Genomic DNA, 144,179 nt, shown 5'->3' on the forward strand with positions numbered 1-144,179 from the left:
CAACTACGGTATCCTCCTGGTAGTCCATATGGTGGTGGAGCAGATTTTAGTCACAGTTCTTTGATAAAGAGAATAGTTGCCATGGCTAGAATTGCTGAGATTAGTAAGATTCCCGTTGATGAGAAATGAGCATACGATGGCTGGAATGTGAATCGTTATGTCACTAGCCTTACAGATAAGGCTAGATGAAGGAGATCTCCACCAATTTGGACTGTAACTCATCGAGGTAATTTCTGTTTGCAGATCAATGGCCAAAATTTTAAAAATCCACAAGAGAAGAGTGTCTTTTCCCATACGTACATCTATTCACCTCAGATTTCTTCACCGTTAGTGCCATCACAAGGCATATATTTTGTCTGCCACGATAGAGCCTATACGTGGCTTCCTACCTATTTTTCAGGCATTTGTTATGTGGCTTTTCTTCTTCCTCCAACATATACTGCTCCTTCAGGTTACCATAGGAAAAGATAAGCCAGAGGAGTTATTGATTCTAAGGACACAGCAGGACAAGAGGGAGGTGACTTCATTAAAGGGTTGCTTCCTTTTTTGGGCCCTATGGCCAACAGCAGAGACATCAGGCAGCTAGTTCATGTTGTTGAGGCTACCATAAATGTAATTTCTGGAGCCTTGAGTCATCTGACAGCCGAACTTCAGGCGGATCGCCTTATGACTTTGCAGAACCAGATGGTTCTAGACATCGTCCTTGCAGATCGTGGAGGAGTCTGTAAATTGATCGGTCTAGTTGCTGCATTTACATTCCTGATAATGCCCCTACAGTATACCAAGCCATCTCTAAGTTACATATCATTTCCGAGTCTATACATCAGGACGCAGGAGATTGGTCTGTGATGGGATGGTTTTGGGGACTACTGTCCACTTGGGGATGGAAGATACTAACGTTCCTTTTAATGGTTTTGGCCATCATTTTCTCTTGTTGTCTTTGTATACAGTTTGGCCCTGCTATCTGTGGTCTTTGTGCCACCATGTGTGTCCCAAGGCCTGTGTTACAGAAAACAGAGAATATTAGAATGATGTTGCAGCAACAACTCGATGACCTCATGGCAATAGACAACGACTCAGACTAACTTGAGTCCTTTGTGTTTTGCCTGAGTAATGGCAAAAGGAGGGTCTGAGGATCTTTGGTTTTTGACTTCCTCCCGTATTTAGCCGCCATTTTGTGTCTCGTCGCCGTTTTATGTTGCCCTCACTCAGGCAGCACGGTGAATGAAGTGTTTTTGCTTTTCCCAGTTGCTACGTGTCTCTTCTGTTAAAGAGTAACTCCCTGGCCTTGTTTACGAAGCTGATGTCAGGGTCTGGCCGAGTTCGCTAATCCATGTCTGGGTTGATTGATCCCTGTCTTGATTGACTATTTGGCTTCTCCTATTCTTTCCTTACATTATCTTATCGGACTGGCCTTCGCTATTCTCTCCTTGTATTCTCTTGTTACACACCTATCCTTTGAGGCACACAAATACGTCCTGCCACCTGCAAATTGGATTGTCGGTACTAGCACTGAATAATTTGTTGGGAGGGGTAACACATGGGGTTTGAGAGAGGGGCGTATTCGGGACACTTGATAGCTTGTTTTCCAACTTTTCCTATTGGCTCGTTTTGTATGCATTGGGAGTAAATGTCATAAATATGCTTGCTATATAAGATTGTGCGCCACAGATTGAAGTGGCAGTCTCCTCAGAATCCACCCTGTGTGTAACTTCTAGGACAACTGTGCTTATCTGCAGCTAATAAACCTGGCTTTCTACGCCCAACAGAGTGTCTTGTGTCTCTGTTCGACAAGGCAGGTGAACTCGGGGATTTAAGGCGTGCCCTGTGCCGCCAGGCCCATAAGGCCCGTTTCTCCAGAGACAGGAAAAAATGGCTACAAATGTGGATATCTCAAAGCAGATCACTCACGTATGTTTGTTAATGATTCAAAGCTGCAACCTGTCTACCAAGATGTGGGTATGACATTATTTGCCGTTGATTTGTGGAAAATAGAGGTAAGCTCCACTCTTGTAATTTCTGTGATGTCAGAGGATACAGAAGATAGAAATGTGTTGTCTCACGACCAAAGTAAATTGTCTTCTATTTGATACTACTGGCAAGGAAACACGTAGGTAAAAAATTGATTCAGTTGGTGGCTCCACTATATGGAGAATACCTAAACAGTGTGGGACACATTTATGCCTTAGATATTCAATGCTCCAAGTCAAAAAGGGTACAACTTTGGCAACAGTTTCACATCTGGCTGTCCAGGATGAAGACAATGTGAAAAAAGTCTGATGATTACACCTGATTTGACCTTGGCGGAAAAAAGGCAGCAAAGTTCATTTCAAAAGTATACAAACAATTTTATCAGTTGAGTGGTTGGTTGTGAAGGGTATACAGACACCCTTAGAAAAAGTATTACTCATTTGAGGTGAGCTGAGTACCTAGCAAACTTTTTTTTAAAGGAGGGAAAGGGCTGAAAAAAAAGGTGTAGGCAGAGAACAGTGGGCGAAAATATGAAGGGGAGAGCAATACAACTAATCAGATAAAAGGCAACTGATCACTGCTACTGGTTGCTCTTACATTCACTTGGAAGCTCCTGACTAACCTTGGGGCTTCACTCTGGTTTGTCTATTAGTAGTTCTGACCTGTAAGGCTCCCCTGATGCCATTGTGCTCCAGACACCTCTGACTAGCCTCCAACCTTGCTTCTTCTTTTCTTGCCTTACTTACTCTGTTGTCATTCCAGGATCTGCATTGTTTTAATGTTCCTATTACCACTAATCTTGACACAATTAGAATGCTGAATCCTTATCTGATGATTTTTTATCATCATCTATGTTTCCCCTAATTCTAGTAACAAATGAACTTTGTACATACAACCAGACATTAACATGAATGAACAAGTACTCACCAAGATACAAAGACAGCATATTGCAGAATATGTATCCCTTTACTCCCAAGGAAGACCTTGTGTTAAAAAATAATTTAGAGAAAAATATAGGAAATGGTGTTATTACTCTCTTGCAAGTACATCAATGTTCTTTATGCTGCAACTGGATGGGCAACATAGGCCTTGTGTGGACTATGGATAGTTAAATGCCACCACAATGTTCAAGAGGCTTCCTTTACCATTATTACAATACTAGGGCAAGTTGGGACACTGAAGGCATTTCATTAGAAATAAGAGCTAAGTGGGTCATACAACCTAGGGGCCGATTACGGGCCTTGCAGTCCACGGACAGCCAGACTCATGGGGTGTGGTGGCGGTGGTCTCCGACAGCCCTATTATGATTAGGGTGGTTGGACTGCTGTTACTTTGCTGCAGCCACCAGGGAATCGCCATTCCTTGGTGGTGTTGTAGTGGTCAGGAGGCATCAATATTATAGCTATATCCTGTGGACACATCCTTAATAGAACAAGTTAATACAAGCATTGACATAAACAATATGTACAGGGCTCTTGAGTGATGCTGTATATTCTTTATATTGGTGAGAACGCATCTTGTCAGTTTTCATTTTAAAAAGATGGTGTGGCTGCTATAAGGACCCTTGCTGTCTTTCACTAATGCACTACCCCAAGAGAGGCACTCATTTGTGGCTTCACTAGCGACATTGCAGTATCCATAAAGGCCTGCACTGCCCCTGTTTTCACCCAACTCGCCATGGTGCAAACATGTTATATACAATACAGCCCAAGGTGCACAAATGCCCTAATATGCAGGTGCCAGTGGGTGTTTATTTGCCTCTAAATGGCACCACTTTGCTTTCCTGTTTTGGTTAGGGGAATTCAGACTGGCTACTCACTTCCTAGTGAATTCCATCTGAGGGATTCCTTGAACCACCTTCATCCACATCATCTTTCCCCAGCCAGGGCACATTTTGGTGGTGATTGTATGTGGGGGGAGGTAAACTGGAGTCCCTGTACAAACACCTATTTGTAAGGTTCTGAAAAGCCAATATTTGTGTTAAACACCTTATCAGACTATTTTCCGGAGAACTTTTGGTGGCTGTATTGACCGGGTTTTTGGCTCTATTTCTGAATGATGGTGACTTTAGCTTGCTACCATCCTAGATCCCTATTCTTAGGTTGTTTTGGTCCTTTTCAGGCCTCTTTTCAGACTTAGAAGCATAAACTAGAGGATAGCCGCTTTATATGATGATAGATCCCTTATTTCCGACTCTTATCCATCTATTGCCTATTGGCTTTGACATAATTATGTGCCCTTTCATCATTCTCAGGCCTGAAGACCTATAGTAGAGGGTGGATCCTGTAGTTCTGACTTTATATTACCTATTGGTAGTGTTTGTGTATGTATGATAGAGCTATGTGTCTATTTCATCCTTTTCGGGCCTAAAAGGCCCAGAACCAGAGAGACTACATTTTGTTTTCTGCCTCTGCAGACTGAGATGCATGTAGGTCAAGTGTGATGTTTTAGTTATGAGGTGTTGTTCACTTGGAGAGAACCGGCCTGGGCCGGCCCTTATCAGTAGACTGTATTTTTCTTTGTGTCGAAGACACCACAAAAGGCCGGATGGCTGGGTGTGTGTCCTTGGCGCGGAGTGGTGCAGGGATCTGATGGGCGGCAGGCTGCTGACTGGAACTTTCCACTAGGGGATAGCATTCCATATTAGCGAAGTGCAGAGAGGCAGAGTATTCAGATGGTTTTTGGAGCTGAAGAAAGCAGTCAGAAGCAGTTACTTGTCAGAAGGAGTTGTGATCAGAGGGAGCTGGTCAGGATGAGATGCAGTCTGGAGAAGATGCAGTCAGAATAAGTTGCTTAGCAGTTGGAGTAAGATGCTTTGGAAACAGAATGAAGTTACATCATGAGAGATCAGTTGGAGCAGGCAGTTAACATCTGGAGTTTGGAGTGATACCTTTCGGAAGAGACTGAAGTTATATCGTGGATTAGTCTGTGGGAGCAGCTGGAGTGAGTTGGACATTGGAGCTGGAACAATCAGACAGAGTGAAGAAGATAGTGGAGCGGATGGTTATCAGAGCGGCAGAAACTATATCATTAGACTGAAGTTGGAAGGTGAAGACAGTTCGTGGGAGAGAGGAATCCAGTGCAGAGTGATTGGCGCAGATGTGTGTCCAAGAGTGCAGGGGAGAATCTGAGATGAGCCAAGGTATAGACGAGAGAGGGACCCAGATGACAGCTAGAACAAGACTTCATAATAATCAGGTGATATCTGTCCTGTTATATTAGTGCCCATATATATATATATATATATATATATATATATATATATATATATATATATATATATTACCTACTGGCGGTCGCCAGTAGGTATACATAGTTAGGATTTTTTCCCTATGGGATTTCTGAAAATTCTATGTCTAATAACTTTGGCGTTTGTGGACGGAATCGGCTGAAATTTTCAGGAAAATGGCACATTTTGTTTCTGAGCAGCTCCTGGAAATTTGGGGGGGGTTCGTCAAGGGGGGGCCAAGAAAAAAGGGGGGTCCCAAAACGCATTTTTCCCATGTTAATTTCCATAGGGCGGTTGGATTCACTTTTAGCCCGAACGGCTAAATGGATTTCCACGAAACTTGGCAAAATTGTAGGGACTGTTAGCCCGATGTGCCTTTGCTAGGTCTCAATATATGTGCTTCAGTGGATTTTGAGAAATTAACGTTTAAATCAAGATATATATCTGTAACAGCGCTCCGGGCAGCGATCCGGTTAGCGAACTTTTCGCGTATCGGAACTTTGCGATGCGAAGCTGATTGGCCCTCCGGTGTCTGTCAACATTCTAAACAGTCCGGAGCGGCCGCCATCTTGTCTCTCGGTAGGATCGAGAGACAAGCGGAGGCCAAAACAAAGGGGGAAATGAAGGAAAGGGGGCAAGGTAGACCCCTTCTGACCCCCTAGGATTGATGAGGGGGATATTATAGAGCCACGCGGGGCCCCAAAAAAAAAAATCCGATTTTTTCGCCGTAGAGACGCGTCTTGGTAAGCGAACCGGGCAGCTAAGCGGGCAGCTAACCGGGAAGCTAACCAGCAGTGTAACGGGAGTCTGAGGAGTAGCTGATTGGCTGTCAACATTGTAAACAGTCCGGAGCGGCCGCCATCTTGTCTCTCGGTAGGATCAAGAGACAAGAGGAGACCAAAACAAAGGGGGAAATGAAGGAAAGAGGGCAAGGTAGACCCCTTCTGACCCCATAGGATTGATGAGGGGGATATTATAAAGCCACGCGGGGCCAAAAAAAAAAAAAAAAAAATCCGATTTTTTCGTCGTAGAGGCGCGTCTTGGTACGCGAACCGGGCAGCTAACCAGACAGCTAACCGGGAAGCTAACCGGCAGTGTAACCGGAGTCTGAGGAGTAGCTGATTGGCTGTCAACATTGTAAACAGTCCGGAGCGGCCGCCATCTTGTCTCTCGGTAGGATCGAGAGACAAGAGGTGGAAAAAATAAAAGGTGTAAATGAATGAAAGGGCTAAGGCAGACCCCTCCTGAACCCCTAGGATTGATGAGGGGGCTATTAAAGTTCCCTGCGGGGCAAAAGAAAAAAAAACATTGCGATTTTTCGCGGTAAAGGTGCTTCCTGGTACGTTAACCGGGCAGCTAACCGGCAGCGTAACGGGAGTCCGACATATTGTGTTTTGTGATATGTGCACGTGTGGATTTTGTCTAATTAAGGTTAAAAAAATATATATATATCTTTAAGCGTGTTCTGGCGCGCTTACGTTTTGGGTTTGGTTTGCGCTGCAGAGACGATACGTCACGGTTATGCGATGCATCATGAGGCGTCTCACGGGCTACGTGATACGTCACTTAATAAAGAATATATTTTACAGCTATAGATATTAGCTTTTAAAAAACCAATGGAATTCACAGAAAAAAACATAGGTTATAGACCATATATAGTTAGGAATTTGCATTTACAAAACCTTGAAAATTCACTGAAAAAACCATAGGTTATAGACCATATATAGTTAGGGATTAGCATTTAAAAAACCTTATTTTATTTGCACAAAACCATTGAAATTCCATATATAGTTAGTTGCACTAACTATATATCGCGGACCCGCAATCCACTGCTAATGATGTCACATATTACATCATTCATGACATGGTCAGTGACATCACTGATGACATCACTGATGACATCTCAAATGACATCACTGATGACATCACTGATGACATCTCAAATGACATCACTGATGACATCACTGACATCTCATTTGACATTACTGATTACACCACTGATGATATCATTTATGTGATAATACATCTTCAGACTCTAATATAACCTTAGATACACTCAGTGTAAACAGGCACTCACAGACTGTCACACATCCATGGAGTTACTCACACACCTAGTCAGTCATGCAAAGAATCAATCACATCTCCATTTCCTCAACTATACAGTTATACACACCTTACTTATTCAAACATATAGTAACACATATTTACTCTCTTATACAATCCTTGATACAAGTTCACAATGATTCATACAGCCACTCACACATTCACTGGCTCTTATGTTCAGTTATATATATATATATGTCAACTCTCACATGGAGTGTGTTTTACATATGTACTTACTTTGACATGTAGCACTGAGATATCCATTCACTCACCAATATACTCATGCACACAGTCAACTGTCCATACAGCTGTTTCTACATGCACTTTTGAACCCATACACCTAGGGAATCAACTGCTCACACATCTATGCACAGAGTTATACACCTCCCAGCCACCCACACACATACTCAGTCTCCCATACAAATACTTGGGCAACCATTCAATAACCCATATAGTTACTGATATAGCTACTGATTTAAACATGCAGCAGTTTACAGAACAACATAAATAATGATTGCCAAATTAAGACACTTTAATCACTAACCCATACACTCAGTGAGACACATTTAATCATTCTCTCATACAGTCAGTCATGCATCTACTAAATCCTTCATCCAGACACTTATACATCCACTCATTCTTCAATATGTAAGACATATTTTTACTTTACAGAAACATACAGTCACTGGGTGTTGTCATCAGTGATGTCATCAGTGATGTCATCAGTGATGTAATTTGAGATGTCATCAGTGATGTCATCAGTGATGTCACTGACCATGTCATGAATGATGTAATATGTGACATCATTAGCAGTGGATTGCGGGTCCGCGATATATAGTTAGTGCAACTAACTATATATGGAATTTAAATAGTTTTGTGCAAATAAAATAAGGTTTTTTAAATGCTAATGCCTAACTATATATGGTCTATAACCTATGTTTTTTTCAGTGAATATATATATATATATATATATATATATATCCACCACGGGTTTTCAGCAATGCACTCAGCACTTGGAGCAGTCTGTAGTCACACTACCAAAAGAAAACAGCAGACCCAATTATTCAGTGAGTTGTTCGTTTTATTCAGCAACACAGCAGCATAACGTTTCGGCCTCTCACAGGCCTTGATCACATGGTGTTACACAAGGGTATGGCCGAATATAAAGTGCAAAAGTGCTCATTGGTAACCAATCAAAACAGAGTAAAGTGCTGTAGTGCAATAGACATGGTAAAAATATTCCGTGTCATATGTAATGACATAAAATAAAGAAAATACCATTTAGTTCATTATAAACGTGAAGGTCAGTTCGCCAATAGCGGGATAAATCCCAATAAAGACACATTGATCAAGTGTATATTATTCCATAAACACATGAATTTGAACAATGTCCGGATAAATCCGTGAAGGGTATTTGTGTCAATAGAATCACCAACCAAAATGCCAATATAGTAAACCATAATCCAATCATACACCACGCATTTAACCGATGTTGTCTATTTATACTGTATACTAAAGCATTTGGATAAATCCTCTATTTGGTTTGTGAAAACTCATATTCGTTATACATGTATTGCTATGTGGCGCAATTCCATATTATTGAAATACTATTATACACAAGAAACATTATCAAACATTTTCTTTTGGTCTTGTAAAAAGGGGAACATAACCCAACGAAGCACTACATTGGTTGCATTACCAAAATATACAAATGAAGTGAAAAATGAATTGTGATTAAAATCCGAAGACAGACCTTTCCAACCGATTATAAATCTGACCATGATGTTAAATTGATTATAATCAGATCTGTCTAACAGAAAGATAGGATCACTGGATATGTTATTTGGACAAACGAGCAAGGATTAGGTCAAAAAGAACCCCATGGCCAAGCTGGAAATACATTACATAACCATAATATGAGGTCCTTTAAAATTGGCCTAACATCTCGCCCTGATGGAACATGCTTAAATGGAGAAACCACTGATTGATCTATAGACAGGTAAAGAAGTTCTCTGATGCATTCAGGCCATTTGGGGACTTACTATCCAGCATGAGGATGTATCTCGTTTCTAATTTTCTCAATGCTGCTTCTCTGTTGCCACCCCTCCTCATAGGTGAAATAGAGTCTATCACATAGTACTTCAGGAGCTCACTGTTGCTGTTGTGTTTCTCCCTGAAGTGCCTGGCCACCGGGTAAACTGGGTCGTTAGTCTTTATGGCCCGTAGGTGTTGTAAGACCCTTTTATGTACCTGTAACTTGGAACTGCCCACGTACCATAGGCCACATGGGCATTCCAAAACATATACAGAAAATTCACTTTTACAAGTGAGTTTCTTCCTGATCTTACATGGGGATTCTGAGAAGGGAATGGTATACTCTGTCTTGTTCACACCCTGAATGCAGGCCTTACATGAGGCGCACTTCCTGAAGCCTCTACTGCCCGCCAACCAGTCCTGCCTAGTGATAAGTTCAGGGCTGGATTTAACCAATGCGTCCTGCAATGAAAAGGCTTTTCTATAAGTTATTGCCGGTTTTGCGGGCAACTCATTGCCTATAATTGGATCACATTTGACCAGGCCCCAATACTTATTGATAATTTTGCGTAAGGCACCATACTGGTTGCTAAAAGACCAAATAAGTCTCACAGGCTGTTGTGTTTGGGTCTTGATAGAATTATGTGACGCCCTGTGTTCTAGGGCTTCTTGTCGGGATATGGCATTAGCTTTCCTAATTGCCGCTAACACCACTTTATCATCATAACCCCGAGCCAAGAATCTCTGCCTGCTGGCTTCCTGCGCTATTTGGTTTTGAGCATCAGTGCTGCAGGCCCTCCTAATCCTCAGCATTTCCCCGTAGGGAATGCTGCGGGTCAGGTGTGGAGGATGGTGGCTCTGGGCATGCAGCACTGTATTGCCTGCCGTGGGTTTCCTGAACAAAGATGTTTGGATTTCTCCATTGTTGATGTCAATTGCAACATCTAAGAAGGTGGCATGTGTGTGGCTGATGTCGGATGTAAAAGACAAGTTATAGTTATTGACGTTTAACTTCAAGATAAATTCTGTCGCTTGTTCAGTTTTCCCCTTCCAGATCATGCAAACATCATCGATGTATCTGTACCACCGAACAATATGATCCCTGCAGATATCAGAGTACTCGCCACTGAGGACCTGTCTCTCCCAGTACCCCATATGGAGACAGGCGTAACTGGGAGAAAAACAGGCCCCCATGGCTACCCCTCTGATCTGCTGGAAATACTGTTTGTTAAACATAAAGTAGTTGTTATTCAGACAGAAATTTATCATTGACAACAGCATCTTGTTATGTTCCACCAACATTATCGGACGATACCCCAAATAATGAGCCACTGCCCTTAAACCATCCACATGGATGATGCTAGTGTATAGGGCAGTAACATCGAGTGTAATTAGCAGGTAAGAGGGATCCCACTCTACAGTGCTTAATTTTCTTAAAAAGTCACTCGAGTCTTGAACATATGAGGGTAATCCCCCGACGTATTCCTGCAAAAACGAGTCCACATAGATGGTAACTTTCTCAAGTAAGCCCCCACATGCAGAGATGATGGGTCTGCCTGGGGGTTTTTCCGAGTTCTTGTGGATCTTGGGGATCAAATAGAGGAAAGGCATTATGGGGAAGTCGTTCTTAAGATATTTTAGTTCATCCATACTAATGAGTCCAGATGACCTCCAGCCTGTTAGCATGGAATAGAACGTACTTTGAGCTTTTTTGATGACTGCCAGATCACAATGTCTGTAACAAGTAGTGTCATTCAACTGTGCAGTCGCCTCCTCTAAGTACAAGTCTCTCGACCATAAAACAATGTTGCCCCCTTGTCCGATTGGCGAACAATCACATTTTCATCTCGCTGGATCTTAGCCACTAAATCCGTGTATTTCTTGTTGCAATTGATCTGATGTTTGCTATTCCTTAATGTCCGTGAATGCAGTGCCTTAATGTCTTTAACTGCCGCCTCTTCAAAGATATTAATATTATCATGCAGCATCTGAGGGGTGTAAGTTGATTTCGGTTTGAATGTAGTGAGGCTACCCATCGCTGTGGCAGGGGGAGAAGAGGAAAGGTCATTATTAGATAGTTGTGTCAAAAATTGTTCATTTCTCAGACTCTCCATATCTTGAACCAATGGTAGATCATGGCCAATGAGTGTTGGACTGTTGGAGATATTACCATCTAATCTAGCCTCTGGATTCCGGGACTTGTTTTTCACAAAGTGCTTTTTCAATTTTAATTTTCTTGTGAATTTAAACAAGTCAATGCGCGTATCTGCGTAATTGAAATTACGAGGTGGCCAGAAAGATAAGCCCATAGATAATGTTTTTAGTTCAGAATCAGTAAGTTGCATAGAGGTAAGATTAATAATAGAGAAGTTCGACACACCTGTTTGTTGTCCTATTGCTTCTTCTTTTTGCTCCACTGCCTTTTGTAGGGTTTGCGCTTTGGAGCATCATCTTGCTCTGGCTTTTCGGCGCTGTCTTCGTTTGGTGCTGGGGTTTTTGATGTTTTCGGGCGTTCGACCCTGGGGCGCAGTATGTCTCTGTTGTCCTGGTTCACTAACTCCAACTCCTGCGCCATCGTGAACCGGGTAAACCCCAACCCTGAACGGGTTCTGCCTCCTTCATATTCCGAACCACTATCGATGTTTGAACTCAGATCCGCATTGGAAGAGCTAGCTGGTGATGTTGCGCGTTGGGCCCCTCGTTCTTTGGGAGCCCCCTGGTTCTTTAGTGGCTGGGACAATTTCCTGGCGTCATATTTGCGCGCAAACGTGAAAATGCGCCCCTCTAAATAATCTGTCTTATCCCGCTGGAACTTGTACTGTTTCCTTTTAATTATGATGTCCTCCTCTTTTTGGACCCGGACCATCATTTCTTCTAGGAGTTTCGAACTCTCTGCTGGCTTGTCAGTTCTCAGACCCTCGATCTCAAGATTTAATTCGTCTATTTGTGTTTGAATCTTGATTCGGTCCGACTCTGCATAGCGCACTAATATTTGTACAAGTCGCCTCGAGGAATCCAAGTTGCATTCTGCCCACTCCCTGAGCATTCCGGGGTCAGGTTGGTCGTAACTCGGGGCCAATAGCACTCGTAACCCCCTCGGTATGCGATTGACCTCCAGGTACCTGCTCAGGGAGCGGTGCTCCCACCACTTTGCTTGTTCGCGCTTAATCAGTTTTTCCAGTTTCTTGTAAAGACCACGTAAATTTAAGGCACCTTCGTTCACCTCCACAGTGGGACCTAGCGCAGCCGACCCCCCAGCCGGGGAGTCGTCAAACACATCGAGGGCAGCCACCTCCCTCCCTCTTCTTCCACCAGTTGCCATGTTGCAAATGAAGAAAAATATTGTTCAAACGCGCAATCTCGCGTCACTCACTGGTTGTCGGTTCGAAGGCAAATGCAACCTGCCGACAATCCTGAAATTGCCTCCTTCACGGAAAGTGTCCCAATACACGTCGGACTCCTCAGGTAGGCTCAACAACCCGGGCGTGCGACCGCCGTTGACACGCCGAGTCGGAACCTGCTCTCGGACCGGCAATATTCTCTGGAAATTCTGGCGCTCTGCGGTCACTCCCACACGAGAGAGACAATGCCTCCGGGTCACCGGAGGTCGTAGCTTCCTGCCGCAAAGCCAGCAAACGAAGGAGGGGTCCTGCCACGCCGGAGAAGCAGCAACTGGCTAAGAAATCCACCACGGGTTTTCAGCAAGGCACTCAGCACTTGGAGCAGTCTGTAGTCACGCTACCACAAGAAAACAGCAGACCCAATTATTCTGTGAGTTGTTCGTTATATATATGTGTATGTATGTATGTATGTATGTATGTATGTATGTATGTATGTATGTATGTATATATATATATATATTAATCCTTGCCTTTATTTCTAGGCTATATTCCCTACTGTATTGTTGCACTGATTAATCCCTTTTCTTTCAGCGGTGTGCAGTCCAGTTATAATCCATTATTTCCCTTTTTAGCTATCTGCAGTTCATGTCAGCTATATGTGGATGTGTTAGTAATAAAGCTTTCTTGTTTACCGTTCTAATAAAGAGACCCCGCAGATCTATGTATTCCTTAGATGTGTCTATTCCCCTTTACTTTTCAGGCTATGTCTAGATTGCTAGTTATTGTGATGTTATAATTTGCTATTGTGTAATAAAGGGACCCCAGTTCTTAGTGAACAGCTGTGCAAGTGTTATTTCTTCATGACTAACCTTTCTTCTAGCCAGATGCTGTTATGTGGATGGAAGTGTTTCCCGTCCAGGTAAGTGGTAACTGATCAAGGGAGCAAGGAGCACCTAAATCAGGGAATAACCTTTGCATATAGTAATTACATTTGGTTGTTATCTTCTAGGACAGAGCTAACCCTTCTTTTTACCCAATGCTGACAGGAGAAGGATGTGACATTCCCTTTCCTGCAGATAATTGAGCATGGAAGATTGTGTGTAGATCAGGTCAGGAGATAACCTTTAAATGCTACAATTTGGCCATTCTTGTGTGAGAGGATTGGATCTCCTAATCGCCACATAAGGAATTACAATTGTGTAGTAGACATCCCCAGTAGATATTAGACATATAGAGAAAATTCCCAACAGAGAGAGAGAGAGTTGAAGGTATCAATAGGACATTGATCGCCGTTGTGTAGCGGCGTTACTGAGAGCACCGGGGGGATACGGTGTGTATCGTCACCTGATTGTGGCGGCAGCGTGAGCACCGGAAGGATACGGTGTGTATACCTACAGGATTGTGGCTTAAGAGAGAGAGCACCGGGAGGATACAGTGTGTATACCCACAGGATTGTGGCATGTGTGTGTGAACACTGATTGTGGTCAGTGTGTAATGGTAAGTAATCAGAACTGCCCCCTTCACTATGAGGAGGAGGGTAGCATAGTCTGGGCCAGATTGCTGTGAGACTATAAGGTGAGAACATAGGATGTGACATGGAATTCTTTAGTAATCAGTGAGTATTCCTAGTAATCCTATAGGTTTAGTGGTGTTTTAGATGATATAAGCTTGTATATTGCTAATTCCCCATCCCCAGGTAGGTACCCAGGTACTGTGGTAAGTAGGCTCTGGGGAGGAAGATGGTTACGTTTCGGCTGAATTGGTGGTGTCTTGGTGAGATGGTGATATCTGGTCTGAAAATCCGGTCGTTACAGTGGCCCAGCCTGTCAAATTATTAAATATAAAAACAGGCAGTTTTACATACATGCAAAATTTGAAGTGGGAAACACAGTGTTCACATATAATGCCTAATTTTCTAGAGGAAAACTCTGAATATGAGGCACTTAATGGATAATCGACCCTGCAGTAGCTTTATTTGCCACATGTGGTAAACATCTACCTTTTCTCACCCTCTTGCAACCTGAATGACCTTATTTAAAAAAGGGGTACTGCTGAGTTTGAATACAATAGTTTTCAAAGAGTGCATATGCATATTAAACTTAAGAGATGTGTACAAAACATAGCCCAGATGTGTTCATAACAGTATTGTTTTCAAAGTGCGCATTATTTAATCTGAGTCGTATTGATTACATTAAAATGCTTTCTAGGACATCCCTTACAGTCGATATCTTCATGTGCCAAAATGAAAGCCACTGTGGAGGGCTCCCATTTGCATCCTCTTCAATCAATCAATCAAGGATGTATAAAGCTTGACAAATCACCTGTTAGGGTCTTAAGGTGTTGGAGTTGCTAACTGCTTTGTGGTGATCTGCTCATTGAAACAGCCAGGTTTAGCATCCTTCCCTGAATTGCAGGAGCAATGTTGTGGTCCTGAGGTGCAGGGAAAGGTCCAAACTTTGGCTGCTAGGTGTGGGAAGGAGCGTCCTCTGCTTTTGCCTCATCGGATCTGGGGTGTGTTAGATCTGGGGGTCTCTAGTTAGCAGAGGTAGGTACCAATGTCCAAATAGGGACCCTGGCTTCTAGTCAGGGTACGGGGGATACACTCTTCAGATAACTCCTGCTCACCCCCTTGGTAACTTGGCATGAGCAGACAGGCTTATCAAAGGCAATGTGTAAAGTATTTGTACCCACACTCACAGTAACACAGTGAAAACACAACAAATGGACCCCACACCAGTTTACAAAAATAAAGTATCTTTATCTAAACTACACAAGACCAATATGATTTTAAAAGAGTTCTAGGGTTTGCGTCAAAATAATTCACAGTTGAGTCAGTTTTAGTCCAAAGTACCTGTAGATGTGACAAAAGTTCCTAGCGGCAACTGCAACATCGTAAAACAAGCGATGTGTCACTCCTGAGACCCAGGGGAGGCACTGCAACACGCTGCATGCAGCGGGTGTGTTGCAACAAATCCGATCTGTATGGGGAGGGATGCATTACCTTTTGTGGACTCCGGGGTGCTGGTTCTCAGGTAGAAGCATCTTGCACAGGCACGATGCGATGATCTTTGGGACAGCAACGATCTTTGGTGCAGCCACGATACGCGGCGCAGAGTTGATTCTCTTCTGTCACGGCCTATCGGTGGTGTTGGACTCTGCAATGATATTCGCAGCGACATGATGTGGTCCGCAAGCAAGCGGTGCGAGAGTTCTCACAGCGACGATAGGCTCTGCCACAATATTCGCAGCAACAGGAATCTTCCTTCACCAGCGCGATTCACTCCGCAAGCGAACGATGCGTTGGTTCTTGCAGAGGCAACAGGCGCTGCGACGATCTTCGCAGCAACGGGAATTCTCTCTCACTGTTGACGATGCGCTCTGCAAGCGAGCGATGTGTGCAAATTTGTAGATGTTCTTCTTTCTTCTTGTCCAGCTCCCAAGCAGCAGGCAACAGCCTCCAGAGGCCCGACAAATGGATCAAGCACTCTAGGAAGGGCAGAACTCACTCAGCAGAGTCCAGGGGGGAAGCTGGGGGTGAAGTCCTTTTGTCCCTGGGACTTCTTAACAGGAGGCCAGCTCTTCTCAGGCCCTTCGAGATCTCTTCAAGCAACGGGACACAGCAACAGCAAAGTCCTTCCCCTCTCCTTGTCAGAATACCAACTGCAAGTCAGCCTACAAACACACAGCAGGACAGTCCTTCCTCTTCAGTCTTCCAGCTTTTCTCCTTGGCAGAGGTTCTTTCTTGATTCCAGGATGATCTAATTTTCTGGGGTCTAGGTATCCCTTTTTGTACTAATATTCTCTTTGTTCTCTCAAGGCAGAGAGGCATTTACCTAGTCAAAACCAGTTCTGGTGAGTCCTGGAGCACTCTGTTTACATGACTCCTTCTTTCCGATGAGAGAGAGGGACAGGGTCGTCAGCCGCCCAGCAGGAGGTGGAACCAGCATTGTGGAAGGCAGGCACAGCCCTATTTAGGCCCAGGTGCTATCCCGTCCACCACTCTAGTTGCTGATGAAGCTATTCAGCCTAGTGCTAACTCATCCACCCTCCTGAGGCCACCCCAGTCCCTGTCACTCACAAACCAGACAGTCAATTCACAGACAGGCCAAGGCACACAGAAAGGTCAGACAAGAAAACAGCAACTTTCTAAAAGTGCTGTTTTCAAACTCAGGATTTAAAAAAACATCCTTCCTAAAAGATGGGTTATTAAATTCTGAGTTCAGGGATACCAGACTTTAATTTTCTATCTTGCTCCCATGGGAAGATATGCAGGTAAACATTATACACTGCATTCCCCATTCTAGCCTATGAGCAAGATAGCCTTTTAATAGTAAACAACGAAATTGGCAGTATTTCAATATCAGAGCATGTTGCCGACATTAGTACATGCTCTACATTTCACAGACACTGCACCCTGCCCAGGAGGGTACCTTGGGCCTTCCATAGGGGTGTCCAATGTGCACAGGAAGGGAAGGGTTAGGCCTGGCCAGTGGGGACACTGGTCAGGTCATCATGGCAGTTAGCAACTGCACACAGGAACTGCGTTGGCAGGCTTGAGACACCATTTTAGGGCAACTCATTTGGGTGGCACAATCAGTGCTGTAGACCCACTAGTAAGGGAAACGAAAGGAGCCAGGCCCTTAGGGACAGATGAGGAGGCTGGACCTTATTATACTCTTTATAACAAAAATTGCCTCTTCACCTACATTTATGTCCACACTTGAGGAAAGTTGAACACGCTACCAATCGTGTTCAACAAGGTATATTTATTTTTACCAAACTGATTTTAGAATTAATCCAGATTCAAACAAATGAATTTTAGCACACATAAAGACACATTGATACATAGATTATTTACACCATAAATATCAAGCTCTTAAACTATACAAATATGATCCTAATTTTGCTTGAAAAGACAATCAAATACAAAATAAGTGATGATTCTACAACAAACAGAGCATTTCAAACATGTGTTACATACAACAATACATTTTCTACAGTAAGCAGTGATTAAAGCATAAAGGATAATGAAAAGAGGGGAAAGATAGAAAAGAAGCAAAGTTAATTTGTAAGTTTTTACAACAGCGAAATTGCTGGTATAACGAAATGGATCACAACAACTCCTTTCTAACTGGCCAGTTAGAAAGGAGTTGTTGTGATCCATTTTGTTATACCATAGGATCATATTTGTATAGTTTAAGAGCTTGATATTTATGGTGTAAATAATCTATGTATCAATGTGTCTTTATGTGTGCTAAAATTTGTTTGTTTGAATCTGGATTAATTCTAAAATCAGTTTGGTAAAAATAAAAATACCTTGTTGAATACGATTGGTAGCGTGTTCAATTTTCCTCAAGTGTGGACATAAATGTAGGTGAAGAGGCAATTTTTGGTATAAAGAGTAGACCCACTAGTAGCATTTGAATCACCAGCCCTGGCACACTTAGTGCACTTTACTAGGTATTTACTGGTCAAACAAATATGCCAATCATGGATAACCAATCAGAATAACAATTTACCTAGGGAGCACTTGCACTTTGACACTGATCAGCAGTGGCAACGTGCCCAAAGCATCTAACCCAGCAAAAACGAAATCCAACACAGTGTCAAAAATACAGGAGGTAGAGGCAAAAAAGTCTGGGGAAACCACACTATTGATGCCAGGTCTGACAGGGTGTGTTTGTATGGGAAAGGCAGGCAGATTCTAGGTGTCTGGTCAGTTGGTAAAACGTCAAGGAATTTGCCAATCCCTCGGCCAACTCCAACGACATCACCCCCTCTCAAGCCCTCTGCGACTCCCTAGCCTCTTTCTTCCACAACAAGATTGCAGACATCCACAACAGCTTCGACAACCATCCCGGAGACCAACCCACCCAACCATCTGCTGAACATTCTCCCCCCGTGAACACCCTTAACGACTGGAACCCAATCTCCACTGAGGACACAATCCGCCTGATGAACTCCATCCACTCAGGATCCCCCACAGACCCATGTCCTCACCACATCATCAACAAAGCAGACTCCATCATAGCACCGCACCTCCGAGACGTCATCAACAGCTCCCTCAACTCCGCCACCTTCCCGGAAGACTGGAAACACGCCGAACTCACCGCCCTCCTGAAGAAACCCACAGCGGACCCCACCGAACTCAAAAATTACCGCCCCATCTCGCTCCTTCCATTCCCGGCCAAAGTCATCGAGAAAGCTGTCAACAACCAGCTCGCCGCCTTCCTCGAAGCCAACAAATCCCTCGACTCCTCACAATCTGGCTTCCGAGCAAAACACAGCACTGAGACCGCCCTCATCGCAGCAACAGACGACATTCGAACTTTACTGGACAATGGAGACACAGTCGCCCTCATCCTCCTCGACCTCTCGGCAGCATTCGACACAGTCTGCCACAGCACCCTTTTACAACGCCTCAATAACATCGGAATCCAAGGAAAAGCACTTGAATGGATCACCTCATTCCTCACAGGAAGAACTCAGAAAGTCCGCCTCCCACCATTCAAGTCCGAAGCCACCGAAGTCATCTGTGGAGTACCTCAAGGTTCCTCACTCAGCCCCACCCTCTTCAACGTATACATGAGCCCCCTCACGACCATCGCCCACCAACACAACCTCAACATCATCTCTTACGCGGATGACACTCAACTCATCCTCTCTCTCACCAATGACCCCAGCACCGCCAAAACTAACCTACACGAAGGAATGAAAGAAGTTGCCGAATGGATGAAACAAAGCCGTCTGAAACTGAACTCAGACAAAACAGAAGTCCTCATCCTAGGTACTTCCCCCTCTGCATGGGACGACTCATGGTGGCCGGAAGCCCTCGGAAAGGCACCCACCCCGACAGACCACGCACGAAACTTGGGCATCATCCTGGACTCCTCACTCTCAATGAATAAACAAGTCAGCGCCGTATCCTCTTCCTGCTTCAACATTCTTCGCATGCTGAGAAAAACATTTCGCTGGATCCCCACCGAAACAAGGAAAACGGTCACCCATGCTCTGGTCACGAGCCGACTGGACTACGGAAACACACTCTACGCAGGCACTACCGCGAAACTCCAGAAGAAACTCCAACGAATCCAAAACGCCTCAGCCAGGATCATATTAGACATCCCACGCAACGAACACATCTCCGGTCACCTTAAAGACCTCCACTGGCTACCCGTCAATAAGAGGATCACTTTCCGACTGCTAACCCACGCACACAAATCACTCTACGACATCGGACCAGAATGCCTCAACTCACGACTGTCCTTCTACACCCCGTCCCGCCAACTACGTTCTTCCAGCCTAGCCCTCGCCACTGTGCCTCGCATTAACAGGACCACCATGGGAGGCAGATCCTTCTCATACCTGGCCGCTAAAACTTGGAACTCACTCCCCGCTTACCTTCGCCTTACCCAGAACCACCTAGCATTCAGAAAGCAACTTAAAACGTGGATATTTGACAAATAATCCTCCTCTCCCCTCTAAGCGCCTTGGGACCCTCTGGGTATGTAGTGCGCTATATAAATTCTCTGACTTGACTTGACTTGACTTGATTTATGCTGGTCCTTCATTGTGCAGGGCTATGAATGCATGGGTCACCATCTATTCTGGATCAGGAGCCATGTAGCTTCTTGAGGTGAGTGTTGATGTGGCTCCATCTTGGGAGGTTGAGGATGAGTTTTGTATTGTCTGTAGTCTCTTTTAAGAGGCGTGCAGTGATTCCTACATACAGTGTGCTCCCGTAGTTCAGCCTGCTGGTGATAAGGGCCTGCATGAAGGTCCTTCTGGTGTTGACAGGGAGCCAGCTGTAGATCTTGTGGTGCATGCTTGGTGCATGGAAGCAGGTGGAGGAGACTGTGTTCACCTGTTTCTTCATCGATAGCTTGCTGTCCAAGATGATGCCAAGGTTGCGAACTTGGTCTGTCGGGCGGAGATTAGCGAAGTTCATCCGGCAGTGGCAGCATCCACCTACCTAACGTGGTAGGGCATCTGCGGATTAAGAAGGCGGTGGGCGAAAACAAAATACATAAAAAAAGACTTACTTACTGCTCTGCTCGTGCCTTGCTGCTTCTCTCGTCGCCATTGGGCCAGTAGGGGATGCACCCTCAGGGCCCAGGCTCCACGCCTAATACAGATTCTGCTCTCACATGAGAGCAGCGCCAGGATTGGTCTTGGTGCTCAAATGGTACAGTGGAGCCTGTGTTGTTTCTCTAACCCTGCTGCACACAGCAAGGTTGGAGAAACATAAGTATGCATGTGTGTTGGCCAGCCTAGGACAGCTGGCCAAGCACACATGCGCACTGCTGAGTGCACAGTACTCCTCCTAGCCTCAGCCTCGCCCTGCCCTATAGGTATTGTATTGGGGGCTCAGACCGCTTAAATAAAATGATAATAACTGTCCTATTATCATTTTATTTACTGATTGCTGGCACAGACTGTGGAGTGACGCTACTCCGCCATTATTGAGGAGCCACCCCTGTCATCAGGCCACCATGCATCATCCCATGTTGAGGTGTTGTTCCCAAAGATGAGGACATCCATCTTGTCTGTGTTGAGCTTGAGACAATGAGCCTGTGCGATCTGATGTTGTCGGCAAGGAAGGGCATGTATGCTTTGAATAGGGTGGGACTAAAGGACGATACTTGGCAGACACAGCAGATGATATTCTTGGCTTTTGAGGTGATGGCGGGAGAAGGATTCTCTGGGTTCTTCTAATGAGATATCAGGAGATGCATTTGTGGGTGGAATCTGATGTGGTGGCATCTGTTGATCAAAAGGTGATATGAGCCAGTGTTGAAGGCTGCTGAAAGGCCCAGGAGGATGAGGGCTGGCATTTTTATTGAGATCAAGATGGGGCCTGATGTCATTGGTGGCTGTGACTGGGACAGTCTTGGTGCTGTGGTTGGCTTAGAATCTGGAGTGAGAGGGTCCAGCAGGGTGTTGTGTTCCAGGTGTTCAGTAAGTTGCTGGTTGACTGCCTTCTCAAGAACTTTTGATGAAAAGCAGAGCATTGAGATGGGTCCATAGTTGTGTGATTCCACTGGATCGGTGCATGGCTTTTTCATGAGGAGCCACACTGCAGCATATTTCCCATCCTCAAGAAAGGTAGACAAGGTGATGGAGGTGTTCAGAACTTTCTTAAGCTTGCCACCAATCATCCTGCTCCCGAGGTTGGGGTTGGAAGTTTTCGTAGATGACGGAGATCTTGCTGTGGAAGATGTAAGTCACGATTTCACACAGTACTTGGAAGGGGCTGATATCTTTCTCAGTGGCTGAGGGTTTAGAGAACTCCTTCAGTATAGCAAAGAGTGTCTTACTGAGGTTTGAGCTAACTTCTTTGTGGTCTGCTGGGGCTTTCCTCTTTGTTTATTTCAGGAGGCATGGTACTGGTTGAATGCTGACTTAAAGATGGTATGGTCTCCTCTCTTTTTACTGGAGCACCACTTCCTTTCTAGTAGCAAGCAGTTGCATTTGGTGGATTTCATCTCTGTGCTGAGCCAGGTGGCTCTTCTGGCAGGTCCTTTGAATATGACTGACTTGGCTGGGGCAGTAGTGCCAGCAGCTTGTGTGATCCACTGGGATAACTTCTTCACAGCCTGTTCAGAGTTGGATGTCATGTCTGACAGGTGGGAGTTGAGAGCGTTGTTTCACTGGTCCTCTGATATCATTTTACAGTTTCTGCATGTGGAGCGGGGACATGGTTTCATTGTTGGTGGGTCCTGAGATGTTTAAGTGAACACTGTAGTGGTCTCTCCCGGTAAGCTGTGAGACTTGGTTGTACTTGACTCTGTTGCTGTACATGAAAATGGGGTTGGGCGTCTGTCCTGAGATGTGGGTGGGGTCAATGACAAATTGTTTGAGACCAAAGTTGCTCATGCTTTGCAGGAGGTTGGTTGGGTTGGTACCACTGAGGTCATAGGGGTGGAAGTTAAGATCCCCTAGGAAGATATAGTGCTCTGAGCCAATGAGATCAGGGATGGCTTTACCGTGGTTCTGGTGGTCTGTAGGTGAGAGTGCCTCTGATAGTGCTTTTTCCATCTGTATGAAGTTGGAAGTTGAGGTGCTCCATTATCGGGTTTGTGTCATCTGAGGACGTCGTGCAGCAGATGGTGTCCATCCTATGTTTGTTCATTTGGTCTCGGTGTGTTATCTTGAAGCTTACGGGGATGGTGATGGTGATGTCTGGTGTGAAGAGGGGTTCAGCCAGGTCTCTGTGAGAAAGATACAATCCAGTGTGCAGGATGAGATTGTGTCCCATATATCTGTGGTGTGTTTGCCAAGCGATTTTGCATCGAGTAGAATGCCCTGAAGTTGTGCCATGGCGGTCTCAATCTGTGTGGTGGGCGCAGCCTTGTTTGCAGTGTCTCTGACGTTGTTGGTTGCTTCGGTGTTGCAGGTGAAGTGGCAGTACCTTTAGGAGAATGGTCATCTGGTGGTGTGTGGAGATGCGTGGCAGTAGTTGTTGTTGTCGATGTGCCCTGGATCCAGGGCTCTGTGGTCTGAGGCGGGGTAGCATCGCGGGGTGGAAGAACAGGTGTCCGTAGCACTGGGAGTAGTCCAGGCTTGGACAGGCACTGAAGGGCTTGCCTTTGGAATGCTGCAGCATGCCAGTGGCTCGCCCATTGCAAGCGTACATGCTGTGACCTACATAAGTAGTCCTCTGAGGTGGGGGGCTAGTGGGTAGAGGGAGGCTTGAATCAGGAAAAAAGTTAGGAACGGAAAACGTGCAAACCAACAGCAGGCAAATACAACTGCAATACAATAAAGAACAGGGTTAAATAGGCAAGCAGACACAAAAATACAGTGCAATACAGAAGAATTGATATAAGGAACTAGGGGACTATGGCAGTCCCAGTTATCAGACAGAGTTATCAGCAGCAGCAGGGGACAGCAATCAAACCAGAAGGCCGAGGTGCCACTTTTAGAAGCCGGGCTGCCGCCTCCATAAGTAGTCCTGGTAGGCTGGAAGGTGGGAGAGGCTAGCGGAGAGACGGAGCAGAAAAAAAATGGCAGAAGCTGTGAACACCATGCAAAACAACAGCAGGCAAATACAAATACAAAACAACACAAAAGATGTTTAGAAAAGCAGGCAAACACAGAACTACAGTGCATTACAGAAGATTGGATTTGAGGCCGAAGGGGACTATGGCAATCACAGTAACCAGACAGACCAATCAGCAGCAGTGAGGGAGAGGCAATCTGACCAGAATGTCAAGGGACTGCTGACTGATGTCAATTATTTTCTTTCCAGTGCATTTTATTTTAACTCTGAGGGGCAGACGTACTTATGGCCATATGTATCAACAAGCCCTTTTGCGATTCCTAAATAGCGATTTTTAAGGAATCGCTATTTAGGAATCGCAAAATGGTATGTTTGAAGAAATTCGCTTTTTTTTATCGATTCCTTAATCTTCCTTATTTGCGAATTCGCATTTTGCGAATTCGCAATTAAGGAATAATTTCCAATGCATTCCTATGGGCCAGGAGGCCCATAGGAATGATTGCGAAATAATTCTCAAATTGCGAATTCGCAATTTGCTAATCGCAATTTGAGAATTATTTCAAGGGTGCAGGGGTGTCTCAAAGACACCCTGCTGCACCCCTGAAATGTACATGAGTGTGCATATGGCGCACATACATGCCCTATGGGCATGTGTGTGCATCACATGCCACCTTCAAAAATGCCAAATTTTGCATTTTTGGAAGAATTCGCAAGTTACCATCAACTAGAAGTTGGTGGTAATTTGCAAATTCTTAACCATAATTTGCAGCCCAAATATTCTACATATATAGCATTTAAGGAATCGCAAAATTGCGATTCCTTAAATGCTAGGCCAAAATAAGGAATGGCAAATCTTTGCTATTCCTTATTTTGCGAATATTTCATACATACCAAAACATGCAAAAAGGCCTTTTGCGATTCGCAAAGGAAGGCTTGATACATATGGCCCTTAGTCTTTGTGTCGTCCTTGCATCAAGCAAGGCAATGCAGGGCACCTCAAAGGCTTAATTGGTATTTGCAAAGCTGGGCAATGCCTGATTTGCTTGTCCTTGCCTGGCTTAGCAAAGAAATGTAACACAATGCAGCAGTTTGCACTGGGTTTTGTTGCATTACTGGTAGGCGTTCCATGGGTGGAGCATGGGTGTCCTTGGTTTCCACCCATGGATATCATGCAATTCCATATTTACTAAGGTTTGTAAAGCTGGAATTGAGTGAAATTGGAATACTTTCCACAGAGAGGCATAACAATTACAAAAACCGTTTTTTCTCCTGGTTATTTCCTCTTTCGATGCTTGATGTATTCTGCATCACACATAGAAAGAGAAGTATGGCTCTTTGGATTGCTTTTGTGAATGACGCTATCCCTTCCTGGGACAAACAATCCTTTGCAAAGGTGCCTGCATTGGTGCGAGGCAGCTTCAAGTGTGCCAGCACAGGGAGAGAGCAGAAGAGCACCAAATATTTGTAGATATGGCACTTTTAAATGCTTTTCCATTCATGCAACGCAGCACAGAAACTTGCCTCGCTGCACTGCTTGTCCAAATTCCTAATACATCTTCCCCTGAATGCTGAAAACACTCAGCCAACAATATTTTTTAGCATAATTATTTTATGTGAAGTAAATAAGTGTAGTTTTATAATGGTCATTGTAGTTAAACAATAGTTACCTTTATCCTCTTTTCTTTTGAACAAAGGCTTTGTCTTCCAAAACAAAGATGTTAGTGTGTTTCTGAAAATGTGTGTCACAATGGGCGGTCTTAGGAAACAAAGAAGACACAGGTATTCTGCTGAATTGTATGCATGGATTACAGAGCTCCAATATGTTTTGGCTAAGTGAAACCAAGCTCAAAGGGAAATGAGAAAGCACGGTCATTTTTCAGATTAACTTCTACAGTGAATACCAATTGAGAGCTCATATATGTACTGCAGCTTTCCTTTGAAAGGCAGCATGGGTCAATCAATTTTCACAATAGAAATAGAATGATCAGTTCTTTTCTATTACAAGTATACATGCATACTGTTCAATATTTAGAATTTACAGCTTGATTCATGAAAGACCCGTTTTGCGAGTCTCTAATAGCGATTCATAAGGAATTCATGTAGGAATATCCCTAAAAAATGTGATTCCTAATTATTCCTTATTTGCGATTAGCAAATTGCTAATCGCAAATAAGGAATAACTCCCCATTCATTCATATGGGCCAAAAGGCCCATAGGAATGAATGGGGAATATTCCTTATTTGCGATTAGCAATTAGCTAATCGCAAATAAGATAGCGATTTAAAGGGTGCCAGGGGTGTCCAGAGGACACCCTGTAGCACCCCTTAAATGCTAATTTAAACAGGTGTTGCGCACACACATGTCCAAAGGAAATGTGTGTGTGCAACATGCAACTCAGAAAAATGCTTTTAAAAGCATTTTTCTGAGTTTTCGCTATTTACCACGAGGTTTGACCTCGCGGTAAATAGCGGCCCGAAATTGCTCCTTCGTGTAGAAGAGACACATTTTTTTTATGAAAGTCTTGTTTAGGGGAATACAAATCAGGGATTTTAGGGGCCCATTGCCAAATTAAACAGTGCAAATATGGCGTAGTGTAGTTTTTTGCATCATTTACGTTTAGTAACCAATGTCAAAAACATTTGAAGAAATCAAGCTGTGAAAAAAAGGCATTTTTGGGTACTATGTTATGCACATTCATTTATTTATTTGAAAAGTTCTATAAAGCACGATCATGACCCTTATGGGTATCAGAGTGCTGTACAAAGTGGCGTAAGCATGAGTACAACACAATGGAACAATGAGGTAACTTAGCAACCACAAGGTCAGAGGGGGGGGGGTATACAAGGTCAAAGGGGGGCACGGGGAATCAGCCAATCCAGAGGGACTTGTAAAGTTTCAGCAGGGCAATAGATCAAAAAGGACACATATTTGTTGATTTAGCTGTTCACTTTTACGCAGGTTGTTCATTTCATGTCTGTTCAAATTTTGACTATTCCAGTTTTTCCAGGTTTCTGTTGTGTAACATGGCCTTGAGCTTACGTAAATCACACGGTTTGTGGTGTTATTTTCAGGCAGAGGTTTCCGAATTACATAAAGTGCACTAGCCAAGTTGCACTTGTACATCTACATTTTGTATCATTTTAGATATGTAAACATGATATATGCACCAGAAGGGTGTGGGACTTGTCGAATTTTCACAAACCGAATACCTTTTGATAAAAACAAAAATTGGCACTGAATTTATTTTGTAATCCAAGACTTTGTACGACGGGGTTGAAAGCAGCAAGTTTTTACCAGATCCCAAAATGACTTGCTGTACTTCTCAGGAGCTTCATTTTCTAGCAGCTCCCAGTCCAGTTTGTGAAGTTCCCTCTTCCTGTTTCAGAGTACCAATGTATACTCTCTCTGTGCCAAAGAGATCTTGCTCCTATCCCTAGGCCGTGTGTTTAGGGCCTTCCTTAGCTTACGAAATGCCTTGGAACAGGTCTTATCAAACCACCTAGGACCCCAATTGCTTGGGGGGATGGGCCTAGGCATAGACTCTCTAATAATCTCTTTTTGCCCCTGGTAATGCAGAATTACCATCTCTTGCTAGGTCTCAGCTGGGCAGTTAAGAAATTCTCCTAAATGGGTTCTGAGAATAATTGATACGGCCTCTAGGGGCTTTTTCAGGCACCAGACTAGTGTTAGGCCGAACGAGTCCCTTATCAGGAACAGCATAGGGGAGCATAGAGCACTGTGATCTCTTCACTCTGTTGGTAGGATCTCCCTTTTATAAAATCCGGGCATAGAGTTGGAACTTAGAAACATATAAGCAATTGTTTAACCCTCTCATGCTCTTTAAAAGTCAGAACTGTGTAGTTTACTTCTCCTGAAGTCTCAATTAGATCAACCAATCCAAAGGCATTCAGATACTTATAGAGCTCTGCCCCCCTTTTTCACATGATTGTTACATATCCTTCAGTGCGAATATCTTGGGAGTGTGATCCTTTGCTAAGCTTTGCATTAAAATCTCCACAAATTAAAAAGTATGATTGAGCGTGACTATTTCCAATCTTAGTTTGTATTTCTGATAAAAAACTGAACAGACTAATAACGTGTGTGCAAGTGGCATTAACAAATTCATAGCTATAGAAATGTATCAAATAAAAAACTGTGTTTGCCTTTGGGATACAAATTGATATCACTAAAAAGGCAGCTGACTCAGAATTAACCTGTGATAATTCTGTAGTAAATGTCCTCTCCACTGTTCTTCTCTGGCTAATCTGTACTATGTAATTAACCTGGAAGGAACCTGCAATAAAGGATCTTAACTTACCAAGTGGACTCTGCATCTTTCATTTACCACAAATTCCACCTTAAGACATAGACTCATTCAGATTGCAAGCCCTTCCTTAGCCCGGCAGGAGTTGAAGAAATGGCATCGCTGGAATAACATGCATAACCCTCAATGTGCTGTGAGGAGGTAAGCCATTTTCTAGTGGTGCAATAATGTTGAACTTTGCCCGCCATTCAATATTATCAACTTTCTCCTTAAGTACACCATGTTCCAACTCAATAGAGAAAAAAGGCTGTACTGTGTACAGATTCGGACGTAACTGTAGTGGGCTCTGGGACAGGTGAGGTGGATGCAATTACTGGTAACATATCGGCCTGAGCTTTAGTATGGGTGGCAGCAGATGGCGAAAGGACCTTGTTACCTGCATGTCAGTCCAAGTCAGAAAGAAAGTCAAACTTATTGGATATGGATACAATACACTGGGCGCACAGTATATGCCGTGTGGCATGTGCACTGGCTGAAACATCAATGGAAGAGTTACTAACTAAACATGTGAGGTAATTGAAATTTTTATGGTCAAGTATGTCCCCTATCGTGTACCCCAACGGCTCCATGTACGTGCTTCAAGTACATGTAATTTCCCTCCATGACTGAATATGAAGACGCAAATACATTTGCGTCCAACGTTAACATGTCCTCTTTCAGATCCACCATGAATGGATCGATAATTCAGTTCCTAACCATACCATGCCAACGTCTTTACATGGTACACTTTTACGTTTTTCCCGGCTCTGCCGAGCTAGGCCCTGATTTCTGTCTCCGAGCCCTTTCTGCCTCCTGCCTCTGAACGCTGCAGCATGGACACGTATCCCTGACCTCTGCCTTACTTCCTGCCAAGCGAAGCGGTGCCTGGCTCAACCTGGCCTGCCTGCCAAGATCGTATTTTGCCTTCAAGTTATCTGTTCAGCCTCCTCGAAAATACATTCCTGTCTAGTGATTTAGGTAAACATCTCCCCGGCTGCAGAGCAAAGAGCAAGCTTTCCTGTCCCCATGCAAGTAATTTACAGTTCCCGTTGCCATAGTAGGCCCATGGCCCCTGCACATAGACACGCAGACACATATGCACGCACTAGCATTCAGTATAGACTAGCCTCTGCCCAAGAGACCTTTTACTCCAGATAATACATCCTCCAAACATAAGATACCAGATATGTTATAGGTCCAGGTCGTTCTGACATCCCAGACTTCTGTCTCTTCTACTAGTGTTAAAGTTCTCCCCAGTTACACATCTATGTCACGTCATGCTAGTTGCGCGCGCATCCGCACTTTCTGCTGATTCTGCAACTTCCTCTATGCACCCACCCACATGTGACGATTCTTGTGACGTTTCTCTGACATGTACAGTGCACGCCTCCGTGTACGCCTATTATACGCCTTCTTTCACGCCTCCTGTTACGCACATGTGTTCTTATCTTCTCTTTTTCACCTGTTACGCCTACTGTATTGGATTCAATTATGTTACTTTACTATATATAATGTGTAATGTTAATAAAACGTTGACTGTCCCTTCCGAACCCTAGTGGTGACGGAACATGATCTCCAACCTCGAGGTTTTTTCCATTAAAACCCGTAAGACTCAGATACCACGGACTCTGCCTCTCATTTTTATGAGCTGTCTTGTAATGATAATTATACGGAAAAATGATTAGGTAAAAAATATTTACCACATAATTTGGCACCCGAATAGGGACCCCTCCCCCACCCCACGTGCCGGCGATGCGTCGCAGGCCTTGCCCCCTGCCACAGCCGTGACGGACACCCATGCGCATCTGCAGGTTTTCCTGTATCTCCCTCAGGCCTACGGAGGTGACGGAGACTGCGGTCGACATCCAGACGAGGCGGTGAGGAGTGCGGAGGATCCCGACCAGAGCCCAGCCGAGAGTAGCAGTGTCCGAGGTATCCAGAGGCCCACCTGTTCCGACGTGCCGTGCCGAGGCGCATGCGTAGTAGCAGTACCAGTAGAAGTCCAGTCCAGTCCGAGGCCTTCAAGTTCAAGTTCAAGTATTGCTCCCGGTGAGTACCGTTGCTAGGGACGCATCTAGACGGGTGCATTAGTTTGTGTCCGGTCAAGACAGGTCTGGGTACACAGGGCCCGATTCACAGAATGAACTTAAGACTCAATCCTAAACTTACTACTATTTTGGTATTCACAGAATGCACTTACTACTTTTGGCATTCACAGAATGCACTTACTACTTTTGGTATTCACAGAATGAACTTACTACTTTGGGTATTCACAGAAGTTAGGATTTTGTCTTAAGTCTGTCTTAAGTCTGTCTTAAGTTTGTCTTAAGTCTGTCTTAAGTCTGTCTTAAGACAAACTTAAGACAAAATCCTAACTTCTGTGAATACCAAAAGTAGTAAGTTCATTCTGTGAATGCCAAAAGTAGTAAGTGCATTCTGTGAATGCCAAAAGTAGTAAGTGCATTCTGTGAATACCAAAATAGTAGTAAATTTAGGATTGAGTCTTAAGTTCATTCTGTGAATCGGGCCCACAGTCCTGGTCCGTACGTGTTCACTTAGGTGAGCGCGGTATGACGTGTCTCTTTATGGGACCGGTCTGTACTGTTTAGCAGTGCATCTAGTAATCCAGTGATTCAGTATTCAAGCCTTCTAGCATTATCTCACGTGATTCCAAGTATTGTGTATTTATGTACTAGACAGTATCTATTCAAAATGTTTTAATGTGTTTCATGTCGTGGTATGAATGACTGTTTGCTTTTCATTACTGTGTTTATTGTGTTCGAGTCAAAGCAGAAATGCCGTTATTTTCGAAATTACGTCAGATAGTAACTAGGAAAGGGATACTCGAAGAAGCAGTTCCTGTCCCGCCTAGGGACACTCCAGGGTATTTTATGTACCACAAGCACGGCTTAGATGCTGTGTTGTATTTAGATTTATGGGTGGATTATACCAAGCACTTAGAAGAGAAGTTTAGATGGCCTGTCTCAGGGACATGGGATGCCGAGTGCATCATGAGAGTAGAAGAAGCATTATGGAAAAAGAAAGCTAGACAATCACAGAAAGATGCCATAGAATTGTGGCGTAAAGAATCGCATAGAAGAACAGAAAAAGCACTCAGAATAGCGGATAGAAGTAGAGAAGAATCCGAAAAAGCCAAAGAAAAAGAGTTACTAGAAGAAGGAGAACAGGTCAGGTAAGAACAATTAGACCGCCAAAGAAATGCACTCATTACAGGAATGTATCCAGTTCTTGCCGAGGGCCTGCCCAAGGCGACCCCGGAAGTACCCAGTAACTTGCCACCACCATTGGTTCCGACTAAAGTACGTCACCATAAGACCGCAGCAGATATTTTCCTTTCTTCCTATTTAGATGATGTAGCTCCCGCATATACCAATGTACCCGTACAACCTGCTAATAATAATATGCCACAGCATATTCCTGCTGATCAAGCCATGACCCCTCCACGTCAGCATATTCCAACACCCACTTCCCCCACTGGTCCCCCTACTTCTGGTCCTCTTAACCCTTTTGGTACCGGTACGACTCAGTCGTCCCCGTTAAATGTACCTCTCCCACACGCAATGACGTCAAGTCATGCTCAAGCTTCCGCTTCGGGAGGTGCCGTAGGAGGCTACCACCGAACCCCGCCACAATTACATTGAGTGACAATGAGAGAATTAGCAATGCAGCGTACACCTAAAGCAAGCCCAGCTGAAAAGCTTAAAGAATATCTTACGGATTGTAGATATGATCCAGTACCTGGCAAGACAGGGCCCATGATGTTAGCCTCATTACGTTTACGCCGTGTTACAGATTATCTGCTGTTGTTACCGGAAATGCCAGAACATCTAGACAACATATATCATTTTATTAGAACAGGAGAAAGACCAGGTTGTGTTCGTGACGCCATGGCACATCAGAAAGTTGAGACACAAGGTTTAATATTGCGATTTTTGATTAATTGTTTGATAAGGGAACAAGACCAGCCAGGCTTTTCGCAAGAAGAGATGGAGGGATTGTCAAAATGGAGTCAGAATATTGCAGATTGTAAACATGATAAACAGAATTGTATAGATGTCATGACCAGAAAGATCCATAAAGAAATAGTAGCAATACATGCCCGACGAGAGGCAGATAGGCCTCTCGAGTCAGACGATAAAGATACCTCAGAGGAGGAAGAGCCAGAGAATCCAGCAGCGACTCAAGAGACAATAGCGTATGTAGGTAGAGCGAAACTCCCTAAACAGTATCCTTTAAGTAATCCTTTCGACAAACCCATTCGTCTAGAAAGCAAGAAACGATACCTTTCCCCGATACCAGAGCAAGGTTCTCTTGAACATATATTCCAAGTTACTGATAAAATCCTGAAAGAAAGAATAGGTTATCATGAACTCACTACCTTACGTGATCAGGAACTAGCCCGGTCAGCAGTCCAATGGGCCGAGGATGACAGTATATATAAAGATGAACTAGTAGTGCAAACGTTTTTAAGTCTTACTCCAGAAGAACAGCGATTAGCTGGTATATACATGACCCAACATCTCATTATCCAGTATGAAAACCAACAGTCTGATCCAGGTCCGCTATATAATTTACTGCAAGACTTACTCCTGAGAAGATGGAGAGGCCTAGGTACCGATTTGGTTGATATCATTCTAGAACAACGTCACAAATATAGTACGTTCCTGACTCCACGTCACGTTTCAGTCCCACCCCCAGTACGACAACCCTATCACCTAGACAGACAGAATCCCTTACGAGAAGTACATCCAATTCGGAAGCCAGATGATACGCTTGAACGTGTATTTGTATACACTCCCTTGACTAAAATGGAATTATTGGAAATGAAGAAAATTGTACCTTGTCACGATAAAGATCCTGCAGGGTTCCACCGTGAATTAAAAGACATGTTACTGATGGGTGATTACACATACACCGACATTCTTAAAATGTTAAAAGTATTGTTGCCTGCAGGGATTTACGAGAAACTGAAAGAGAAGGATTGGGAGGTGGGAGATAAAAAGATTAAGTGGACCGAATCAGAGGATGAAGAAAAAGGACGTACCCCGGGTTTAGGTCTTGGGGAAAAAACTCAAGCATTACCAGGATTGTTAGTACAAGTTTTGCCTAGATTATTGACAGTTAAAAAGGAAGATTGGGATGCAATTTCAGCCTGCAAGCAGAAACCAGACGAAGACACTAGTGATTTTTATTCTAGATTCGAGAAATGTTTCATTATTAATAGTGGCCTGAAAACAAGTAGAGAGTCATTTCCACATCTTTTTGTAACCAAATTAGTTGAGAATTCCTTACCCCAGGTTAAGAACAGAGTATTGAAGGTCGAAAGTACATGGCAAGCAAATACGCCTTCCCAAATGTTACAGATGTTACAGTACCACCAGAATAGAATCAGAGAGGAACACGATCATGAACAAAGACGCATGAAAGACACGAAGATGAAAGTATTAGTTGCCCAGTCTGTTCCAGCAGATGGTCAGAAGAGGGGTAACATGCAGAACAACCAGACTAGTCGTCCTACAGGTCCTGTTAAAGGAACTTGCAATTATTGCAAACAGCCAGGTAATTTTATTAGTGATTGTGCCGTTCTGAAACACAATATTGCTACAGGCAAAACGAAAGAAAGACCACGTCAGCCTAGGCCAGAATACGTTCAACAGAATATTCAACAGAATCCGCAACCTGCTCCACAACATGTTCAGCAACAGACCGTAGCGGTACCCCAGCCTCAGCCCATTGCCGCAACACAACACGTTACACAGCAGATGTACCAGTATGCACAGTCAGAGTATCCAGATTATCAACAGTATTCATGAAATAGCCTAGAGAGGGAAGTGGGTTTGCCTCTCATCGAGATTCCTGTAGATCAAGAGGGTCCTTATGTACACAGTCAGGTATTAGGAAAAGACAGAAAGTTTTTGATTGATACAGGGGCAAGTAGAACTACCATCAGTCATGACGAGGTTCCAGGGGCACCCCTCTCAGGCTCACAGAATGTTTCCCTTGGATTTTCAGGAAAACCTATTGTTAATGAAGTATCGAAACCAGTTCCCCTTGCAGTTGGTCCATTGTCCCGTACTACAGATTTATTACTTACGAAGTCATGTCCAGAAAACCTGTTAGGCATTAAAATGCTGAAGGCTCTAGGAGCTGTAATTTGTTGTTCTCCGGAAGGAGTGAGATTGTTTTTGCGTGACTTTAAGGGTCACTATGTGTTGAGAGATTTTGATCCCCGATTACAGAATGTACCACAGCATTTATGGGCACAAGGTCCGACTGATGTAGGTTGCATGCATATTACACCATATCGTGTTACACTCAAGCCAGGAGTTGTTCTGCCTAGAATCCGACAATACAAATTGCCACCTGAGGCTGTAGTAGCCTTATTGAAAATCATTGACGAGCTTATTGCTCAAGGAGTAGTTGTAGAAACTGACTCCAATATTTGTAATTCTCCAATCATTCCGATTCTCAAACATACTGATCCAAATGCACCTCCTGTATATCGTCTAGTGATTGATCTCAGAGAGCTTAACAAATGTATCATACCCCAGTTTCCAGTGGTCCCAGATATTTCATCCCTATTGACTGCTATTGATTCTGAAGCGGTGTTCTTTACTGTAATAGATCTCAAGAATGCCTTCTTTAGTGTTCCCATTGATCCGGAAAGCCAGTACCTTTTCAGATTCAGTTTAAATGGCCGAAGCTTTAAATTTGCACGTGCACCTCAAGGGTTCACGGAAAGTCCGAGTATCTATAGCCAAGCATTGAAAAGACAACTTGACAGTATCCACATGCCTGCTAACACTGCCCTACTTCAGTACGTCGATGATCTATTGATCACCGCCCTAAGTGAACAAGAATGTGAACATGCATCTCTGACAGTCCTATATTTTCTGGCCGACAAGGGACACAAAGTGTCTCCTTCGAAGCTGCAATTCTGTGTTCAGCAAGTTGTGTACCTTGGTCATTTGCTGTCCAAGAGGGGGAGACAGCTTACACCTGACCGCATCCAGTTAATTGTACATATGCCACAACCCAAGACACAAAAAGAAGTACGGGCCTTCATAGGCCTCACCTCTTACTGTAGACAATGGATCCCTCAGTATGCATATCTAGCCAAGCCCCTTATACAGTTGACAACCCAGGAGGCAGCGTCATCGACTGTCCTCCCTTGGACTCAGGAACATACACAAGCTTTTGACAACTTGAAGAAAGCCCTATGTCAAGCACCTGTTTTAGCGACACCATGTTACAGCAAACCTTTTACACTTTTTGTCACAGAACGCGATGGTACTGCATTGTCAGTACTCACCCAAGATCAAGCAGGTTCACACAAACCATGTGCTTATTTTTCCAGTACATTAGATCCAGTAGCCCAGGCTCTGCCTGCGTGCTTGAAATCAGTTGCAGCAACAGCTCCAGCAATCAGACAAAGTGATTCCATAGTACTAGGACACCAATTGACAGTACAGGTTCCACATTCCGTGGAAGTTCTTTTAAACCGTACACAGACTCAGCACTTGACTATAGCACGACTGACAAATCATGAATTGACGTTATTCCAGCCACACATAGAAATCAGACGTTGCAACACACTGAATCATGCTACACTTTTACCGTTAAGTACAACAGACCCTATGGCACATGACTGTGTGGAAGTCATTAACTCTATGACGAAGCCCAGACAAGACTTGACAGATATCGCATTACCAGATCCAGACCTGACACTTTATGTGGATGGTTCATGTATGAGAACAAGTACAGGAGAGTTAGTGGCCGCGTATGCAGTGACCACTGAAACTGAAGTCATAGAAACACATCGTATTGACACCTTGTCTGCCCAAGCAGCAGAGCTCATCGCTCTGACCCAAGCTTGTATTCGAGCCAAGAACAAGAAAGTTAACATATACACAGATTCCCGTTATGCATTCGGAGTTGTACACGACTTCGGAGTCCTTTGGCAAGAGAGAGCTTTCTTAACTTCCCACGGTGCCAAGATACAGCACGGTCCCCTCATTCAAGCTCTGTTAGAAGCAATACATTTGCCTACAGCAATAGCCATCATGAAGTGTAAAGCACATACGAAAGTCACAGATACCATTTCCCAGGGTAACGACCTGGCAGATCGAACAGCCAAGCATACAGCTCAGACTCATAATCATACTGATATGACAAAGACAGTAGTTCCAACACAATGCATGACAGTTAGGGATCCCGCCCTAGATGTAATTGACATACAGACACATGCTACCCCAGACGAAATCAAGAAATGGACTGAACTAGGAGGGATCCAGACAGAACAGGGATGGATGACGAAGGGAAAAGCCACATGGTTTCTCCCCGACTCTATGGTTCAAGTTATCATTAACACAGCACATAGTCCTACACATTTAGGAGAAAAGGCCATGTTAGACAGTATTCAAAACCTTTGGTTCAACAAACATTTACGAGCAGCAGCAAAACAGAAAGTGCGTACTTGCATGATCTGTTGTCAGTTCAACCCAGGTAAAGGCATTCCCGTAGAGCAAGGTGGATTTCATCCTCCTGATCACCCTTTTGAAGTCCTCCAGATGGATTATATCCAGATGGACAGATGCCGAGGATTCAAGTACGTCCTCGTAGTTGTATGTGCACTTTCCCGATGGACAGAAGCATATCCAGTCCCAGATTACACTGCCCCGACCACTGCCAAGCAGTTGGTTCGTGAATTTTTCCCGAGGTTTGGTTTGCCTCGTGTCGTGTATTCAGATAACGGACAGCCATTCTCGTTCGAGCTCATGAAGCAGGTTTCCCTTCTGTTAGGTTATCAATGGAAGTTCCACTGTGTTCGGCATCCCGAAGCAGCTGGTTTGGTAGAGAGACACAATCAGACTCTGAAAACACGCCTTGCCAAGGTCTGTGCAGAAAAAGGGGTAGACTGGATAGTAGCCCTTCCAGTTGCTCTCTTCTATATGCGAATGGTAGCCCATTCTAGGACAGGGCTATCCCCGTATGAGGTGGTTTTTGGCCGGCCACCGAATATGTGGGGGACGCCTCTGCCCCGTAAATTAACTGATGTTGACAGTAATATGCTGACAGATTACCTTGCTTCCTTGATGTCTGCACTACAATCATGTCGTTCACAGGTCGCAGCAGCCTTTCCAGACAACACCGAGGTGAAGCCACACAAGATCGTTCCTGGTGATTTTGTGTATGTACGTAATTTTGACCGGACGAGCCCTCTGGAGCCCCGTTGGAAGGAGCCGAAGATCGTTTTAATGACTACAAGGACTGCAGTGAAACTAGAGGGCAGGAAAAACTGGCTCCACTCGAGCCATGTGAAAAAATGTTATGGACTTCCGCCAAAAACTGATTCCCAGGACTGCCGCATTCCAGTTGATACTAAACTCCCCCTGGTAGAGAAAACTCCGTCCCAGGAGTACAGAGTAAAATTGAGGTCTAGTAAGTCAGACAGTTTAATTGTTTAAGTCCCCCCCTGGGTGAAGCAGTTAGACAGGTTCCTGACATGTATAAGATAGACCCCAATAGTGAGAGAGATAGACAGGAGATCAAGAAACAGAAATATTGCAAGAATCTCCGAAGTAGATGTATCGTTACTTTAATTGTCATGTTTTTTCTGAGTCTTACGATTATATGCCTAAGCTATGTTTTACATGTATATCTTCCTATACAAGCACATTCTTCTTTCAATGACACTGCAGATCACACTTTTAGTGATCTGCCCCCGCACGAACTCTCATATCGACTTGCACTGCTCAACAATTCTATCATCCGTATGTTGCATCATTCCCATCAGACCAGCAATGCTACTAATTGCTGGGTATGTGGCCGACTCCCTCCCTACCAGAAAATGTCGGGAGCCTTGCCTCTTTTTCCTTACCCGTTTACACATAATGGTTCATGTGGTGCATGGTTTACATTAATGTCCTCATTAGATAGTAAGTCCCAAGTTTCCCAAGGTAATTGGATATGGGGAGACCTGAATACCGTTATGCACAAGGCATGTTTCCCTGACAAGGAGGGTCTTCCCCAAATGACAGGTACCAATCTAGAAAACAAAGTATATGGATTAGGCAATTTTACACTTAGCCTCATGATTTTGAATGTCCAGTCAGAAACTAGTTCGAACTTACCCTCAATATCAGTTTTACCAGTAAAGGGTGACCTATGCGTTAGAAAGAATGGTTCAGTACATCTAGGACACAGCGATTGAAATACAGTTATTGAATTCAGTGATAAAGGCAAGTCTACATTCAAAGCTTCCCGACATTCCTATTTCATTTGTGGTCATACAGCCTATATAAGTTTACCTCCAGACTGGGATGGTACTTGTTACATTGCATTCCTACTGCCACCTGTTTTTCTAGCCCCACCTGATTACCATAGAAATTCTCATCTCGTTCATGTTAGACCTAAGAGAGATCTCCCGATTGTCGATTACACTGAAACAACATGGGAACAATACACAGATTTCAATAAAGGATTCTTCCCTTATTTAGGCACTGTCTCGAATAGTAAATTGATACGTAGATTGACCAGAACCCTTGAAGCTGTAGTGAATGAAACTACTTTTGCCCTAGGTAACTTAACGGACGAACAGTCTGCTATGAGACTTGTCGTTCTTCAAAATCGTCTCGTCCTTGACATCATCCTGGCAGATAGGGGCGGGGCTTGTAGAGTCATCGGATCCAGCTGCTGTGTTTTCATTCCAAATAACGCACCGTCAGTATATAGAGCCATAACTCGGCTCCACAAGATTGCAAGTCAGATACACCAGAATCCAGGCACCTGGACCTGGTCCGGTTGGCTCTGGAGCGTGATATCAGCCTGGGGATGGAAAGTCCTATCCTTCCTTGGAATAGCCCTCCTCATAGTATTCAGTTGTTGCCTATGTCTACAATGTGGGCCAGCGATTTGTGGCTTGTGCGCCACATCATGTATTCCCCATCCAAGTCCACGTTCCAAATCCCGAATGAAAAAAGATGAACAAATGATGTTATATGAACAGATAGATGGACTCATGAAGATTGATATATCATGAAGGGTCCGTAGGGGACAAGGAGGGAATGAGGTAATTGAAATTTTTATGGTCAAGTATGTCCCCTATCGTGTACCCCAACGGCTCCATGTACGTGCTTCAAGTACATGTAATTTCCCTCCATGACCGAATATGAAGACGCAAATACATTTGCGTCCAACGTTACCATGTCCTCTTTCAGATCCACAATGAATGGATCGATAATTCAGTTCCTAACCATACCATGCCAACGTCTTTACATGGTACACTTTTACGTTTTTCCCGGCTCTGCCGAGCTAGGCCCTGATTTCTGTCTCCGAGCCCTTTCTGCCTCCTGCCTCTGAACGCTGCAGCATGGACACGTATCCCTGACCTCTGCCTTACTTCCTGCCAAGCGAAGCGGTGCCTGGCTCAACCTGGCCTGCCTGCCAAGATCGTATTTTGCCTTCAAGTTATCTGTTCAGCCTCCTCGAAAATACATTCCTGTCTAGTGATTTAGGTAAGCATCTCCCCGGCTGCAGAGCAAAGAGCAAGCTTTCCTGTCTCCATGCAAGTAATTTACAGTTCCCGTTGCCATAGTAGGCCCATGGCCCCTGCACGTAGACACGCAGACACATATGCACGCACTAGCATTCAGTATAGACTAGCCTCTGCCCGAGAGACCTTTTACTCCAGATAATACATCCTCCAAACATAAGATACCAGATATGTTATAGGTCCAGGTCGTTCTGACATCCCAGACTTCTGTCTCTTCTACTAGTGTTAAAGTTCTCCCCAGTTACACATCTATGTCACGTCATGCTAGTTGCACGCACATCCGCACTTTCTGCTGATTCTGCAACTTCCTCTATGCACCCACCCACATGTGACGATTCTTGTGACGTTTCTCTGACATGTACAGTGCACGCCTCCTTGTACGCCTATTATACGCCTTCTTTCACGCCTCCTGTTACGCACATGTGTTCTTATCTTCTCCTTTTCACCTGTTACGCCTACTGTATTGGATTCAATTATGTTACTTTACTATATATAATGTGTAATGTTAATAAAACGTTGACTGTCCCTTCCCGAACCCTAGTGGTGACGGAACATGATCTCCAACATTGAGGTTTTTTCCATTAAAACCCGTAAGACTCAGATACCAAGGACTCTGCCTCTCATTTTTATGAGCTGTCTTGTAATGATAATTATACGGAAAAATGATTAGGTAAAAAATATTTACCACACATGGGGAATTCATGTTAAGGGACCAAGGTTTGTCAAACCCCTGATAAATAGAAGTTCACATATCTAGTGTACAGTGTTGCTTGGAGCATGAAAGATTGCACAACTGATGTCATGAAAAAGAATGAGGTCTATAAAAATGGCCAAGTCGGTCCAGGGTAACAGAAGTACTGGGTAGAAATCTGCACCTAATGCTTAAAAGTAAATAGAGTGCCGCTCGCAGCCTTGTGGGGACATTCCTGAGGACTTTGGATATTTTAACCCGTTTTTACTTTACTGGTAACTTTCCCTGCTTCCTGGACACGAGGACTGGGGACCAAAGTGGACGCTGCCGGGGCCGGGACTGCGAGAGCCAGGGTGCACAGCGCTTGAAGATCCCAGCGCACCTGGTGTCTCTTCCCGCCCCCAGCCCTCCGCCCTTGAGTGATAACACCGGCTATTTAAGGCTCGCGGCCCCCGCTCCGCGGGTGCCGCTCGCAGCCTTGTGGGGACATTCCTGAGGACTTTGGATATTTTAACCCGTTTTTACTTTGCTGGTAACTTTCCCTGCTTCCTGGACACGAGGACTGGGGACCAAAGTGGACGCTGCCGGGGCCGGGACTGCGAGAGCCAGGGTGCACAGCGCTTGAAGATCCCAGCGCACCTGGTGTCTCTTCCCGCCCCCAGCCCTCCGCCCTTGAGTGATAACACCGGCTATTTAAGGCTCGCGGCCCCCGCTCCGCGGGTGCCGCTCGCAGCCTTGTGGGGACATTCCTGAGGACTTTGGATATTTTAACCCGTTTTTACTTTGCTGGTAACTTTCCCTGCTTCCTGGACACGAGGACTGGGGACCAAAGTGGACGCTGCCGGGGCCGGGACTGCGAGAGCCAGGGTGCACAGCGCTTGAAGATCCCAGCGCACCTGGTGTCTCTTCCCGCCCCCAACCCTCCTAATCAACGCACTGGTGAGCGCGCACGCGGGACGCGCGCGGGACACAGCCCGGGGCTAAGCCCGGGCAAAGGGCGGGCCCTCTGAGGCCCTCCGAGGACCGAAAGGACTGAACTGGCGGTACCCCCTAGTGTATAATTAGACTATTCCTGTTGTTACAAAGCCACTATTTAACTGTGTTTTTTATTTTTTTTATTTTTTTATTTTTGGAGTGTTTGGTTTAACTCTTGTTATTGATAGTGTATTGGTTTATCGTAGGATTCTTGTGATCTTTAGGGGTTAGCTTTAAATCCGAGGTCCTCCACCTTTTTCCATAGAGTTTCACTGACAGTAAGTGTTGGAGTATTAATGTCTACACGGACAACTCGAAGCCAGGTGGGGGCAGGGATAAAAAACATCAAAACCAAAAAACTGACCAATACTCTGGATAGTTTTATCCTCCGTACCCACACTCTAATTGACGAAGGTATTACTTTGATGGAACGGAGGGTTTCCCAAGATTTGCTTCATGCCAAAAGATCGTCACTGGGTAATATAGCCCTGGCTCGTACCCCGACTAAAGACCTGCCCTTACCAGTTACGCCTCAATTAATACCTACACATGAGACACCAGTACTGACTATGGCCCAGCCCCAATGCTTAAATGAACCCTCGGTCCCCTTATTACCAGTATCCCTAATTGAGTCTGCTACCCCTGCTACTCCACTGGTTACTAATGTTATTATGCATGCAGCTACTCGAGAGTTGCAGGGGTTTCCTGTAGTAGGTCCAATATCCTCCCCAAAATTAACCGCCCCCAAGATGCTTGGTGATAATATACCCTGTTTGGAGAATATGGCCTCTACGGGAACTGGTGCACAGGAGGGAGGATTAGGTGTGGATGCTACAGTTGACACAGCTAGGTTACATCGTGTATCGCACCCCCTGCCCCTAGAGTTGCCTGATGTAACTGTATTGGATTCTAGCATAGATAGTATTCTTAATAATGGTAGCCCTAATGTATCTACAGAGAGTGAAGAGGATGCGGACGCGCCCTTCTTTGATTCCTTAGCGGATCTCATTAGGTCTTTACTTTTGCCCCTTGAAGTCAGACTCCAGGGTATAGAACAACAACTTGGAATTATATCAAAGGAGTTGGAATGCAAGGGGGGGGATAAAACTAATGTAACCCAGAAGATTACACCCGGTATATCGGGAACTTTATTGCCAGTGGTTGGGAATTCTTTAATAGCACCCACCCAGCAAACCAAGACCTGTCCATCTACCACAATTGTAGAGAAGGGTGATAAAGTGGTCACTAAACCAGTCTCTGTAGAAGTTAAAAAACCCCCGGTGAAAGTAGATCAGGCCGCATCCAGCGCTACTCCTCTCTTACCCCCTGTAAAGACACCAAGGGCTCGGCGGAATATTAGCTTACCATCTGACGCCTCCCCATTTGTGATTGTGCTAACTGGTGTCCCTGAGCCTACCCCTGACACTCCCGAAACATTTTGGAGCCTTAAAAATAAAGTTTGTTACTGGCTGGACAGGAACTTTCCACCACCCCCAAATATTAATAAGAATATTCTAATGGTGGAGAGAGCCCCATGGGTTGGAGAAAAAAAGAAACAGTTCAAAGGCGATTGTGTGGTGATCACATTTGAAGATCCCTGCATAGTAGAGTTTATTTTTTCAGGGTATCACCGTAACACTGACTCAGGGATTCTCGTCAAACCTCTATCATATTTTTATATGCCTGAGGGTAATCACGATAATAGATGGAGTTGGCTTAGGGCTTCCACGCATGAAACCGGTTGGAGGAGACCTGTAAACCAAGGGAACCAGCGCTATAATAATTGGGGAGGGGCTGTTAGCGACGATTGGCAAGAAGTACGCAGAGGGAGAGGTAGAACTTATAATGGGGGAAATAGGTTCAAGGAGGGATGGTTGGGTCCACAGATGGATTATCCTATCCAATGTTATAACCGTTTCAACGGCCTGGAGGAAGTCGATTGACTTACTAACGGGTCTATTGAGCGTTTGGGAGGAGGGGTGTTGCATCCCTTACTGGAAGATCAAGCAAATCTGCCCGCAGACATAGTGGTTAACGCTGGCTTTAGTTCAGATACAATTGTACCCATGGTAGTAGCTGGTAACTGTACTCAGGATATAGTCTCTGTAGGACAATCGGGAACTAAGGAACTGGGTTCTTCAATTAATATTTTATCATGGAACATTGCTGGCTTAAAGAAAAACGTAGCAAATCCTGATTGGAACACCTTTATTAGCCTATATGATATTCGTATGTTTCAAGAAACGTGGTGCAAACTCCCTGAATACATGAATGGTTATTCTACCTTTTATGTTCCAGCTGTTTCATTGGGGAGAGGGCGCCCTTCGGGTGGGCTACACATTTGGGTAAAAATATCTCTGAACTGTAGTGTCACCTCCAACAAGTATGTCTCTAATGACATCTTGCACATCACTTTAAAGAACAGTGTAGGAGGTCACAGCTATGAAATCTTCTGTATCTATGCTAGAGGTCTCCAGGGAGGGCTTGCTTCTCCAGTATTAGAACTGTTGGATGAGGAGTTGTCTAAACTCCCGGCTAGATCTAAAATAATAGTCGGGGGAGACTTCAATTGCACGTTTGAACCGTTAGATATGGAAGAAGAATCAGGTCCCAATGTAGTAGAAGGAAGATTATCTATACCCCCACTAACTCTTAGCCCAATTAAGAAATGGTCATCTAGGGTCATTCAGTTGAATGCTTTGGTGTTAGATTACAATCTTTGGGCTCTTAATGGCCGTACAAACTCTGATCGCGAAGGAGCAATGACTTTTAATAGGCTGGGGTGCCCCTCTCGTATTGACTACATCCTTTTAGATGAATATTCCTGGCCTGACCTAATAGATATGGTGGTTAGGGAGTCTACCTATAGTGACCACAACCCCTTATGTATGCAACTCAAATGGTTAAGTGGCCGGAATTCTAGACAGGAAGCGGAGATGATAACCAAAGAGGTCTTCCCTGTAAATAAAAATCGGAAGCTAAAATGGAATGTGGTCAAATGCGATGAGGGGAAGCTTCAAAATATCAAAGACCTAGTATCTAAAGAAATTATTAGTTTGGCAGCCTTAGAGTCTGTTCCAGTTAATCTAGCTGATCGTAGTTTGTCGGTCTCCTATAGTAATTTAATAGGTAAAGTGGGAGCCCACTTTTGTAAGAAGCAACCAGGAAAATCCCGCCCTAACGGTACCAAATTAAATAGTAACCCATGGTATACGAGTAATTGTAGGAATAAAAGGGAAGCAATTACTAAAGCAATACGTAGTAAGGACTCCATGGCCGTGCGGTTAGCCAGGAAAGATTACGCGTATAGTATAAAATCTGCCAAAAGAGAATGGGAGGAAGAGCATTGGCAACAGTTGAAAGAAGCAGCTTGTGGTAAAAATACTGTTGCCTTTTGGAAATTAATTAATGCACTAGATAGAAAGGGAGCAGATCCTATTTTAAATCATATTACGGACCAGGAATGGTATTCTCATTTTTTTAAACTATATTGTGAGGAGATTGTGGATAGCGTGACATTATTATCAGCTAATATCCCCGAAAGCACGCCTCATGGTAATTTTAATTATAACATAGATCCATTTACTCAGAGAGAAGTACTAGATGCTATCTCTAAATTATTGCCCGGGAAGGCCCCAGGCCAAGATGGTCTTCCAGGGGACTTGTTAAAGTACGAATCGAATGTGTGGGCTAAATACATATCCAATCTGATGAATTTGATACATGCTGGTCATCCTGTTCCCGATTCCTGGAAAGGTGCCGAGGTAATAACCATTTATAAAAAGGGCGACAGGGACGACCCTTCCAATTACAGACCGATAAGTCTGATAGATACTATTCAGAAGGTGGTTGGAAGGGTAATCATAAACCGTACAGAAGTATGGCTTGTGGATAAGAGTATTTTGTCCCATTTCCAGGCCGGGTTTAGAAGCAATATAGGTGCAATAGACCAGGTATTTAGATTCTGTGCAGTCTGTTGGAAGTCAGTGTTAATTACTAAGGGAAGTCTATACCTGGCTTTCATAGACTTGAAGACAGCATTTGATGTAATTCCACGGAATAAGCTCTGGTCGGTCTTATCCGATATGGGTTTTCCCAGTTACCTCCTACAATTTATTATTAAACTCCATGAGGGGAATTATGCCAGGATTCGATGGGGATCCCAGGGTCAACTGACAGAGAAGATCCCGGTGAATAGGGGAGTGAGGCAAGGATGTGTGATGGCCCCAACCTTGTTCTCCCTCTTTATTAATGGGGTTTTTGCCCATTTGAGGGAGGATCCGGCTGATGCCCCCGTCCTTGCTGGAGAGAAAACACCCACTCTCCTCTTTGCCGACGATACCTTGCTCATGTCAAAATCCCCCATGGGTTTGCAAAAACTACTCAATCGTTTTTGCAGTTTTTGTATAGATAGGGGGTTGTCAATAAACACTTCAAAAACAAAGCTGATGGTGTTATCTAATAAAAAGAAACTTAGGAAGGTAAACCTCAGGCTGAATGACACCCCGTTGGAGGTGGTAGAGGAATTTGATTACCTCGGGGTGAGACTTTGCAATAACTTGAGCTGGTCAGCCCATATCGCCAAAATGGTTTTAAATCTCAAAAGGGTTGCAGGAGTAATTCTTAAGAACCAGCGTCGATCTTTCAGTCGTCCCATAGCCCCCACCCTGGCAATTTATGAAGGGAAAGCTTTGGCAGCGGCAGTTTATGGCTCAGAACTTTGGGGGGCGGAAAATACAAAAGTTTTAGCGGTGGCCGAGAATAAGTTTATTAGAGATATGGTCTCGCTACCCTTATCGTCCCCTTTGAAACCTCTTTTTTTGGACATGGGTAAAAAATCGGTTGTGGATCTAGTGCAAATTCGCCCCTTGTTATTCTGGGTTCGTCTTAGAAGGACCCCAGAACTTTATAATTATGCTAAGGTTCTGGATGAGCTTATTAGTTTAAATGTAGCAAACAAAATTAAATGGCTCAACAATTTAAAGAGACTTGTAAAATCAATAGGTCTGGAGGAGAGTTGGATCTCGCAACTGCCACCCCCAAAAGCAATTGTCAAAAAACTTTATTGGGATTGGGTTGTTGCCAAAGAACACAGGAATCCAAACTGGGGTCATTTAACTAGTACCTTCCTTGATCACAAGCCCCTTAGGAAGTTAGAGCCCTTTTTGGATTTTATCCAGGTCCCTCGTGATAGAACATTGTTTCTGAAACTCCGATATGGTATTCTACCCCTTAACTCATTCAAGGCATGTTGGAAGGGACATAGAGGAACAGAGGACAAATGCCCAGGTTGTTCCTGCCCAAAAGAATCCTTGGGCCACTTCCTATTTGCATGTGTAGCATATAAAAAACCTAGAGGAAGGTGGTTGAAACCTGTCTGTAGGAACCTAGGGGTGAAGGACCATAGATTAGCTATGCGTATTTTTTTAACGGATGTTTCTTCAATGTATATGGTCTGTGGAGTGGCTAAATATGTGGCGAATGCTTGGCTCATTAGGTCAAAACTCGTACCTACTGTCTGAATTGTTTTATGATTTGTTTTATGTACAGTCTATTATGGATTTATTATGGATACTGTATATGTACTTTTATGAAATTTTGTTTCGAATAAAGTATTTCAATGGAATATTGACCTATTGTAAATAGAGTACCAGGTTTTAGGCTCTAAGCTTTACCACAATGCTATCTCCTTGTTGGTCTGGGGTGTTTGGCCCAATCCAAGCACATCTCCTATGTGTAAGATGTCTCCTGGGTGAGCCGTGCATTGGGAGCCCCAATAAAGGATGTATGGGCCTCTGGCCACACTAGAGGTGGTGTAGGCAGTGTGAACAGTGAGAGCTTCTAGGGTCTGTGGAACTCTGCCCCCTCAAGTACTCCAATCAGTGACCCAAGCAGCAGGAGCCCCAACGATGGAAGTAGGCGCCTTTGGCCATGCTACAGGTAGTGTAGACAGGATCAGAAGCTAAAGCTCCTGGGGTTTGTGGTCCTCTGCCCCCTCCTGTACTCCAACGGGCTCTTCACTGCTTTTCCCATGAGGAGTAGAGTGCTACAGAGATGCATATGGGCCCTTCTAATATTCATGTTGTGTATACATGGATTAACAGTCCATTTAACTCAGATATTCCTAGAATAGCAGGCTCTCTAATTCCTGTGCTACTCTATGCTGACGATTTAGTGGTGTTTGCCCTTATTCCAAATACACTGAGGCATCAAGTGGAGCTTTTCGCCTCTTTCAGGTCAGACCTGAATTTGAAAACCAATTACACAACATTGCTTATCATGTCCTGGGGACCAGGGAAATAAGGCTGAATAAAATCAGCCTCAATGGGCAAGACCTAATAGCTGTGGACCTCTTCTGCTAGCTAGGCTTAATTTTTTTCTCATCAGGGTCTTGGAACTCCAATTTGGTGCAGGCCAGTCAAAAGCTTTGCAGAACCGCAGGTACTGTCTGCAATCTCTTAAGAGCAGAGACTAGAGGGAATGTCCTTCCTCCTTTGAAAGTATAATATTCCCAGTGCATTAGTGCAGCCACTTATGGCACAGGTGTCTGGGGCTTTAACAGATGTACTGGCCTTCAGTCTGAGGAAAACCTCTTTCTTCTGCTGTTGCTGAGTTTAAAACCTACTACGTCCAGCTTTATTATACACTCAGAATTAAATTAGGCCTATATATCAGACACTCTTACTGTGGTTCAGCATTTGGACAAACCTAGCAGCAAAACTATGTAGGGATATTATACTCAACAACCTTGATAGTGAAAAGTTCCTCTCTATCCCATGGCTAAGCAAAATTCAGAACACCTTAGGAACACTGTGCCTATCTGCCTGGTTCTCTAAACCTACCAGTATTTCTAAAACTGCAAAGGCAGTCGTGAAAGCAACATACATGTAGTATAGAGAAGATCTAAGAATGAAAACCTAGTTGGTAGAATCTTCAGTTTTAACTCAGTACAGATCCTTATTACCAGGCCTACCTCCAGTGTATCTGTCTATAGACCTCACCAAAAGAAAGAGAGCTCTTATTTTCCGTTTCAGGGTAGGTTCAATTTATTGGTTACTGGTTCATTTACCGTCCTGTCTAGTCTGCTGAGATATTTGGAGCTAGCAAAATGGCCAGTAGAGAAACAAGAAGCAAGGCTAACATCCTGGCCTCCGGTACTTTGGATAACTTTCTAGCTAAGGCAAACACTGTGGTCAACAAGGGTCTTACTGTGTTGGAGAAGCAAATTGCGGAGGGTATAGAACATTCGCATTTGGCCTCACCGGGGTCATCATCTAATGCTAGGTCATCACTACTAACTCTCATAGGGACAGGGACTCACTACGTAACACTGGTGAGGTGGAACCTTCCCCTATTGTTGAGTTTGTATCATCTAGGGCTCAGGGGGATGGTCCAATATCTACTGAACATATGGGTAATAGAGAAGATGTTGCCCAGAAAAGGAAACGATCCAGGAAGTCCAAAGGCGCAAAAAGGGCTAAAGTTGACCCCTTAGTGACTATTACTGAGGACAGCCTGGTTGCCCCTGGGACATCTGTAATGCGGAACGATTTGGAAACGTCATGTACTCCACCCCCCACTCTCATACCCACTCACACTAACCCTTTTGTCTTTGGGGGGTAGTTCCCAACACCTCAGAGCATATTATAGGCTCACTAACTGGCACTTTTAAAAGCCTCCTAGATCCTCTTTTCCACAAATTAGACTCTATAGAGGCTAGACTTCTAGCTATAGAAAGACTAAGTGGTAGTGGTGGCGATCAGTTAGGGCCAAGAGTAAGCACGCATGGAGCACAAGGGGATAATATTGGGACTTCTCACTCCCCAATTGTTACTACTACTATGGCCCCTATTCTAACAATAGCTCCCTCCGTGGAAAATATGAGTACACCCCAGGTGCCACAGTCTGCCTCTGTACCCCTCCCTAGGCAACTGCCTCGGGTACCAACTGTAAGGAGGTCGAAGCTACCCGCTTCGGCCGGCTCACTTGGTCAGGAGAGACCAACGAATGAAGCAGTTAACTGCCCAAACCGGCTATCTAGTTCTAATAGCCGGCGAAAAGCAGTTAACCTGCCTCCAGAGGCGGCAGCCTACACTGTGATTCTGATGGGGGTACCAGAGCTTTCCAGCGATGCGGTAGAACCCTATGATTCTTTACGCAACAAGGTTATTCGCTGGTTAAATATCCAAAGGCCCTTACCACCTAATCTCAGAGGTGAAGTTCTTATGGTTAGAAGGGTCCCATGGGTTGGGTATACTGCCAAGAAAAGTGCAGGGGACTGTATAATCGTACGATTTAAGAGTCCCCAGGTCGCTACTTACAAATGTAATTGGCTAGGGGGTTCAGGAAACACCTCTATAGTATTGGTTCCCCTGTCATACTTTTACCCTAATGTACGCGACTTGACTAAGAGGAGGGAGGATGGTTGGACAAGGGTTGGTTTTGCTGTTGATGGGTCAAGATATAGGCCCGCCCGAAATGTTATTCCTGCTTATGGCACCTATGTACATCCCAACAGATTCAGCTGTCTTGATCAGGTTGATTGACTTCGAAAGGGTGCATCCTTATGATGTACCCGAAGTATCGTTAGTGAACCTGTAGGCGATACTGATGTCACCACTCGAGAAATTGACCTACCCCCTCAGGAAGACTTAACTTCTCCTTGCTCTCTGGGCGAGTAAGTAACGTACCATGTAATCCTCCTGGTTATAGCCCGACACCCGTAGTTCTGCCTGGTCCTATCCTAACACCCGCTGCCTTATCCCTTTTGGAAACAACGCTGCAAGGGCCAGCAGTTCCATTACCTGAAACCGAACCAGAGAAAACTGGGGGGCTGGGATTAAAACCTACAGCCGAAACCCTAAAAGTCCTCTCCTGGAATGTGGCGGGTATTGGTAATAAATTACACACAAATGACTGGGATTCTTTAGTAGGCAGTAGTGATGTTTGTCTTTTCCAAGAGACATGGGCCAGGGAACCCCTATGTAGAGCAGGGTACGCAGTTTTTGAAATTAAAGCTAGGTGGAGTGGTAAAGGGAGGCCCTCAGGTGGTTTGGCAGTTTGGGTAGCTAGTCACATTGGGTGTAATGCGGAGAATGTACTGACGTTCTCGCAAGACATACAGTGTGTCCTACTAAAGTGGCCTAATGTGTTAAATCTGGCAATCATTAATGTGTACTCTCGCCCAGTCAGTGTGGCCATGGAGTCACCTACACTAGAAGATCTCTCGTCATTCCTGGGCCAACTCCCCACTGATTGTAAGATAGTGATGGGCGGAGATTTTAACTGCCACTTTGAACCACTGGAAGGTCTAAGGGAGGGTGCACTCACCGCTGAAGATGACTTTTGGGGTGTACTGCCATGTCAATCTCCCCACCCTAAATCTTGGTCCCCTCTCGCAGTGTAAATGATGTCTCTAACATTAAATTTTGCGCTAAGGGTTGTAATGGACGTACCCCGTCTGACATCCCTTCATCGTGCACCTTCAATAGAAAGGACCATGAATCGAGGTTGGACTATATTTTTGTGGATACTGGTCTGTGGCCCAAGGTTCAAGATTTTAGGGTAATTGTAAGAACAGATAGCGACCATACCGCACTTTTATTAGATATGGCGCATCCTGCACCTGCGGTTGGGTCATTACCCGACAATCCCAGAGACGATTCTGGGAATCTGATTCTTAGCACTAATAGACAAAGGGTAAAATGGGGGAAATTGGTTAATTCAGAAGTGAGTATAATTAAAATCTATGAATTAGCACTCCCTAAGCTAAGTGAATTGGACGCTCTAATTAATCAGCCCAGACCATTAAACTACAATGAGAAAGTAGCCCAGATCCATACAGACCTAGTGGGAGAGCTTGGTGAGGTTTTTTATCCAGTGGTAGTCCCACGGAAGAAAAAGACACAATCTTCCAACTGGTATAATTCCTCTTGCAGAAAGATTAAAACAGAGCTAATAGTCACAATAAAAGAACGCTCTGATAAGGGTAAGGTTGCTGAGCTTAGGCAGAACTATAGGGCAGCCATGGTAGAGGCAAGGACAGAATGGGATTGGTATAGATGGCAGGACCTCTCCCTAGTGCTAGAAGCGAGGGACTCTAGAAAATTCTGGTCTTTGGTAAACACAGGCACAGGAGAACCAAAGGCTGCAGTGGAGCCAAACATTGCATCTTCCGTCTGGGAAGACCACTTTGGCAAATTGTACCAAGATACCTCTGAATTTGCCAATGATGTGGACCCGGATGTTATATCCAATCCCGTAGCTGGATTAGAATTTACCCTCGGTGAGGTGGTCAGCGCAATAGAGAGATTGGCGAAGGGGAAGGCCCTGGGACTAGACAGATTGCCTGGTGACCTCTTTAGATACTACCCAGAGATATGGGGCACGTACTTCCTCATTTTGTTCAATTCCATCGCGGGAGGTATGGAGATCTCAAGTACTTGGCTGGGGGCGGAGATAGTGCCCATCTTTAAAAAGGGCTCTCCTCTTCTCCCAGCCAACTACAGGCCGATCAGCCTCATAGATGTTCCCCAAAAACTATTTTCCCGCCTTCTCTTGGACCAGCTTCTGGATTGGATGGAGGAAAAATTAAATTCTGAGTCCTCTCCATGCTGGCTTCAGGAAAAACACGTCCACCATGGATCAGATTTTCCTCCTCGTTCTCCTCTACTGGAAAACTGTGAGGATCGAGGGGGGGAGGCTGTACATGGTGTTCGTGGACATGAGGTCAGCCTTAGACCTGGTCCCCCGCAAGAAATTGTGGGAGGTCCTAAAGGAGCTGGGTGTTCCTACTCATTTACTACACGCTATAGTTAGGCTCCACACTAGTAATTTTGCACAGGTTAGGTGTGGGAGGTATGGAGCGTTGTCATCCAGGTTCCCAGTCCTGAGAGGGGTAAGACAGGGTTGCGTTTTGGCACCAACCCTGTTTTGCCCCTACGTTAACAGTGTCATATCCCATCTCGACAGTGTTAGGGACAACAACGCTCCCTTTTTGGCAGGCAGGAGGGTCCCGGCTATCATGATTGCCGCTGATAACCTCCTGCTTTCCAAAACACCCATGGGGATCCAGCGAATTCTAGATGGATTTGGTCTTTTCTGCAGACAACATGGTCTTGAGATCAATACAGAAAAGACCAAGTTCATGATATTTAACCCCTCCCCTAAAACCAGACCTAACCCATCCCTGGGCACAGCAAGATTGGAAAGGGTAAAAGCCTTCCAGTATTTGGGTGTAACCCTACATGAGAACCTATCCTGGGAGCCCCAAATAGCAAGATCCCGGCTTAAGCTTTGCCAATTGTCTGGTGCAATTTTGAAGGTTGCAAATATTTCTAGCTTTAAACCCATTAGCCCGGCAATAGAAATGTATATAACTCAAGCTAAAGCGGCCGCTTCCTATGGTAGTGAGCTATGGGGTACAAAGCAGGGACAGAACTTCTCATTGTGGAAAATAACTTCCTTAGACGTCTCCTAGCCCTCCCTCGTGGCACACCCTTGCTTCCCCTGAGACTAGATGTAGGTGTTCCCTCTATAGCTTAGGAGTTGGAATTAAAGCCCTTAAGATTCTGGCACAGGCTTTGGACCACTAGCGAGCTTGCTCATTACAGGCAAGACCTTATTCATGTAATGAACTTGAATAAGTGCAACAGAATTCCCCGGTTGGTCTTCATTAAGAAAGAACTGTACCAGCTGAGACTCCAGGAGTTATGGGATGTTCCTGAACAAGGCTGCCAAAGAGTCTCCCGCACAAGAATGGTGGAAATGCATAAGGAAAAAAGCTTATCTACTCAGGTATCTGCACTCAATAATGGCACTTTAACAGATCGATTTTTGGATTCCAAAAATTCTTACTGATTTGAATGTTTTATGGACATCATCTTCCCCATTTTAGCACGAAAACTGTTCATCCAATGGAGGTTGGGCACCCTGCCTATCAAAACTTTTACCTGCAAATGGACAAAGAGTGATGATAAAATCTCTCCGGGGTGCGCTACTCAAGATGAGGAGGAAATTCATGTCCTGTTCTTCTGCCCAGCCTACAATAGACCAAGGAAATATTGGCTTGTGCCATTATGTAGGAACTTGGGCATAAGGAGCTATCTGCACTCCTACAGAATATTGAAAACTAGCACTCTGCCCCACATAGTCTTTGCAGTTGCCAAATACATACTGGTCATGTGGCAGATAAGGAATAAACTCCTAAAAGACTGAACATTGATATGAACTGTAATGTACTCCCCCCAATGAACAGATTTCTAAGGAATTTAACTTTTATGTAATGGTTTTTTATATAAGGGAATGTGTCTTTTTAATGTATGAATGTTTTTATGGTATCTTTTATGGTGTAAATGACCGAAATAAAGAATTTTTGGATTGGATTGGTTACTGCTTTTTAAAAAAATCCGCTGATTCCACTGATAATGCAGACTTGATCTGCCCCTGCAACAATCAATCTGCACAATCACTTTTGCACTTTATGTTTTTCTGCGAACCGTGCAGTCTAGCACATAAGCACTTTATGCAGCCTTTGCTGCACAAGTTAGGTTTTCGACTCCTGTAGAGTAGCCCTGCTCCACTTACAGTTTTGAAGCTCACACAGAATTTCTTATTTTGTGTGTGCTTTTCTGAAAGCAGCCTTTCGGGACAGAAAAACTATGGATGGCTAACTTGCTTGCACTGAACTCCCTTTCTGTTAGATGACGTTAGATCGAGGTATTTAAAAAAAATCTTTTTAGCATTAGCTATGGAGGCATGGCAGAACCAATTTGAGGATTTTGTCCTCTAAGCTTGCTTGATAATTATGTATTTGTGTCTGTGTTTATGTTTGTTTCTGTGTCTTTTAACTTGGTTATACGCTGAACTCGGAGACCTAAAATGCACTGACGTCATCACACTTTTCCATATTTTTAAATTAATGTAAATTTGGATTTATATTATTGTTACACCGTGGATTTGTATTTGATATCCTGTGTTTTTATGGTCTATTTTATTCAGCTCAATAAAGAATTTTTGATGATGATGACACAGCAAGTTTACAACATTCAGTTTCTAATGCGATTTTTTAAAATATTCACTCATAAACTAAACGATCTGAGTTGCCAAGAATATCAGCAGGATTGTGTGCAACACTTGATGATAAATTGAAAAATCTAACAGACCTTACTTCTTTTCAGATTACGTTAAGAACTTTAGAGAGTACCGGAATTAATGTAGCAAATATACGTGAAACATTGGTTTAAATATGCAGTGCAGCTGTTTTGCCAGTGAAATGCAAATGGGTAGGAGTCACAAATTCACGTCTTTTTTATGCAAGATCAACATTCATAGCTCTAAAAAAAAGCCACAAAGAAAGAAACATCTAAATGATGGGATGCAGCCCCCTTAATAAATACCTTTAGTCCGATAGAAACCCAACAGACCGCGTTTCCTAATGTTGCCTCTGATGGAAACCACAAATCTGGATTATATTAAAAGATAGGAAAATGGCCTCAGGGAGGCCTCAATTTATATCAACAGACAACTAATAGGTATAGCCCAGAAAGATTATAAGACAATATAAATCTAAAGAGAATGAGATCACAAAATGAACTGATGAAGCTAATTGTGGTGACCACTAAAAAGAACTATAAAGTTTCTAACAGAATAAGTAACTAATTGAATGTGGCATAATTAAAAGGAAAAACCATAAAACAGACTGGATTAACTTGATTTTCAACTAGGAGGCTATATACTTTTGACAAAAAATAAGATACCCCTTTAAAAACGAATCTACAAACAAAACGTCTTTGATCAAGCTACCACATCTGACAGAGCATCTCAAGGCACTGCGTTAGAAGATACTACAACCAACTTAGGAGTGTTTTTAAAAAAAAAATAAGACACCATCTGGGCAATACATATTCACCAGATAGAAGACTCAGAGCACAACAACAAACACTAGAGAATAAACAGCAATCAACACCAGGAGTCACAATGAAATCCAAATTGAAAGTGGAAAAGAAGGATCAAGAAGTGAAAAAAAACTAGTAGTGAATCTGTCTTCTTCCAATTTGAGCAAAGCCCATTCAGAACTTTTTAAGAAAGGTCTATCATTCTGCTCGAAAGCATACTGGGATTTAGTATCTATGAAATGGATCGTTTTCATTTCAAAGAAAGCCTCAAACTCAAGGGTTTTGTCCACAACAAAACACCAAATCACACTCCTATGACTAATCTTCAAATGATCACAAATGTAACAGAATAGGAATAAGAGGACATGAACTTGATTGCTTCTTTGAGCGATAGTCACCCAGTACATTGTACTTCTGAAGAAGTAAATTAAGATTTTAGGATCACTGTCTAGAAACTGGGAATGTCAATGTGAACAACAAGGACCCCCTGTTCAACTACTAGATTTGTAATACAGGGAAATGAACAATGTGTGAAGAGAATAAAGCATTTGATAATATAACTAGGGAAGAGACCAATATGTGAAGCACAGAAATCAATTAAAATTTTAACCAGTTCGATTTATTAATAAAAATTACATTCTCAAGAGTTTTTTTTTAAAAAACATATTCACTACAATGTTATAAAAAATACACAAATTTATATATGGAAAAAATATTCGCGACACAATTTTACAAAAAAATGCTTAAAACATAGGTGGCAAACAATACAATTTATCGACGCGCGTTTCGGCGTTGTCAGAACGCCTTCATCAGGAGCCACATACAATCTGTAAAACATATTTTAAAAACAGTTAGAGACACTTCTTGATAAGAGAAAATCTTAACAAACAAACAATTGTTAAAAATATCTCATTGTGCTTACATAACAAGGACAGCCCTACAAGAAACAGTTACCATGTTTCACTGCAAATGATACAAACTAATTCATTTATATTTGAGCAGTAATTGGACCCAACATTTATTTCATAAAGCAAGTTGGGGGGGGGGGGGAGGAGGGGGGGCCGTAGGTGGAAGGGATAGGTTGGATTTAACTTTATTTAAACATTCTCACTGACATCTGACTTTCTGTCGTTTATCCACTAGCAAGTATGCAGTGCGTGCAATCTACGATTGTTAAGATTGTTCTATCCGTTAGATGGTGATAGTCTGGGCATAACTGCTATATTTATTATTTTATTTTATTATTAAGTCTTCTTACCTAGTGAACACGGAATGAGTGCTCTCTATTAATTCTGGATACAATCCAACATCTGATTTTCTTAACAGTAACCGATACTTTGAATTGCCTGGTTAGAATATTTTGGTCTGAAAAAGATATATTAATTAGCCATGTGTATCCTTATGATCAAAAGGTCGTTTTATTGCTGCACTTCTAGTTATAAGCTTCTTATTGGGGTAAAGGATCGTTTAACAGGTAACTCTTTTTCTACGTTTCCCACTGAGCATGGTTTCTAGAGAATTTACAAAAAGAAAGAACATCCCTATTTCACATTATCAAAGAGGAAGAGGGTATTGAAAATCAGTCCTACGTTAGATATATAGTCACCAATCGCAACTCAATATCTGAATTGGCATATACTCACCATATATATTAAAACGTGTTGATGGCGACGCGATCACAGCCCTGAATTCCGCTGTAATATCGGTATGCTAACAACGTGCTAGAGATAAAGGGCATATTTCATTACTCTCGAGGGAGTCATAGATGATATCTAACATCAAAGCAGCATCACGTAATGCTTACCAAAGACACTGGGAAGGTGAGCCGTGGCTTCAACCTGTCAAGAGCCAAATAGTACACAGTTTGTGGTATTTTGGAGGCGTCTCGCAGCCGTTGGTATCTATTAGTCGGTTCCTACGAGAGTTTTAAAGCGTAAATAATTATTGTGCTGCAGGGTGTTAAATATGAATCATTTAGCTAGTTCTACCGGCTGCATAGTATACTGCCCATTAATTCGCTTACCCGGGATAAAAAGGATTGCAAGCCGTAAATACAGCCTGTAGGTCGCCAGGGAAGTATCCGTCTCTATGGATCTATAGCGGCCTGTCGCAGCCGTAGATTTACACGTGTTCTGTCCTAAAATAGATATAAGACGGGAATCAGTTATTCAAAATAGCAGCGCCGGCACTTCTAATTCGGCGATCTCAAGGCGGCGAAGCATATCTAAACCGGTAGCTTACCGAAAAGGATAAAGATCGGTCCGTGTCTTCAACCTGCGGGCGCCGCGCAAAAGGTCTCGGTCGGCGTCCCGCAGCCGTTGGAAAGGAATGATTGACCGGCCGAATGGGCAGTCTCACTTTAAATACCCGGATGTGTACTTTAGTCAAAATTCTTAAAGGGCAAGAGACCGATGCTGTAACGTGCTCGGGACTACTGGTAACGAAGCATACATGTAAGTTGTAATTGCTTAGTAGTCATGTATCGACCAACGGGACAGCTAACAGTTGATACAGTCCCATGATTATTGATCTGTAAGCTCAACAATCAATGGGGGTCCAACTGAGTCGTGGTTCGTTTCAGGTAGCGCGTATGTGCACGATAAAGGGGAACTTGATGGCTACTTATGGTTAGCTATGTAGAGTCTGAAGGCTGGATTTCAAAAGGAGAGTGGGGCATTAAAAAATGGCATTCTCCCACGGCATCTCATTATTCAAACCCTTCTTAAAAGTATTCAGAAAAAATATCCAAAAAACTTCACGTTTCTTGCGAATAGCACATCCACCTTTGTTATCCGCAAGTTTAATTTTTTCTAGCACTCTCCATTGAATATCATCTGGTTTGTGTTGTGCCTCTAAAAAATGTTTAACAAGAGGTGCATTAAGCTTCTTGGTGTGGATGGCAGATCTGTGCTCTGTAAGGCGTGTCTGAATCGCTCTGCATGTTTCTCCTACATAGCCCATTCCGCAAGGGCATTTAATGAAGTAGACCACATTCGCGGTCTTACAATTCCATAAATCATTCGCTTTGAAAGCGGAACCATTATGTGTGAATGATTCCCCTGCAATGATGGTTTTGCAAGATTTGCAAGTTGAGCAAGGCACCGTGCCCCTGACGGGCAGGTTCGTCAGTATTGCTCTCTGGACACAGGGGGCATTAGGCAATTTGTGGTTAAATTTGGAATGGACAATTTTGTCCTTTAAGTTCCGGTTTCTCCTGTGGGCAAATAAGGGCTTAGCCAAAGCAGATGTGGAGGATGGATTACAATTAAGAATGTGCCAATTTCCGTTGACTTTCTGTCTTATGCGCTCATTCATCGTCGAGTGAGTTGTCACACAAACGATATGGTCCTTCGATTGTTTATCTTTTGGAGCTAGTAAGGCGTCACGGTCGAAGTATCTTGCGCGTTTGTAGGAGTCTCTTATTAATCTATGGGGATAGCCCCGATCTAAAAATTTCCTGCGCATGATTGCAGATTGCCTATCGTAGTCACCTAGATTAGTGCAGTTCCTGCGAACCCTCAGGAACTGTGAGAAAGGGATACTCTCACGTTGACATTTCGGGTGGAAACTGCTGAAATGTAGGAGAGTGTTACGGGCAGTTTCCTTTACAAAGAGATCTACCTCTAGTTTATGGTCTGTGGCTCTGATCAGAAGATCTAGAAATTCCACCTGGTGTTCGTCGTAATGGGCTGTGAATCTCAAATTTACATTAGTGAGGTTGATCCATTCCAAAAACTCAAGGAGCGTGTCTTTCCCATTGGTCCAGATAAAGAAGATGTCATCAATGTATCTGGACCAATGGGAAATTGACTCGAAAAACGGAGCTATTTCGTTGTATATGAAGGTCTCTTCAAAATAAGACATGTATATATTGGCTATAGAAGGAGCGACTGATGCTCCCATACTGACACCTCTGAGTTGGCGATAGATGTTGTTGCCAAATTCAAAAACATTCTCAGTGAGAACTATGAAAAGGCAATCTATAAGGAACTGTTTGGGACAGGCTATGTTCTGAATGTCTATGAACCAATCTGTCGCCCTGATTGCTTCATCTAATGGTATATTGCTGTAAAGGGATTCGATATCCATAGTTACAAGTATATCTCTCCCTATTGTGAAATTCAAATTCTCAACAGTATTGATCATATGGCAAGTGTCCTTGATGTATGATTTGATCTTGGGAATATGGGGTCTTAAGAAATGATCAACAAACTTTGAAAGAGGTTCTGTCGGGGTGCCGATCGTTGACACTATCGGTCTATATGGAGGATTTTTTAAGTCCTTATGTATTTTCGGGAGACCGTAAATACACGCAGTTACAAGATGAAGGTAAGAAACTAATAGACCTAAAGAAAAAATGTATCCGCATGGAGGCTCATGGGGAATTCATGATAGCTTATTTAAAATCAGGAGTTATTCCAAATGGCTTAAGGGTACGAAATATACCAGGTCTCTTCGTACACCATAGACCATTTTTGGAAAAGTGGAGTTTTATAGCAAACCGCTGTTCACGTGACCTTATGATATTGATAGTGGCAACCTCAAAAGAACTGGCCCTAGAAATAAAAAAGGAGATAGATGAATTAGAAGAAAAACTAAAACAACTCACGGGAGTAGATGACGCTATTAAGAAAATAGAAGAATATAACAAAGATCTAGAATCATTTAGCAATTACTTGAATAAACGGAAAACAGATAAACTTAACAAGGATAAAAGATTTTATTCAGAAGAAGTTGCTTATCCCTATCTCCACACTGACTTCTATCAACAGAACCATTACACCAATGAGTCAGGTAATGCCCAACAGAGAATAAATAACTTCACTGACTCATCAGACTCAGAAGGGGAGGGCCAAAGTAATACATATTACGAGTCAGATGGTGGGTTCTCATATCCCAACTCTAGACCCCAACGACGCCCTTTTTTATCAAACAGGGGGCCTCGACGCGGCCGCCCCAGGGTGAGATTTCAAAACCAGGGACAATCGAGAGGGAATTTCCAGACAAACCAACACACACATCAAATACAACATCAGCAACATTTGCAACACCAGCAGCATCAACAACACCAACAACTTCAACAGCAAGAACCCCAATTCATCAGAGAGACTCGGAACAGACAATATTGGGGTCAGGGGATATAATCCCAATTTTCAATCTGTCTTCCAATAAACTTGATGATTCCATTGAAGCTCTATTATCAAAAGGGCTCTCTTTTGTACCCCACTCCTTTGTGAACACCTTTGAACTCCACAGGGATATAATTTCCCTATTTAGGAAAATAAGATTAAAAAAGTTTTTTCAAGATAAAGAGAGTAATGTAGATGATACAACCGAAGAGAGAAATGATATCTCACTCACCTCTACCTTTACCCCGGGTTTAGAACAGCTGGGCCCTGAAGTAGCGGCATTCGAACTAGTGGTTATGAAAAAATTAGAAAAATCCTTGGAATTTATTCCAAAACCCAAATATAATTTAGATTACCAACAATCACTAGCATTAAAAGACTTGATGAACAATAGGGACCTTACCATTAAAGGAGCAGACAAGGGAGGAGGTATAGTTGTCCTTGACTCTAATGACTATGAAGTGAACATGTTAAGAATGTTAAGTGACAGTTCCACCTACTTACAGATGAATCGCAATCCAACCAGCATTATAATCAAGAAGATTAGCACTTTAACAGATAGTGCTCTCTCTAATGGTGACATAAATAAAAAAGAATATGAATTTTTGAATGCTAATAAAATGAAAACTGCGTGTATTTACGGTCTCCCGAAAATACATAAGGACTTAAAAAATCCTCCATATAGACCGATAGTGTCAACGATCGGCACCCCGACAGAACCTCTTTCAAAGTTTGTTGATCATTTCTTAAGACCCCATATTCCCAAGATCAAATCATACATCAAGGACACTTGCCATATGATCAATACTGTTGAGAATTTGAATTTCACAATAGGGAGAGATATACTTGTAACTATGGATATCGAATCCCTTTACAGCAATATACCATTAGATGAAGCAATCAGGGCGACAGATTGGTTCATAGACATTCAGAACATAGCCTGTCCCAAACAGTTCCTTATAGATTGCCTTTTCATAGTTCTCACTGAGAATGTTTTTGAATTTGGCAACAACATCTATCGCCAACTCAGAGGTGTCAGTATGGGAGCATCAGTCGCTCCTTCTATAGCCAATATATACATGTCTTATTTTGAAGAGACCTTCATATACAACGAAATAGCTCTGTTTTTCGAGTCAATTTCCCATTGGTCCAGATACATTGATGACATCTTCTTTATCTGGACCAATGGGAAAGACACGCTCCTTGAGTTTTTGGAATGGATCAACCTCACTAATGTAAATTTGAGATTCACAGCCCATTACGACGAACACCAGGTGGAATTTCTAGATCTTCTGATCAGAGCCAGAGACCATAAACTAGAGGTAGATCTCTTTGTAAAGGAAACTGCCCGTAACACTCTCCTACATTTCAGCAGTTTCCACCCGAAATGTCAACGTGAGAGTATCCCTTTCTCACAGTTCCTGAGGGTTCGCAGGAACTGCACTAATCTAGGTGACTACGATAGGCAATCTGCAATCATGCGCAGGAAATTTTTAGATCGGGGCTATCCCCATAGATTAATAAGAGACTCCTACAAACGCGCAAGATACTTCGACCGTGACGCCTTACTAGCTCCAAAAGATAAACAATCGAAGGACCGTATCGTTTGTGTGACAACTCACTCGACGATGAATGAGCGCATAAGACAGATAGTCAACGGAAATTGGCACATTCTTAATTGTAATCCATCCTCCACATCTGCTTTGGCTAAGCCCTTATTTGCCCACAGGAGAAACCGGAACTTAAAGGACAAAATTGTCCATTCCAAATTTAACGACAAATTGCCTAATGCCCCCTGTGTCCAGAGAGCAATACTGACGAACCTGCCCGTCAGGGGCACGGTGCCTTGCTCAACTTGCAAATCTTGCAAAACCATCATTGCAGGGGAATCATTCACACATAATGGTTCCGCTTTCAAAGCGAATGATTTATGGAATTGTAAGACCGCGAATGTGGTCTACTTCATTAAATGCCCTTGCGGAATGGGCTATGTAGGAGAAACATGCAGAGCGATTCAGACACGCCTTACAGAGCACAGATCTGCCATCCACACCAAGAAGCTTAATGCACCTCTTGTTAAACATTTTTTAGAGGCACAACACAAACCAGATGATATTCAATGGAGAGTGCTAGAAAAAATTAAACTTGCGGATAACAAAGGTGGATGTGCTATTCGCAAGAAACGTGAAGTTTTTTGGATATTTTTTCTGAATACTTTTAAGAAGGGTTTGAATAATGAGATGCCGTGGGAGAATGCCATTTTTTAATGCCCCACTCTCCTTTTGAAATCCAGCCTTCAGACTCTACATAGCTAACCATAAGTAGCCATCAAGTTCCCCTTTATCGTGCACATACGCGCTACCTGAAACGAACCACGACTCAGTTGGACCCCCATTGATTGTTGAGCTTACAGATCAATAATCATGGGACTGTATCAACTGTTAGCTGTCCCGTTGGTCGATACATGACTACTAAGCAATTACAACTTACATGTATGCTTCGTTACCAGTAGTCCCGAGCACGTTACAGCATCGGTCTCTTGCCCTTTAAGAATTTTGACTAAAGTACACATCCGGGTATTTAAAGTGAGACTGCCCATTCGGCCGGTCAATCATTCCTTTCCAACGGCTGCGGGACGCCGACCGAGACCTTTTGCGCGGCGCCCGCAGGTTGAAGACACGGACCGATCTTTATCCTTTTCGGTAAGCTACCGGTTTAGATATGCTTCGCCGCCTTGAGATCGCCGAATTAGAAGTGCCGGCGCTGCTATTTTGAATAACTGATTCCCGTCTTATATCTATTTTAGGACAGAACACGTGTAAATCTACGGCTGCGACAGGCCGCTATAGATCCATAGAGACGGATACTTCCCTGGCGACCTACAGGCTGTATTTACGGCTTGCAATCCTTTTTATCCCGGGTAAGCGAATTAATGGGCAGTATACTATGCAGCCGGTAGAACTAGCTAAATGATTCATATTTAACACCCTGCAGCACAATAATTATTTACGCTTTAAAACTCTCGTAGGAACCGACTAATAGATACCAACGGCTGCGAGACGCCTCCAAAATACCACAAACTGTGTACTATTTGGCTCTTGACAGGTTGAAGCCACGGCTCACCTTCCCAGTGTCTTTGGTAAGCATTACGTGATGCTGCTTTGATGTTAGATATCATCTATGACTCCCTCGAGAGTAATGAAATATGCCCTTTATCTCTAGCACGTTGTTAGCATACCGATATTACAGCGGAATTCAGGGCTGTGATCGCGTCGCCATCAACACGTTTTAATATATATGGTGAGTATATGCCAATTCAGATATTGAGTTGCGATTGGTGACTATATATCTAACGTAGGACTGATTTTCAATACCCTCTTCCTCTTTGATAATGTGAAATAGGGATGTTCTTTCTTTTTGTAAATTCTCTAGAAACCATGCTCAGTGGGAAACGTAGAAAAAGAGTTACCTGTTAAACGATCCTTTACCCCAATAAGAAGCTTATAACTAGAAGTGCAGCAATAAAACGACCTTTTGATCATAAGGATACACATGGCTAATTAATATATCTTTTTCAGACCAAAATATTCTAACCAGGCAATTCAAAGTATCGGTTACTGTTAAGAAAATCAGATGTTGGATTGTATCCAGAATTAATAGAGAGCACTCATTCCGTGTTCACTAGGTAAGAAGACTTAATAATAAAATAAAATAATAAATATAGCAGTTATGCCCAGACTATCACCATCTAACGGATAGAACAATCTTAACAATCGTAGATTGCTCGCACTGCATACTTGCTAGTGGATAAACGACAGAAAGTCAGATGTCAGTGAGAATGTTTAAATAAAGTTAAATCCAACCTATCCCTTCCACCTACGGCCCCCCCTCCTCCCCCCCCCCCAACTTGCTTTATGAAATAAATGTTGGGTCCAATTACTGCTCAAATATAAATGAATTAGTTTGTATCATTTGCAGTTACACATGGTAACTGTTTCTTGTAGGGCTGTCCTTGTTATGTAAGCACAATGAGATATTTTTAACAATTGTTTGTTTGTTAAGATTTTCTCTTATCAAGAAGTGTCTCTAACTGTTTTTAAAATATGTTTTACAGATTGTATGTGGCTCCTGATGAAGGCGTTCTGACAACGCCGAAACGCGCGTCGATAAATTGTATTGTTTGCCACCTATGTTTTAAGCATTTTTTTGTAAAATTGTGTCACGAATATTTTTTCCATATATAAATTTGTGTATTTTTTATAACATTGTAGTGAATATGTTTTTTTTAAAAAAACTCTTGAGAATGTAATTTTTATTAATAAATCGAACTGGTTAAAATTTTAATTGATTTCTGTGCTTCACATATTGGTCTCTTCCCTAGTTATATTATCAAATGCTTTATTCTCTTCACACATAGAAACTGGGAATGGACACCATTTATTACACAATTAGTCATTTCAAAGCACACTAATTAAAAAAGGAAAATATTTATCATGTAACATTAATCAAAATCATAGAAAATAGATAGATACACTGGGTCAACACCCAGAAATAGTAATAAAGGAAGCAGATAAGGGTGGCAACATAGTCATTTGCACACAGATCACTACATAGCAGAAGCACAATGACAACTACACAACCTGGATAATCTGGCTGAACTAAGACAAAAAAGCTGAAAACTAAACTAAATGATTAGCATGATGTGTAAAGTCATGCAATTTAAAAATACAATTGCTATAAATCCCCTTACTACTAATGGCTACACTGCATCCTATACCCAAAATTAATAAAATATAGAATTTCTACCTATGGTTGACTGATAATAAATAGCTGGCATAAATTCCATTTACTCCGGACTAGCCGAATACATAGATTAACATCTATGGACTCTAGTGAAGAATCTTCCATTATATATTAGAGCTACCTTGAACATACTTCAGAAATTGGATAGCCTAGATAAGCAAGAAGATTACATACTAGGCACTATAGATGTTGTTAGGCTGTATGCACCTATCAAGCATACACATGGAATAGAGTATGAGAAGAAGGTTCTGTCTACAAGATTAGGACATCATCTGGAAAGTAGTAAAATTATAGTGTACATGCTTAAACTCTTACTCAATCAAAACATCTTTTGTTTCAATAATGAGTACTCCATCCAGAAGTAAGGGACAACAATGGAAGCCAAATCTGCTGCATCGTATGCCTGCATCCTTGGGAAAAGTGAAAAAGCATTGGTTGTGGTATGATAAATTTCAATAGTTTCACACACAAGTGAACTTCTGGCCTGTTGCACTGATGTTATGTTGATAATTTGGCAAGGCCCCAGATTGCTAATGGAAGATTACAATAAAATAATCAACAAGAGCAAATAGAATACCAATATAACTTCAACCTTCTCAGAAACGTCAGTGGGCTATCTGATCTTTACGTTATACATTGAGTATGGCAAAATACGAACCAAGATGCACAGAAATGCAACCACAGCAAATTCCATACTTAACACAGACAGCTGTCATCCGGCAAGAATTATAAGAAACATACCTAAAAGTAAACTACTATGAGAGAAACACAACTGGAGCAATCCAGACGCCTACAAATAAACTACACAGGAAATTAAACAACATCTAACAGAAATAGGCCAAAATCCAACTATAATGAATAAAACTGCACAATAAATTTAGCAAATAGACTTCAAGTCTCTAGTAACAAAAAATCCTGCTGAAATTAATTCAAAGTGTCACCATTAGATTGATAACCAACTTTCATAATTGTAATGAATACATCCGGAAAGTAATGAAAAGACATTGGTATGTTAGAAAGCAATGAAGCAATCTCTCCTTGACCAACACCATTGCTGATTACCCGCAAATGAGATTAAGGAGAGATAAGAAATTGAAACAAAAATTGTGCCAATCACACTTTAAAATCAAAAGAAAATATCCCACTAACGTTATGAAGAAAGTTATAGGTTTCTACAGGTGTCAAAACCCCTCAGTTTGCAAACTAGAGACAAACAGATTGTCTAACATGGTGTTAAGTAACACACGTATACCTTCAAACAAGTATTTAACTGCAACAGTGTCTTTACAGTCTATGCTATCAAATGTCCATGTAACATGTGCTTATGTAAAATCGGAAGCAAAACAAACCATGAAACATTCTAATGGTAAAACAGTTCCTACTGTCAAATAAATACTTCAGAACATTACAATTGACTGAAATAGAACAAATATCACCATAGCCTACCAGAGGTGACTGTGAACTGGCCTTAAGAAATAAAAAAAAAAGTGAATGGCTCTGGTGCGTAGATACAGTAAAAAATGGATTACACCAAAATGCAGAGATGCATTATTGGTTAGTCAAAACCTTCAGACTAGCCAGTATCTATCCTCAGCCAAGACTTTAATTTAGAATCCACCATCAAAAAGGCAACTTAGCTAAGTGATGTCCGACAGCTTGCCACGATTGATGGGCCTAAGCAGGAAAACATTACAGAGCTGTTATAAATACATTTAAAATATCTGTACACCTCCGGTAGAACTCTCTCCTCAGTCATGTGAAACATGTTGCAATGAACATTCACATTATTCTAAGTACAGTGGCTATACCTGTCATAACATTATGATATTTTTAGAAGTGGTTTTTCCTATGATATTAATATATGTACTCTAAAATACTGCTCAATGCTTACTACTTGTTCATTTATATAACCTTGAAAAATAATTGTTGGTCTATTTCTCTGTTCCTGGTCAATGATTTCTTCTAATATTAATGATCATTTGGTTATTTCATCAGTATAAACGTTCGCATTCTATGATCATGAGTATTTACTTGGACATGTGCTTATGATTCTAACCTGTTATATTTCATTTCGATCAGATCAAAAAATATTTAAAGCTCTTCTAATTTGTAGTTGGTAGTATGTTTTTTACACAGTAGTTACATAATTGAACCTCACCATGCTGAACCACTGAGAATTCATCATCTGGACAAGAACAACCTCTCATTAATGCTGCCAATCTCAAGGACATACTCTTTATGCCTATCTCCGTAGGCATAAATACTTAAATACTTTAAAAAAAATGCTGCTCATATTTTCTCTCACATCCTTCACTTGAATGTCTTTTGGAACTTTAACAAGACTCTTTTTTTTTACTGTTCCTATGGACATATGATGGGTTAAAATTTCACGTGTGCCGCGGTCCACAATGCGCATAAACACAATTTCTGAATCTAAGGAATTGTTATTTATAGCTTTGTTTCTAGTACCCTTTTTTGTATATTTTGGTCCACCGCCTTAAAATGTCCCGCACCTGTGCACCCCATGGCACAAAACATGTGTTGGCTGTACAACCCCTACAAACCGAATTGATTTAATTAATATAGTACTTAGTTTTACATTTTCAAGTGTTCCAGGATTGGGGTAGTGTGCTCATATTTCTTCAAGCTTATAATTTAAATATTTGCATCATGTGGGAGGCCTTTCATGGCTAGCAAGGTGGTGTTAAGGTGTTCGTTGACTAGACAGTTGCCTTCATCACAGTAGGATGGTCCAGTGTATTATTGGTCTGAAGTTGGCTTATAAAAGGAATGGTTTTATTTGGGAGAGCTGGTATTATGTTGTCTTGGTTTTCTTGGTCATGTGTTCATTGATTGTGAGATCGCTGTCAAAGGTGAATGTAAGTAATGGAGCACTGTATGTCCGAGCAGGGAAAATATGTCTAGTTTTATGTCAAATTTGAACCTGTGATTGAGGAATTTGACAATTCAGAGGAACTCAATTACTGTGGTCTGAATTCCAGGGTGGTTGCTCACATCCGGTTGTGGATCAGTTCAAAGCAGGTCTTGACTCATGAAATGCAATTGGCTAGAGGTAAAGTTGAGCATCATTGCCATATTGATGGACCTTGCTGTTGTTGTTGGTGAGTATGGGACCAAAGAGCTCAATATAGAGATTGAAGAAGCTGGGGGAGAGGGTGGCTACCTGGGTATGCTGTAGGAGACAGGACATTTCAGGGGTTTGTAATTTCTATCTTAATATAACAATGGTGGTTGTTGAGATTGAAGCTCAAACAATTGCAGACTATTGCAGTTGCTCAATCATGTGTTCATGGCCTGGATCAATGCTTGATGAACATCTATGTAGTAGGATGGAAAGAGTTTGATCCTGAGCAGGCGGGCAGGGTTCATCTCAATCACAGATGTGGAGGTTGTTGTTAATTATTGAAGAGTAGTTATCTAAAGTCTTCAAAGAGGCCTTAAGCTTGAGTAATAGTCCTGACTAATATGTTATTGATCTCTTGCAGCGCGTACAGAAACTCAAAGAGTGTCCCGGGGTGAACCTGGAGAGGGGGGAAGTCTGGGAAAGAAAGGATCAAACAAAATGATGCATCTTCAGTATTTTTTTTAATAAGCAGATGTCTTGAATACTACAAAGAGCAGGACGGAGGGAATTCCAATCAATGGCAGCTTTAGCCGCAAGAGAACTGCCCCCCCATTCTTTTAGGTCGGAAGCGAGGAATATGAGCCAGGAGCTGGGATGATGCCTGGGGTTATCTAGCAGGGGTGCAGAACCTGAAACATTTCCGTAGATAGCCGGGACCACATCATCGCAAAGCCCGATGGGCCAGGGTCAAGGCTTTATATTTGACTCTTTCGGCCACAGGTAACCAATGCAGTGAACATAAGTGCTATCTGACACTGTGTCTAGCTCTTGTTGATCTGCTCCTGTAGTTGTATAGAAACTGCTTATTGATGTTATTTCCTAAAAGTGTTAGGTAGGTGGTGAGGAGCCAGTTGGCAAGATTTGATCCAAGGGTGATCTCCTCAGCATTGGGAGGATCTGTTTTGTCTTGAGGATATATTTCAATTGTCCTGTATTGAGGAATGCATTAAAGATGCTGAATATGGTTGTAATGGCATCTCCTTGAAGAGATCAAATGATAGATCATTATCTAATATAATCTTCATAGGATGCATGCTGGAGTGAGTTGAGGATGTTAGTGAGTGTAGCATAATGAAGGAGGTTTTCTTTCTGAAGAAGGAATTACTGGCATTACAATTGTCTACTGATTGTGAGAATAATGTTTATGGGTTTGGCTTTATGAGTGAACTGGCAGCATTGAACAGAGTTTTCCTTCTATTACTTGCTTCAAAATAGCATTACTTGTTGAAAATAGCATTAGTTTTGGTAATAGGTAGTTAAAGTACCTAGCAGACTGCTTTGAGTTGGGTGAGGCTATCTTGGATAGTGGTAGGTTGCCATTTGTTTTCTAAAATGTGTATGGCATCCTTGTTCTTTGGGAGCCCTTGGTTGTTTTTCTAATACTGCAAAAAGAAGTCATGGGTGGATGACCCTTCAACCCTATGCCTTGCTAATTCCACAGCCGTACCTTACTATATCGTTCAGTGCTCGGACGAAACTAAGTTTTTTAAAACTGAGACTGGGAGTTATTAACCTGTTGACTCATTGGCCAAAATGGAAAAGAGAACATGGAAAAGTTCAATGCCGACTTTGTGGGACCCACAAAGAAGACATTATACACATCATATGCCTGTGCCCTCTACTATTGACAGAGAGACGGGTCCTACTTAAGCATCATTGGAATAGAAACATGATTAGAAGCTGCAGAGCAGCAGTTTTGGCCTGTTTCGACCCTAGGAACACTAAATTAAATTGTGCCCTAGTAAGATTCATGGAGCGCGCTGCAAAAAAACTTACTGAGCTGCCCAGAGTTTGCGATCCCCCATTGGAATAATGCTGCCAAATTTTACTTGCTGTTGCTGGCTTTTTATGAATATGACTTTTTAAAATGGAAGCCTCATTTGTTATCATCTATACATACTGACTTTTAATGAATTTAACATTCTAAATGCAATCTTGAACCTTTTTAAATGTTTTGTATTTGCAATGGTTTATTCTTAAATCACGCAATAAAGATTATTATCCCCCTAATACTGAGGGTTTCAGTATGGAGGTCTATGTTTTCAGTTGTGTTGAGACTATGTTGTTTTTCAGGATTGAAACAAACACGCTGAGAAGTGTGCTAACATCTGAACTGGGCTGGTGGAGTTTGACAGGTTAATAGATTCTTCTTGGAGGGTGTCCATGGAGAGGTCTTTGATGGAGTAGAATTAATTTTGTGTTACTCTTTGATTGTTCTCAATGCAATACCATGATGTCAGTGATTGATGAGGAGATGATGAAGATTTCTGTTTAGTCTATGGCATTGGGGAATCACTGCCAAATGAGGAGAAGCCAGTTTTACTTGCTTACCTGTAGAGCAAAGGTCCAAATCTAAAGGAATATTATTATTACATATGTTACCAAAAGGTCAAGATTTCGTGCATCCTGGGCCCAGCTCCATGACATGTATTTTTCCAATACAAATGCCTGTTATATACTTGTTGCTACTCATTGACCCTACAAGCCATATATGACAATATACAATTTGAGATCCATCTCCCCCATGACATTTTCTATGGCTGAACTGGGAACCAAAAGCAAAAGTAACCCTATTAACAAATTCAAACCAGTGATGCTGCCTTCTTCTCCTCTCTCTTTTTTCTTCCATTCATTCTATCTTTCAGGATCCACCTAACCTGCCATCAGGTAGTGATACTTGAAGACCTTCTGTGAGCCTGCTTCCATCATGAACACTAGTTTGGAACCTGTGCTGTACTTCACCGTTCAATCAGTGAACTTAAAGGATCCTCTTTAAAGTAAGCTCTACAATGGAGAGGTGAAGTTTTTCACCATAGAGATTTCCTTGGCAATGTTGGTGCTGCGTTTGATGCGGTAAGTGAATGCAGATCATTTGAATGAATAAAGGAAGGATCATTTATAAAGCGCATGGTTACCCGGGGGCATCTCAACGCTAATTCACCATATAAACTATTGAGGAGATCAAGGGAAAAAAAATGTTATCAATAGTTTCCTGAACTTGAGGTAATCAGGTTCAGAGTGTATGTGGAGGGGGATATTCATGGAGGGTGGGTCTGATTACTGGTGGGTTTGATAACTGATGGTAGTGTCTTAGGGCGGATTTGTAGGTACTCTTGTTGATGTGGTCTTTGTCTCCATCTGAGTTCAAGTTTGTTGTAGTGGTGATTGGTAAGCCAGAGGTCTTTCGGGTATGAGCTTGCTTGCAATCTGATACTCATGGCTTTTTGGACATTGAGAGGAGTCAGGGTGAATGCAAATGCATTATGTCGGCAATGGATTGGGGGAGGATGTTGTGCTGAGGCTGGTGGTTTAGGTGTTGGAAGACTAGGATGCTTCTTATATCTTGTTCCAGTTCTGTCATGAATACTTGCTGATGGTGATTCTGTGATGTTGTGGTATGGGTATGCTGAAGCTGACAAGTGTGTGGTCTGGCTAGCTGACAGGTGTGGACTTGTCTACTGTGATGTCACCGAAGTTGGAGTAGAAGGTGGGCCAGTAAGTGTCTGGCAGCATGTGTGCAGCTTTTTCACTCATTAGGTGAGCCCAAGGTTGGACAGGCCCTCAAGAAGGTAAGTTGTGTTGGGATCAATGAGGTCTTCCAGGTAGTCGAGGATTGGGGGGCAACAAAGTCTGTGGTGGTGCTGCCAAAGTTGGTGCATGGCAAGGGGGAGCAGAGGATGATGGTGCCACTCAGATTATAGTTGGTGGTGATGAGGAGTTTGAAGGCTAAGTGTTCCATGTTGCTAGTGGTGCATTTTGAGGTGAAGGAGCCATGGGTGGATTCTTTGAAGAAGATAGTGATTGCAACTCCAAATCTGTTTGTCTGTCCTGTCTTGTGATCTTGTATTGCATTGGTGATTACGGGGGCTGATGAGGGAGTCGGACAGGTCTCGTTCAGGAAGAGAAGTCTAGTGAGCATTTGCCTAGCAGATCTCAAATGTGAACATCTTTTAAAGTCCCTTGATTGATTTAAAGGATGATTACCAGGAATCTAGAAAGAGTGTGTTTGGATATTAACCACATGGGTGCTGCTGACGAGCTGAGCTCGTCATGAGGCGCAGCGGAGCTGCCCTCATGACGAGCTGAACTCGTCAAGGCTGTTGAAACGTTCGCACGCTGGGCTAATTTCCCCGCTGTGCTGAACATTCTAAAAACGGGTGCGGCTGTAAAGAGCTGAGCTCGTCATGAGGGCAGCTCCGCTGCGCCTCATGACGAGCTGAGCTCGTCACCAGCACGGTGGCGCCGCACGCGCCCCCCTGCCCCCACACAGCACGGGGAAAACACCCCGCAGCGAAGGGGTTAAAAGCATTGATTGTCCAAGTTCAGCTGCATGGATTTGTTTAATATACACAGAGCCACATTACAGACATCAGATTATTTGTACTTTAAAAGTCAGATCTTCCTTCACTGACAGAAGTGTGTTTTAAGATCTGATGGACTGGTGGGTGTCTAGCCATTCCCCTGTTATAAATCTAAACACAAAATGTATTCATTAAGAGATGATGGACTAGATATAACAGTGTCAGTCATGCATTGATTCCACTGGTTAAACTCAACAGTTCAGTCAGCTTTATTTGCGTGCAATTGTTTTACAAGTATATTTACAGCATCGTGGAATATTTAAAGCCAGGAAACATTAATATGCCTTTCTTAAGACTTTAAATAAATGTCTTAAATAATCAGCCTCGACCTTTTAGTCCTTGTTTTAAGGCTGTTGCCTTGCACAACAGAACACAAAAAGTATATTGCCGTATTGTCAATATTATTATTCTTATTAGACATGCACATCCTTCCCTAAAAATGCATTAGAAAGCCAAAACATAAATATTTAACAATTGCTCAATACCAAACTAGCATGAAAATCTCCTGCAGGAAATGGGAGGTGCAATGACATTCAAAAATGTTCTCTCTAAATGTCAAAGAAGATGAACTGGATGTAGCTATACAGTATTCACTTGCTGTTTAATCAGAAGCGCATACAAGGTTGAAAAAGAATTTCTTTTTTTTCTTTGAGTAGATATACCTTTGATGCTTCTGAAGTTATCACTCCATGGGGCTGATCTTCAATGACATATTCAAGAAAACAGTGCAATGAAATTTCAGTTGCATTGTAGTACACTTGGATTAACCCCTAAGGTTTGGGCTCTTAAATAGCTTTCATAAAACGAGAGATTCTTGTCTGTATTGCCACGTACATGTTTATTCCATTGATATGTTCAGGATCAAAACGACTGCAAAGTGTATCTTCCTGTTTCCTTAGATAAAATGCCGGACACGGCAACAAAATCGCACTTCCTACATTATCTCCAGCGATTAGCCACGGGCCTTATCTTTAAGATCCTCAATCAGGTAATCTTATATTGGGGCAGCGATTCTGATTTAGCTTTAGAACATGAGGCCAAAAATGTCTAGTGTGGAAATACAATGAACTGTCTTACTTTAATGCTGAATTATATTTCACTCAGTTTTCACATCCAGTGATTCGTGATTCGTGATTAACGATGAAATGTCATATAAGCATCTTTATTGCGTTCTTATTTCTCATTTGTTTCACAACTATGCAACTTTTGTAATTGCCCTGACCTATATTCCACTAGGGCTTTAGTCATACCTTTTTGCAGTCACTACTTTGCAGGTGGTCAGTAATAAGCCTTGAAATATCCTGCTTGGCATGTCTTCAGGGTATTCATGTGAGTTTGTGGGCTTTTAAAACAATGGGGCATATTATCAAGGGGGGCGATAGGCAATTATCGCCGCTTTAGCGGCCGTTTTTGGCCGCTAAGTGGCGATAATTCTATCGCCCTATTAGCAAGCTGCAGCTAACAGCAGTTAGCGACAGCTTTGAGGCGATAGCGAGCGGTTTGGGGCCCGCTTTGCATGTCAGCGATATTTGTTGCTAATGACATGCAAAGTGGGCGTACCCAACCTGTTAGCGACTGAAAGCAGTCGCTAACATCGCTATCGCCTATTACCAACACAGGCGTAGCGATGAAAATATTCGCGCTAAGCGCGAATATCTCCAAAAACTAACGCCTGCTCAGACCAGTTCTTAGCCATTATATCCAATGGGAGTTGGATATAATGGCTAACACCCTGTTAGCGATAATGCGTGAATATCGCTGTATTCTCAGCGATATTCACGGATTTCGCCGCTGTCGACGGAAATTTTATCTCTTTTGACATAAACGTTGCTAATAGCACGTTATCTCAGCGATAAAATCCGGTGATGCGCGGCGATCAAAAAATTGCCGCTAACCTTACTTAGCGATAAATATCGCTATTTGTTGATAATATGCCCCAATGTTCCGTGACACTTTAAAACGATTTGATTGAAGACTCATTTTAATAAAGCTAAAGTTTTCATCGAGCACAACCAGGTGTTTAGAATTATTTCCTGCATCTTTTCAGTGCCAGAATTTAACGTATGCCAAGCAAACCACTTCCCTATCAGATCAATTGTGACGGTGTGTAAAAGAAAGTAGGTATTCATTAATTATTTGGTAACAAAGTCCTAACACAAATGTAGCAAATGGCCATGGAACAAGGACTCTGCCTACCTCACTGGTACCTCTTCATTTCTATTAATTCCGGCATAGAGATCTTATGGTCACATACTTGTTTGGGCAGGGGTTATTGGACAGTCAAAACGGCTGATTAGATCCATCTTTAAAACACATCATCAAAAAGGATCTTCCACGTATACTATCAGCTATGGATAAATAGCTATCTTCAGCCACTCCAAAAATCATTCAAGCACTGTATGCGTAGCTTCAGCCAATACATCTAACATTATTACTTTTAATTGAATATTTCTAACATGGTATTCCTCAGCGGCTCCTCCTCTAAGGCGGAGGAGCGTCGCCCCACCAGTGCAAAAGAAAACATAAGACTATAACAACGGAGCATTATTATCATTTTATTTTTTATATTGTAGTTGCCGTCAGGTTAGGGTGGGGTTAGGCTCCTGCATCTCAGGAAGGCGAGTGGCTGATGTTTCACCTAAAGTGCACATGCCTGTCTGGCCTGTTTGCCAAACAGTCATGCGCACTTTGCATGTCCTCTACCCAGGCTGCATTACAGCCTGCATGGAGAACATACCCAGGCTTCACCTCCCTCGCTGAGCGCCGAACCACAGCTCTCAGACCAATCACAACACTGAAATCAGCAGCGTTGTCATTGTCTAGGGGAGTGTGAAAGCCTGAGTGCTTCCTGTTCCTGCTGAGGAGAGGCGGCGGCTGGCAACGGCAATGGCAATCATCAGATAAGTTTTATTTTTTATTTATATCCTACCACCTTCACCTTCCCCATCCCCCGCCACCGAGAGAGCCAGCCTATTGTGAGACTATGACACCTGATACTACTTGCACATTCATGAATATATATTCTCAAGTTCAATGTCCTATTGGTACGCCAATAGTTGTTGGAACAAATGATCCTGTAAACTGTCTTTTTAATCTGAACACTTTTTGATTTATTTTGTAGACTTCATATACTTACATCACTACATACCCCTGCCAGTTAAGTTTTGAGATGAAAGTTCATAGATTTGGTCTTTTTTATACACTTGAAGAGCTAAGCAAACAAATTGCAAATGCAGCTAACAGCTGAGAACTCAGGGTCCTAAAGATATTTGGCCTTTCGGCTATAAACTGTAGGATATTGTTATCTTAGGATATTAGTATGTTTGAATGTTGTGTGGCCAGGTGTCCACCGTTATCTGAGCCCGTGTGTCTGATTTGTTCCAGTGTTGTCACTGGGTTTATATTAATAGATCCTACCCAGGGTGGTGCCAGGTGATGACAGTGAAAGAATAACAGTAATAACAGTGCCAGAGGGCATGCTAAGATGACCGTCACAACATTTGCTGATTAGGATGAAGAGCACTGTTCCTACTCCATTCCCTGTAAGATCCTGGTGCTGGTAACTGTGGTGTGGACAGGCCGAGGCATTGCCCTCAAGCTCTGAGAAACCATCAAGCTCTGATTGGCCTAAGGAAGGCCATTTGCACGAAGCAGGCGCCACAGAAGTTGCAGCGCCTTCTAAGTACAATGTGAGCACAACAGGTTTGAGGTTCAACCACTATTGCAGGCATAAACACATGATCTGAGCGGCACTAACACTGCAGGCTCCTCCAAGCGGTCCAGGATCCCTATCCAGGGAAAGCAGAACCGCATGTGTATATTGCATAGGTGCCAGAGGGCACCAGGAAGACCACATGCCTTCAGTGCCACACAGTTTTTTACATTGAGAGTGACAGGCATCCTTCACTATCTGAGAACTCACGTGGCAAGGGGCCTCACAGACACAGGCAACAGTGACTCAACAAAAAAGAGCAATGCTGTGGCCCCACTATTGTGCATCTCCTATACCCCGGCTGTGGGTGAAACCAACAAGGCACACAATAAAAAAAGGGGAACCATTTCACAGACAGTCATCTGCAGAGTAACATTAAGCATCAACATATGAGATGGTGAGCAAACTGGTCATCAAAACTTTTGCTATGTCTGGCACCCCTCGACAAAATGAACTAAATAGAAGCTATGTGAAAAACGACTGAGGTAGGTATCCTCCTTATACACACTCTATGACATGCACACTAGCAGCCAAGGTCAGCTTCAAAGTACCTGATTTCGGTAGGGTAACATCCTGTTACCGCAAACACAGACACAGAGGCATCTGTGAACGTAATGGATTAACATGCCTTCGATGAACTGAAAAACTCCCGGCACTGAAGCCCTCCCGCGTATAAATACGTGCCTATGAGCACGCCACACTACACCACTGCCACTAGCTGGATTTTTTGCAACAATGCTTGAGCATCAAGGACAGACACTAGGCATGATTCAGAAGGGGCCTCCAAGCTCATTGAGGAGGACCTGCAGTTGTGAAAATTCTCTCTGCTGAGATTCTGCCCTGAATGGTAAGACTTCCCCATGACCGCAGGGTCTCTGTGCTAAGGCTCTTGGAGCCAAAGTATATGTGATTCCAGGCAGACAAGGTATGTTCCTGAGTTGTTAAACAGCCCAAGTGTTTGACCAGTTACCATTTGAATACAAAGTGTATGCTAAAGAAATCGAAGGGCTGCAAGTTGGGCTCCCCCACCTGATTGGTGGTGATTCTGAAATTTCTGAAGGCAAAGTGGGGAAGCAGATCTTTTCTGTGATGAAAGGTAAGTTGTCGAACACTCTTCCTCAGCCCTTAATATTCCTTTAAAATGACATGGCCTTTAGAAAAGCTCTTAAAACCTGGCTTTTTGCCTCATAGTTATCAATAGTCCTTTAGGTCCTCTATGATGATTGTCCGATCCCTGGCTCAGGTGGATCTAGTGGCTTCCATACCTTGATGCCTTTTAATATATAAGCACTTTACAAATGAGCTTTCATTTCATGTCATTTGATGTTGAGAGGATGTTGGTTGGTGATTCCCAGAGTCTAGTCGTCAGAATAATACAGCTGGCCCATGGTAGTCATCAAGGAGAAGTGCATACGTAAAGCCACATAAAGAACTAGGTGTTGTTCCTCCTACTTGATGTGGGGGTATGGTTCCTCCTACTTTACGTGTTAGTAAAGAATGCAGTGCAAGTTTGTCCCATGTGCCAAACGGCTGGTGCGGCTGACCTTCACCCACCTGTACTTCCACAAGACACTTCCATACAGCCCTTGATCAGTTCCAGTGCCGACTTTGGCAGCCTCCCTTATGGTATTATATGCGTAGTAGTTATTGATGATTTCTCCATGTATCATGAGATTGGAATAGTGAGCAACACTGCAGCTGATGAAGTTCTACCACAGCCAGAGAAAATTCTAGCCACTTACGGTTTGGTGCAAATACTTCATTCAAACAATGGACCACCGTTTCAAGGTCACAAGTTTGCAGAGTATCTACAATCCCTGGGAATTTGACTGATTAAAGTGATGCCTGCTGGCCTCACTTGAAAGAAGAGGAAGAAAGATTCATTCACACAGTAAGCAAAGACATGTGTGTCGCCCATGCCAGCACCATCATCTAGAATGATGCTTGTACTCTATGTTTCATGAGTACTGACAAACACCGCATGTCACTTCTGGCCAGATCCCTTCGCCAGATGTTTACAGGACAGCCAGTTCAAAGCACTTGTATCCTATCACCTGACATTGTGTACCGAGCCATGGGATAAAGATTCTGTTACCACCTGGTGTTGAAAACAAAATTATTCCATGAGCCAGAAAAGGAGAGTCTGACAAGCTTATATTAGGGTGGGGGACCAGATCATTGTGCATGCAGCAAGTTTAGGCTCCCATTTGAATGACAATAAAAGGTGGTGTTAATCGATGGTACCATGGGTACTGCCTGATGGAGTCAAGACACAAAGGCCAAGATTATCTAACTTTCACACAAAAGAGGGCCCAGTGCAAACTGTTGGTTAATCTGGGACTGTGACTCATTATGTGAGTTGGTTCAAGAGGTTTGCACAGGCACCTGAGAAGATTCCGCTGGAGGTACTGACCCTAGGGGTTGTGATCCCGTGATGACTGAGGAAGAAGTGACAGTAGCACCAGATGTGAGGGGAAGTCCCAATCCCCAACATGAGTGAAGGGGTCCTGGGAAGTCCTGAGGAAGAGAGTAGAATTAAGCAACATGCTCATTATCATCAGAAAGCTCACCCCACAGCCTTGTCCCACTATCCAATTAAAGGATATTGTTTGTGTTCTTTTCTTTTTTTTATGTGAGGAATATTGGCTATATGTTCCAGAACAGTATTGATATTTTTGGCGGTGGGTGGCATAAGCTTCCCCGCTAGATAAACCCATTTCTTAGTTTGTCCAGTGATGTAACTGGCTCTATATTAGTGATTCATGCCCAGGGTGGTGCATCATTTGTGAAAGTGTGTCCCTCACACCCCCGGGTTCATAGCTCTCTGGTTCTTTATCTGTCTCAGGTGTTTCACCTTGTTTCTGGAACTTTTTCCTTAGAAATGTCTTCAGTCCAGAACTTTTCAGCTTGTTGCAAGTTCCATCTTCAGCTCCATATCCTACTTCTAGCTCTAGAAGATTTGCCTTTCTTGCTCATCTTCGCAAGTTTTTTTAGCCTTCAGTCCTTTCCTCCTTGTGACTGGTGTTGAAAGACTAGGGTTTCTATTTGTGTAAATTTGAAAACAGGTGAAAATGTGGGTACTTTAAGGGGTTAAACTTCCCTCTGGCAGATGAAGGTAGGGAAGCTAAGCCAGACCAGACACCTGGCCCTTGACTTGTTGTGGCATACACAAATCAGATTTAAGAAAAGACTCATCCCTTACAGCGGCCCTTGCTGGATTGCTCACAAGATGTTACAGAAAACTTACAGCAACAGATGCAGAATTCCCAACAGTTGAATGAAAATGTGATCCTCAGACAGGCCTTGTCTTCTATTCCACATTTTTGAATGCCTTGACTCTATGCTTTTTTGAATGCCTTCTGTCTTGTTCAATTTGCTGATGACAGAGATAAGGCGGGATACCTAATTGAAGCCTTGACCAGAGCTGCATTTAAGAGAGTACTTGAGGGACTGCTCCTGGAGTTTTCCACTGAGTAAGACTTGTGCATACATCTGTGAAATTCTGATGTGCTAACTTATATCACCAGTGTTAGATTTGGGGGTATCTAGTTGGCACCGGTAGGTACTTGTGACAAATAGGCACCCTCTCCTTGTCGGAGGGAAAATTAATTGTGGGCAGGAGGGGTCAGGGGGCCTGGCGCAGCAGCTCAGAAGCCGCGCTGGGGAGACCCGTGAGAGAGAACTAAGGGAAATGGGACAGCTTAATTTGCACTGGGGTAGTCCTGGAACTCTTGCTCTAAAGACAGGAAAAAAACGGATATATGAGCCTTGGAGACTGTTTCTGAAAGTTGTACAAGTTTTATTAGAAGACACAGCTTCTAGAAATATTTAATGATAGCATAAAAACCACATAGTACTTGATCATGCTCCTAGCATTCTCTTGAAAGTCGCATGGACCAGTTTGGATTTATAAAATACAGATTACAGCTGCTATGAGAGAGAGAGAATATACTTTAAGAACACTGGTGAGGCATGAGGCATATTGCATAGAAAAGGTTAAGCACATATTATTGGGCACACTCACCACTGCATGTAAGATGTCCTGAAAGTACAAGTTTAAAGACCTTCAATGCAGTGGAGATAAAACAATGTCAGAGAAAACATAACATATCAAATAGTGAAATATAACTTTAAATGCAACAAGGAAAAGGCATCTCATTACAGCAGAATATACAATGGAGGAGCAGAACCTAAGTACATGGAACAAGGGCTATCGCGAGTAACCCCTGGGAAAAACTCCTGTCCGACACCCTATGTGCAAACGAGGATTAGTTCAATGATAATCTGGCGGACCACCCTTTTATATTGTTCAGGGGTGAGATGCCTATGGTCACGCCATATCACTTCACCTCGAACCACATATCCTTCTATCGCCTCTCACGCCCCTGCCTGGTGCCTTCCCATCATAAGTGTAAATGTGGCTCCTTCTCGTCATTGTGTGGCACGTACGCCAGCCTAGACTGAGTTCCTGCCATTCTGACTGGAAGTTTGTCATTAATCAGAAATGTGTTATTATTGCTTTGAAGGATTCTATTCATGCCTTAATGTGCCAGTCTGTGATACTGATTTGCCACATTTATCCTCATTTATCGGACAGGCTCAAGAAGTAGCTTGTGGTGGGAACTTCCCTTATCTCCGTTCACAGCTATTAGGTGGGGTGCTTGGGGTGTGTTGCAAGAATAAGAAGGAACTTGAACTCAATTATCATAAGCCTAGCATACAGTAGGGTGGGGGCCTCGAAGGAGTGCGAGGCTTCGCAGAAGTGGAGCTGGCAGAAGCCTAGGTCAGACCTGCTTTCTGCTTCTGTTTAAGCTGAGAGAAAATGGCAGTGCTCAGGCCAATGTAACTGAGGCCTATAATTTCTAAGCAGCAGGGCCTACACAGGGTTCATGCTTAGCTGGTGATAAGAGTGTCCTAGGATAACTATGCAGTGGAATTATCTCCCTCTTTCACTCCCCCCTCTGGTTCATATATGAACCAATCAAACGTCACACGAACTGCATACTTAGCTGGAGATGGTGGTGGCCAGGGCAAGTTTATGAAGAAGTAGTTCCTAAATCCTCATCTGGTCCCTCTAATCTCTTACACATGGTCTCATAGGGAGGTACTGACTTTCAGTGGGGACCTGCGCTAAGTGAACGTCAGGGATAGTACGCTCTATGTTCAACACTGCTATCTCTACATCTTCCCCTTGTCCCCTGCGTATACCTGTGTAGTTCATCTCAACTTTCTTAGACCTTAATCTTCCAACATAATGCAACATAATCTGAGTTCCAAAATACACAATTACAAGCACACATAATATAGGCATTATAAATTTTAGTACTGCAGATAGCCATGAAGGCATCCAGTCCAAGTTGGACCAATTACTTAAAACATCTGCTTTTGCACTTCCATCCTCAGGCATCTGTCTCCCCAAATTGTCCAAGTCCTCAATGGCCTTTGTAAGTGTTCCGTTATCAGCATCATCGGCCAAAATGAAGACACAGCAGGACGATTTTCCCATTCTGGTGCATCCACCACTATTCATCACAATTAACTGGTCTAGAACATAGCGTTGTTCCAGAACCATGAGTCTCAAAGGTCGTAGTTCTTCTTCCACGGCGTTGAACCCATCACAGGTGTTGTTAACAAGCTGCATCAGTTCATATCTCGTTACTTTGAGCCATGGAGCATTGGCTTTGGTCTGGAACATGGGGATAACTCCCCCAAAGTAAAGTTCTGCATCGTTAATCTCTTCCGGAACCTCATGAAATGTGTCATCTGAGGAGTACTTTTTGACTTCTCTTTTTCGGTGGTGGGGCAGGGTGACATCACCTGCCATTGGGTGTGCATAGATGTGGGAAATGTTCGCTGCTGGGATGACGAGATGCCATAAATGCATCGTCACGATAGAACAAAGTCCTTGCCATTGGGGAGGCAACTGCAGATACAGATTTTCTCCGCAGATCCAGTAGATACCAATGAGGATGGATGTGCCGTACTTCAGGTTCGAATTAAAACTAGTGCTCTTGCAATTAGTATTCCTGCCCACAGGAACCGTTCCATTACCTAGGAAGCAAAGGAGAGGAGACTTTAGCTTGTATGCTCTTTTCTGTGTGTATGGTGTACCCTCACTGGACGTGTATCTTCTAGTTTCCCTACCCCATATCTCAGCACACTTCCTCTCTATCTCCTCATTTAAATTATATTTGTGCTCTTGTCCTACAGTTGTGGTACCTAAGGAGGCTGCCTTACATTTTAAGTCATGTGGACCATTCCACTTGTTGTTGAAATAAATGTTGGCCTTCAGGTGTAGAATAGGTCTCTACTGACAAGGGCATGTGTCATGAGTATGGTTACATCGGTGATGTTCAGGTGAGTGGCATTTCGATGGGGATGTTCGGAAGGTGAAGTACCCTAGTTTCTTATAGTGACGTTCCCAAACCTGCATTATGTCGGCAGGTATTTTCATATCACGGTAAACCTCCATTCTCCTTTCAATTTCCAATGGATTAGTTATCACCCTAAATGTTACATACTTGTCATCCCACTCTGTTGTATTTACAAATGCATCATCCACTTTGGCTGAGTGGAGCTGTATCTGACCATGTATGCGGCAAAGAAACAAGTGTAAAAGACATTTGGCTGTGGGTGGTGGGACTTCTTTACGAAAGAGCAATTTATCTGCGCCTACAGCGTTTGGAATGTGAGAACATACAAAGCAGGACTCATTTGTGGCTTTTCTTCCCACCTCCCTCATGTCTCTGTACCACATGTTATCTAACAATGCATTGTGAATCTCATTATCCTCTGCTGACGTACTAGGGCGCTGAGAGTGGAAATCAGGCATAGAGTGCTGGTCGAAGGTGTAAACAACTGTGTCTTGGAGATTACTAATCCAGTCTGCCTTAAGTCGGGTACGCGATGCATATCTAACTGGCACTTTCTTGCTACTCATTCTCTGTCTAAGACTTCTTTTATTTTGGCGGATCGTCTTGGGGTACCTGGCACAGTGGGAGTCAAGATGATATCGAGTGTCAAGTCCCTTCGTGTAGGGTCAGCATGGGGTACAGAAGGTGTCAAGGTAGGCACAGAGGTGTCATAGCTACTACTGGTATTTATCCCAGTTTGCTTGTTACCAGGAAGTGTCTTTGACATGGGGAGCTCTGTGGTCGTGACAAAAGTGATATTACTAGTAGCTCCTCTCTCTCTCTCGGATCGCACTGCTAACCAGTGGAATGCTGTTACTAAAACTACAAACATAACAAAGAATATAACAGTTGTACATATCTTTTTCGTTGAAAGCTTGACATGGAGGGTGGTTCTGTTGCTGCGTCTCAGTCCGTAGGCCATCATACGATCTCCACATTCTTTATCTTGGATAGTTAGTTGGTACATGATGTCCTTCTCTCGGTCAATGTTCAAATCTGTGATGGTGCCGGGTGAATCCATTCCTTTCTGGCTATTCGGACAGCTGTGGGTGAAAAGTCAATTTGCAAGTGTTCGCTGAATTTGAGGTCTCTCCTCTTCCGGACTGCTTCCTTTACAAAGATGTGTGTCCCAAAGCAGTTAGGCGGAAGTTCATCAGAGATAGGACCCTTGTTCTTTGTCTTCGATATCTGAATGTAAAGGAACTTTGGAGCACGCATTAGTGCACATAAATGAACAACAATTCATCGCTTACAATATCAGAAGAGGGCCCAGTGTCTTGTTTTAAGTCTGGTGGAGAGAACAAGCATATTCATTGATCTGTCAGTGACAAGCCGGTGAGATGTGATGTGATGATCAGAGCTGGGAGTGTTTCTAAGTGTAAACAATGCAATGGAAAGGTAACATAGCCATTTCTTCCCAATTGTGGCACTTATCTTACTGATCTTGGCTTTGAACAGGCCGTTGAGGCACTCACCCTAACATTGTCGCAGTTGTTCAAAAATTATGTTTGAAAAATGACTGTCACTGTCACTGCCAGTCACTGCAATGGCATCCAGTAATCCTCAGTGACATATGACCTCATGAAGTAGGAATGTGGCTGCGGCCTTTGCGTCATAATGGACACATGGTCCAACTGAAATCCATTGTGAAAAAGGGCACACCACTACCATGATGTGTCGTTATTTGTGGCATCTGTCAATCATGTCTACATAGTTAATGTGGAGCTCTCTAAAAAGGACCCTAAAAGGGATACAAGGAGCTGTATCTGTTCATGTGCATTTGTGATGAACCACTCTGTTTGCAGAGTTGTGGACATGACATCACGTGAGACGTGTAGGAAGGTGCAACTGAGTGAGTGCCATTTGCAGAAGGGCTTGTGACATGACAGGCTTTCCTGTCATTGTCTGTCTGCAAAATAAAATATGAAACATCCTGTTGTACTCCCCTCTCCTTCCACAACTTTTTTCTTCAGGTGGGGCACTTCTCTGTATCTCTCTAAGGTGCAGCTGTGCAATGAAATCATAGTGCTGTGTATTACCAATAGTGTATGGGCATTATTACTCCCTGCATATGTCCTTTTAACATTGAAATCTACTTTATATCTGCATTCATTTGCATTTTCCTAGCACTAGGCATGTGAAGTAATAACTGTACACAGCGGTGCATTTCTGAAAACGTATTCCTTGTCTCTTCCTTATCCTCTTCTTATCCATCTGAACATACATATTCCTTACTAATTGTTTTACCAAACTGTGTGGTCTTAGGCCACTCATTCTTCTTGCTCATTTCCAAAGACCAACGTATTATTACACAATACTTTTCCCTTTCTTATCAATCTTATTGTTAACTGTCAACTACAGGAAGCCTTTTTCCTGTTTGGCTCTACGCCCAGAATATGCACTCGGCCAGGAAAGCTACTTATGAACATGGCCCGAAAAAAAACCCCAAAAAAAACCTCTCAATTAGCTTTTCAGTACTTTTTAATATCTGAAAACATTTGCTGTCTCTAATTGCAATATGCAAAATATACGTATCGTATTATAGAAATAAAGATGGCTTATTTGTAATGCACATGTTCACTCAGAATTGTATATTGATGATAAACAGCAGATCCTCATTGTCCTCAACTCAAAGTATTCCTTGAATCCACCTTAGAAGGATGAAATGCTCATAGACCTAGCAGCATTTGATCTCGTCTCTATATCCGAAAAGAAATGTGATGCAACTAGTGTGCATTCCATTCCATCTTTTTATCTCTGGCTTGTGCCTGTGTCAGCTGCTGCTGAATTTTGGGACGTAGGAGTGAATCATTCTATTTAGTTGCTCAGTCTTGCATTGTTTGGTGAAATTTACAGTGTGAATTACATTTGACCATCCACATAACATAACTATCTATTTCTGAATGAAAATGCAAACATAGAACTGACAGTCTGCGTGCACTTGGGAACCGAAAAGGGCATTGTGCCTCTTTCATTTAAACATATTCTCATATTTAATTTGGCCATCAGATCATGTGGACTGTGGTGTATAAAGTAGACGCTCCTCTATACCTTTACCTCCTGTCTCTATTCGTACTTGTTTTGTGAAAGGGACCTTTAATATCGCTCCAGAGAAATCTAGTGTTTTTGCGTTCTGGTTGGAAATGGGCAGTGCCCTCTCCTTGATACAGGAGAATGTGGCACCCGTGTCAATCAAAAAACTATACGTGTTGTTGTTAATCATGACATTCACAACGGGGTCCTCTCTAATCTTTGTGAGACATGACAACAAGGGACACACTAGAGTTGTCTGTGGGCCTATCCTTAACTTGAATTGCCTCCAGCCTGGTGCTGCTGGATGGTGCCCTGTGAAACCGAACCAATGGGGGTCAGAACTGAAGCTCCCTGTGGTATCGGGGCTTGTGTCGTGGGCACCATTTTGTACACAGGCATGTGTTGCTGAGGGACCTGTTGTATCTGATGTGTTGTTACCTGTGTGTTACCTCCTGGCACATTTAAGGCACTTTGTGAAAAATTGGTGACAGTAGTCACTTGACTCACTGGTGTAGCTAGCCTAACTGCAACAAAAGAGTCTTTCTTTTCTTTAATTTTTGCCGTTCTGATTCAGCAGTTGTGTTCTCAATAGCTAATTGCCTTGTTTGTGACATTAGAGATCCGATGTCTGAGACATCAGGAAACTTCCGGGCAGTTCGTTCCATAGCGCTGATCTTATTTTATTGAAAGGATCACCATCGAATTCTGAATTAGTGGTGCAAAGCCTTGTGTTGATGCGTGAAAACATATCCTCTGCATCCTTTCCAATCAGGGATGTGAGTAGGCTTTTCATATCCCAAATAGCCAATGACACACCTGAAGTGTCATTTTCAAAGGCTTCTATCCACTTTCCCACACCCTCTGTGAGGGGTGGGAGTTCCATCTTCATATTCTCTTTGTCCGTTAGGGACCAAGTTACTGAGGTAGGGGGGTCATTGACCTCCTTGGACATGAGGTAATTGAAATTTTTATGGTGAAGTATGTCCCCTATCGTGTACCCCAACGGCTCCATGTACGTGCTTCAAGTACATGTAATTTCCCTCCATGACCAAATATGAAGACGCAAATACATTTGCGTCCAACGTTAACATGTCCTCTTTCAGATCCACCATGAATGGATCGATAATTCAGTTCCTAACCATACCATGCCAACGTCTTTACATGGTACACTTTTTCGTTTTTCCTGGCCCTGCCGAGCTAGGCCCTGATTTCTGTCTCAAAGCCCTTTCTGCCTCCTGCCTCTGAAAGCTGCAGCATGGACACGTATCCCTGACCTCTGCCTTACTTCCTGCCAAGCGAAGCGGTGCCTGGCTCAACCTGGCCTGTCTGCCAAAATCGTATTTCGCCTTCAAGTTATCTGTTCAGCCTCCTCGAAAATACATTCCTGTCTAGTGATTTAGGTAAACATCTCCCCGGCTGCAGAGCAAAGAGCAAGCTTTCCTGTCTCCATGCAAGTAATTTACAGTTCCCGTTGTCATAGTAGGCCCATGGCCCCTGCACGTAGACACGTAGACATATGTGCACGCACTAGTATTCAGTATAGATTAGCCTCTGTCCGAGAGACCTTTTACTCCAGATAATACGTCCTCCAAACATAAGATACCAGATATGCTATAGGTCCAGGTCGTTCTGACATCCCAGACTTCTGTCTCTTCTACTAGTGTTAAAGTTCCCCCAGTTACACATCCATGTCACGTCATGCTAGTTGCGCGCGCATCCGCACTTTCTGCTGATTCTGCAACTTTCTCAATGCACCCACCCACATGTGACGATTCTTGTGACGTTTCTCTGACATGTACAGTGCACGCCTCCGTGTACGCCTATTACACGCCTCCTGTTACGCACATGTGTTCTTATCTTCTCTTTTTCACCTGTTACGCCTACTGTATTGAATTCAATGATGTTTTTTTACTATATATAATGTGTAATGTTAATAAAACGTTGACTATCCCTTCCCGAACCCTCGTGGTGACGGAACATGATCTCCAACCTCAAGGTTTTTCCATTAAAACCCTTAAGACTCAGATACCACGGACTCTGCCTCTCATTTTTATGAGCTGTCTTGTAATGATAATTATACGGAAAAATAGATTAGGTAAAATATTTACCACATAATTTGGCGCCCGAACAGGGCCCCTCCCCCACCCCACGCGCCGGCGATGCGTCGCAGGCCTTGTCCCCTGCCACAGCCGTGACGGATATCCATGCGCATCTGCAGGTTTTCCTGTATCTCCCTCAGGCCTACGGAGGTGACGGAGACTGCGGTCGACATCCAGACGAGGCGGTGAGGAGTGCGGAGGATCCCGACCAGAGCCCAGCCGAGAGTAACAGTGTCCGAGGTATCCAGAGGCCCACCTGTTCCGACGTACCGTGCTGAGGCGCATGCGTAGTAGCAGTACCAGTAGAAGTCCAGTCCAGTCCGAGGCCTTCAAGTTCAAGTTCAAGTATTTCTCCCGGTGAGTACCGTTGCTAGGGACGCATCTAGACGGGTGCATTAGTTTGTGTCCGGTCAAGACAGGTCTGGGTACACAGTCCTGGTCCGTACGTGTTCACTTAGGTGAGCGCGGTATGACGTGTCTCTTTATGGGACCGGTCTGTACTGTTTAGCAGTGCATCTAGTAATTCAGTGATTCAGTGATTCAAGCCTTCAAGTATTATTCTTCGTGATTCCCAGTATTTGTGTTTATATGTACTAGACAGTATCTATACGACATGTTTTAATGTGTTTCATGTCGTGGTATGAATGACTGTTTGCTTTTTATAACTGTGTTTATTGTGTTCGAGCAAAAGTAGATATGCTGTTATTCTCTAAATTACGTCAGATAGGAACTGGGAAAGGGATACTCGAAGAAGCAGTTCCTGTCCCGCCGAGGGACACTCCAGGGTATTTTATGTATCAGAAGCACGGCTTAGACGCTGTGTTGTACTTAGATTTGTGGGTGGACTATACCAAGCACTTAGAAGAGAAGTTTAGATGGCCTGTCTCAGGGACATGGGATGCCAAGTGCATCATGAGAGTAGAAGAAGCATTATGGAAAAAGAAAGCCAGACAGTCTCAGAAAGATGCCATAGAATTGTGGCGCAAAGAATCGCATAGACGAACAGAAAAAGCACTCAGAAAAGCAGATAGAAGCTTAGAAGAGTCCGAAAAAGCCAAAGAAAAAGAGTTACTGGAAGAAGGAGAACAGGTCAGATCAGAACAATTAGACCGCAAAAGAAATGCACTCATTACAGGCTTGTATCCAGTTGTTGCCGAGGGCCTGCCTAAGGCGACCCCGGAAGTACCCAGTAACTTACCACCACCATTGATCCCGACTAAAGTACGTCACCATAAGACCGCAGCAGATATTTTCCTCTCTTCCTATTTAGATGATGTAGCTCCCGCATATACCAACGTACCCGTACATCCTGCTGATAATAATCAGCCACAGCATATTCCTGCTGATCAAGCTCAAGCCACGACCCCTCCACGTCAGAAAATTCCTGCACCTGGTATCACTTCCCCTACTGTTCCCCCTATTAATCCTTTTTTGATGGATGCAGCCCAAGGTTCAATCCCGCTACAGTCAGGTTATGCCCATGCTTCCACCTCAGGAGGTGCCACAGGAGGTCCTTATCACACCCCGCCACAAATACAGCGACTGACAATGAGAGAATTAGCTACGCAGCGTACCCCAAAAGCGACCCCAGCAGAAAAGCTCAAAGAATATCTTACAGATTGTAGATATGATTCAGTACCTGGCAAGACAGGACCCATGATGCTAGCCTCGTTACGTTTAAGACGCGCTGCAGACTTTTTGGTTACACTACCAGGAATGCCCGAACAATTAAACAGGATATATCATTTTATTCAGACAGGAGTAGGCCCTGAATGTGAAGTATTGCGGGGTTCCCAAGGCCTACACGCTCCAGAGATTACCCACTTACACACAAGAACTGTTGGCACGGAAACTGTAAAATGCAAAGAACAAGTTTATTAAGACCCCATGGGGTGGTGGTACACTCAAACAGCACCCTTCGGTAATGCAAGAGGTATCACACCGAACACCGGTGTGACCCCGTTTATATACAATTTTGGGGCAATAAAAGATAGGCGGCATAAGTTTAAGACACAGTTTTAGAGACATATATGGTCATGTTTTGGAACACTGCCAGCTCATTGGTGGGTTTCAAACCCGTTGGTCAGTTAGCGGCACATTCCTGAGGGTTTCATGGGTCAGTAAGAACTGCGCATGTGTGGCTTGACCAGTACTAAAAATAGCCTGTTGCTGGGCAGATGAGAGTGGTCAGTGGAACGGACAAAGGACTAAAGGACACGTCGGCCACGAGGCCGCTCATGGTCTAAGATGGCCGCTGCAACATTCAAAATGGCGTTTATCGTATATAGCCAAGTTAACGTGTAGGTTCAGCTAGTCGCTAATCCAAGCGGGCCAATTACGACAGACGACCCTTTTAGCGTTTAGCTGAATCTACCTCATAATGAACATACTCTGGATGTTCGTCCTCGATGTCTATTAACATAATTTGTGTCACCTCTTTGTGTAGCATTATTTTGTCATGGGCAAGAGCCCGCCTCGATGGTAAGCAGGCTGATAAACACGTTGAACATAAGGTAGGGCCACATTGGATACACAAGCATATAAAGAACATTGCTCCCACAAGTATGCAGAGAATTGTCAACAGTTTCCAGCCCCAAGTTGCAATCATGGACCAGAACCATCCAGAAAGTTTCCAAGTTCCATTGTCCGGGTGTATTTCGGCAGCTATTTTATGCAGCTTGGAAATCGCATCATACACAGATGGAGAATTATCAGGCACGTAAACACAACAGCTGCTTCCGATGATTCTACATGCCCCCCCACGATCAGCCAAAACAACATCCAGCACCATCCTGTTTTGGAGGGTGACAATTCTGGAAATCTGCAGTTCTTCAGTAATATTCCCCAGGGCAATAGCAGTGTCATTCGCAACAGCCTCGACAACGCGAGTCAGCCGTCTGATTTTCCGACTGTTCAATGCAGCCCCCACAAAGGAGAATAGTCCCAGATTGAAATCCACATACTGTTGTAATGCAGTGTCCGTTTGATCAATGTCCTCTAAAGCAACAGTTCGCTTAACTCTGTTCAAAACAAAATCGTGGTACAGAGTATAGTCGTTATGATACATCGGAGGGGCAATAAATACAGGAGGTAGCACAAACGATACATAGCATGTGCCCAACCACCCCACCGGAAGCTGATGGTACCCCTTCGTTCCACAGATGAAGTAGGTGTTTCGAGATGCAACAAATGAAATGCCATTCGGGCTATCGAACGTGAGAGTAATATTACATTCACTTTTCCCCACTGCAATCGTGCCCTTGTTTCGGATGCATAAATCGGCTTTTGTGGCAATGACATTTATGACATGAGCACTGGATACATTCACATTCCGTTGATTGCTATATATTCGTGGAGCAGATACATTATCAGGCCTGTATTCTTCCCACTCAAAACGTGTACCCTCCGCCCGGGGAAACCCATCCTTGTCATGGGAACATACTTTATTCAAACGGAAAAGCACCCCCCCTTTGGTTGGCCATCTCAAAGTAAAGAGGAGGGTGTACCAAGCATTGCATGACCCATTGTGCGAAAACGGAAGTGGAATAAGTGGGGTGCCCCCTCTCTTCTGGTGCCCAGGCAACATTCCACACACCCAGCAGTTAGAGGTATTGGTCATATTATGCGTGTGGTGAAGAATCTGAATGAAGCTGTTATTTAAGTACGTTTGGCGATGGCGTTCTTCATGGAATGGCAATGTAAAATGGAAATGTTCAGACGGCGCCGGGGTAGTCGGCAGCAAATGTTCTCGTACAGGCACCACAAGTTCGACTACCCAAGCCATAACAGCTATCACCACAATAGTTAGAACAAAGAGAAAGGCACCCAATATTTTCTTGTCACGGGATGCCGTTGATGCCATAGTTCAAGAAAGTCTGTGCAAAGTCTCAAGTGACACAAATTGTTCACAAGTTTTCACAAATAGTCTCAGATACACGTACGTGTATACCTAAAAAAGAAAAATGCGGTGCTGAACTCCGAGGTAGCCGTTGTTTTCTTCTCCGGGCCAAGACGGGTGTCGCTACTCTGGCAGAACTGATCCCCCCCCCTTGGAATTCCCGGTTTCCGTTTCACAAACCTGGAGCGGTTACCAACCAGTCATAAAAAGGACACAAAAAAAATCTTCTTATCGCGGACGTAGATTGTAGCGCTCTCTTCCAGTAGCAGATTGGTCCGGGAAGGCTCCCTCCACTTCGGCCGACGTCACAGCTGGGCTCTTTTCTTTCTCCAAGATCTCCTTATAATCAGTCAGCACAACAGGAGTCACCAGATCCGGAGAGACTCGGCGACAATGTGTCGAATGCACCCACCGCTTCCTGTTGGTCACTCGTACGGCGGTGCGGGTCGCCAGAAGGACCTGCTCGGGGCCCTTCCACCTGGGCTCCAGACTGCTTGCTCTTTCAAACGAACGGATCATCACATGATCCCCAGGACGAAGATCGTGGCCCTCTCCAGCAGAGTTGTCAGGGAGCGCTTCTCGAACCTGTTGGTGAATAGAGAGCAAATCATTTGTTAATCGTGCCAAATAATCATTCATCATAACGCAAGGCACATCATGTATTAATCGCGGCTTGGGCACCCCCCAGATATTCATGGGGCGGCCAAACACCACCTCATAGGGCGTAAGGCCAGTTCGTGAGTGGGGTACTGATCTAAGAGAGAGCAGTGCTAGCGGCAATGCATCTGGCCACTTCAACGATGTAGACGCCACGATTTTGGCCAGCTTAAGCTTCAAGGTGGCATTGTACCGCTCGACCAAACCTGCTGACTGAGGGTGGAATACAGCGTGGAACTTTTGCTGAATCCCTAACCCCTTCAGTACATATTCCACAATCTTTCCAACAAAATGGGGCCCATTATCACTCCACAGAAATTTGCTAACTCCAAAGAGAGGAAAGAACTCCTTAAGCAACACCTTAGCTGTTGTCAAAGCTGTATTGTCTTTCGTGGGGTAGGCCTCAACCCATTTGCTAAAAGCACACACCACCACTAGGACGTACTTCAGGTTGTTGCAGCGCTCGAGTTGGATGTAATCCATTTGAAGCACTTCAAACGGTGCTGAAGGTGGAACGAACCCTCCTTTCGGAGTATGGGTCCCCTTCCCAGGATTGTGTTGCAAGCATACCAGGCAGGTCTGCACTACTCTCTTTGCAGTATTCGCAATCTCAGAATGTTCCCAAACTCGTGTTAAAAGCCGGGTGATTGCAAGAGCTCCGACATGGGCCAGTCCATGAGTCATCTGGACCATCGCCTGTAAATAAGCCGCAGGCAATTTCCACTTCTCCATGTCTTTGCTTCTCCAGCAACCTTCATCATCTAGCACCCCCTCTGCTGCCCAAGCCGCAAGCTCAGATTCTGTAGCTGATTTTTGAATATCCCGTATCTCTGCTCTAGCATCACTCCATCTCTCGGCCTGTGATTGTACCACGTACATAGGGGAGCTAGTTCGGGACATAGCCGTCTGCCTTGCTATGCTGTCTGCAAAGGCATTTCCTTGACCCACTTTATCCGTGATCTTTTTATGGGCACTGCACTTCACTATCGCTACTTTCTTGGGGCAAAGCAACGCGTTTAGGAGATCACGCACTAACTCTCCGTGCATAATGTGCTCTCCGTGTGATGTCAGAAACCCACGTTCCCTCCAGAGAAGTCCGAAGTCATGGGCCACTCCAAAGGCATACCGGCTGTCTGTGTATATGTTCACACATAGGCCAGCACTCAATTCGCAAGCTCTTGTTAAAGCTATCAGCTCTGCTGCCTGAGCCGATTTTTGTGGTATTCTAGCTGTTTCAACTACCGTCTTAAGAGTCGTGATCGCATATGCTGCGGAAGTCGTACCATCTGGCAGCCTCAAACACGATCCATCAACCCACAGTTCCCCATCCACATCTGGAAGTGGCACATCCTGTAAGTCAACACGACCCTTTGTCTGTTCCTCAGTCAGGAAAACACAATCATGATGTTTTTCTTCCTGACCCTCCTCGGCCGGGTAGGGCAATAAAGTCGCGGGGTTCAAAGTAGCGCATCTTTTCAATGTTATGTGTGGTGCTAAAAGTGTCAGCTCATATCCTGTAAGTCGTGCACTCGTGAGGTATTGGGTCTTTGTTTGGTTTAACAGGGCATCTACTGCGTGAGGAACTAACACCAACAGTTTGTGTGATAACACTATGCCCTCACTCTGTCGTATGGCTACTGCTGTTGCCGCTACCGCTCGAAAACACCCAGGCAACCCTCGTGCTACAGGATCCAAAATGGCAGAGAAGTATGCACATGGTCTCTGCTTATCCCCGTGTAACTGCACTAACACTGACAACGCGCACCCGTCATTCTCATGCACGTACAATGTGAAAAGTTTCGTGTAGTCTGGTGTTCCTAACACGGGTGCAGAACAAAGGGCCTGTCTCAACTGTTCAAAGGCTTTCTGACATTCGTCTGTCCACTCAAGAGGCATCGGTGTAGTTTTGGACAATAATGCTAGCAGAGGTTTTATGATATGTGAGAAACCCATAATCCATTGTCTACAAAAAGATGTCAACCCTATGAAAGCACGCACATCTCTCTGCGTGCGGGGGACTGGTGTGTCTAAGATTGCTTGAATTCGATCAGATGTTAATGCCCTCCCCTCCTTAGACAACAGATGACCGAGGTAGGTCACCTGGGGTCTACAGTATTGAAGCTTTTTCTTGGAGACCTTGTGATTGTTTTGTGCCAAAAAGGAAAGCAACGCAAGCGTACTCTGTTCACATTGTGCATAGGAGTCGGCGGCAAGCAGAAGGTCATCCACGTACTGGATGAGCACAACGCCAGACTGCAATTCGAAGGAATCTAGTTGTCGTTTCAAAGCCTGGCTGTAGATGCTAGGGCTCTCAGTATATCCTTGGGGAACTCGACAAAATCTATATGATTTATTATTGAGCGTAAAACCAAACAGATATCTACTATCTGGATGGACAGGGATAGAAAAGAACGCATTTTTTAAGTCGATAACAGTGAAAATGGTGGCCGTCGGAGGAACCAGTGTAAGCAAGGTCGTAATATCGGACACCACTGGGTATTGGGGAATAACAATTTTATTTATTTCACGCAAATCAATAATAAATCGATAGATCTTGCCATCTGAGTCTCTCTTAAGAATTGGTAGAATAGGGCTGTTACAGACATTGTAAGGGACCTCCTCCACTACCCCTGCAAAAATCAAATCCTGGACAATGTGTGTTAGTGCAATTTCGCCTTCCTTCGAGATCTTATACTGTGGAACTCGTGGTAGGGGGGCCCCCTCCTTAACGGTAATGTGTATTGGTGGAATGCGCATCTCTCCCACATCCGTATCTGATGTCGCCCACAACGTGTGCGGCAGAGAGGCCAAAGCGGGAATATCTAAAATGACACAAAATCTGTCAGGGTCAGGGCAATCATCAGGGTCAGGGTAGTTGTCATTCAGAATAACCCGCACTCCCTCTGGAGCGCAGCGTATTGTTGCTCGAAAATATTTAAGCAAGTCAATGCCCAAGATATTATCTGGGGTATGAGGCGATAACAAAAATTGGCCAAAACTAAAGTATTTGTCAATGCATAGTGCAAGGGGCTTGGACAATGGGCTGGGGGAGGGTGTGCCATCAAACCCTACACACGTAATCATTTCGCCAGACAGGGGAGCCCTCGGAACCAAGTTTTTCGACAGAGCGCTACGAGTAGCTCCTGTGTCGACTAGAAACTGATCAGTAGAACCCAAAATACCCGCTGTTACATACGGACCTTGCTGATCTACTGGCACTTCAACTGATTCCTTACCCCATCCTACGCAATCCTATGCATGCACATAATCCTGATGTTCCACATTCTCTCCTTCCAAAATCTGATATTGATTCCGTCTATCAAACGTATTTCGTTCGTCCTGGCCACGGCCCCTCTCCTCAACCTGTCTACGATCACCTCCGCCACCTCTTGTTCCCGTATAACCTCCTCTTGACCTTCCACCGCCTCGACCACGCTGACTACGCTGTTCACGAAGTACCGGACAATCGTCGGCCCAATGCCCAAACTCCTTACAATAAGCACACTGATCCTCCGCAATGTCCGTACGACCATACGATGCGTTACCTCCACCTCGTCTACCTCTCTCATTCCCTCTACCCTGTGTTCCCCGAACCTGCGCCAACATCACCTTCGTTTTCAATTCCTTCGTCTTTTTCTCTACACTTTCTTTAGCCTCCACCTCCTGCCGCTCATAATACTGAGCCATAGTTAACAAGGACGCAGGGGTCGCCGTGGCCCAGGAACTTTCACTCGACTTCAATCGCTTTGCAATCTCTGGTAGGAGATTAGCCACATACTTATCTACAAACAAATGCCGACCCGTATCGTCAGTTAAAGATTGACCACTATAATCATGAAAGGCCTCCTCGAAGCGCGTAAAGAAATCGGAAACCGTTTCGTCGGGTTTCTGCTTGCACGACGTTAACATAGTCCAATCAATCTTTTTGGCGGGAACAAGCGTTTTTAATTTACGCAAAATAGCCGCCGGGAGTTCTAGGATTAGCTGACAAGGCTTGCATGCTGGTGCCCTATCTAAATCTGCAGCATTTATTTCTTTCCATGTCCCTCCCAATATTGTCTCATCATTATTTTTACGAATCTGCCGCCACATATCAGGGGGTAATATCAACCCAAAAAACAAATCTATATCTACAAGAGTCATCACACAAGACGATATAGCCCCCTCTACCCCCTCATAGAATGCCGCTGGGTTCTTTCGGAGATCGGGTAAAGAATTTTTCAGTGCCATAACATCTGCCCTATTCCACGGCGTATATACCCAATTGTACACAAAATACCCTTTCGCATCCTTCGACAACTTATCATCATCCGTACCTTCCCCTTTTGGTGGAACATGCAAAGGCGCGGCTTCACGCATAGGCATAACATGCAACGCAGAACTCTTATCTGAACCACGAAGAGAACACTCCTTAGCCGCCTCATCATTCCCCGGCTCAGACTCCTTTTGCCTCCGTTTCCGTTCCTGTCGCAAATGGGTTATCTCATCCCGCAGCGCGATCAAATGCTTGAACAGGTCATCAACATCTGTAAGATCAAAATCACCTTTAGCCAAATTCTCACGATACACCGACAAAACTTTAGGCTCAAGCGTATCAGAAAGTTCACGATATACATTTACAACTTCATCCGCCAAACTGGACAGAAAATACATCAATTCAAGATCCGACCACCCTTTCTTCTCTGTTAACAACTGCTCCTGAGTAACACTATGCTTATTCTCTTTGCGAGCCCAACTACGTAAATGAGCGGACCTCTCCGCGGTAAACCTGAGAGCAGATACACCCTTTTGGTTCGACTTATCCTGTCCGTCATCATCAGAATCCACAGCTGGAGCCGTCGGCGTGACGTACGGAGGCGGTGACCGATCTAACAAAGAAAAATCATCAATTTCATTATTAAGGACAGGATAAAGTGGTCGGCGAATAGGAAATTGACCAGTCGTTAGCAATTTACGCTCCCGTTCCTCCCTTTCTTTCTTCTCCTGAGCCTCCTTCTCCTCCAGCTGTAAAGCTTTATCCCGAGCAGCCTTGCGCTGCTCTTTGTCCGCCAAGGCAACCTCACGCTTCATTCGTTCACGCGCCGCTTTCTCCCACATTCGCACACAATCAAACATGTTTTGTCTAGACCTGCGCTGAAACATACATTGCTCTACAAATTGGATTTTACTCAAATCGTACGACCCGTGTAGGGGCCATTGCAATTCGGGATCGGCCTTAGTGTACTTATGCCATAATTTACCGTACATAATAGGGGGGAGGCCAAACTTAATATACATCTCCCTATTTGGCGTTCCCTCTGGGGGAGCCGGCTGTGATTCCGCTAACCTAATTGAGGTACCATCTCCTAAACAACACATTCCCCGGAGTGTGCTGAAAACAGGCATGTTCAAAAGAAGTATCACGAAAGCGTGACACCGGACCAAATGGCACTTACAGTTCTTCTCACGATTGTGCCGCTCAAAGGAAAAAACAGAGTTAGAGAAACATCTCTACATGCCTGCCTATGTGAAGTGCACTACACATATAAGTTCAAAGATCACAAATTCAAAATGTTAGCTAACTCAAATCAAAGTTCATAGAATTCGGCAAGCGTCCTCACCGATCACAAAGCACAGATTTTCAGTAAGCGTCCGAAGACTACCTTACCGAACACAATTCGTAGGACTTCAGTAAGCGTCCGAAGACTACCTTACCGAACACAAAGCTTACCAAATACTCAACTGTCCAGGTTCCAACTGCCAAGGTCTTGTAAGCCAAATCAGCCAAACGGCACTCTCTCAGTGATGCGGACACTTCGAAAACTCAGTCGGAGACCGGCGCCACCTGGAAGGTCAGATCGGAAGGAAAGGAAAAAACACCGTGGCAGCCAAGACTCGGGTCACTCGTGGCAGCGCGCGCCCATGGCGGATTTCCAAGCCTTCGTCACGACCTCTCCTTCGGGCATCCGAGTCGCCGATGAGTCCCTTCGTGGTCGCCAATTGAAGTATTGCGGGGTTCCCAAGGCCTACACGCTCCAGAGATTACCCACTTACACACAAGAACTGTTGGCACGGAAACTGTAAAATGCAAAGAACAAGTTTATTAAGACCCCATGGGGTGGTGGTACACTCAAACAGCACCCTTCGGTAATGCAAGAGGTATCACACCGAACACCGGTGTGACCCCGTTTATATACAATTTTGGGGCAATAAAAGATAGGCGGCATAAGTTTAAGACACAGTTTTAGAGACATATATGGTCATGTTTTGGAACACTGCCAGCTCATTGGTGGGTTTCAAACCCGTTGGTCAGTTAGCCGCACATTCCTGAGGGTTTCATGGGTCAGTAAGAACTGCGCATGTGTGGCTTGACCAGTACTAAAAATAGCCTGTTGCTGGGCAGATGAGAGTGGTCAGTGGAACGGACAAAGGACTAAAGGACACGTCGGCCACGAGGCCGCTCATGGTCTAAGATGGCCGCTGCAACATTCAAAATGGCGTTTATCGTATATAGCCAAGTTAAGGAGGACAACGTGTAGGTTCAGCTAGTCGCTAATCCAAGCGGGCCAATTATGACAAATGTGTTCGTGAAACCATGGCATATCAGAAAGTTGATACACAAGCTTTAATATTACGGTTCTTGATTAATTGTTTGATAAGAGAACGAGACCGACCAGGTTTTGATCAAGAAGAGATGAATGTATTGATAAAATGGAGTCAGAATATTGCAGATTGTAAACATGACAGAGAGAAATGTATAGAGGCCATGTCTAGAAAAATCCGTAAGGAAATAGTAGCCATACATATCCGACAGAATGCCGATAGGGCAGTAGAGTCAGACGATAAAGAATCCTCAGAGGAGGAAGAACCAGAGAATCCAGCAGCGACTCAAGAGACGATAGCGTATGTAGGTAGAGCGAAACTCCCTAAACAGTACCCTTTAGGTAATCCTTTTGACAGACCCATTCGACCAGAAAGCAAGAAACGTTACCTTTCCCCGATACCAGAGCAATGTTCTCTTGAACATATTTTCCAAGTTACTGATAAAATCCTGAAAGAAAGAATAGGTTATCATGAACTCACTACTTTACGTGACCAGGAACTAGCCCGGTCAGCAGTCCAATGGGCCGAGGATGACAGTATATATAAAGACGATCTAGTAGTGCAAACGTTTTTAAGTCTTACTCCAGAAGAACAGCGACTAGCTGGTATATATATGACCCAACATCTCATTATCCAGTATGAAAACCATCAGTCCGATCCAGGTCCGCTATATAATTTACTGCAAGATTTACTCCTGAGAAGATGGAGAGGCCTAGGTACCGATTTGATTGACATCATTCTAGAACAACGTCACAAATACAGTACATTCCTGACTCCACGTCATGTTTCCGTTCCACCCCCAGTACGACAACCGTATCACCTAGACAGACAGAATCCCTTACGAGAATTACATCCAATTCGGAAGCCAGATGATACGCTTGAACGTGTATTTGTATACACTCCCTTGACTAAAATGGAATTATTGGAAATGAAGAAAATTGTACCTTGTCACGATAAAGACCCTGCTTGGTTCCACCGTGAATTAAAAGACATGTTACTAATGGGCGATTACACATATTCAGACATTCTTAAAATGTTAAAAGTATTGTTGCCAGCAGGGATTTATGAAAAACTGAAAGAGAAGGATTGGGAGGTGGGAGATAAAAAGATTAATTGGACCGAATTAGAGGACGAAGACAAAGGACGTACCCCAGGTTTGGGTCTTGGGGACAAAACTAAAGCATTACCAGGATTGTTAGTACAAGTTTTGCCTAGATTATTGACAGTTAAAAAGGAGGATTGGGATGCAATCTCAGCCTGCAAACAGAAACCAGACGAAGACACTAGTGATTTTTATTCTAGATTCGAGAAATGTTTTATTATTAATAGTGGCCTGAAAACAAGTAGCGAGTCATTTCCACATCTTTTTGTAACAAAATTAGTTGAGAATTCCTTACCCCAGGTTAAGAACAGAGTATTGAAAGTCGAAAGTACATGGCAAGCAAATACGCCTTCCCAAATGTTACAAATGTTACAGTACCATCAGAATAGAATCAGAGAGGAACACGATCATGAACAAAGACGCATGAAAAACACTAAAATGAAAGTACTAGTTACCCAGTCGGCTCCAGCAGATGGTCAGAAGAGGGGTAACATGCAGAACACCCAGACTAGTCGTCCTACAGGTCCTGTTAAAGGTAATTGCAATTATTGCAAACAGCCAGGTCATTTTATTAGTGATTGTGCCGTTCTGAAACACAATATTTCTACAGGCAAAACGAAAGAAAGACCACGTCAGCCTAGGCCAGAATACGTTCAACAGAATATTCAACAGAATCCCCAACCTGCCCCACAACATGCACAGCAAGTAGAACTACCATCAGTCATGACGAGGTTCCAGGGGCACCCCTCTCAGGCTCACAGAATATTTCCCTTGGATTTTCAGGAAAACCTATTGTTAATGAAGTATCGAAACCAGTTCCCCTTGCAGTTGGTCCATTGTCCCGGACTACAGATTTATTACTTACGAAGTCATGTCCAGAAAACCTGCTAGGTATTAAAACGCTGAAGGCTCTAGGAGCTGTAATTTGCTGTTCTCCGGAAGGAGTGAGATTGTTTTTGCGTGACTTTAAGGGTCACTATGTGTTGAGAGATTTTGATCCCCGATTACAGAATGTACCACAGCATTTATGGGCACCAGGCCCTACTGATGTAGGTTGCATGCATATCACACCGTATCGTGTTACACTCAAGCCAGGAGTTGTTCTGCCCAGAATCCGACAATACAAATTGCCACCTGAGGCTGTAGTAGCCTTATTGAAAATCATTGACGAGCTCATTGCTCAAGGAGTAGTTGTAGAAACTGACTCCAATATTTGTAATTCTCCAATCATTCCGATTCTCAAACGTACTGATCCAAAAGCACCCCCTGTATATCGTCTAGTGATTGATCTCAGAGAGCTTAACAAATGTATCATACCCCAGTTTCCAGTGGTCTCGGATATTTCATCCCTATTGACAGCTATTGATTCTGAAGCGGTGTTCTTCACTGTAATTGATCTCAAGAATGCCTTCTTTAGTGTTCCCATTGATCCGGAAAGCCAGTATCTTTTCGGATTCAGTTTAAATGGCCGAAGCTTTAAATTTGCACCTCAAGGGTTCACGGAAAGTCCGAGTATCTATAGCCAAGCATTAAAAAGACAACTTGACAGTATCCATATGCCTGCTAACACTGCCCTACTTCAGTACGTCGATGATCTATTGATCACCGCCCAAAGTGAACAAGAATGTGAACATGCCTCTCTGACAGTCTTATATTTCCTGGCCTACAAGGGGCACAAAGTGTCTCCTTCGAAGCTGCAATTCTGTGTTCAGCAAGTTGTGTACCTTGGTCACTTGCTGTCCAAGAGGGGGAGACAGCTTACACCTGACCGCATCCAGTTAATTGTACATATGCCACAACCCAAGACACAAAAAGAAGTACGGGCCTTCATAGGCCTCACCTCTTACTGTAGACAATGGATCCCTCAGTATGCATATCTAGCCAAGCCCCTTATACAGTTGACAACTCAGGAGGCAGAGACATCGACTGTCCTCCCTTGGACTCAGGAACATACACAAGCCTTTGACGACCTGAAGAAAGCCCTATGTCAAGCACCTGTTCTAGCGACACCCTGTTACAGCAAACCTTTTACACTTTTTGTTACTGAGCGCGAAGGTACTGCATTGTCAGTACTCACCCAAGATCAAGCAGGTTCACACAAGCCATGTGCTTATTTTTCTAGTACATTAGACCCAGTAGCCCAGGCTCTGCCTGCGTGCTTGAAATCAGTTGCAGCAACAGCTCTAGCAATCAGACAAAGTGATTCCATAGTATTAGGACACCAATTGACAGTACAGGTTCCACATTCCGTGGAAGTTCTTTTAAACCGTACACAGACTCAACACTTGACTATAGCACGACTGACAGGTTATGAATTGACGTTATTCCGGCCACACATAGAAATCAGACGCTGCAACACACTGAATCCTGCTACACTTTTACCGTTGAGTACAAGAGACCCTATGGCACATGACTGTGTGGAAGTCATTAACACTATGACGGAACCCAGACAAGACTTGACAGACATCGCATTACCAGATCCGGACCTGACACTCTATGTGGACGGTTCATGTATGAGAACAAGTACAGGAGAGTTAGTGGCCGCGTATGCAGTGACCACTGAAACTGAAGTCATAGAAACACATCGTATTATCACCCTGTCCGCCCAAGCAGCAGAGCTCATCGCTCTGACCCAAGATTGTATTCGAGCCAAGAACAAGAAAGTTAACATATATACAGATTCCCGTTATGCATTCGGAGTTGTACACGACTTCGGAGTCCTCTGGCAAGAGAGAGGTTTCTTAACTTCACACGGGGCCAAGATACAGCACGGTCCCCTCATTCAAGCTCTGTTAGAAGCAATACATTTGCCTACAGCCATAGCTATCATGAAGTGTAAGGCACATACGAAAATCACAGATACCATTTCCCAGGGTAACGACCTGGCAGACCGAACAGCCAAGCATACAGCTCAGACTCATACTCATACTGATATGACAAAGACAGTAGTTCCAGCACATTGCATGACAGTTAGGGATCCCGCACTCGATGTAATTGATATACAGACACATGCTACCCCAGATGAAATCAAGAAATGGACAGAACTAGGAGGGATCCAGACAGAACAGGGATGGATGACGAAGGGAAAAGCCACATGGTTTCTCCCCGACTCTATGGTTCAAGTTATCATTAACACAGCACATAGTCCTGCACATTTAGGAGAAAAGGCCATGTTAGACAGTATTCAAAACCTTTGGTTCAATAAGCATTTACGAGCAGCAGCAAAACAGAAAGTGCGTACTTGCATGATCTGTTGTCAGTTCAACCCAGGTAAAGGCATTCCCGTCGAGCAAGGTGGATTTCATCCTCCTGATCACCCTTTTGAAGTCCTCCAGATGGATTATATCCAGATGGAACGTTGTCGAGGATTCAAGTACGTCCTCGTAGTTGTATGTGCACTATCCCGATGGACAGAAGCATATCCAGTCCCAGATTACACTGCCCCGACCACTGCCAAGCAGTTGGTTCGTGAATTTTTTCCGAGGTATGGTTTGCCTCGTGTCGTGTATTCAGATAACGGACAGCCATTCTCGTCCGAGCTCATGAAGCAGGTTTCCCTTTTGTTGGGTTACCAGTGGAAGTTTCACTGTGTCCGACATCCCGAGGCAGCAGGTCTCGTGGAGCGACACAATCAGACTCTGAAAACGCGTCTTGCCAAAGTGTGTAAAGAGAAAGGAGTAGATTGGATAGTAGCTTTGCCAGTTGCCCTATTTTATATGCGAATGGTAGCCCATTCTAGGACAGGGCTATCCCCGTATGAGGTGGTTTTTGGCCGGCCACCGAATATGTGGGGGACGCCTCTGCCACGTAAAATAACCAATGTTGACAGTAATATGCTGACAGATTACCTTGCTTCCTTGATGTCTGCACTACAATCATGTCGTTCACAGGTTGCGGCAGCCTTCCCAGACAACACCGAGGTGAAGCCACATGAACTGGTTCCAGGAGATGTCGTCGTAGTCCGAAATTTCGATAGATCAAGCCCCCTGGAGCCCCGTTGGAAGGAGCCAAAGATTGTTTTGTTAACAACCAGGACTGCAGTGAAGTTAGAGGGGAGGAAAGGCTGGGTTCATTCCAGTCATGTTAAAAGATTCCATGGACTTCCGCCAAAAACTGTTTCCCAGGACTTTCACATTCCAGAGACTGATACTAAACTCCCCCTGATAGAGAAAACTCCGTCTCAGGAGTACAAATCAAAATTGAGGTCTAGTAAGTCAGACAGTTTAATTGTTTAAGTCCCCCCTGGGTGAAGCGGTTAGACGGGTTCCTGACATGTACACGCTAGACCCCCATAATGAGAAAGATAGACAGGAGATCAAGAAACAGAAATATTGCAAGAATCTGCGGAGCAGATGTATCGTTACTTTAATTGTCATGTTTATTCTGAGTCTTACGATTATATGCCTAAGCTATGTTTTACATGTATACCTTCCTATACAAGCACATTCTTCTTTCAATGACACTGCAGACCACACCTTTAGTGATCTGCCTCCGCACGAGCTTTCTTACCGACTTGCACTGCGTAATAATTCATTCATCAGTATGTTACACCATTCTAATCAGACCAGCAATGCTACTAATTGCTGGGTATGTAGCCGACTCCCTCCCTAACAGAAAATGTCGGGAGCCTTGCCTCTTTTTCCTTACCCGTTTACACATAATGGTTCATGTGGTGCATGGTTTACATTAATGTCCTCATTAGATAGGAAGTCCCAAGTTTCCCAAGGTAGTTGGATATGGGGAGACCTGAATACCGTTATGCATAAGACATGTTTCCCTGACAAGGAGGGTCTTCCCCAAATGACAGGTACCAATCTAGAAAACGAAGTATATGGATTAGGCAATTTTACACTTAGCCTCATGATTTTGAATGTCCAGTCAGAAACTAGTTCGAACTTACCCTCAATATCAGTTTTACCAGTAAAAGGTGACCTATGCGTTAGAAAGAATGGTTCAGTACATCTAGGCCACAGCGATTGTAATACAGTTATTGAATTCAGCGATAAAGGCAAGTCTACATTCAAAGCTTCCCGACATTCCTATTTCATTTGTGGCCATACAGCTTATATTAGTTTGCCTCCAGACTGGGATGGTACTTGTTACATTGCATTCCTACTGCCACCTGTTTTTCTAGCCCCACCTGATTACCATAGAAATTCACATCTCGTCCATATTAGACCCAAGAGAGATCTCCCAATCGTCGATTACACTGAAACAACATGGGAACAATACACAGATTTCAATAAAGGATTCTTCCCTTATTTAGGCACTGTCTCGAATAGTAAATTGATACGTAGATTGACCAGAACCCTTGAAGCTGTAGTGAATGAAACTACTTTTGCCCTAGGTAACTTAACAGACGAACAGTCTGCTATGGGACTTGTCGTTCTTCAAAATCGTCTCGTCCTTGACGTCATCCTGGCAGATAGGGGCGGGGCTTGTAGAGTCATCGGATCCAGTTGTTGTGTTTTCATTCCAGACAACGCACCGTCAGTATATAGAGCCATAACTCGGCTCGACAAAATTGCAAGTCAGATACACCAGAATCCAGGCACCTGGGCTTGGTCCGGTTGGCTCTGGAGCGTGTTATCAGCCTGGGGATGGAAAGTCCTATCCTTCCTTGGAATAGCCCTCCTCATAAAATTTAGTTGTTGCCTATGTCTACAATGTGGGCCAGCGATTTGTGGCTTGTGTGCCACATCATGTATTTCCCATCCAAGTCCAAGTCCACGTTCTAAATCCCGAATGCAAAAACATGAGCAAATGATGTTATATGAACAGATAGATGGACTCATGAAGATTGATATATCATGAAGGGTCCGTAGGGGACAAGGAGGGAATGAGGTAATTGAAATTTTTATGGTCAAGTATGTCCCCTATCGTGTAACCCAACGGCTCCATGTACGTGCTTCAAGTACATGTAATTTCCCTCCATGACCAAATATGAAGACGCAAATACATTTGCGTCCAACGTTAACATGTCCTCTTTCAGATCCACCATGAATGGATCGATAATTCAGTTCCTAACCATACCATGCCAACGTCTTTACATGGTACACTTTTTCGTTTTTCCTGGCCCTGCCGAGCTAGGCCCTGATTTCTGTCTCAAAGCCCTTTCTGCCTCCTGCCTCTGAAAGCTGCAGCATGGACACGTATCCCTGACCTCTGCCTTACTTCCTGCCAAGCGAAGCGGTGCCTGGCTCAACCTGGCCCGTCTGCCAAAATCGTATTTCGCCTTCAAGTTATCTGTTCAGCCTCCTCGAAAATACATTCCTGTCTAGTGATTTAGGTAAACATCTCCCCGGCTACAGAGCAAAGAGCAAGCTTTCCTGTCTCCATGCAAGTAATTTACAGTTCCCGTTGTCATAGTAGGCCCATGGCCCCTGCACGTAGACACGTAGACATATATGCACGCACTAGTATTCAGTATAGATTAGCCTCTGTCCGAGAGACCTTTTACTCCAGATAATACGTCCTCCAAACATAAGATACCAGATATGCTATAGGTCCAGGTCGTTCTGACATCCCAGACTTCTGTCTCTTCTACTAGTGTTAAAGTTCCCCCAGTTACACATCCATGTCACGTCATGCTAGTTGTGCGCGCATCCGCACTTTCTGCTGATTCTGCAACTTTCTCAATGCACCCACCCACATGTGACGATTCTTGTGACGTTTCTCTGACATGTACAGTGCACGCCTCCGTGTACGCCTATTACACGCCTCCTGTTACGCACATGTGTTCTTATCTTCTCTTTTTCACCTGTTACGCCTACTGTATTGAATTCAATGATGTTTTTTTACTATATATAATGTGTAATGTTAATAAAACGTTGACTATCCCTTCCCGAACCCTCGTGGTGACGGAACATGATCTCCAACCTCGAGGTTTTTCCATTAAAACCCTTAAGACTCAGATACCACGGACTCTGCCTCTCATTTTTATGAGCTGTCTTGTAATGATAATTATACGGAAAAATAGATTAGGTAAAATATTTACCACAGACAGCAGGGGCAGCTGGTGTGTTACCCCTGTGGGTCTTGTGTGACAATACCTGCGTGCGTATTTCTGCCAGACCCTTAGGCCTTGGCGCATGTAGGTATAGTTCAAATCGCTGTCTCCTGCTTCTTGCGAGATACATTCTTCAGCAGTGGCCATTTCATCTGGCTCAAAGGAACCCTCTCGAGGCCAAACCTTCATTTGAGATGCATTAGCTTCTGTCCAGTCTGCCAATGTATCTGAGAATGGATTGACATAAAGGTCACTCCCTTCTCCAAGTATCACTATCTCATTTGGCGTCAGACCATTGATCAATGGTGGTCTTGGCCTGTCAAGGGTCACATGGTGCAGTACTCCAGATCTGGCGGTGTGCAGACGTGCTGTACCTGATGCATCATATTCCTGTTGGACGTCATCCAGTCGCCCATAGTTACCAAATACTGCAATTCTTTCTATCTCTCTTCTTCTCGGCCTTCTCCTCTTTTCTGCTTGTTCGAGCATTTTTGGAATATCCAAATTGTCTTGCTCTAGCTGTGGTCTCTCTAGTCTACGTGGTGTAACTACTGGAGGTGATGCCTGAGGCATAGGCGTAGGTGGTCGTGCCACCTGAGTGTTATAATTAATGACTGTAGACGGAGCTTGGGGCACACTTAAGTTGGCTGTGAGCGAAGCTGCTATGTTGATCTGTGGTGGGGCTACACTTTGTGCTTCCTGATGTAAGTCTATCCATGGCCCTTGCTGTGGCATGATAGTTGGGACCCCACCACTGTGTGGCTCTACCTCCTTCGCACTACTAGCTACTTCATTTGGTGCCTGTTTTTTCTTTGCACCCATCTGCTCAGTCATTCTATCCCCTATACTGGCTAGGTATAATGCAAGTTGCTGGAGTGCTGCTGTATTTTCTGTGGGGCTTCTTGAGTACTGTTTGTGTGACATGTTCCCTTCTTCTTTACCTGTTCTTTGGCATGGGTCACTTTCTGTCCTATTCCTGCTAATGTCTCCCTCAGTTACTACCTCAGAGGGATACTGTTCGCTGTCATCTCTTTACTTCATTGAACTGTAGCAGGTGTTCTTCCTCTCTATTAGGACCTGTGTTAAGGGGCTGCCACTCATTATACTGACTCTGTGTTTTGCAATGCTGGTGGCTCGGGAATCAGAATGGGCCATAATGTCTAGTTCTTGTTCTTGGGGTATCGTGATCCTCAGTGAGGGATGTGGGTGCTGGGCGGTCAAGTCTGGGGAGTGGCATGTGGGAGTTGTGCTGTGAACCACCAGAGGCCTCATGGCTCTCTTTGTTTTCTTCCTGCTGGGGGCTGCAGAGTTGGACACGTCTCATTTTTATTATCAATAGCGTGTCAATTTGGCCTGGCATTCCTGATGCTGCATCCTGCAGTACTGGGCTTTGGGAGCTTAAGGATAGCTGGCCTAATGTACTCTCTGGTGTTCTATCTTGTGAATTATCTGAGATGTCTGGGGCTAAGGCATCGTCATAGCCTATGGCTGCCTGGACATTTGATAAGAGTTCTATGTCAGTCTTCATACCCTGTCCTGGATCAATGTCATCTGCATCATATGCTGGTGGATGTGCTGTGGGTGTTGACATTATCCTTCTGTGTTGTGTGTAGGCTGGCGTAAGTGTGCAACGCCACTGGGCGTTATTGTCAGCCTTACCTGCTGTAAGTATGTTATGTCAATTCCTAGGGCTGAGATTAGTGTCAAAATGACTGTACATGTCAGGGGCGAGACAGACTCAGGGGATGGTGCTGTATCTTCAGAAAGGGCAACAACACAGCCGTTCACTATGTGTACCGTGATCTGTAGTCTTGGGTCTTGTGTGGGCTGTCTGTTCATATCCTAGAGTTGAGTTATCTTTGAGGTGGGCTATCTGTGGCAGTGAATGTGGCAAAACTAATCTCCTTTTAACATGCGGCTTTGTAAATATGCCCACATTTCTGGATAATGTGTTGTGGAAGGGTGTCTTTGTAATAGTTCTGTGAGACTTGGTGATGGCTGCTGCTGCAGCTGATCATGCACCTCGTGGGCGTGATGCTCACAACCTAGTGGAGCGAGGGTATCCTGTGAATCTCCCTGCCCCTCCGGGCAGTTGGTGCTTGGAGGAGGTGGTGTGAGTGAACACTGGTGAGCAGTATCAGGGCTTTCGCTACTTACTACACTACCTACTGACTGAAGTGTGAGTTGTGTGTCATCAGTGGGGGCTGTATACGTTGGCACTGGGAGGCACAGTTTCACTAGATGCAATGTAGATGCCCTTATCTCAGTACCCTGTGTGAGTGGGATTCCCAACAAGTCCCACGCTCTAGATATTAAGGAGATTTCCTTTTTGTTAAATTTTCTATGAGTTTGTGCGCTCACATTCTGCACTGATACAATTTTATTGTTCAATATGTGTAGAACTACCTCAACTATTTGTTGTCCACTATAGCTCATCTGTACTTTCTTGGTTATATGTACATATATGTACCGGACATCTGGCTGACCTCCTGTCAGTTGTTTTCTGGGGTGGGGCTGTTTACCACAAGCTCATCACCCAATACTTCTATAAGGATGGAATAAAATGCCTCTCTAATTTCATCCTTTTCTGGACCGTTGTAAATACCTTCTGGGCAATTGTCAGGAAATTGCAGGGCAGTAGGATGGTTACCAAAACAAGCCTCAAGGACCTTGCTCTGCAAAGGGTTGCGAGGCCACAATGATGTCACAATAACAGGTATCTCTAGTCAAGGTATTGTCATAAAAACCTGCACGTGTATGGCGTGTGTCGTTTTGTATGTCCTAAAATCATGTATCCTATTCATTTGTGTGGAATGTAGTTAAAAAAGAAAAATCTTATGCTATACTAAATGACTCCTCGTCATCCAGAAAGTGCAGAGTACTTCTCTGTGTCCTCCCTCGTGAAGCCTGCAGTGCTCGCGGAGAGAGGGGGCTATCCTGAATGCCAAGTGTGCACTCAGGAGAGTAGCAGCATTAAAAAAACAATTTATCTGTGGTAATTGTGGTGCTCAATATGCTGTATCTTTACAGAAACTCCTCAGTTATCAGTGGCAGATCAATACACCTATGGGGATACAAAAAATGCATTTACAATCTCCCTAGTTATTGAATCTCACTAACAACCCAGTCTTCAAATGATGTTCACAAAATATATGCAGCAGTATCTACGTAGTGGGCCCTTACTCGTAAGTGGTAATATTGGTATTGGGCCAGGCACCACAATGCACCACAATATTATACAGAAATCAATTTACACAGTTTATAATCAATCAAAGAATCAAAGAATAAAAAGGAAAAGAAAAAGACCTCTATATATGTTAGCACTAGATGCTAAGCAATAACATACAATTTTGTGATTGAAACTCCTAAAGATAAAATCACCTATTCGTACCTTTGTATTGATAAAAGAAGAGCTAAATGCAAATACTTGTACTATTTGAATTTTATATTACAACAAATTGCGCACTGTGGTGTACACCAAAAAAGTAAATAATAAGACACGTGTAGCTTGGCGAATATACAATGGCTACAATGATAAATGTTTCCTGATCACACAGCAGGAATTTCCCTGGTCACATAGCAGGGATAAGCGATGTCTGAGAAATGCAGTTAGCTACTTGGATCTTCAGATTAGCTTACTTCTCCATAAGTACTGTTATGGAGGCCCCCTCTTTCCCTTATATAGAGAGGCACAATGACTTGATTAAATACTGGAAAGGCGACTACCCCAACCTCTCGCTTCCCTGTGATGGTATATTTCACAGAGGAACCCTTAAATCACTTCACTTGATTAAATACTGGAAAGGCGACTGCCCCAACCTCTCCCTTCCCTGTGATGGTATATTTCACAGAGGAACACTTAAAACATTTTCACTTGATTAAATATTGGAAAGGCGACTGCCCCAACCTCTCCCTTCCCTGTGATGGTATATTTCACAGAGGAACTCTTAAAACATTTTCACTTGATTAAATATTGGAAAGGCGACTGCCCCAACCTCTCCCTTCCCTGTGATGGTATATTTCACAGAGGAACTCTTAAAACATTTTCACTTGATTAAATATTGGAAAGGCGACTGCCCCAACCTCTCCCTTCCATGTGATGGTATATTTCACAGAGGAACTCTTAAACCTCTAAATAATAATGCTGAATAAAAAAGCTAAATGTAAAAAAATAAGCGTTACGAGATGACAGAAACAATCCTTCTTTGAACTTTGTAGATACACGAGGTTTGGCAGTAACATGCGACTATTTATATAAAAAGAAACACATAAATCACAATAATGACCTAACTGTCAGGCTCAGTCTCCATTTAGCACACAATCCCTCCTCTGCACAAGATCAAATGGCGAATTCAACAGACAGGAAGCATGGAAAAACAGACAGGAGTACTGCTGCGTTACAATAATACACACCTTTCCTCCGCACCCAAAGAGAGAGAACAATAGCAGCAGGGGGGGCAGTCAAATGATATGATGCTTACCCGTGCGCTGTGTTCCTCCCAATGGTCCGGTCAGAGAGTGGTGCAGAATCGCTCAACAGCTTCGTACTTCCTCCCTTCAGTCCAGATGCATCCTGTTCAGTTAGCTTTCGCCATCGCGTCGGGGGTCACCAAGATGTCGGAGGGAAAATTAATTGTGGGCAGGAGGGGTCAGGGGGCCTGGCGCAGCAGCTCAGAAGCCGCGCTGGGGAGACCCGTGAGAGAGAACTAAGGGAAATGGGACAGCTTAATTTGCACAGGGGTAGTCCTGGAACTCTTGCTCTAAAGACAGGAAAAAAATGGATATATGAGCCTTGGAGACTGTTTCTGAAAGTTGTACAAGTTTTATTAGAAGACACAGCTTCTAGAAATATTCAATGATAGCATAAAAACCACATAGTACTTGATCATGCTCCTAGCATTCTCTTGAAAGTCGCATGGACCAGTTTGGATTTATAAAATACAGATTACAGCTGCTATGAGAGAGAGAGAATATACTTTAAGAACACTGGTGAGGCATGAGGCATATTGCATAGAAAAGGTTAAGCACATATTATTGGGCACACTCACCACTGCATGTAAGATGTCCTGAAAGTACAAGTTTAAAGACCTTCAATGCAGTGGAGATAAAACAATGTCAGAGAAAACATAACATATCAAATAGTGAAATATAACTTTAAATGCAACAAGGAAAAAGCATCTCATTACAGCAGAATATACAATGTAGGAGAAGAACCTAAGTACATGGAACAAGGGCTATCGCGAGTAACCCCTGGGAAAAACTCCTGTCCGACACCCTATGTGCAAAGGAGGAGTAGTTCAACGATAATCTGGCGGACCACCCTTTTATATTGTTCAGGGGTGAGATGCCTATGGTCACGCCATATCACGTCACCTCGAACCACATATCCTTCTATCACCTCTCACGCCACTGCCTGGTGCCTTCCCATCATAAGTGTAAATGTGGCTCCTTCTCGTAATTGTGTGGCACGTATGCCAGCCTAGACTGAGTTCCTGCCATTCTGACTGGAAGTTTGTCATTAATCAGAAATGTGTTATTATTGCTTTGAAGGATTCTATTCATGCCTTAATGTGCCAGTCTGTGATACTGATTTGCCACATTTATCCTCATTTATCGGACAGGCTCAAAAAGTAGCTTGTGGTGGGAACTTCCCTTATCTCCGTTCACAGCTATTAGGTGGGGTGCTCGGGGTGTGTTGCAAGAATAAGAAGGAACTTGAACCTCAATTATCGTAAACCTAGCATACAGTAGGGTGGGGGCCTCGAAGGAGTGCGAGACTTCGCAGAAGTAGAGCTGGCAGAAGCCTAGGTCAGACCTGCTTTCTGCTTCTGTTTAAGCTGAGAGAAAATGGCAGTGCTCAGGCCAATGTAACTGAGGCCTATAATTTCTAAGCAGCAGGGCCTACACAGGGTTCATGCTTAGCTAGTGATAAGAGTGTCCTAGGATAACTATGCAGTGAAATTATCTCCCTCTGTCATCCTCTATTCAGGAAAATGGGATTACACTCCTAAAATAACTACTGCTCACCCCCTTGGTAGCTTGGCACGAGCAGAAGGGCTTTACTTCAGAGGCGTTGTAAGTTAAGCAGTTGTGACCACATACAGTAACCCAGTGACAACACTACAAATGGACACCACACAGGTTTTATATAAAAAATAAGTAGACTTTATATAGAGTTACCACAAGACCATAAACAACAAAAATACACACTATGGTTACTTTAAGATGGTAGATTTAAGCTTAGTTCAGTTCAGTTCTTAGATGCGACACTCTGCATCAATGTGCCTTAAGTTGCGTTGCGGCAAAGTTCAGATACAAAGAAATAAAGACGTCAAGATCTTCGAGATGTGGCACGCTTCTCAGGGATGCGAGAAGTCCTCGGTTCGATGCGTGGACTGCAGCGGCGACACCCTGACGATGCAACAACAACAGCTCCTGCGCCGATGCTCTTCTCCCACGATGCATGAAGCTTTCGCTCGATGTGACAACTACAGCGGCGACATCCAAGATGCGATGGCAGCAGCTCCAACGGCGGCATGCTTCTCGGGGATGTGAGGTGCTCTAGGTTGATGGGGTGCTATGCGACAGTTCCAGCGGCGACACCCTCCTTCGGCAGGCACAGCGAGACACTCCGACCTCATTGTGAGATTCTTCTCCTGATGCAGTGCAGTAGGACAACTACAGTGGTGACACCCTTCTTCAGAGTTACGATGGCAGCAGCAGCGACGGCGGCACGCTTCTCTCCAATGCGGTGCAGTGCGACAGTTCCGGCGGCGACACTCTCCTTCCGAGTTGCGACGGCAGGCACAGCGACACGCTTCTTTTCGCTGAGTTGCGCTTCCAGCTCCTTGCAACACGCAGTTCCTCAAAAGGCCCAAAACAGCAGCAGGCACTTCCAAAGAACTCTGGGGAGCTAGGGGTTGAAGTCTGTTGTCCCTGAGACTTCAGCAGGAGGCAAGCTTTTTTCCAAGCCCTTGGGGATGCTTCAAAAGTTGAAAGAAAAGTACACTAAGTTCCTTTCTCCTTTCTTTGGCAGTAAGGCAACCACTACAGGCCAATCCCCAAGCAGCACTTCAGCTTGGGAATAGTCTCCTCAGTTTCTTCAGGTTACTCTCCTCAGTAAAGGTTTCTTCTTGAAGTCCAAAGTGATCTAATTTCATGGGATGAGGGTCCCAATATTTATACCCCAAAATCCTTTGTTCTTTGAGGAGAGAGGGGCCTTTGCCCAGACCAAACCAGCATTGTGGAAGGCAATTACAGTCCCAGAGCACTTTGTTTAAAGGACTCCTTCTCTTCTTTCAGTGTGCAGGGCAGAGACATCAGCCGCTCCCCAGGGGGTGAAGCCAGCATTGTGGAAGGCAGGCACAGCCCTCTTCAAGGTTCAGGTGCAACTCCTCCCTTCCCATCTAGATCTCTCTATTCACCACTGGGGGACTCAGCCTGTCTCCTGGAATTCCCCAGCCCTGTCACTCACAAAACCAGACATAGGAATGCACACCCTAGCAGAGGCAGGTTTGAATGACTAGACAAGCAAATACCTACTTTCTAAAAGTGGTATTTGCAAACACAGAATATTAAAATCAACTTCACTAAAATATGTATTGTATTATTCTGAGTTCAGGCATACTAAACTCGAATTTCTACCATGTTCTCTGAGACAGTTAGGATTATAAAATGTAATAACTCTAACAGCCCATTCTGGCCTATGAAGAACAGGTAGCCTTGCAATAGTGAAAAACGAAAACGGCTGTAATTCCCTATTAGGACATACCACACACACCAGGGCTTATCCTACCTTATACTTACAATGCACCCTGCGCCTGGGCCTAACATAGGGTTCACTTATATGAAGAAAAGGAAAGGTTTAGGGACTGGGAAGTGGGTGCACTTGCCCAGTCAGAATGACAGTACCAGACTGCATGCAGGCTCTGCAATGGCAGACCTTAGACACATTTTACAAGGTTGTTTCTGTGGGTGGCACAACCAGTGCTGCTGGCCCACCAGCAGCATTTGGATTTACACTCCCTGGGCACACACAGTGCACTAGACTAGGGTCTGACAAGTAAATCAAACAGCCAACCATGGAACCACTGATTAGTACATCAATTTACAGTAGGGAGCCCTTGCACTGTGGCACTGAATAGCAGTGGCACAGTGCCCAAAGCATACAACACCAGCTAAAATACATGAGGCAACAGTACAAATGGAAGGGAGACCCACGTCAATGGTGCCAGGTCTAACAACCAGTTTTCGTCAGTCACTTAAACTACTTTGATCAAGAGGTCTTTGTTTCAAAGGGATCTCAGAAAAGTGATTTAAGAAAACTGTTTTCATTCAGTTAATCCATCTTCCTTTTCTGAATTGATGGGCATGGCCCTGCTCATTGAATACTGTCTTCGAGAATGTATGATGGAGAAGCACAAATCTTTGAAATTGATGTTGTCCCTTACATTACAGACACCTTCATGAACGAAATGGAAATAAATATGCCATGGGTCCATAAGAATTCTCCAGAACAGGTCCAACCTATGGATAGGTCTTTGTTGGTCTCTGGCATGGTGAAGAGGGTATCAATTCCCTGAATACTGAGTTTTGGTGATAATACGAAGTTGTATCCTTCAATATTATAACATCGCCCAGTATTCCCTAATCTAGGGAGAATTCTGGCTGGCACAAAGTAATCCTTGAAACAAAGGCTTACAAGGACAATCTGCCTATCCTTCCAATTATGTCATGAGCAGTATTAATACTTGAAGAATTACTGGTCTCCTAAGAAGGGCCTCATAGAAAAGCCAAAGAGTTCCACTATGGTAAATGTTCTGCAGTCATTACAAATTCAATATTAACACTTTCCTGATATTTCTGAAAAATCTGAGGAAGTTTCTCTGCCACCTTACATAAAGTTGTGCATCCCTCTCAAACCAGGAGCTGTAGTTTCCTTTGGTGGGACTTATTCCTTATAAGAGCCTTAAAAGTAAGTGTTCAGACAACATCTGCATGAAAACTTTCAGAATGGCCTTATTGCTTGACCCACCTCTCAAGCGAGAACGTTGATGTTTTTGTTATTGCTATCCTGTTCTAATGATCACATACATCTTGGAACTTGGAATCTGTAAACATGCTTATTTACTCTAAGGGCATCAATACCAGCTATAAACACTTAGACACCGTATTGTTCAGATTAAAGCAGAACCATCTGTTCTGCAAACAAGGGTAATGTGAAGTTTACAAAACGGAAGTAAAATATCTTGTCTTCAAGCTGAGTGTGCAAGAAACGTCTTTGGATTGTCATAATTATGCAGCAATATTTTAATGGAAAACTCTGGTTAATGTGAAGGAGACACACTTCTTTATGGGTCAAGCCAATAGCTACCAGTAATTAATTGGTAATGTGGCCCACTTAACCAGTGATATTACTTATTTCTCTTTGCTACAGAATGTTTCAGCTTGCCATCTTTACCTCCAGCTCTTGTCTCCAGCTCTAGAAGTCTTGCTTTCCCTTCCCATTTTCAGGATGTTTTTTAACTTCCGCTTTTTCCTCCTGTTTTCTTTTTCTGGAAGGCAAGGGTTGCTAGGTGTGTCTTTTTTGGCACTTGGAACATTTTGGCTAATAGAACAGGTCACCCTTACCTCTGGCAGATGAAGACATTGAGACTAATACTGACCAGATGCCTGGCCCTTGACACCCAGCTGTCTGTGGAGAACTGTGGGCATTTATTGCAATGCAAATGTTGTGAATAGTTTAAAACAGACTTTCTGGTGTCAAATTAGAGAACACATTTAATGAAGTCATCATTAGAGCCACAATCTCTTTGATTTTGTGTTGTGTGGCTATGGGAAAATAGCCTTAAAATGAAATATGAGGTTTAGAAATGAAAAGGTGTTTCCTTGTTTATTAGCCATAGTATGAGCATACCAGATTATTTGTATTTATCTTGTTTAGAGGACAAGTGGAAAGGGGCGACCATTCGGTCCCCCCGAACGTATGGTGGAGTACCACGATCCCCCCGGGAAGCCATCTTGGGCGGGAGGCGAGTCTCGGCTGGTATGCCCGAAGCGGCGTAGCCGGGGCGCGCCTTTTCCCGCCCTGGAGTGGGCTGGCCTAGACACTGACGCGGCCGGCCACGCCCTTGGGGCAGGCAGGGGCGGGTTTACGCCCGCCCTGAAGACGGATAAAAGGAGCAACAAGCCAAGAAAGCATCCTCTTGTTCCTGTGCTCTGAAGCTGCACCTCCTCGCTGCACGTGAGCTCAAGACGGAACGAAGAACCAATTTTGAGCGTGGTAATCTTTCTTTTTGTCTTACAGATACTCTGTCGGAGAATGCCCAAGAAAGTCGGAAAGCGAGTCAGTACCGATCAGATGCTCCGCATGCTCATGAAAGAAGTAACCGATCTGAAGAAGCAGATGGCGGCTAAGAACGGGGACGGAGGACCGAAACGACCTTTGTCGGGAGCAGCCCCCGGAGGGAGAGGCAAGAGGTCCAGAAGGGGGGCATCTGGGGGGGAAACCCCGGTTCCCGATATCCCACTTGAAGAGCCAACTCCAGTGCCGAAGGAGGGGAATCCGATCCCCGTGGTGGTCACTCCCGTGTCCGGGGAAGATATGCCTCCCGAGTTGGCAGCACAATTGGCAGCGTGGTTGGGGAAAGATAGCGAGGGCACCACAGCTGACGACGCCCGGGTGTTAATGAGACAACTGCGTGAAACTAGGGAGGCTGGGAAGGCACCATCGTCAGTTACCCCGCTGTCTCCGGCGGCAGAAAAAGCAACAGGCCCAGGTCCGGCGGCAGATGCAGCTTCTGGTTCAGGTAAGCGGCCATTGCCGATCGCGAGGGAGGGGTCTGCACCTTCACGAAGGGAGAAGGTGGGTCAGCATGTTCCACTGGCGATTAAGGAAAAGATTTGGGCGGATGAGTATGTAAACATTTTTTCTTTGCTTACCGACCATTATGAGATGGAGCATGTTAAGAGCCAAAAGGAGCTCATGCATCCGAGTGTTTGGCGCGCAAAAATGGCCGCCTTTAAGGTTGACGAAAACATTGGCACTTGGGGCAGGGCATGGGGAATCTTTACCGCCATCATGGGCGAACGTAGGCCCGAGTTGCTGACCGAATTGCCTATTTATCAGTCACGGATCATGGAGTATTATGTATCATATGGGGGAAATCAGTGGTTCTGCTATGATAATATTTTTAGAAAAGCGAAAGAACACGACAAAAACTTGACTTGGGATTGTTACGACTCCGTTTCATGGTCAAAAATGGAGAGTACAGGAATGTTGAAAGTACCATTGATAGGAAGTGGCGGGGGCGAATCCTCCCGCCAATACGCTGGGACACCCTTTCGGTCGGGTGCAGGTAACGACTATCACTCAAAGCCGAATGGCAACGCAGGTAAAAGGGGGATTTGTTGGAATTTTAACAGGGGTAAATGTACGAGGCCCCAGGGGTCATGCAAGTTTAGACACGAATGTGGGGGGTGTGGGCAGCCATCCCATCCTGAGTCCATGTGCAGAGCCAAAACGGGTGATAACGGTGGTAGGGGAAGCGCCAAACAGGTCTGAAATAGTCCAAGGGGCGCCTCTACCTACCCCGATTGATACCATGGCAATGATTCCTTGGCTCAATGAATACCCGGATCATGCTTCCGCTGGGGTGTTGCGGAACGGGTTTTCATATGGTTTCCGCATCCCAGTGGGGGATTTTCAGGGTGTAGCAAAATGTAAGAACCAACTGTCGGTCTTGCAACATACGACCGTGGTGCAGGAAAAGATTAGGAAGGAGGTTACTCGAGGTCGAGTCGCCGGTCCATTTGAGGTGCCACCGTTTGCTAACTTTGTTTGTTCCCCTTTAGGGGTGGTCCCCAAGAAAGACCCGGGTGAGTTTCGGCTGATACATAATTTGTCAGCCCCACGTGGTCTTTCCGTGAATGATGCGATAGACCCGGAAGTGTGTTCGGTGCGGTACGCATCTTTCGATGAGGCCGTTGCCATGTTGAATCGCCTAGGGCCCGGGGCGCTGCTGGCAAAATCAGATATTGAGTCAGCGTTCCGGTTGCTCCCGGTACACCCAGACGATCAGCGTCTCCTTGGTTTCAGTTTTCAGGGTCATTATTACATGGATAGATGTATGCCAATGGGATGCTCTATATCTTGTGCCTATTTTGAAAAGTTCAGTTGTTTCCTGCAATGGGTCTTCACAAAGAGGACGGGTTTTCAGCATGTTATGCATTATCTCGATGACTTTTTGTTTCTGGGGGCAGCCGGGGATACAGAATGTGGACAGGCTTTGACTGAATTTTGTGTCTTAATGAATCATTTTGGTGTGCCATTGGCACCAGGTAAGACTGTGGGTCCCTCGACGTGCCTCGAGTTTCTGGGGATCAAGCTCGACTCAGAGGAAGGTTGTTTTCGATTGCCAAGAGAAAAAGTGTTAAGATTCAGGGCATCCCTCGAAACGTGTATTAGTGAGTCTAAGGTCAAACTGCATCAATTACAACAACTGGTGGGCCAGCTGAATTTTGCCCTGAGAGTAATGCCGATGGCCCGCCCCTTTTCCCGCTCGATCGCTCAAGCCATGGTCGACCTGAAGGAGGGTCATCATCGCACGAGACTATCGGCAGAGGTTCGCCAGGATATGCGCATTTGGTTGGCATTTCTGGCGGATTTCAATGGTCGAATTGTCTGGAACAAACCGGCGGTGTCCTCCGAGGAGCTGGGGCTGTGGACAGATTCGGCTGGGAGCATTGGTTTTGGTGCCATATTCGGCACACAATGGTCGGCTCAAAAATGGCCGTTATGGTGGCATGAGTGTGGGCTGACAAGTAACATTGCTTTTCTTGAACTTTTCCCCATTCTGGTGGCCTTGAAAACTTGGCCCGAGGGATTCAGAGATCACTCTGTGGTGTTCTGGTCTGATAACATGACCGTGGTTGAGTGTATCAATAGCCAGGCAGCACGATGCAAATGGATTCTGAGATTGCTCAAAGAAATTGTGTTATTTTGTATGCAATTGAATGTGCTATTTAAGGCAAGACATGTGCCGGGGGTAATGAACCAAGCGGCTGATGCGCTTTCTCGTTTTCGTATGCAGGCCTTCTGGGGTTTTCTGCCCACAGCGGACCCGGTGGCAGCACCCTTTCCCGAAGCTCTCTGGTCTCTCGGTGCCCCGAACTACGAAACCTCGTGGGAGAGAGTTTAGCACCCAGGACGAGGAAGGCATATGAAGGGGCGTTCCGTTCCTATTGGGCCTTTTTGGGGGCTGCTAGGGGGGAGCTTTGGGGCCAGGAGGAGTTGGTAGTAAAATTTCTGCTGTCTTTACATCAGGCAGGCAAATCAGTGGCTACGGCCCAGAGGCATCGGGCCGCCATTTCCTTTATGGCAAGGGCTCATGGGATCCAGGACCCGACTGCGTCTTTCGTTGTGCAAAGAGCGCTACGTGGGTGGCAACGCCTTGAGGGTCGCAGAGTAGATGAAAGGCGCCCGATAGGTCTGGATAGGCTGGCCCTGTTATTATCTGTACTTCCGGCAACGTGTTCATCCCAGTATGAAACAGTGTTATTCCGAGCCGCTTTTGCGCTAGCATTCCATGGGGCTATGCGGGTAAGTGAACTAGTGGCGAAGAACAAGCAGGATGCCATGGGGGGACTGTGCCGAGAGCACGTTCAGGTCAGGGGGGAGACAATGACTGTCTCGTTTGTCAGGTCCAAGTCCGATCAGGGTGCGATTGGGGACTGCATAATCATACAAAGGATCCCCGGGTCTTCCATGTGCCCTGTAGTGTGCGTAGAGGAATATTTAGCGCAAAGGGTGGCACCATGGGGGGGGACCTTGTTGAGACACGCTGACGCTACCCCACTGACGAGGTTTCAGTTCCAGCGGGTGCTTGCGATGTCGATTTCGGCCGCGGGCTTGAACCCCGGCGAGTTTGGGACCCATTCCTTTTGGATAGGGGCTGCTACAGAGGCTACAGCCAGGGGTCTGAATGTAGAACAAGTAAAACGTGTGGGGCGTTGGTCCTCGAACTGTTATAAGAGGTATGTGCGGTTGCATATGTTGTGAAGCTGTAATGATGTACTCACGCTTCTTGTTTTGTTTGGTTTTCAGTTGCGCAAGCCTACGAGGCGGGGCGGACTGTGCAGTCGACCCGACACCGGGGGGCCAGCGGTCAGACATCACCGGCTGTGAAAAAGGAGGTGTGGGTCGTGGGCCACTCATACGTGAGGCGTGCCGCGGACGTATTCAAAGCAGGTGACATGATTCACGTGGCTGGGGAATACGGGTACAGTGTGTCCTTCTACGGAAAGGGCGGGCTCTGTATTGACCAGTTTCAATCATTTTTCGAGGGTTTGTTAGGGCGGACAAGGTCACCGCCGTCTGTAGTCATAGTACATCTTGGGGGCAACGATTTGGTGACCACTGGTAGACGACTTCTTCTTGAGGCGATGCTTTCCACTGTAAGTTGGTTAGCGAGAAGAGTTCCAGGGTGCACAATTGCATGGTCCCATATGATCCCACGGAAAGTGTGGCGGGGGGCTATTTCGGTTTCTGCTCTGAATCATTCAGTAAGGAAAATTAATAATAAAGTGAGTAGATTGTTCCGTTCAAGTACACTGCATTCTGTTTCGCATGGTTGTATTAAAGGGGACAGTATGTATTTGGGGGATGGTGTTCATTTGTCCCGGGTGGGGAACGAGTTACTCATAGGAGACCTGATAGCTTGGCTAAAGACTCTATGACATGACCTTTAGGCAGGAGTGTTGTGGGGGGTCCGGATAGCCGGTCAACTATCCGGCCTGTGGCGGTAAGGTCATGATCGGTGAGCAGTAATTGGAAGATCCCTATGGGTGGGCGTCACCCATTACGGATGGGAGCGCTCGGGGGAGGTGGCCATTGGCCCCTCAACGGGGAGGCGGTCCCTTCTAAGGATGGGCCGCCGAAAGGAAAGGAAAGGGGGTCAAGGCCCCTTCCTGGGTAGGAGGGGCTACAGCCCCCTCCTGGGGAATTTCCCGGGGCCAGGACATCTGCGACGGCAGATGTGGTAAGTTGTGTGGGGTTTGGGAGGGGGTTTACGCTACCTTCTAGACACCTCACACGAGTCCTCGGATGACCTTTAAATGGCGTCGAGTTTATTGGGGCCCCCGTCAAGTCAAGGGAAATTGGTAGATGCACTTGAGGTACACCTCTGTGCGGTCGCCCCTCACAAGTGAGGGGGATATTTCTGGTTTAGGGATCTGACACCGGTTACGACCTTGCCGTTGGCCCTTAAACGTTAGGATGTACAATTTCAAGTTAAATGTTTTGTAGGATGTTAGTTCGGCTAGGTGAACCTTTGTATTAGAGAATATGTTAAGGTTAGCCAAACATTGCAATGTGGAAATGAAATTGTACATAATATGAAACTGTTATTTTAATGTTTTATTTTGTTTCATATTTTAATAAATACGGCCGGGAGGGTCACTCCCTCCCGTCTTCCAAAAGTTCAGAACCGTTTCCGGTTTCCCATCCTTGGGGATTGTGTTGAGAGGGGGTGGCGGGTATCTCAGCCATATGGAAAGGGGCGACCATTCGGTCCCCCCGAACGTATGGTGGAGTACCACGATCCCCCCGGGAAGCCATCTTGGGCGGGAGGCGAGTCTCGGCTGGTATGCCCGAAGCGGCGTAGCCGGGGCGCGCCTTTTCCCGCCCTGGAGTGGGCTGGCCTAGACACTGACGCGGCCGGCCACGCCCTTGGGGCAGGCAGGGGCGGGTTTACGCCCGCCCTGAAGACGGATAAAAGGAGCAACAAGCCAAGAAAGCATCCTCTTGTTCCTGTGCTCTGAAGCTGCACCTCCTCGCTGCACGTGAGCTCGAGACGGAACGAAGAGCCAATTTTGACCCACCCACCAGCCCCTGAGGACAGCAAGTGGTTTTTGAATAAAGTTTTGATGTGGTAACTCTATTTCTTGCAGGTTGTGATGATTATCGTGATAACTTTGAATATGCAATAAAGAATGGTCAATTTGTAGTATGTTTTGCAAATAAAGTAATTCTGCACTAGTGTTTATCAGTAATCATGCGTTTTCATAAGTTGTTATTGTTACTGTCATTTAGTAATTTAGTTAGAATTGTCGTATTTATTTTGGTCGGGCGGTAAGGTCATGATCGGTGAGCAGTAATTGGAAGATCCCTATGGGTGGGCGTCACCCATTACGGATGGGAGCGCTCGGGGGAGGTGGCCATTGGCCCCTCAACGGGGAGGCGGTCCCTTCTAAGGATGGGCCGCCGAAAGGAAAGGAAAGGCGGTCAAGGCCCCTTCCTGGGTAGGAGGGGCTACAGCCCCCTCCTGGGGAATTTCCCGGGGCCAGGACATCTGCGACGGCAGATGTGGTAAGTTGTGTGGGGTTTGGGAGGGGGTTTACGCTACCTTCTAGACACCTCACACGAGTCCTCGGACGACCTTTAAATGGCGTCGAGTTTATTGGGGCCCCCGTCAAGTCAAGGGAAATTGGTAGATGCACTTGAGGTACACCTCTGTGCGGTCGCCCCTCACAAGTGAGGGAGATATTTCTGGTTTAGGGATCTGACACCGGTTACGACCTTGCCGTTGGCCCTTAAACGTTAGGATGTACAATTTCAAGTTAAATGTTTTGTAGGATGTTAGTTCGGCTAGGTGAACCTTTGTATTAGAGAATATGTTAAGGTTAGCCAAACATCGCAATGTGGAAATGAAATTGTACATAATATGAAACTGTTATTTTAATGTTTTATTTTGTTTCATATTTTAATAAATACGGCCGGGAGGGTCACTCCCTCCCGTCTTCCAAAAGTTCAGAACCGTTTCCGGTTTCCCATCCTTGGGGATTGTGTTGAGAGGGGGTGGCGGGTATCTCAGCCATATGTTTAAATCAAACGAGACAATGCCTCAAACAAGTCTAAAAACCTTTAGACTTGTTTGAGGCATTGTCTAAAAACCTTATGTCCACATGTTTGCTCATTGTCCCGAACTAAAAGAATATTGGGGCAAGATTAGTGAATTTCTGGAAAATGTTCTTTCTATGCCCATCACAATCTTTTCCCCCACTATACTATCAGGGCTTATTTCGGGTTATAAGGTAAACGATCTCCCCACTAAATTTGTTTTTTATGTTATTTTACTCGCAAGGCGTGAGATCTGTAGAGCCTGGAAGGACCCAATTCTCCCCACTTTCCCAAGCTGCTTACGGCAAATTATGATAACTAGTAAGTCAGACATGGCTTGTGATCCCGCAAGTCAGGTTAATGTTTGGGAGGCATTGGAGGCATGGCAACTTCGATGATTGGTTTTCCAATGATTTATCTGGAGCCCTGCTGGTTCCCTGGACTCCTAAGTAGCATGGGCGCCCACAGGTTGGTGAAAAGGAGTATGGATGGGAAGGTAGTGGCTACTTGAGGGTGCAGGCTTAACACCTTGCTTTTGGCCGATCACAACAAGGGCCGGAGCAGTACGACCAAAGTGCATTGAGGCGCCAGTTTCCCATCAAGAGTTCCAATCATGGTATATGAGGATTACCAAAAAAAAAAAAAAAAAAAGTCTAAAAACCTTAAGTGTTTGGGAAATTGAGTCTCCTCTAATGGATCAACTTTGAGAATTACAGTATTGCTCCGGGATAATTATTCAAGATTTTATTGTAATCTTCTTTTTTGGACTCTATTCAATAGTGACAGTTACATTTATGAAGCTACAGTTACTGCGCCTTGGTATAAATATCCTACTAAAATGGTTTAGTAGATAAACAGCAAGAATAAAAGCAAGTGTATGCGGAGGAAACTAAAAGATAAAAAAAATGTGTCTGCAAAAAGAAAAGAAAGAGCATAGTGACTCTTGAAATACTTAAGAGCATAGGGTTAGCTATGGAAGCAATTGTCAAATCATGGCATTATCAATCAATCAATCATAGCATTTGTAACGAGCACTACTTACCCTTGAGGGTCTCACGGCGCTGGGGGTGGGGAATGCTGCTGCTGCTCGAAAAGCCAGGTCTTGAGGAGTCTTCTGAAGGTCAGCAGGTCTTGGGTCTGCCGTAGGTCGATGGGGAAGGTGTTCCAGGTTTTGGCAGCGAGATGGGAGTATGATCTGCCGCCGTAGGTCTCTCTTCGGATGCGTGGGACCATGGCAAGGGCGAGGTCGATAAAACTGAGCTGGCGGGTGGGGGTGTAGAAGCTGAGTTGTTGAGGTGCGCTGGTTCGGTGTTGTAGAGTGCCTTGTGTGCGTGGGTGAAGAGCTTGAAGGTTATCCTCTTGTTGACAGGGAGCCAGTGCAGGTCTATCAAGTGGGGTGTTATGTGGCTGTGGTCAAGGATGTCGAGGATCAGGCGTGCAGAGCTGTTCTGGATGCGTTGAAGCTGTTTCAGGAGTTTGGCCAAGGCTCCTGCATAGAGGGCGTTTCCGTAGTCCAACCTGCTGCTGACGAGGGCCTGGGTGACTGTTCTTCTTGTTTCATTGGGGATCCACTTGTAGATCTTGCGGAGCATCCGGAGGGTGTTGAAGCAGAAGGAAGAGAGGGTGTTGACCTGCTTAGATATGGAGAAGGTGGAGTTGAGGATGACCCCTAGATTGCTAGCGTGGTCGGTGGATGTTGGAGCTGTTCCTAGTGCGGTTGGCCACCAGGAGTCGTCCCAGGCCGAAGGGGGGGATCCGAGGATGAGGACCTTCGTCTTGTCTGAGTTCAGCTTCAGTCGGCTGTTCCGCATCCATTCGGCGACGGCCTTCATTCCTTTGTTGAGGTTGGTTTTGGCGATGTGGGGGTCCTTGGTGAGGGAGAGGATCAGCTGGGTGTCCTCAGCTTAAGAGATGATGTTGAGGTTGTGCAGTCGGGCGACGTGGCTGAGTGGTGCCATGTAGATGTTGAACAGCGTAGGGCTGAGGGATCAGTCCTGGGATACAATGCAGATGATCTCGGTGGCTTCGAAGCAGAAGGGGGAGGTGGACACCCTGTGTTCTGCTGGAGAGGAAGGTGGTTGTCCAGTCCAGGGCCTTCTCATGGGTTGTGGAGCTGTGTTTGTAGTGTGCGGTGGCAGACTGTATCGAAGGCGTCTTACAGGTCCAGGAGGATGAGGGCCATGGTTTCTCCGTTGTCTAGCAGGGTCCTGATGTCATCGGTGGCGACAATGGGGGCAGTTTCGGTGCTGTGGTTGCTGCAGAACCCAGACTGGGACGGATCCAGGATGCTGTTCTCCTCGAGGTAGCGGGTCAGTTGTCTGTTGATGGTCTTCTCGATGACCTTCGCCGGGAACCGGAGCAGGAAGATGGCCCGGAGGTACTTGATGTCCTTGGGGTCCTCTTTGGGTTTCTTGAGTAAGGCGTTGATCTCGGCGTGCTTACAGCCCTCCTGGAAGGTTGATGTCTCGAAGGAGATGTTGATGGCTTTCCCGAGATGTGGTGCGATGGCGGTGCTGGCTTTGTTGAAGATGTGGTGTGGACATGGGTCTGACGGAGATCCAGAGTGGATGGTGTTCATGAGCTTGATGGTGTCATTGTTGTTTATGTTGGTCCGAGAGAGCAGGCGGTTGATGCGGATGGTGGTCGTGGGGGCGGAGGATTAGTGGATGTTGGGCAGTCCTGGCATTGAAGCTGTTGTGGATGTCTGCGATCTTGTGATGGAAGCCAGGAGGTTTCTTTTAGCCAGCTGGTAAAAACAAAACCTGGATCTCCACTAGATCCTCGTCCAGCTAGGTTCTTTAAACTTCTGGCCCCACTATTAAATCCCCACCTTAACCTTCTTTGGAATTCCTCTCTGAATACAGGTATTTACCCTTCAGTCTGGAAAACTGCACTGGTTCAACCTATTCTTAAGAAAGAAGATGCTGATCCGGCTGAGTTGAAAAACTACAGGCCCATTTCCCTTATTTCCAGCACCGGCCAAAATCCTGGAACAAGTTGTACAAAAACAGCTATCCGCATACCTTGAAGCCAACAAACTCCTCCACGACTCCCAGTCTGGTTTTAGGTCAAGATATAGTACCGAGACAGCACTGTTAGAAGTTGCTGAGAATGGCCACTGTGCTATGATCATGCTGCTAGATCTGTTGGCAGCGTTCAATACGGTGTCCCATATGATCCTGCTTGACAGATTAAGACAACTGGGAGTGACAGGAACTACTCTATCTTGGTTTGGCTCCTTTTTGGAAGACCGGTCCCAGAAAATACTGCTGCAACCCCACCAAACATCCTCACGCCCTATAGTTTGTGGAGTCCCACAGAGCTCAGCCCTGAGCCTGACTGTTAGACCTGGCATCTTTGGCGTGATTACCCCATCTTTTTGCCTCTGCCTCCTGTATTTTTGATGCTGTGCTGGAATTCGTTTTTGCTGGTTTAGATGCTTTGGACACTCTGCCACTGCTGATCAGTGCCAGAGTGTAAGTGCTCCCTATGTAAATTGTTATTCTGATTGGATATACATGTTTGGCATATTTGTATCACCATGAAGTCCCTAGTAAAGTGCACTGGGTGTGCCAGGGCTGGTGATGACAAATGCTACTAGTGGGCCTGCAGCACTGATTGTGCCACCCACAGGAGTAGCTCTAAAATGGTGTCTCAGGCCTGCCACTGCAGCGCCTATGGGCAGTTTAGAACTGCCATGTCCTCCTGGTCAGTGTCCTCACTGACCAGGCCTAACCCTTCCCTTTTCGTGCACATCAGTCACCCCTATGGAAGGCCCAAGGTACCCCCCTGGGCAGGGTGCAGTGTATGTGAAAGGTAGAGCATGTACTAGTGCAGGTACCATGCTCTGGTAGTGAATTACAGCCATTTTCGTTTTTCACTATTGTAAGGCTATCTTGCTCCATAGGTTAACATGGGGGATGCTGGCTACAGTGGTTAACAGCATTTCTTCCCATAGGAACAAGATAGGACATAAGTATCTAGTATCCCTGAACTCAGAATTTAATAATACATCTTTTAGGAAAGGTGGTTTTTAAATCCTGTGTTTGAGAACAGCACTTTTAGAAAGTTGCTGTTCTCTTGTCTGACCCTTCTGTGTGCCTGGGCCTGTTTGTGTATTGAATGTCTGGTTTGTGAGTGACAGGGGCTGGGGAATTCCCCCAGAGGCTGGATGAGTCAGCACTAGGCTGAATGAAGCAATTGCAACCTGAGTGGTGGGAGGAGTTAGCCCCTGGGCTGAATAGGGCTGTGCCTGCCTGCCACAATGCTGGCTCCACCTCCTGCTGGGCGGCTGAGGACTCTGCCCCTCACTCTGAAAGGAAAGATGCAGCCAGCAAAACAAAGTGCTCAGGATCCACCCAGAACTGGTTCAGACCGGGCTCAGGGCCCACATGCACTGAAAGAACAAAGACTTTAGGGGTATAAGTACAGGACCCCTGACAACAGAAAATTAGATCATCCTGGAAATCAAGAAGGAACCTCTGCCAAGGAGAAAGCTGACTCTGAAGAAGGAAGACTGTCCTGCTGTTGCTCTGCTGGACTGACCTGCTGTTGCTTTGCTGCCAAGGAGAGGGGAAGGACTTTGCTGTGAGCTGTGTCCCCTGTCTTGTAAGGAATCTCCAAGGGCCTGAGAAGAGCTGGCTCCCTGTTTTGAAGTCCCAGGAACAAAAGGACTTCACCCCCAGTCTCCCTGAACTCTGCTGAGAGAGTTCTGTCCTTCCTAGAGTGCTTGATCCAGTTGTGGGGCCTCTGGAAGTTGAACCTGAGCTGGGAAGCTTGAGACTAAGCTGAGAAACTTGTGAAGCTGAAAAGTGTCGCATCGCTCGCTTGCGGAGCGCATCCCCGACAGTGCGAGAAGTTTCCCGCCGCTACGAAGGTCGAGATCGGCGCAGCGTCTGACATCGCTGCCGGAGCCGTCGCACCCTTCGTTTGCGGAACGCACCAGACCGGTGCGGGAGAATCGAACATCGCTGCGAGTGTCGTCGCAGAGCCTGTCGTCGCTGGGTGAGATCGCCGCACCGCTTGCTTGCGGACCGCATCACGTCGCTGCGAACATCGTCGCAGAGCCATCGCATCGAGGAGCTGCGAGAGAGAGGATCACCGCTGGACCGCGCATCGTCGCCCCGGAGATCGTCGCAGCCCCTACGAGATCATCGCATCGTGCCTTTTGCGAGAACAGACTTCCCACGGAACCTACGCACCGGAATCTACGCAAGCTGCCTTCCTCCCCATACAGACCGGATTTGTCGCAACACGCCCGCTGCTGCAGCGGGGCTGTCGCATCGCCTCCCCAGGGTCTCAGGAGTGACGCATCGCTTGTTTCCACCGCACCAGCTTCCTGCTTGTGGAACTTTGTTGCATCTAAAAGGTACTGTGAGTAAACGTGACGCATCTGTGAACTTTTCACGCATCTGTGGATTATTTTAACGCAACTTAAAGAACTTTGATTACAACCTGAAGAACTCTTTTGAAACCATATCCTTGAACTGTGTATGTTGGATTTTTGCCGTTTTGGTCTTGTGTAGTTTAGAATAAATATCTTTATTTTCCTAAACTGTTGTGGAATCAGTTTGTGGTGTTTTCACTGTGTTACTGTGAGTGTTGGTACAAATACTTAACGCATTGCCTCTGGTTAGCCTAGACTGCTCAGGCCAAGCTACCTTGAGGGCGAGCAGGGGTTATCTGAGAGGGTTATCTCCTTGTCCTGACTAGAAGCAAGGGTCCCTATTTGGACAGTGGTACCTACCTCTGCCAACTAGAGACCCCCAGTTCTAACATTGGTGGTCAGGCGGTGGGATTTGAACTTGTATTTGTACTTGACCCACAGTAATTGGTGTACATCACTAGTGAGTGCAGACCATTACGCCACCGCATACTACTGGTTTTTGAGTTTTTGAATTCTGTTGTTGAGTAACTCTTCGAAAAGCATCATGTCTCAGAATGGGAAGGCACCCAGTGAGAGGGCAGAAGCAGAATTAGAATTTTGCATTGAAGATTTGTGTTCATACAGAGTTGAGCAACTGAAGAAATTCTGCCTTGAGTTTGAGTGCCCCATAAAAAGCACCTACAGAAAGGAGGAGCTACAGAGAATCTTGAGAGCCCATTGGGAGGCACGAGAGGAAGATGATGTGGATGTAGAAAATGCTTTTCAAAGCACAGATCTGCCAGTGGGCAGAGTAGGCTCAGGAGCTGGCAGCAACCACTCCGGTAGGGGCCTCACCCCAGAAGAGTTACAGGAAAATCAAAGAATAAGAGAATATGACTTGGAAGTCATGAAAATGAAACTGAGGCAATTGGAGTTGGAGAAGGAAAGGGCAGCGGAAGACAAGAGAGAGGCCCGCGCCTTAGAGGAAAAGAAATTGCTTTTGGATCATGAATTGAGAATAAAAGAGCTGGATCTGAAAAACAAGGAGGTGGATGCCAGTTCTAATGGTGGCAGCGCGCAGCCAGTGCATGGGGGTAAAGTATATATTCCCAAAGACCTGGTACAGAATTACCATAGGAGTGAGGATATTTATGCCTGGTTCACTTCGTATGAAATTGCATTGAAGATGAATGATGTGCCTGACAAGTATTGGGGGGCGGGCCTGTGGAAACATTTTGAGGCGTCTGGGAGGAGTGCTCTAGAGCCTTTAGAGTTGACAGGTGCCATGACCTACCCCAATATGAAGGAGGCCTTATGTCTCAGGTATGGCCTTACTCCAGAGCAGTACAGACTGCAGTTTAGAAACTCCAAGAAGAAAGAGTCTGAGACTTGGATGGAGTGTGTGAATGGGTACTCGCGTGCACTGGAAGGTTGGATGAAGGGCAGTAAAGTAACTGATTTGAAGGGGTTGTTGCATTTAATCAGTTGGGAGCACTTGAGTAGTCTTTGTGTTCCAGAGCTGCGCCAGCATCTTTTAGACAGCAAGCTGACAGACCCCATTGAGCTTGCTAAGGAGGCGGACCGCTGGACCAGTACCAGGGTCCACAAGGGAATTGTGGGTACCACAGCCAAAGGTGGGCAGGGTCCCCAGCAGAAGAGTGGGGGGGACAAGGGTAACCAAAAGGAGTTCTCACAAGGGCCCCAAAGTAGTTCCCAGGAAAAGGATTCCCAACCCCCCAAGCCTAAACAGCCATGGCCCTCTAAGGGCAGGCGGGACAATAGAGACAGGAGAAATAACCAGGGTCCCCCTACCTGCTATCACTGCAATGAGGTGGGCCATATTGCTCCAAAATGTCCCAAGAAGAAGCCCGCACCCACTGGTGCTCCCGCCCCAGCGTTAGCTAGTGTAGCTTTGGGTGGGGATTTGGTTTCTAGTGATTGGGGAGAGCTAGCAGTCATGACCCTTGTCTCGCTAGGAGACCGAGAGATGGTCCCGGAAACCTTACTGCCCTCTAACACTAAGAAATATGGGCAGAAGGTGACCATCAATGGGAGGGAGGTTGAAGCTCTGAGAGACACCGGAGCCAGTGTGACATCCGTGAGGTGTCAGTGGGTGTCTGACGAGCAAATCATCCCTGGCGTACTCCGCCCTGTAGTGGCCGCTGACAGCTCAGTGCGCCTCTGCAAGATAGCGAAGGTTTCCTTTGAATGGGGAGGAGTCTCTGGTCTTTTGGAGGTAGTTGTCAGTGATGCCTTGCCTGTGGACTGTCTGTTAGGCAACGACCTGGAGAGTTCTCCATGGAAAGACATAGAACACCGAACTCACTTGGAGATGTTGGGCCTGCCTGCGTGGATCTGTGTGACCACGCGTGCTATGGCAGCCAGTAAGGGTGAATCAGCAGAACTGGAGCCTGAAACAGTGGCCCAGAGACCTGCCAGGAGAGGAAGAGGCAGAGGGCGCGGGAAACCAGCCCCAGCCGTTCCCACGGTCCAGGAGGAAGCAGAACCTGAGGGGGATGCCCTGGAACCTACAGGGGAACAGGTGGCCGAACTGGGAGACCTACCTGAGCTGACCCATTGGCAGCAAGAAGGTGGTCCCTCCAGGGAGGAGTTCTGCCGGGAGCAGAAGGAATGCCCTTCCCTCATTGGTCTACGGCAACAGGCTGAAGATCAGGCAGCAGGTGGAGCAGTCAAAGATCACTATGTTTACTGGGAAGGTGACCTACTTTATAGCGAGCCTAAGTTTGCTGAGCCCGGTGCAGCCCGTGTGCTGGTGGTACCCGAGCGCTTCAGAAACTTCCTAATGGGTCTGGCTCATGACGTGCCTCTCGCAGGACATCTGGGGCAAGACAAGACCCTAAACCGGCTTGTCACCCACTTCCACTGGCCCCAGATGAGGAAGCACGTCGGTTCCTTTTGCAGATCTTGCCAAACCTGTCAAGCTAGTGGCAAGACTGGAATGAAGTTGAAGGCCCCCCTTCAACCCTTCCCAGTGGTGAGCACCCCTTTCGAGCGGGTGGGCATAGATATCGTAGGGCCCCTGGACCCCAAGACAGCCTTAGGCAACAGGTTCATCCTGGTCTTGGTGGACCATGCCACCCGGTACCCGGAAGCAGTCCCTCTCAGGACAATCACAGCACCCGTGGTGGGCCGTGCATTGATGGGGATCTTTTCCCGTGTGGGGTTCCCCAGAGAGGTGGTCTCCGACCGGGGTACCAACTTCATCTCTAGGTACATGAAGTCTCTGTGGGAGGAGTGTGGGGTAACTTATAAGTTCACCACTCCTTACCATCCTCAAGGAAATGGGTTGGTTGAAAGGTTCAACCGGACCCTGAAAGGTATGATTATGGGCCTAGCGGAGCCCATGAGACGTAAGTGGGACGTCTTGTTGCCATGCCTTTTGTTTGCCTACAGGGAGGTGCCTCAGAAGTCCTTAGGGTTCAGTCCCTTCGAACTCCTGTATGGCCACCCTGTGAGAGGACCTCTCTCACTGGTGAAGGAGGGTTGGGAAAAGTCCCGTGGGAAAACCCCCCAGGATGTGTTCAGCTATGTGCTGGCCATCCGCAACCAGACACAACGCTTCAGGAAACTCGCTCAGGCGAACCTGGAAGCAAGCCAGGAAGAAATGAAAAGATGGTACGACCAGAATACCACTCTGGTCGAATTTCAACCTGGGCAGAAAGTGTGGGTGATGGCGCCAGTGGAGCCTTGCGCGCTCCAAGACAAGTGGTCTGGGCCATACGAGGTGGTGGAAAGGAAGAGTGAGGTAACCTACCTGGTTAACCTGAAAACTCCCAGGCAGCCCCTGAGAGTTTTGCACGTGAACCGCCTCAAACCACACTTTGAGAGGTCTGAAGTAACCATGCTCATGGCTACAGATGCAGGAATGGAAGAGGATAGTGATCCTCTCCCTGACCTCCTGGCAGTTAAGGAGCACGATGGGTCAGTGGATGGTGTGGTCCTCTCGCCCACCCTGACCCCAGAACAGCAGAATGACTGTCGCCAAGTGTTGGGTCAGTTCTCCTCTCTGTTCTCCCTGACCCCAGGAGTCACCAACTGGTGCGTCCATGACGTGGACACTGGAGACAGTCTGCCTGTGAAGCAAAAATTTTACAGGGTAGCTGACAAGGTCAGGGCCAGCATCAAGGAAGAAGTTTCCAAGATGTTGGCGCTAGGGGTGATTGAGCCCTCCAGCAGCCCCTGGGCTAGCCCAGTGGTCTTGGTCCCCAAGAAAGCTGCTACCCCCGGTGGCCCGCCAGAACTCCGGTTCTGCGTGGACTACCGTGGGCTCAATGCGGTCACGAAGACTGACGCACACCCTATCCCCAGAGCTGATGAGCTCGTGGATCGGTTGGGAGCTGCCAAGTACCTCAGTACGTTCGATTTGACTTCGGGGTACTGGCAGATTGCCTTAACTGATGGGGCCAAAGAGAGGTCGGCATTTTCAACGCCAGAGGGGCACTTCCAGTTCCGTGTCATGCCCTTTGGGTTGAAGAATGCCCCTGCCACGTTCCAGAGACTGGTTAACCAGGTACTGTCCGGGCTGGAGGAATTCAGCGCCGCATACCTGGATGACATTGCTGTGTTCAGCTCCACGTGGGAGGAACACTTGCAACACCTCTGCGAAGTGTTGAAGGCTCTGCAGAAGGCAGGCCTCACTATCAAGGCCAGTAAGTGCCAGATAGGGCAGGGATCTGTGGTATATTTGGGACACCAGGTGGGGAGCGGCCAGGTGGCGCCCCTACAGGCAAAGATTGATACCATTCTGGCTTGGGAGCCCCCCAAGACCCAGACAGAGGTGAGAGCCTTTTTAGGACTCACCGGGTATTACAGACGGTTTGTCAAGGGATATGGCACCATTGTCGCCCCCTTGACAGAACTCACTTCCAAGAAGTTGCCCAAAAGAGTTGACTGGACTGACGCCTGCCAAACTGCTTTTGAGGCCCTGAAGACTGCCATGTGCACAGCACCGGTGCTCAAGGCACCTGACTTTTCCAGTGAGTTCATAGTTCAGACGGACGCTTCAGAGCATGGTGTGGGAGCAGTACTCTCACAGGCCACTGAGGAGAATGGAGACCAGCCAGTAGCTTTCATTAGTCGGAGGCTACTCCCCAGGGAACAGAAGTGGAGTGCGATTGAAAGGGAGGCTTTTGCTGTGGTCTGGGCTCTGAAAAAGTTGAGGCCCTACCTGTTTGGGACTCACTTTCGTGTTCAGACCGACCACAGGCCCCTCAGGTGGTTAATGCACATGAGGGGTGAAAATCCAAAACTGTTGAGGTGGTCCATCTCCCTACAGGGAATGGACTTTACGGTGGAACACCGCCCTGGTACAGAACACGCCAACGCTGATGGTCTGTCCAGGTTTTTCCGCCTTAGTGAAGAGAACTCCCAAGAGGGTGGGTAGTTCTCCCCACTTTCAGCTGGAGGGGACACGTGTTAGACCTGGCATCTTTGGCGTGATTACCCCATCTTTTTGCCTCTGCCTCCTGTATTTTTGATGCTGTGCTGGAATTCGTTTTTGCTGGTTTAGATGCTTTGGACACTCTGCCACTGCTGATCAGTGCCAGAGTGTAAGTGCTCCCTATGTAAATTGTTATTCTGATTGGATATACATGTTTGGCATATTTGTATCACCATGAAGTCCCTAGTAAAGTGCACTGGGTGTGCCAGGGCTGGTGATGACAAATGCTACTAGTGGGCCTGCAGCACTGATTGTGCCACCCACAGGAGTAGCTCTAAAATGGTGTCTCAGGCCTGCCACTGCAGCGCCTATGGGCAGTTTAGAACTGCCATGTCCTCCTGGTCAGTGTCCTCACTGACCAGGCCTAACCCTTCCCTTTTCGTGCACATCAGTCACCCCTATGGAAGGCCCAAGGTACCCCCCTGGGCAGGGTGCAGTGTATGTGAAAGGTAGAGCATGTACTAGTGCAGGTACCATGCTCTGGTAGTGAATTACAGCCATTTTCGTTTTTCACTATTGTAAGGCTATCTTGCTCCATAGGTTAACATGGGGGATGCTGGCTACAGTGGTTAACAGCATTTCTTCCCATAGGAACAAGATAGGACATAAGTATCTAGTATCCCTGAACTCAGAATTTAATAATACATCTTTTAGGAAAGGTGGTTTTTAAATCCTGTGTTTGAGAACAGCACTTTTAGAAAGTTGCTGTTCTCTTGTCTGACCCTTCTGTGTGCCTGGGCCTGTTTGTGTATTGACTGTCTGGTTTGTGAGTGACAGGGGCTGGGGAATTCCCCCAGAGGCTGGATGAGTCAGCACTAGGCTGAATGAAGCAATTGCAACCTGAGTGGTGGGAGGAGTTAGCCCCTGGGCTGAATAGGGCTGTGCCTGCCTGCCACAATGCTGGCTCCACCTCCTGCTGGGCGGCTGAGGACTCTGCCCCTCACTCTGAAAGGAAAGATGCAGCCAGCAAAACAAAGTGCTCAGGATCCACCCAGAACTGGTTCAGACCGGGCTCAGGGCCCACATGCACTGAAAGAACAAAGACTTTAGGGGTATAAGTACAGGACCCCTGACAACAGAAAATTAGATCATCCTGGAAATCAAGAAGGAACCTCTGCCAAGGAGAAAGCTGACTCTGAAGAAGGAAGACTGTCCTGCTGTTGCTCTGCTGGACTGACCTGCTGTTGCTTTGCTGCCAAGGAGAGGGGAAGGACTTTGCTGTGAGCTGTGTCCCCTGTCTTGTAAGGAATCTCCAAGGGCCTGAGAAGAGCTGGCTCCCTGTTTTGAAGTCCCAGGAACAAAAGGACTTCACCCCCAGTCTCCCTGAACTCTGCTGAGAGAGTTCTGTCCTTCCTAGAGTGCTTGATCCAGTTGTGGGGCCTCTGGAAGTTGAACCTGAGCTGGGAAGCTTGAGACTAAGCTGAGAAACTTGTGAAGCTGAAAAGTGTCGCATCGCTCGCTTGCGGAGCGCATCCCCGACAGTGCGAGAAGTTTCCCGCCGCTACGAAGGTCGAGATCGGCGCAGCGTCTGACATCGCTGCCGGAGCCGTCGCACCCTTCGTTTGCGGAACGCACCAGACCGGTGCGGGAGAATCGAACATCGCTGCGAGTGTCGTCGCAGAGCCTGTCGTCGCTGGGTGAGATCGCCGCACCGCTTGCTTGCGGACCGCATCACGTCGCTGCGAACATCGTCGCAGAGCCATCGCATCGAGGAGCTGCGAGAGAGAGGATCACCGCTGGACCGCGCATCGTCGCCCCGGAGATCGTCGCAGCCCCTACGAGATCATCGCATCGTGCCTTTTGCGAGAACAGACTTCCCACGGAACCTACGCACCGGAATCTACGCAAGCTGCCTTCCTCCCCATACAGACCGGATTTGTCGCAACACGCCCGCTGCTGCAGCGGGGCTGTCGCATCGCCTCCCCAGGGTCTCAGGAGTGACGCATCGCTTGTTTCCACCGCACCAGCTTCCTGCTTGTGGAACTTTGTTGCATCTAAAAGGTACTGTGAGTAAACGTGACGCATCTGTGAACTTTTCACGCATCTGTGGATTATTTTAACGCAACTTAAAGAACTTTGATTACAACCTGAAGAACTCTTTTGAAACCATATCCTTGAACTGTGTATGTTGGATTTTTGCCGTTTTGGTCTTGTGTAGTTTAGAATAAATATCTTTATTTTCCTAAACTGTTGTGGAATCAGTTTGTGGTGTTTTCACTGTGTTACTGTGAGTGTTGGTACAAATACTTAACGCATTGCCTCTGGTTAGCCTAGACTGCTCAGGCCAAGCTACCTTGAGGGCGAGCAGGGGTTATCTGAGAGGGTTATCTCCTTGTCCTGACTAGAAGCAAGGGTCCCTATTTGGACAGTGGTACCTACCTCTGCCAACTAGAGACCCCCAGTTCTAACACTGACTCTTTTTAATGTCTACCTCTCCCCACTAGCCCCCTCTTATTGAACAACATGGGGTAAGTGTCATCTTGTATGCTGATGATACACAGCTTGGGTTCTTGTTCAGAAGTATATCCGAAGCAGCTTTCTCCAACTTCAGACACTGTCTCATTAATATTTCAACTTGGATGGCTAAGAACTGTCTGAGGTTTAACACAGATAAAACAGAGGTTTTATTTTTTAATGAGCCATCCCCCCTCCCACTCGGACCTATGGTGGCCTCCCAAGCTCAATCCCCCACCTCACCCGGTGCTTTCGGCCAGGAATCTGGGGTTAAAGTTTGATTCTGCTCTCTCTTGTAAGACTCAGATCAGCCATGTCTCCTCCTTATGCTTCTGGAAAATGAAGTCCCTACGGAGATATCTCCACCTCCTTCCCATGGACTGCAGAAAGACAGTAGTTCATGCACTTATCACATCCCAAGTGGACTATGCCAATAGTCTGTACCTAGGCTTGCCTGATTATATGATCAGGAAATTACAGAATATGCAAAATGCGGCCGCTAGGTTCATCAGAAACATCCCAATTCGACCTCACATATCCCCCCACTAACGGAGCCTACATTGCCTGCCAGTAAAAAGGAGGGTGGAATTCAAAGCACTCACTCTCGCCTACAGGGCAAACAAAGAAACAGCCCCCCACTACCTGAGAAAAAGACTCCGAAAATACCATCAGACGAGGACTCTAATATCTAATCACTAAGTAATTCTTGTCACCCCTTGTTTCAAAAAGCCAGATTAGGTGGTCAATCTTTTACAGCAAGAGTTCATAAGGAAGGCCAATTCGGAATTTGCCTTCCGCAAACTCCTAAAAACCTGTTTTTAGCTTCCCCAGTCCTGAAACGTTTGGCAGTCTGCTTCCTCTTCCTGTAATCTGCACTTAGCACCTGGACACCTCCGTTGGAGGTGGCTGTGCACTCTATAAACACCAAAATAAAATAAATAAATAAAATAAGAAGGTGGCCAGCGAGTCGCACAGGTCTTGCGAAGGTGGGATGTCGTTGGTGTTGGAGAGTTCCTTCATGATGTTGAAGAGCTCTTTGCTGTTGTATGCGTTGTTGTCTAGGCGGTCTTTAAAGGAGGCCCTCTCGGCGGATCTGATGAGGTGATGGTGTCTGTGGGTGGCGTTCTTGTGGGCTGCGTAGCTATCCAGTGTTCGTTCAAGGAGCCAGTTCTTCTCCAGCTTTTGGAAGGTTTGCTTGGAGGCCTGGAGGTCTTCAGTGAACCAGCGGACTGTCTTTTCTTTTTTTTATATTTGTCTTAAAAGATTTTATAGTTTTTTCCCCAGTGTTACAACACAGCACACAGCAGAATACCATACGAAGTATAAAAGATATATCTTCTTTTTACATATTTTACACATCGGAATCAGCTGGCTGTCTTGCGGGTGTGACTCTTGGAGAGCTTCTTGAACGGGGAGAGGGTGCTGGCGCAGTCGTTGATCCACTGTCTGAGGTTGCGGGCGGCGGTGTCGGAGTCGGTGAGATCAGTGGGTGGGCTATGGGCGAGGTTGGTGGTTAGCTGGTCTTCGGTGACTTTGCTCCAGAATCGGCGAGGCATCTGTTGGGTGTAGTGGTGCATGGTGGGTTTCCGGAAGTGGATGGAGCGATGGTCGGTCCAGTGGAGTTCAGTGGTGTCATTGAAGGAGACCTGGGGGCTTGCGGAGAAGAAGATTGGGTCAAGCGTGGGGTTGGTATAGTGGGTGGGCATTGTGATGAGTTGTCTGAGTCCGAGGTTGGCTAGGCTGTCGATCAGGGTGGTGGAGTTGGTGTCATTGTTTTTCTTGAGGTCCCCGAGGAGGATGTAGTCCATGGAGGCAAGGGCGTGTGTGCTGACGAAGTCAGTGATGGAATCGCTGAACTGTTGTTGGGGTCCGGGGGGTCTGTAGATGAGGGTTCCTCTGAGGGTGGTGTTAGGGTCGGTATGCATCTGGAAGTGCAGGTGTTCGGCGGTGCTGCAGGTGTCGTCGGTGTTGGTCGAGACTCTGAAAGTGTTCCTGTGGACGATGGCGATTCCTCCTCCTACTCTGTTTGTGAGGTCCCTGCAGGTGATCTTGTAGCCTTCCAGGATGGCTATGGCAATGTCAGGTGCCAGGGAGGGGTTCAGCCAGGTCTCCGTCAGGAAGGTGACATTTGGGGAGGTTGAGTCGAGTAGGTCCCAGAATTTCAATGGCGTGTTTGTGGGTGGAGTGGGTGTTGATAAGAATGCATCTGAGGTAGTTGGGTTCTTTCCTGGTGGGTGGTTTGGCGGGGCAGATGCTGGTGAAGCTGCAGTTCCAGCAGGTGAAAGGTCCTTGGGTGTGCTTCGGGATGACCAGGAAGCAGGTGTGTGATTGTCCAGTGTTAAGTGCATGTAGGGTGCTGGCATCTGTCGGAGACAGGCATTGTGGGGTTCACGGGGGCCTGGTGTTCTGGCGCGGATGGGCTTGCCTTAGGTGTGCCTTCAGCACACCAGATGCACTGCTGCACAGCGGCCGCCATAAGAAGGAGAGGTGGGAGGGAGGAGCATTTGGGAGGAGGGAGTGAACGAATGGGTTCTCCTGACGACCGCTGTCCGCCTTTCATATTTCGGGACATCTGCCACTCTTTACCTGACTGCATCCTTCCCCTGCTTAATTCTTCTCTCTCCTCCGGGACGGTACCCAGCTCCTTCAAGGAGGCCGTTCTGGTGCCTCTGTTGAAGAAGCCTGGAGCCGATCCTGCCGTCCCGGCGAACTATCGTCCTATCTCTCTCTTACCCTTCTTTTCTAAAATCTTGGAAGCCCATGTCACTGCCTGTCTCTCTAGGTTCATCGAGAGTTCTAACTTTCTCGAAGCCAACCAGGCCGGTTTCCGACCCGGTCACTCTACGGAGACTGTGATCCTGGCCGTCCTGGATACCTTGAGAGACGGAGCTGACAAGGGCACCCCCCAGGCCTTGGTACTATTAGATCTGTTGGCCGCCTTCGACACGGTGGACCACAACATCCTTCTCCACCGTGTCGAACAGGCCGGCATCCAGGGCCTGGCGCTGGCATGGGTCAAATCCTTCCTTACTGGGAGATCTCAGACCCTCAGCCTAGGCACATTTAGGGCTCCTAGGGAGCACCTGCCTTGTGGGGTCCCCCAGGGCTCCTCCTTATCCCCCCTTCTCTTTAATCTCTATCTCCGTCCTCTTCTTTTTTCTTTGAGGCAGTGGGACGTCACCGTCTTCAATTACGCGGACGACCTGCAACTCATCTTTTCTTTAAATTCTCCCTCTGCTATTTCTAATTTCCAGGCAGTCATGTCCCATATCCTGCAGTGGATGTGTCAGAATCAGCTTAAACTGAACCCAGGAAAGACGGAGCTTCTCCTTCCTGGTAGGAGCTCTGCCCACTGGGGTCCACATTTCTGGCCGGCAGAACTTGGCCCCCCTCCCATCCGGTGGCCTCGGTGAAAAGCCTCGGGGTCACCATTGACGCTGGACTATCTCTCGGGCCTCAGGTGGGGACGGTGGTCTCCTCCTGCATGTTCCAGCTGCGCAGGATTAAGAAGGTGGCCTACCTCCTCACCCCCGATGCTCTGTTGCAAGTTATCATGGCCCTTGTCCTCTCCCGCCTGGATTTTTCGAATTCCATCTATTATGGCTTGCCTAAATGTTCCATCTATAGGCTGCAAATCATTCAAAACCAGGCGGCGAGACTGGCCCTCGGGATACCGAAATGGCAGTCTGCCAAACCCCTTCTCATCAAATTGCACTGGCTCCCTGTCAGCCTCAGGGCAGCCTTCAAGCTTGGCTGCCTTATCTTCAAGTCTCTTTCTGGCTCTTGTCCTGCTTTCCTGAAATCCCTTATCCGGCCCTACTGTCCTTCGCGTAACCTTAGATCATCACACTTACACCTCTTGGCTGTCCCTTCCATTAAACTCTGCAGATCTGGTGGTCGCAGATTTGCCTACCTCGGCCCCAAATTTTGGAACTCCCTTCCTCCCCCAGTCAGGATTTCTAATACTCTCATCCAATTCCGTAAATCAGTAAAAACCTGGCTTTTTCCACAATCTAGCTAAAGCCCCTCTGCTTCTTCGGGCATCCAATCAGCGCCAGGAAACTCACGGTGACAGTGCGCTTTATAAGCACCCCTTAACATAACATAACATAACATAACATAACATAACATAACATGGGTGAGCCGGAGGGCGGGGACACAGGGGACGCAGTGGTGGGAGAACAGGGGCAAGGGAACAGAAGGCAAAAAGGGAGCACAAGGGCACGGAATACAACGGGAAGGGAGGAAAAACGGGACAAATACAATGGGAGAAAAATGAGCCAATTACAGTGTGAAAAACAGAGGCAAAAACGAGGCAAATACAATGGGAGAAAACTAGGAAATTGCAGCGTGAAAAACAGAGGCAGAATGAGGCAATTGCAGTGTGTAAAACAGAAGCAGAAACCAGGAAATACAGTGTAGAGCAGGAGGGCAGGCCGCAGGGGATACAGCGGCGGGAAACAAGGGGGCAGGAATGGCGTGGGGCAAAAGGGCACAGGGCACAGAGTACAAGAGGGAGGATGTAAAAAGGAACAAAATAAACAGCAGAGGAGGAGAGAGACAGGATAGTTACACAGTAGGAGCTATGCAGAGCAACACAAACCTACGGCTGGCCACTGCCATTGAACATGCGGCAGTGGCAACAGCAGCGAGCAGGGGAACACAGACACAACAGGTAGTGCTGTTACGGTGTGGGATGCGACCTGCCTGGATCAGGTTCAAGGGTGGCTCTCTCTACCACGCAGTGGCCGCCATAAGAAGAGGAGGTGGTAGGGAGGAGCAGCTTGGAGGAGGGAGTGGAGGAATGGGCAAGCGGGGCGGGGCTGCAGGGCACGCATTGGCGGGAGCACAAGGGCACAGAATACAATGTGGAAAGGGGAAAAACCGTGGCAAATACAATGGGAGAAAAATGAGGTAAACAACTTAAAATAGTAAATGACAGTTATTCAAAGGCCAACTGCCTCTGGGAATAGTGCAACCTGTACCTGCCACCGTACTCAGTTTCTCTGAGAAATCCAAAATGTTGAAAAGGATTGGAAGCCACACCACTCACATGAGAGAAAAAGAAGGTGCATGCTAGACCCTAAACAAACACGACAGCACAACAATTAGTAATGGAAAAAGAGTGTCAAATACATTTGCCTACAGAATAAAACAAGGAAGTAAATAAGAATCTTAGGGCCATATGTAGGTAGCTTGATGACGGTCGGTAACGGCCGAAAATTGGTAAATTTGCTGTTACCGACCGGTATTTAGCTTTTTCTAATGTAGGTTGCTGGATTTAAGGATTCGGTAATATAGTGATTCGGTAATTTAAGGAATTGGTAAATTACTGAATCCTTAAAATACTGAATCGGTAAATTACTGAATCCTTAAATCCTTTGAAGGGAGCCCTCAAGTGAGTGCATTTTTGATTTAAGGATTTGTTATTTACCACCAACTACAAGTTGGTGGTAAATATCGAAAACCTTTAAAAAAGCAATTTTGTGCTTTTTTAAAAATGCCATGTGGCAGACATACATGCCCTTAAGGCATGTATGTGTGCCACATGTGCACACATGCACACATGCACATTTCAGGGGTGCAACAGGGTGTCAATGTGACACCCTGCCTCCCTTGAATATGTTCCCCCTATTACCGATTCAGTATTTACTGATTCGGTAATAGTGAATGGCTTCCCATTCATTCCTATGGGCCTCCAGTTGCTGCAATCTCAGAAGAAAGGAAATGTAAAGAAACTTGTTATGATACCATTCAATTTACATTGTGTCATTTTTATTGAAACTTATTCATTTTAATATGGAAAACAAAGGTGTTGTTTTAATTCTGTTTATTTATTCGAGTGCTTGTGGATACAGGTTTTTTTTTGTTTTTCCGTCTGGTGCGTACACAAATATATCAGAAGGTTTTCCGACGCATGAGCTGGCCACATACATCTATGTGAGAAGCACGGATTCTCCAAATCTAGTCCACACACTTGCAGCGATTGTCCTTGTGCTTTGTTGATGGTCATTGCAAAAGCCAGTCGCACCGTAAACTGTAAACGTTCAGTATTGGAAAGATTATGAGGGCGATATTTAACAATTTTTTTTGTGTTTTATTTTTTGCCAGAAACCTTCATGGGAGTGTACTCAACAACTATTGACAGTTTTTTTTTTTTTTTGCCAGAAACCCTTGCGGGAGTGTACTCGACAACTTCCCAAAGTTTCACGGCGATCGGATGAATGGTGTAGTAATGCATAAAGGACAAACAGACATACTTTCGTTTTTTATATATATAGATTGGCCACTTTCTGACCTTCTGGGGACTGTGCTTCTTTCAGCAAACCTTCTGTGTATGTTACATTTACTTGTCATTCAAGCTAATAGTGCTTAATTACTCTGAGCATCATTTTTGTGTTGATTTTGCATTGTCATTGTGTATGGACATCTTTAAAGGGGCAAGGGCACTTGCAATATCCATCAATATGTTATCATAGAGGTTTGCTAGATTCCTAAACTCATCTGATTTCTTTATACTGCAATGGTTAAAAAAGAAAAGGAGCAAAACTGGAACATCAGAATATTAAAATTTCTAGTCAACCTCTTTTTTAGGATTTAGGTCTTATGGTGCTCTACATTTTTCACCCACTCCATGTTTCCCAGTGCGTCTAAATTAATTCTACGGAGAAGAAAGCTCTTGGCTTTTTTTGTTTTGATATGTCCAGAAGCTAAAATGGCCTATAATGAATAGTTTACCATTAATTTCTAGGAGAAGTCGTTCAACCCATTCAAACTCCACATCAAAAAAGATTTGTGTGTACTACCCTCCATGTCATTTGTGGCATTATAAAATGCTGCCAATCCGCATTGTCAATTGATGTCAACTTTGGTTGCCTTAGTATTTTATATTTTATGTGACACAAACGTGTCCCCAAACAAGCCCCTTCTATCTAGCAGA

This window comes from Lissotriton vulgaris, chromosome 4_1 (genome assembly GCF_964263255.1).
Source record: "Lissotriton vulgaris chromosome 4_1, aLisVul1.2, whole genome shotgun sequence".
In the NCBI taxonomy this organism is placed as follows: Eukaryota; Metazoa; Chordata; class Amphibia; order Caudata; family Salamandridae; genus Lissotriton; species Lissotriton vulgaris.